At 35.4% G+C, this 111,311-nt stretch overlaps 5 protein-coding genes and 1 long non-coding RNA gene across 14 annotated transcripts; 4 read left to right on the top strand and 2 right to left on the bottom strand.

Annotated features, from left to right (window-relative positions):
- Positions 1-49,979: 49,979 nt before the first annotated feature.
- LOC110655232 (CBS domain-containing protein CBSX5) lies at positions 49,980-51,958 on the top strand. The gene is made up of 2 exons (XM_021811454.2): positions 49,980-50,413; positions 50,892-51,958. Exons 1-2 carry the CDS (start codon positions 50,058-50,060, stop codon positions 51,766-51,768), a joined length of 1,233 nt encoding a protein of 410 aa, XP_021667146.2. The 5' UTR covers positions 49,980-50,057; the 3' UTR covers positions 51,769-51,958.
- Positions 51,959-54,067: 2,109 nt separating this feature from the next.
- On the bottom strand, positions 54,068-60,883 carry LOC110655233 (ultraviolet-B receptor UVR8). 2 transcript variants are annotated; one of them, XM_021811455.2, is made up of 7 exons: positions 60,447-60,883; positions 59,589-60,260; positions 58,735-58,947; positions 57,346-57,456; positions 56,279-56,647; positions 56,069-56,176; positions 54,068-54,676 (listed from the first exon to the last, which is right to left on the bottom strand). In XM_021811455.2, the coding sequence occupies exons 2-7, from the start codon at positions 59,925-59,927 to the stop codon at positions 54,335-54,337; spliced, it is 1,482 nt and encodes a 493-aa protein (XP_021667147.1). In that variant the 5' UTR covers positions 59,928-60,260; positions 60,447-60,883; the 3' UTR covers positions 54,068-54,334. The 2 variants fall into 2 exon arrangements, with proteins under 2 accessions (XP_021667147.1, XP_021667148.1); XM_021811456.2 differs by having other exon boundaries at positions 58,735-58,944.
- A 55-nt stretch (positions 60,884-60,938) lies between these two features.
- Positions 60,939-63,748, top strand: LOC110655235 (uncharacterized). Of its 2 annotated transcripts, none has more exons than XM_021811458.2 (5): positions 60,939-61,101; positions 61,923-62,045; positions 62,465-62,515; positions 62,671-62,722; positions 63,420-63,748. In XM_021811458.2, the coding sequence occupies exons 2-5, from the start codon at positions 61,926-61,928 to the stop codon at positions 63,602-63,604; spliced, it is 408 nt and encodes a 135-aa protein (XP_021667150.1). In that variant the 5' UTR covers positions 60,939-61,101; positions 61,923-61,925; the 3' UTR covers positions 63,605-63,748. The 2 variants fall into 2 exon arrangements, with proteins under 2 accessions (XP_021667150.1, XP_021667149.1); XM_021811457.2 differs by having other exon boundaries at positions 60,941-61,101; positions 63,417-63,748.
- A 722-nt stretch (positions 63,749-64,470) lies between these two features.
- On the bottom strand, positions 64,471-85,508 carry LOC110655236 (plant intracellular Ras-group-related LRR protein 6). 5 transcript variants are annotated; one of them, XM_021811459.2, is made up of 21 exons: positions 85,268-85,507; positions 85,014-85,077; positions 84,764-84,900; positions 84,558-84,644; positions 84,325-84,400; positions 83,574-83,648; positions 83,397-83,466; positions 83,204-83,281; positions 83,056-83,116; positions 82,858-82,936; positions 82,307-82,397; positions 81,547-81,607; positions 81,399-81,466; positions 69,432-69,502; positions 68,382-68,519; positions 67,710-67,814; positions 66,639-66,763; positions 66,413-66,509; positions 65,996-66,070; positions 65,366-65,421; positions 64,471-64,729 (listed from the first exon to the last, which is right to left on the bottom strand). In XM_021811459.2, the coding sequence occupies exons 1-21, from the start codon at positions 85,330-85,332 to the stop codon at positions 64,654-64,656; spliced, it is 1,755 nt and encodes a 584-aa protein (XP_021667151.2). In that variant the 5' UTR covers positions 85,333-85,507; the 3' UTR covers positions 64,471-64,653. The 5 variants fall into 5 exon arrangements, with proteins under 5 accessions (XP_021667151.2, XP_021667156.2, XP_021667154.2 ...); XM_021811462.2 differs by lacking the exon at positions 64,471-64,729 and adding an exon at positions 64,933-65,300 and having other exon boundaries at positions 85,268-85,508; XM_021811461.2 differs by lacking the exon at positions 64,471-64,729 and adding an exon at positions 64,933-65,296 and having other exon boundaries at positions 85,268-85,508.
- A 648-nt stretch (positions 85,509-86,156) lies between these two features.
- On the top strand, positions 86,157-86,756 carry LOC110655197 (uncharacterized). Its single transcript, XR_002494926.2, has 2 exons — positions 86,157-86,457; positions 86,545-86,756. It is a non-coding gene; the product is annotated as an uncharacterized LOC110655197 (long non-coding RNA).
- A 4,218-nt stretch (positions 86,757-90,974) lies between these two features.
- LOC110655237 (pleiotropic drug resistance protein 1) lies at positions 90,975-99,588 on the top strand. Of its 3 annotated transcripts, none has more exons than XM_021811465.2 (24): positions 90,975-91,426; positions 91,563-91,683; positions 91,803-91,891; positions 91,962-92,046; positions 93,437-93,596; positions 93,700-93,776; positions 93,925-93,978; positions 94,087-94,177; positions 94,274-94,575; positions 94,684-94,965; positions 95,043-95,359; positions 95,484-95,644; positions 95,729-95,832; positions 95,917-96,073; positions 96,152-96,268; positions 96,349-96,479; positions 96,572-96,904; positions 97,255-97,545; positions 97,640-97,723; positions 97,826-97,959; positions 98,069-98,296; positions 98,404-98,575; positions 98,661-98,915; positions 98,999-99,588. In XM_021811465.2, the coding sequence occupies exons 1-24, from the start codon at positions 91,101-91,103 to the stop codon at positions 99,254-99,256; spliced, it is 4,329 nt and encodes a 1,442-aa protein (XP_021667157.2). In that variant the 5' UTR covers positions 90,975-91,100; the 3' UTR covers positions 99,257-99,588. The 3 variants fall into 3 exon arrangements, with proteins under 3 accessions (XP_021667157.2, XP_057992874.1, XP_057992873.1); XM_058136891.1 differs by having other exon boundaries at positions 96,137-96,268; XM_058136890.1 differs by lacking the exons at positions 90,975-91,426; positions 91,563-91,683 and having other exon boundaries at positions 91,788-91,891; positions 96,137-96,268; positions 97,255-97,351; positions 97,424-97,545.
- Positions 99,589-111,311: the final 11,723 nt, after the last annotated feature.

The following is a 111,311-nucleotide window of genomic DNA, read 5'->3' as shown; positions in this document are numbered from 1 at the left end:
GATGTAACACTTCTCCCCATACAAATAATGTCTCCAGATCTTAAGAGCAAACACTATAGCTGCAAGCTCCAAATCATGTGTTGGATAATTCCTCTCATGCGGTTTTAGCTGGCGTGATGCATAGGCAATAACATTTCGATCTTGCATCAACACACAACCTAACCCATTGTGAGAAGCATCGCTGTAAACTTTATATTCTTTACCCGGTATAGGTAAAGTCAAGACTGGAGTCTCAGTCAAACATCTCTTCAATTCATCAAAACTTTGCTGGCATTTGTCCGTCCATTGAAATTTCACATCCTTTCTAAGTAGCTTGGTTAATGGAGATGCCAACATGGAGAATCCCTTCATAAATCGACGGTAGTATCTAGCTAACCCTAAAATCGCGAATCTGTGACATTTCTGGGTGGCTTCCAATTAAGGACAGCTTCAATCTTGCTAGGATCTACCTTAATACCCTCTGCTGATACTATGTGCCCCAAAAAGGATATCTCTTTCAGCCAAAATTCACATTTCGACAATTTGGCGTATAGCTGTTTCTCTCTCAAAGTCTGTAGTACAATCCGCAGATGTCTATCATGCTTTTCTGCATTCCTCGAATAGACCAATATATCATCAATAAATACCACAACAAACTGGTCGAGGTATGGTCTGAAGATAGTGTTCATCAGATCCATAAAAGCAGCTGGAGCATTAGTTAACCCGAATGGCATAACCAAGAACTCATAATGGCCATAGCGGGTTCTGAAGGCAGTTTTAGAAATACTCTGCTCTTGTACTTTCAATTGATAATAGCCTGATCTCAGGTCAATTTTGGAGAACACAGTTGCACCTCTCAACTGATCAAATAAGTCATCAATGCGGGGCAATGGGTATCTGTTCTTTATTGTCACCTTATTCAACTGCCGATAGTCAATGCATAACTGGAGAGTGCCATCTTTCTTCTCAACAAACAATACTGGCGCTCCCCAAGGTGACACACTAGGGCGGATAAAGCCCTTATCAAGCAACTCTTGCAACTGTACTTTCAATTCTTTTAGTTCTGCAGGTGCCATTCTGTATGGTGTTATGGAGATTGGGTCCACACCAGGCATAACATCAATTTAAACTACACTTCTCTTTCTGGAGGTAATCCTGGCAATTCATCAGGAAATACATCCGGAAAGTCACATACAGTAGGAATGTCCTTTAGTGCTGGACTCCCCACTTGGGTGTCTATCACATGTGCCAAGTACGCCTCACACCCTTTTCTAATCATTTTTCTGGCCAGTGCAGCTGAAATGATGTTTGAAGGTAATAACTGTCTCTCCCCATGTATTACTACATCACCATACTGAGGAAGACCAAAAGTGACTGTCTTCAGTCTACAGTCAATCATGGCGTAATGCCTGGCTAACCAATCCATGCCTAAGATAATGTCATAATCTCTGAAGAGCATTTCAATTAAGTCTGACAGGAAAATATGTCCTTGGATCACCAAAGGACAATCTCTATATAGCCTATTTACCCTGACCTCCTGGCCTAATGGACTAGTTACTAGCACATCATAGTCCATTGGTACACACTGAATAGCAGTAGAACACATCACACTAGCACTAACATACGAATGTGTGGAGCCAGGATCAAATAACACATGCACATCTTGGTCAAGGATGGAGAAATTACCAGCTACAACGTCTGATGTTTCAGCCTCCTCCCTCTGACGCATGGTATACACTCTGACCGTATGCCATCAAGCTCGGGCCGATTAATGCTGCTTTGACTTCCAGGGGTGTTACCAGGACCCCTACCTCTGCCTCTACCTCTAGCAGCTGACTGTGACCCTCTAGGTGTAGAGAGTTGGGCTGATCCCTCAAATGTAGTAGAAGGTCCAGACCGGCGTGGACTAGTGCAATCCTTAGCAAAATGTCTGCTCCCTCCACAGTCAAAACATGCACCGGTGGCCTTGAAACAAACCCCACCATGAGTTCTCCCACAAGTTTCACACTGTCGTACTGATAGAGATCCTCGAGAAGCTTGTTGGCCTACCGACTGCATCGGGTGGTCTTTGGCCGTAAAATCGCCTCACGGATCTACAGGAGCCGGATCCCCAAATCGCTTTCTCTTACTGAACCACTTTCAGATGCTTGTCCAGTAGTCTTTTCAATCTTATCTTTTTCTTGTGTACCCTTCTTCACTGCCCCTTTTGATTCTATCCTTTCCAATTCCAGGGCCTGTGAGATCAATTCAGCGAAATTCTGAGGTCTGAAACCCACAACTTGCATTCTTAAATTCGGCCTTAATCCGGACTCAAACCTCTTACATCTGTCTCCGGGGGTGGAGACTAAGCTTCCAGCATAGTGGCTTAGCCTTGAGAAGTCTCTCTCATATTCTGCTATGGTTCGGTCCCCTTGTTTCAAACTCAGGAATTCTTGCAACTTCATGTCCACATATGCATCGGGAACCCATTTCTGTCGAAACTCCCTCGAAAAGTCTAACCAAGCAAGGACTGGAGGTTCTACTAGGCTGTGGGGGATGGTCTTCCACCATTCATACGCATCCCCTTGCAACAAGGAAACAGAATACTCGAACTTCATCTCTTCCGCATAATCGCATTTTCTCAAAACTCGTTCCATTCTTTCCAACCACATTCGCCTCCGGTGGATCCACAATGCCTTTAAACTCGGTGGCCCCAAATTTCATCAATTTTTCATATTGCCGAGCCGAGGGTGGTTGTGCTTGTGCATCGCATCCGAGCTTGGGGTGGCACATTACCCGCCATTTGCTAGAAAGAACGCAGCCATCTGCATAAACCGAGTGGAATCGCGGTCGAGTAGAAGCTGGAGTGGCTGACCCACTCACATTCTGGAGTGTTGGGGCTTCCCTTTGAACCTCAGCCTCAACAGATTGTTCTTCAGAATGATCTCCTCCTTCCATTCCGTTTTCCCAAATTTTCTATTTCTTGAGATCAAACACAAGGAGGTTGACCTCCGTTAGTGCATATTCATGATGTAAATACGTCATATGTATCAATTAAAGACACTTGAGCAGTTGTACTTATCAATAAAATATTCATACACATAGTCAAAATTTATTGCACAACCATGCTCTGATACCACTAAAACATGTCACACCTTACCCCTCCGTAAGGCATAACATGATCCCGTAGAATACTTAATGAACTATCGAACTTCAGCTACTGATAATTCATTAAGTACCCTACAAGGGATTTTAAAACAATTTTCTTACATTTTGGAAGTGATGAGCATTTTAGTAGGAATTAAAAATCATTTATTCAAAGTTTAAATACTAGTAAAAATTTTAGTCCATTTTAATTTTGCCGCAAATTTTATAAAAATTTTGACAGAGTTCCATTTGTAATTAGAGAAAACAGTTCTTCAAATACCTGCGAAAAACACTTCCAAAAATTTTTCACAACTCCCAACCTCCAATAAACCTCAATTCAACTCAATTCAATTCACTTCCAAATAATTCCACAATTCAATCAAAATTTATCATCACAAAATATTTAATAATTTCATTCACATGGCATAAAGTATGAAATTCTCAAGTACAAACATTAATTTATAGAAGGAAATCCAAAAATAATGTTATTACAATTTATTTTACAACTGCTCAACTTACATTGATACATATAATATTTCTATATTTACATCAAAATTAACTACAAGGGTATAAAATAATACCCGTACAAATTGATCAGTGTGGTCCACAATTCGATAGCAACTCACTCTGCTGCTTTCTCCTTGCTCTTATCTGCGACAGCAAAATAAGCTATCGCTGAGTATAAAAATACTCAATGGTGCACAATAAAAATTTGAAATACAATACATAAATCATTTATTGTCAAAACACAATTTAAATATTTCTCAGTAATATTTTACAATTATTAAAACTCAAAATAACACAATTTAGTCAAATAATTTGGTAAACTCAGTGTTGCCAAAGTCATACACAACTTAAGTCATGACACAAAATTTTCGATCAATGCCGTGTTGTACACCACGACAAAGCAATCTACAACCCCATTAATCGAAATTAATGAGGGAGGTGGCTAGCTAGCTAGCTAATGAGTACTCATCCAATCTCAACCTCAACTGGTAAACCAGAGAGGGAGGAAAATAAACGATCTCAACCCCATAAATGGAGGAAGAATAGTATGATACTGTCATGCTAAGTATGAACACAAAATCAATTCAAAACAATTTATTCAAATAATTTATTGGAAATCTGGTAAACTTTCAAAGTCATATTCACAATCATAAATGGCAACACAATTCGTAACTAGCTAAAAAAAAATCAATTTTTCAAGAATCATATATTTAAATAAAAATTACTGTGCACAGACCTGACGTGAGTCGCCTTTAGGCCTTGACTCAATCTCTTCGAGTTTCCAAGTCTTTTTCAGCTGAAACACGCAATTTCACAGTGTTTCAGTACCATAACTTAGCATAAATCCAAAAATAAATTTCACTTCATTTTTACCTAGCTTTAATGTACTAATTTCGACGTTCTCGAAGTTTTTGTGTTTTGGGTTACTATTCACTACACTATTTAAGTCAAATTGTTGACTTTTTAAGGCTTAATAGGTATGGGAACTCCAACTTCACCCACATACCACATTTTGGTCATTAAATTTGTTAGTTTTGGTCATTTTCTCAAAGCTTAAGTCTTTCAAGCAAAATTGTCAAATTTTCAGTTTTGGTGCTCTAGTTGCACTGTTCCATTGGTCAATCTACTGTTAGAATTTGGCAAATCTTTCTCCATAGAAAATGTTCCTTATTGTCTTAAGTTTATTCTCATTTTTGGATCACCCCAATTGGAGTTTTGTAGCTCAAGTTATGGTCATTTGAACTAGGGCTGCCGGATTAGACACAACCCAGATTTTCTGGGCAAATTTTGGTGCTGGCAGATTTGAGTCACCAACTTGGGGTGGCCAAATGGCTTGGTTGCTGGCAGAATTTGGACTTGTGTTCTTCATGAAAGTTTTAGGTCTATATCTCATCTAACCTCTGGTAAAATTTCAGGTCATTTTGACCTGTCTAACTCGAGTTATGACCAAATGAACAATCACTGTTCATTTGGTCAGTTTGTACAGTGGCAGACTGCTCTTATGCAACTTTGGTCAATTGGTTCACTAAGTTTTGGTCACTTTTTGGGCATGGTTCCTAAATTAAAATTGTGTCATTTTATGTCTATTTTCATCCCCAATTGGTACCATATCAATTGGACTTGTAAAATTTCAGTTTTGATCCTTCAAAGTTGACTTGGTCATGCTGCCAGCAGCATGACCATACACCCTCCGAATTTGGCTTCAATTCCAACAATTCAAACACAACTCATTTGGTCACAATTGACCATTTTTCACTTCACAATAGGTCAAACATGCCATTTACTCATTTCTCCAAATTTTGCCTCAAAACCCTAGGCCTCCAAACCCTAATCACACTAAATTGTTGCATCTAATCACATTTAAGCATTTCCATCTTACTACCATTCTCATGCAAGTTTACTAACACATTTAATTCATTCAAAACACATCATACCCTCATACATCCATGGCTGGCCAAAATTTCAGTTTTGTCTTTCCACATATTTTTATTTCATTTCATTAGTTTCTAAGCTCATTTCAACAACTAATTATGCATTTAAAATGGAAAATAACAAGTTAACATACTAACCTCTTTTAAAACTTCAAATCTCTACCTTTTACTCTTCTTTCTTCTTGTAATCTTCTTCTTAAGTTGCAATAACAAGCTCTAGTAAGGTTTTTAAGGGAGTTATTAAGACTAAGTGGAGAAATTAAAGCTTGAGTGCAAGCTTTAATGGAGAATTTTTCATGGAGGACTTATGGAGAAAGGGAGGAGGCAAAGGGAAGAAGAAAGAAGACAACTTTATTTTTTTTTTCTTTTCTTTTCTTTTATAAATTTGGCTTATGGAAGACCACAAAATCTAAATTAATAAATAATTTGATTAATTTTTTTTTATGACATCATGCATGAGGTCATGCATGATGTCATCACCTATTTACTTTTTCATTTTTCTCTCTTTTTTTTTTATATTTTTCTTTTAGTTCTTTAATTTAATTATCGATTCTGAAATTTTCTTTTCTCCGATTTTATTTGACAGTTAGGTCAGGAGTCAGCTCTCGGGGTCAATTGACTAAATTGCCCCTCGCCGGTTCATCCCGGTTTGTAAATAATTCCATATTTCTTTTGGCTCTCTGACCTAATTATTTGACTGGCTTAACAGTTCTTTTTCGTGATTTTCTCTTTTCCACTGTGTTCATAAGGGTCCTAAGGACCGCAGTGTCACATTTTACAGTTCGAAATTTGAGTTTAAAATGACTTCACAGTCGTTCCCGAGGAAGTCACCCATCGCTGTGACTCTCGGCTCGTTTAACTTCTTATGTTCTGTTTTTCTTATTTATACTTAACTAATTGAACATTACTAATTATTTGTGTTTATGGTTTCTCTAGTTGTCTTAAGTATGGTTCTAATCCCCTTAATTGTCCGGACCGACACCAGTCACCGGAACAGTGAAATATACCAGGCTATACAAATAGGGGTGTTACATGGGATGACGTGGGTGAAAGAAAAATGATTGGACCCAAAATTGTTCAACAGACTGAAGAGAAAATCAGGGTAATCAAAGATTGACTTAAAGCTGCATCAGACCGTCAAAAGTCCTACATTGATTTGAAAAGAAGGGATATTGAGTATGCAATGGGTGAGAAAGTTTTCCTCAAGGTTTCTCCTTGGAAGAGGATTATGAAATTCGGCAGAAAGGGAAAACTAAGTCCTCGTTTTATCGGGCCATATGAGGTATTGGAAAGAGTGGGTCCTTTGGCTTATCGTTTGGCACTACCTCCAGAGTTGGAAAAGATACATAACGTCTTCCATGTGTCTATGTTGAGGAGATATCGATCAGACCCATCTCATGTACTACCAGTAGAAGAAATTGAAGTGAATCCAAACCTCACATATGAAGAAGAACCCATAAAGATTCTGGCTTATGAGGTGAAGCAGCTACGGAACAAGCATATACCATTGGTAAAAGTGTTGTGGAACCATCATTCGGGCCAGGAGGCTACTTGGGAACGAAAGGAGGACATGAGGAGACAACACCCACAGCTGTTCAGAGATTGATATCAGGTAAAATTTCGAGACGAAATTTATTTAAGAGGGGGAGAATTGTAACACCCCTATTTGTATAGCCTGGTATATTTCACTGTTCCGGTGACCGGTGTCGATCCGGACAATTAAAGAGATTAGAACCATATTTAAGACAACTAGAGAAACCATAAAAACAAATAATTAGTAATGTTCAATTAGTTAAGTATAAATAAGAAAAACATAACATAAGAAGTTAAACGAGCCGAGAGTCACAGCGATAGGTGACCTCCTCGGGAACGACTGCAAAGTCATTTTAAACTCAAATTTCAAACCGTAAAATGTGACGCTGCGGTCCTTAGACTCTTATGAACACAGTGGAAAAGAGAAAATCATGAAAAAGAACTATTAAACCAGTTAAATAATTAGGTCAGGGAGCCGGAAGAAATATGGAATTATTTGCAAACCGTGATGAACCGGCGAGGGGCAATTTGGTCAATTGACCCCGAGAGCTGACTCCTGACCTAACTGTCAAATAAAATTGGAGAAAAGAAAATTTTAGAATTGAGAATTAAATTAAAGAACTAATAGAAAAATATAAAAAAAAAGGGGAAAATGAAAAAGTAAGGGTGATGACATCATGCATGACATCATGCATGGTGCCATAAGTGTATAATTAATAAATTAATTAATTAGATTTTTTTTATGGTCTTCCATAAGCAAAATAGATAAAAGGAAAGAAAAGAAAAAAAAAATAAAAACCTCTTCTTCTTCCTTTGTTGCCGCCTCACCTTCTCCCAAAATCCTCCATGAAAATTCTTCATTTAAGCTTACACTTAAGCTTAATTTTCCTTCACTCAACCTTCATAACTCCTCTAAAAACCTTACTAGAGCTTGTTATTGCAACTTAAGAAGAAGATTACAAGAAGAAAGAAGAGCAAAAGATAGAGATTTGAAGTTTTAATAGAGGTTAGTATGTTAACTTGTTATTTTCCATTTTAAATGCATAATTAGTTGTTGAAATGAGCTTAGAAACTAATAAAATGAAATAAAAATATGGGGGGAGGACTAAACTGAAATTTCAGCCTGTTGAAGGGGAGCATGATTTTGTATGATTTGATGCAATTGAATGAGTTTAAAAACCTTATTTAGTTGAATGGTTAGGATTAAGAGCACTAATTGTGATTAAATGCATGAGATGGATGAGTTAGGGTTTTGAATATTAGGGTTGTGAACCAAAAATGTGAGAAATGAATAAATGATATCTTTGCCTTATTGTGAAGTGAAAAATGGTCAATTATGACCAAATGAGTTGTGTGGGAATGGTTAGATATTGAGTTAAATTCGGAGGTTGTATGGTCATGCTGCTGGCAGCATGACCAAGTTAACTTTGAAGGACCAAAATTGAAATTTTACAAGTCCAATTGATATGGTACCAATTGGGGATGAAAATAGACATAAAATGACACAATTTTCATTTAGGAACCATGCTCAAAAAGTGACCAAAACCTAGTGAACAAATTGACCAAAGTTGAATAAGAGCAGTCTACCACTGTATAAACTGACCAAATGAACAGTATTTGTTCATTTGGTCATAACTCGAGCTAGGCAGGTCAAAATGACCTGAAATTTTACCAGAGGTTAGATGACATATAGACCTAAAATTTTTGTGAAGAACACAAGTCCAAATTCTACCAGCAACCAAGCCATTTGGCCACCCAAATTTGGTGACCCAAATCTGCCAGCACCAAAATCTGCCCAGAAAATCTGGGTTGTGTCTAACCTGGCAGCCCTGGTTCAAATGGCCATAACTTGAGCTAAAAAACTCCAATTTGGGTGATTTAAAAATGAGAATAAACTTAAGACAACAAGGAACATTTTCTATGAAGGAAGTTTTGTCAAATTCCAACAGTAATATTACCAACGGAACAGTGCAACTTGGAGCACCAAAACTGAAAATTTGACAATTTGGCCAAAAGGATTTAAGCTTTGAGAAAATGACCAAAACCAACAAATTTAATGATCAAAATGTGGTATGTGGGTGAAGTTGGAGTTCTCATACCTATTAAGCCTTAAAAAGTCAACAATTTGACTTGAATAGTATAGTGAATAGTAACTCGAAATACAAAAATTTCGAGAATGTCGAAATTAGCACATTAAAGCTAGGTAAAAATAAAGTGAAATTTATTTTTGGATTTATGTTAAGTTATGGTACTGAAACACAGTGAAATTGTGTGTTTTAGCTGAACAAGACTTGGAAGCTCTGAGAGACTGAGTCAAGGCCTAGAGGCGACTCACGTCAGGTCTGTGCACAGTAATTGTTGTTTAAATATATGATTCTTGAAAATTTAATTTTTTTTTAGTTAATTATGAATTGTGTTGCCACTTATGATTATAAATATGACTTTGAAAATTTAACAGATTTCCAGTAAATTATTTGAATAAATTGTTTTGAATTGATTTTATGTTCACACTTAGCATGACAGTATCACATTATTCCTCCTCCATTTATGGGGTTGAGATCGTTTATTTTCCTCCCTCTCTGGCTTGCCAGTTGAGGTTGAGATCGGATGAGTACTCATTAGCTAGCTAGCCACCTCCCTCATTGATTTCGATTAATGGGGTTGTAGATTACTTTGTCGTGGTGTACAACACGGTATTGATCGGAAATTTTGTGTCATGGCTTACGTTGTGTATGACTTTGGCAACACTGTGTTTATGAAATTGTTTGACTAAATTGTGTTATTATGAGCTTTGATAATTTGAGAAATATTTAAATTGTGTTTCACCAATGAATGATTTATGTATTGCATTTTAAATTTTTATTGTTGTCACGACCCAACCTATGGGCCGGACCGGCACTAGGACCTGGGCCAGCCTAAAGCCCCCGAGGCCCGTAGTAAGCCTTAACTATTCATTAACCCAACTCTAAGGCCCATTTGGGCCCAGTATCAAGAAAACAAACGGACAGAGTCCGGCCATAAAATGGACTTTCCAACGGGGAGTTTTCGACTCACCCGACCTGTAAACACAATAAATACTCAATTGGGGAGCTCAGCTCACCCTCCACATACTCATATCCTCATAATAATAAATGGGAGCTCAGCTCCCTCATCCAATCCATCAAACATGCATATCATTATACATTTACAGGTCCAACATGATAATAATATTACAGACCATAATCAATAAATACTTCTAACACATGCGGAAATTCTAGGAGTAAATAAAATTACACAAATATTGATAAACAACCTGCGAAGTAGAAAAGCAGGTTAACCCAGAATAAAATATCCTCCTGTGGCCTGTAAAAATTTTTGAACAGGAGTGAGCGAGTAAAATATCAATTTTAACTATAATCTCTATAACTATCTAAAACTAATGCACCCTGTAGAGTGAAATGCAACATCAACAACATTTTCACATCATAACATCAAAAAGGTAATTTGGAGCACTCACACACCCTGTAGTATCAATAATAACATATGGGAGCTGATCCCCTATACAGCTCTCTTTAATCCAACCTGGTGCCAGCGAATTACTCAAGCTCGGACTTCCACTTAATAACCAAATCCGGTCCCGATGAATTACTCACGTGACTACCCTCGAAGGATCGGGTCCCAATTACTCAAGCCGTGACTACCTCGTCCTATCCATAGTCCACACCACATCACACACACGCCAACGCACGCACACTACTCCAAATTACCACAACAACATCATGGCACTTTAACATTTATCAATGCATCATAAATCGTGCCTAGAGTTTAACTACATAAATATATGCATATAAGTGATGCATGGGCATGCCGAACATATAATAATATCGAAATTACAATTAAAATTAATATTTTACTCCACGACTTGGCAATCAGGCGGAGGAAGAAGGCTCACGACAATTATATTACAATTATTTAATACAAATGACTCAATACAAATCAAGAAAAGACCCAATACGCCCTAAGTCGTAAAATCCAGTCTCCCTATACCTAGGACCTACCCAACCCGCAAAAGGGCTCAAAACACACTTCTATATCCACAATCCATATATATACAACTCAATCACATCACACAGCCCCTCCCCGCCCATCAAATCAATCATTCATCACAATATGTAAAATTTTAATTTAGTCCTTATAATTGATCATTTTTGCAAAATCGCTCAAATAAGCTCTAAAAATTATAAAACTACCCCCGTCCTTAGAAATATTACTAAGCTATTGCAAAAGAATCGTAATTTTCTAAGCTACCATGAATATTTTATGGATTTTCAATCCTATTTAAGCACTAGAAAATTACGAAAAAGCAAGGTTTGGGTTTACCTCGATTCCGACTTCGAACGCGCCGATGCCCGACAATGGTGGGGTAGCCAAAACCTCGATCCAATTCGGAGACTTTTTCCGAAATTCAATTTCCGCGAATTGAGGATACCTACACGGCCCAATAATAATATATAAAAATCGTGGGTGTTACATTCTTCCCTTACAAAATTCGCCCTCGAATTTTACACAAGGCGTAATAAATCACATGATTATACATTGAATGATATGGTACTTGCTACGCATGTCCCGCTCTAACTCCTAGGTGCACTCTTCCACCGATCGACTCCTCCACAAAACCTTCACCATAGGGATCTGCTTTGATCTTAATTGTCTCACTTGGTAGTCCACTATGGCTACAAAGTTGCTCCTCAAATGTCAAGTTCTCTTTTAACTCTATTACATCCGTTATAGTACATGAGAAGGATTTGGAATGTATTTTCTTAGCATGGAGATGTGAAACACGGATGAACATGAGAAAGGTTGGGTGGTAGCTCCAACCCAACTCTATCCGTAACCTCAAAAGGTCCAATATACCGAGGTGCCAACTTGCCCTTTTTCCAAATCTCATAACTCCTTCATTGGAGAAACCTTCAGAATACATAGTCGCCATCGCAAACTCCACATCCTCCGTCATAACTCTTCTCGCCTCAAAGTTGTTTTGATTAAAGGAACTACCTCAAGTGTACTGCACTAGGTCTACATCATGCACCTCTTCCCCCATTTCCGCCCAACACAGAGGAGACCTACACTTTCTTCCATATAGTGCCTCATAGGTGGCATCCCTATGCCGAGTGATAATCGTTGTAGGCAAACTCCACCAAAGTTAGCTGCTCATCCCATTGACCTCCAAAATCCAAAACACTCATGCGAAGCATGTCTTCCGTTGTTTGGATTGTCCTTTCGAGGTGGAAAGCCGTTCAATCAGGTGCCAAGTGCCTCCCGCAACTTTCTCCAAAACCAGAAGTGAATCATATTATGGAAGCTTAACTCCATGCAACTGACTATTTCTCGAATGTAGAGCCATAATATGTAGTCTTCACAGGCAAGAAGTGAGCTGATTGGTTAGGCGGTCTACAATTACCCATATCGAATCATATCCTCGCGTGGTACGAGGCAGCCCAGTCACAAAATCCATAGAAATCATTTCCCACTTCCATTCTGGGATAGGAGCTCTTGCAACTTTCCCGACGGTCTCTCGTGTTCAAACTTCACCTTCGACAAGTCAAGCACTTGGACACAAAGTCCTATGTCTCTCTTCATGCCATTCCACCAATAGCTATCTTTCCCATCATGGTACATCTTGGTGGAGGCTGGGTGGACATTGTATAGTGTGCCTCTAGCATGATTTCATCTCGAGATTGTCTACATCCGCACACATATCCTAGAACCTTGCACTAGGGTACCATCATTGGCAAATCCAAACTCACCACCTTCACCTTGCTGTACTCTTTCTATGATCTTCATTAATTGTTGGTCTCTGTGTTGGGAAACTCTAACTCTATCTCGCAAGTCCGCCTCACCAAAAACGAGCCAACAAGACCCCTCATCCGAAAGATCTAGGATTAAACCTTGATCCACCAACTCATGTACTTCCAATCAACGGTCTCTTCTCTAATGTGCGCCAAACCGCAAGATTTTCTCGCTAAAGCATCTGCTACTACATTGGCCTTCCTGTGGTGGTACCGATGGGGCAATCATAGTCTTCGTAAGCTCCATCCATCTCCTCTGTCTCAAGTTTAAATCCTCTGTTGGAAGATGTACTTCAAACTCTTAGGGTCGGTGTATATCTCGCACACTTCACCATACAGGTAGTGTCTCCAGATTTTTAGTGCGAAGACTACAGCCGCCATTTCCAAATCATGGGTGGGATAGTTCTGCTCATGCCTCTTCAGCTGCCTTGAAGCATAAGCCACTACTTTTCCATTCCGCATCAAAACACACCCTAGGCCAACTCGAGGCGCCACAAGACACTGTATCCTTCACCGCTCATAGGTAGTGTTAACACGAGGGTGGTTAGACACTCCTTATCCTCATCATTATAACCGACTCTATCGAGCTCTCTTCCGTCCTTTGCATCTTATCCACTTCCCTTTTCCTATTTTTGGTATTGTTGGTATCATTTTAACTTATTCCTTAATTTTAGTCCTATCTCATCCTTACACCTTTTCCTTCAAAGATGTTTATCCCATCATCAACTTTAACTTTCTTTTTATTTATTAGTCTTATCTTGTATAATAGTTTCATTACTTCAAGAATTTGTACCCTATGCTTTACTCCTACCAGCACATTCTTCACCTTTTGTAACACTTATAATTACCCATAGAATTTTTTTTTTTTTTTTTTATGCCCTTTTTTCCAACTTATCTTTACTAACATTTTCAGTCCCTATCAGACGTAGTAGGAAATTGCTTATCCTGGATGAATATGAGCCCCATAAACTATAAGTTCCATCCGAACTAACACTACTGTAGGAAATATGTGTCATGCCTTAATTCCAAACAAGATACTTCACGTGTTCATTCTCCTTACTATAATCATATATACGCCCATAGCTTTCTAAACTTCAACCTCAAATTACCCATCAAGAACAATTTCATCTATTGAATCTCAACCATAAATGATTTCCTCCAACTCATAGTTTAAAATGCAAGCCTTAGTAGCTAACTCAATTTAACTCCTATCATTACTCGTCCTTTCATACTTAATACTAGGTATGCACTTACGTCATTCTCATATCAGAAATTATGTATGAATTTGTGCCTACTAAACTCTCAATAACTAGGTCTCCTTGACTCGGTTCCTTATATAACCTTCTAGAACCAAAAGCACAAGCTAAACTTGAAAAGAAAGAAAATATCCTCTTATCTTCAACTACACCCGATTGTCGTATTATAACGTTTCACCTAAGTTTCTTGGTCTTTCTCTCCAAATTTCATCATCTCCTAGCACAATTATGCTCTACCTATAAGGTATCATCTGTATGAACCCTTTACCGTACCATTTTCCTTCTTGACATAATATTTTATAATTTATTAACTTTACTTATACTCGACCTATGATTCATATCTATCATCGCTTTTATTGTGCCCTTAACTTTTGTTGATTCCTGAAAGATTTCTCTCACTAATAAATTCTTCCAACACTAATTCCACCCTTATCTATGGTCATTAATTTGATCCTTGAACTTTCTAGTGATTTATAACCACCCAAACTTGTCTTTTTTTTTTTTTTTTTTCTACCCCTACTGTTGTCCTGTCGTTATTGCTTAACTACAAAGTGATTCTTTTTATAACATTAACAATGTTTGCCTTACAATCAAAACGAACCTCTAACTACCTTTTCACTATCTCAAAAGTCTAAACTAAGCATATGTATCATTATCTATCATTCTTTTCCTCTCATCATACCTATTTGATCCCTTAGACTGACTTTTATTCAACTTACTGCTTACTAACTTCTCTTTCTCTACCTATTTAGGTAGTCCGCAATACCATCGCACACCTTCTAACATTTACTCATTATTATTGTATTCCATACCTCCATCACTTTTCTCACTAATGTGGTCCCATTTTACGTTTTCCATCCTTGTCATTCTCCTTGCCAAGAATAACACTTAGCCTATCCTATATCTTAACTTTGTTCCTTTTATTATGCGCTCTTTAGGTTGTCCTTTCATTTATTTCCTTTGTCTTACCCAAAATAGAACTTGACTATTCTATCCCTGGTTCCATTCTTCTTCCTAACATAATAGTTGTACTTGCTAACTATATCTTCGAGTCTCTATCGCGTTATCATATGTCCGTGCTACTCGATTTAGTCCTTTGACCACTCTAGCTAGTACTTCCACTAGCATTTAGATTCTATTGCATCTGCAATCAATTGTCCAAACTTTCATTCTGCACTTTCTCTATCCATTGGTCTTCTATAATTTATCTTTGCTAATTTATTACTCTTGACACTATTATAATTAGATTATACTATTGTTTTGAACGATATGAAGTTAGAAAGGAACTCAGGAAATTGCAGTCATACCTTTATCGTATGATTTCTATTCTTATCCTTTAGTTTACATAATACCCTTACTACCTCGAGAACTGACTCTGCAGTAATTTTATTTATTTGTTATTATTATTATTATTATTATTATTATTATTTTCCATGTTTACTCAATTAGCCAAAACTTAAGATTCCGAGCATCCAAACCCGTCATCCAATTCAAAGGATTTACATCCATCGTGATCTGATTATATATTATTCCTATAATGAAACTTGTATCCTCTGCAGGATACCCGAGCCAACTACTCTCTACCACACTCTACCCTATCCACTATTTTATTGGTCACCATTATTAATAATAACTTTCGATCCCTTCTGAAAAGATAGGACTATACCCTAACTTGCTGCAACAAAGGTACTACATTTACCACATTGCCCAAAACCCTATCAAATTAATGTCTCCTTTATCATATCATAGCTCTGTAAATCATCAATTCATAGTTTCGACCTTCTCTAAGTAGTAGGGTTGTACTTTATTCCATACTGATACACACAAGGTATTCTATTCTCACTAAGTTCTAAGCAAAACGCCTATCGCTCGCAAAACCATCCAAAATTCCATACCAAGACTAGATGGTCTCACTCTATAGGTATCAACTTTACTTTGCAACTAGTCCAAAACCTCCGTCCGATGGCAACTTCATCAGAACTCTAGCTCATGCTAGGTAAACTCTAGTTACCACCCAACCGTGACCTTTCGATATTCTAGCTCTAGACTTTAACCAGAGTTCCCAACTCCTTTTCGATATAGAACTCGCTCGTATTATCAAAATAGAGACCGCGCAACATCCTCATTATAGAGCACCACGGATGCACGCAGCTTACACAATAATCTCATGTCGATCATCGAATCGCAGCCTTCTGACATCGAGAACATTGTATAGTTACTACGATACGCCCCGATGCTCAGGTCTCCTAATTTCTTATCTCTCCCGAATCTTCTATTATCACAAACTTATTCTCGAGTCATCTACGATGACTGCTAGTAGTGGTATCCTCATCCTTATCTAGGGCAACCGATTTTTAAGACTCACTTTTATGTACTCGTGTCTTACGAAATGGGCACACCATTTAAACCCATACCGACAAAAATATAACATTTCTTGGAGTACGTATCCTCATGATAGATCTCACATGTCTACTAACTCTATTTCACATTTCGTACTCCACGAAAATTAAGACACTAACCGAGGTAATCTTATATTTCCCAGGTATAACGTAGAATCTAGAAACAAAGAATTACAGGAAAAGACGAAATGTAATCCTATACTCCGCATGTGACTCCTAGTAGACTCTTCCCAACACTTAGATAATTTTTCCCTATGAATGGAGCCTAAGCTCGATACCACATTTGTCACGACCCAACCTATGGGCCACTAGGACCAGGCCACCTAAAGCCCCCGAAGCCCGTAGTAAGCCTTAACTATTCATTAACCCAACTATAAGGCCCATTTGGGCCCAGTATCAAGAAAACAAACGGACAGAGTCCGGCCATAAAATGGACTTTCCAACGGGGAGTTTTCGACTCACCCGACCTGTAAACACAATAAATACTCAATTGGGGAGCTCAGCTCACCCTCCACATACTCATATCCTCATAATAATAAATGGGAGCTCAGCTCCCTCATCCAATCCATCAAACATGCATATCATTATACATTTACAGGTCCAACATGATAATAATATTACAGACCATAATCAATAAATACTTCTAACACATGCGGAAATTCTAGGAGTAAATAAAATTACACAAATATTGATAAACAACTAGTAGAAAAGCGAGTTAACCTGAATAAAATATCCTCCCGTGGCTGTCAGAAAATTTTTGAACAGGAGTGAGCGTTCGACTCAGAGAGTAAAATATCAATTTTAACTATAATCTCTATAACTATCTAAAACTAATGCACCCTGTAGAGTGAAATGCAACATCAACAACATTTTCACATCATAACATCAAAAAGGTAATTTGGAGCACTCACACACCCTGTAGTATCAATAATAACATATGGGAGCTGATCCCCTATACAGCTCTCTTTAATCCAACCTGGTGCCAGCGAATTACTCAAGCTCGGACTTCCACTTAATAACCAAATCGAGGGTCCCAGCGAATTACTCAAGCCGTGACTACCCCTCGAAGGATCGGGTCCCAGCGAATTACTCAAGCCGTGACTACCCCGTCCTATCCATAGTCCACACCACATCACACGCACGCCAACGCACGCACACTGCTCCAAATTACCACAACAACATCATGGCACTTTAACATTTATCAATGCATCATAAATCGTGCCTAGAGTTTAACTACATAAATATATGCATATAAGTGATGCATGGGCATGCTGAACATATAATAATATCGAAATTACAATTAAAATTAATATTTTACTCACAAGAAGGCTCACCGACAATTATATTACAATTATTTAATACAAATGACTCAATACAAATCAAGAAAAGACCCAATACGCCCTAAGTCGTGCGAAAATCCGCAGAGTCTCCCTATACCTAGGACCTACCCAACAAAGGGCTCAAAACACACTTCTATATCCACAATCCATATATATACAACTCAATCACATCACACAGCCCTCCCGCCCATCAAATCAATCATACATCACAATATGTAAAATTTCAATTTAGTCCTTATAATTGATCATTTTTGCAAAATCGCTCAAATAAGCTCTAAAAATTATAAAACTCTACCCCGCTGTCCTTAGAAATATTACTAAGCTATTGCAAAAAGAATCGTAATTTTCTAAGCTACCACGAATATTTTATGGATTTTCAATCCTATTTAAGCACTAGAAAATTACGAAAAAGCAAGGTTCGGGTTTACCTCGATTCCGACTTCGAACGCTGATGCCCGACAATGGTGGGGTAGCCAAAACCGATCCAATGCGGAGACTTTTCCGGTAGCTGGTGCGTGAAATTCACGATCCGAATTTCCGCGAATTGAGGATACCTACACGAAGCCCAATAATAATATATAAAAAAATCAGGGGTGTTACAATTGTGCACCACTGAGTATTTTTATACTCAGCGATAGCTTATTTTGCTGTCGCAATAAGAGCAAGGAGAAAGCAGCAGAGTGAACTGCTATTAAATCGAGAACTACTCTGGTCTTTTTGTACGGGTATTATTTTATACCCTTGTAGTTAATTTTGATGTAAATATAATAATGTTGTATGTATCAATGTAAGTTGAGCAGTTGTAAATAAATTGTAATAATATTATTTTTAGATTTTCTTTTGTAAATTTAATATTTGTACATGTGAATTTCATGTTTTATGCCTTGTGAATGAAGTATTAAATATTTTGAGATGATGAATTTTGATTTGTATTGTGGAATTACTTTGAAGTGATTTGAATTGAGTTGATTGAGATTTATTGGAGGTTGGGAGTTGTGAAAAATTTTTGGAAGTGTTTTTCTCAGGTATTTGAAGAACTGTTTTCTCCAATTACAAACGGAACTCTGTCAAAATTTTTATAAAATTTGCGACAAAATTAAAATGGACAAAAATTTTTACTAGTATTTAAACTTTGAATAAATGGTTTTTAATTTCTACCAGAATGCTCACCACTTCCAAAATGTAAGAAAATTATTTTAAAATCCCTTGTAGGGTACTTAATGAGTTATCGGTATGTGAAGTTCGGTAGTTCATTTAGTATTCTACGGGATCATGTTATGCCTTACAGAGGGGTAAGGCGTGACAATGAGTTATACAAGTTTATTTCTTTGATGCCCAAGAAACAAAACCTCCACCTAAAGTGGACACCCAACTAAAGGTTAACTTATTATTCTTAGTACTACTTATCCAATTGGCATTTGTATAACCCTAGGATCTTCACCATATTTGTTTCACTAGTCAACCATATAATCACATGTTTATAACATGAACTACATAAATAATTCACAGTCTAGATATGTACCTTATTTGCAGAAATAAATTACTCTATAACTCATTTAAAATTAAAGCATTCAAAAATAAAGAACCAAGCTAAACTTGCACACACACACAAATGCATACTCATTTGTCCTTTTGTCACTGCTTACAAATGACTTGTAAGGCTCTTATTTTTACTACTCATAAAGTACCAACATTTTGCCTAATAAATTCATCTCTTCATGCATGTAACTATTAAGAAGAATAGCATCTTTTAATTTGGTTACATCTTTTAGCCAAGGGATACAACTCTTTACATGGATACAACTCTTTATATGGTTTTAACAAAATTGAAAATTTATTGCAGAATAATCTATAGTTTATAATTCATTTTTTTAAATATTCAAAAACCCTTGAAATTTCTTTCCAATATTCCACACTAGGATTATTAATATATCTTAACAGTTTACATATTGCAAAAATAATATCAGGAGTAGTGTAATATATAGCATAATTAAGCTACCAATAGCACTAGCACACTCAATTTGAGTAATTATTCTATCAAAATTTTCAGTCTATTTGTAATAAATGTTATATGGAGTATTTGTTTCCCTCAATATAATGAAATTGACAAAGAGTAAAACACCCACTATATTACAGCTAAGTAGTTTTAGGCAGATCCCTCAAGGATAATAACCAAAATATAAATATAGATAGCAATTTTAAAATTCTCCCAAAAATAAATTAAAGCATAATAATGTTGATTGTAGGTAAAAATGAAGAGAAGAGACAAAAAAAAAAGTTATAGATTTTTTTTCCAAACTGCTATTTATAAAGTATTTGCATATGTTCGAACGTATACAACAGTTCACTTTGTATCTCTTAGAATAATTACATCTGTTCACTTATACCTTTTACAACAGATATAACTGTTCACTTTGTATCTCTTAGAACAATTACATCTGTTCACTTATGCCTCTTAGAACATATACAACCGTTCACTTATTCCTCTTAGAACAGATACAATCATTCACTTATACCTCTTAGAACAGATACAACCATTCACTTTGTATCTCTTAAAATAATTATTTTTGTTCTTTTACACCTTTTAAAACAGATATAACTATCGGTAATAAATAGTTCATATTGATGCCTTTTAATAAACAGACATAACTCTTTAAAAATGAAACAAATTTTATTATCACTAATATTTTTAACAATATCCCCACCTAGTTAGTGATAGACACAATTAATATGAATTAGGATTTATGCATATAAAAGTGTTTTTCGACTTATGCACATAAATCTTATTACCTTCTTTAACACATTCACCATGAGTTTTAGCATCATAATATAACCTTATATTTCTTCTAATTATAAGCATGTCATCAATATAAAACAAATTATCACATAAAAAACTTTTTAATGTGTAAGTATTTCTGAATCTGTTTAAGAGAAAAGTCGTATGTGACATACAGTAATTTCTTCCTATAATCATTCAAACTAGAAGTGTGATGTGCTATTATTCCTCCTAATTGCAATGATTTATGAACTACTACTTTTAAATCCTTAAACTTTGAAACAAAAATATACAACTCATGGACTTATCCATAACAGGCATATTATCAATTATTTAAAATTCAAAATATTTCATAATGAGAAATTTATCCATACCCTTTTTTTCTATATTATATTCGAATTCTAACGAATTCCAAATTTCCTTTGGAGACTTGACAGAGGTAAACAAATCTTATAGCCTATCTGATGAGTTATTGAGAATATGACCTCTGCATGGCAATTCATCTTCTTTTCCTGATCTGCTTTCACCTTTTCAGTGAACATAATTTGTTCCTTAAAATGATCAAGTTTTACGAACTCTTGATTCATCATGGAAACAGCCCTAGACTCTATTGCAATTAATACCTTAAAATTATTGAGGCAGTGGGTATAGAATAGGCTTTGAGGCGTGATGAATCACTATTTTTAAGGTATTAATTGCCCCCACTAGATTACTGCAAGGTTATGGCAATATACCTCCAGGATACAACAAAGCCCGAAATCTGTAAACAGCAACTCTTGAAGATTTCCCTTAAGAACTCTTTATACAAATCGAATTTAGAGAGACTAGAAGAAAAGAAGAAGAAGTAGAAGTAGTATATATCTGGATTGAACAACTCATCCATATTTATAAAGAATGAAAATTCATGACACCTTTACTAGATAGACACATCTGTCTATCTCCAATAGATATAACTGTTTGTGCAATAGACATGTCTGTTTATTAACAGACACCTATACAAATAGTTGTGACTTTTTGTATAAAATAGACATGTCTGTTTATTAACAGACACCTATACAAACAGTTGTGACTGTTTGTATAGAATTGACATGTCTGTTTATTAATAGACATATCTACTTGTTAATAAACACATATGTTTGTAATTTATTTACGAAAATTACAATAAGATAATTATTTTATTTTACATATATACGTGTCAAGTGTTATAATAGAATAATATATATTGAATTATATATATATATATATATATATATATATAATTCTATGCATATTTCATTATTATCATTCATTCACTTTCTTATATTTTAATAATATAGGAATTTTTTTATCTCTATACTGTCTAACATATAAGCTATTTATAACATTTATTATTTAGGATAATGAAAACGACAGCAGCAAAATGGATGAAGAATAAAGATAAACATTTTTCATAAATGTAAAATTCACTAAATTTTTCTTTCTATGATTCAATTTAACAAAATATATATCATAATCTTTCAATTTTTTTTAATAAAATTTAAATCATTTTAATTTATTTATTTCATAAATATTAAAATAGACATATAAATTTAAGATACAGACAATCGCTCACTCACATAATATTAAAAAAATAATAATTATAAAATTTATATTTGAAAATAAAATGAAAAAAATTTACTATAAAAAAAAAGATATAATTACAAAAGCGCTACCATTATTAATCTTGGCATGTCTGACTGGTTAACTTAAAGTTTGCATGCATTTTGCGTTATAGACTTAGAGGTGTACAGATAACTGTGGGAACTTGCAACTTAATAATTGGTGTTCCCATCAGCTTGAACAATCATTGAATGAAAAGCCATCTACAGGAAGCAATTAACGCTATCAAACGAAGACAACACAAACACAGAGAATTGCATATTCGCTTTTACGCAGAAGATGTTTTGGTTTGCTAAGATAAGCAACTGATATTCATTTTTCTTCTAATTTTAATACCATTAAGGAAGTGTTTGCTTCAAGGATAAAAAAAAATTAAAAAATAAAATAAAATGTTACTCTTATAAATTTTAAAGAAATAATTTATTAAATTGATAAAAAATAATTAATAATTTAATAGTTAATAGTGTATTTAATAGGATGTTGGTAAGAAAATTTAAATGAAGTATGGAAAGATAGAATTGAGGGTGGAAAGTGTACACGGCCCAAGACTGGATCCATTACAAGTAAACCCAGAACAGCCGACAGCCCAGGACTGTATCACTGTCTAGTTGACAGAATTATTTTTTATTTTTTATTTTTTGTAATTCTAAAAAAATCAGTAATTTTATAAATATGACATTATAAATTGAGCAAGGGTAAATGAATTTTATTTCAATTATAAATCTAAACATAGAGATTCAGCATTAGACCTAATTTTATGGGCCAAATTCTGAACACATGTGTCCAATGACCTTAACAACAGAGAAAACGAAAAAGGCCCAAATAGAAGCGGCTCAATTCCATTGTGAGCAACACGTTCATTGCCCTCTCCCTGCAGAGGTGCTGAACTGCGATACGCTTCCTCTCATTTCAGATTCCAAACATCCAACGCTTGTCGTTTTGTCTGTTTTTTTTTTTTTTTTTAATGGTAAATGCATGGGATGGGGACATTTCTCATTTCTTCTGCAGCGTGAGTGGGACCCAATTTCGATTAGGGCACTTATCTGTTTCACGTGAAAAGCACGGCCATTTACAGCTCACCTATAACGGCTGTAGATCATAGGCACGTGCATCCTCTCTCTGAATCTTTCGTTTTCGGCTTTTTCTCCATTATAATCCAAGTTCTTGCCCACAACATGTCTATTCTTAAATTATTTTTAATTTTTTTATTTGATTTATTTTATTTTTTCAAAAAATACTAAATTTTATAAATCTAATAGTTAAGAAAAATAAATCCTTTTTGAATTTTATAATTATCATCTATTATTTTAATTTTAATAATTTTATCTTAACTTTAAATGTTAATTATGAATTTATCCAAATGTTCAAAATTAAAATTATGTTGTTTACTTATCAAATAACCAGGATAAATATATATATATATATATATATATATATATTTATTTATTTATTTATTTATGAGGTCTACATAATTATAATAGAAGCATTATTTTCTAACAAATTACAGGACATAATTAAAAATATAATATTTTCATCCTAATTAATTGCCATTTAAACATTTGAACTTTAATTAATCATACAAATAAATTTATAATTAGCTTTGTCATAATTAAAGTGACTTTTTCACCATTAAATTAATTTTATGTAAAATTAAATATGCTATTCTATGACCTCATATTTGGATAAAAAATTTAAATTAATAGTGAGATTTGAATTTGATAAAATTATAATTTCCAATTGACTAAAGTTATGAATTTATAACATTTTATTTGAGCATAGATTTAAGTTACTTTATAAGATGGAATTATTTGAAATCTATCTTATGATATATAATATTACCAAACACTTATGATATATCAGCTATAATCAGCTACCGGTTATTATTTATTCGTTATCAGTTGTATTCAATAGTTAAATAAAATAGACTTTTAATATTATTTGATATTGTTGTGAGTCCTTTAACCTAGTCTCTATACGTGCAATCAAATGGGTGTGATCAGCGGCCTTAAAAACAATCATTTTAATGTTCAAGTCATTATGGTGTCACTGATTAAAAGAGTTTAAGCAAATGATAGTTAAGTGTTCAATGAAATACAGTAAACATACTTAGTACTCGTGCTAAATGATTATATAGAAATTAATAATAATTCACTGAAACTGATAATTAACGATAGCTAGATTCTGCAATATTCGGCCTAATTAGAATTCTAATTTTGATATTCTAGGTGTGAATATCTCTGACTTTGGTGAGTGAGGCTCATCCAACTACATGTCGAGGCATATTCATTCTAAGATATTATGCATTCGGATTGAACAATCGATGACTCATATCTTTTATTATGAGCCATGCACGATCGTTTCAAAGATCCTGTGGACGAGTCATGGACCATAGAACTATCTTTGTACCTGTATGTGTTAGTAGTATGCCCTAGAGCATATCATTTAGTATGTATCTTGTACATATTTTATTAATAAAAGGCATTTCCACTTTTCCATTTACATAAGATATTTATGTGTAATAGAAAAGGTCCATTGATATTTTGTTAGAAATATTATTCTTAAGTTGTTAAGAAAATGAGTGACAATATTTCTAGCACAAAGTATCATAAATAGGTTCACAATCGAGGATACTTCATAATAAGGACATGACTTATCCAGAAAGATTGTATTCGTGTTTGTTCCCAAGTTATTTATATGAGATATAAATAAGATGGAATGGTGAGTCTCATGCCATATAACAAACATGATAGGCACTTATAAATGATAAGTAGGCCGAACCAGTGACGCTTATGACAAGCACATGGAGTTTACTCTTGTCAATGTTTTGTCATAAATCATATCAGTGCATATAATCTTTAGACCTGAGATAGCACAGTTATCTTGTATATAGGTAGTTTGAGTTTGATACTGCTTTCATACTTGTACTATGTATGGGTATATGGGCATGTGTTGGCTCCTACTAGTTATATATGGAGGTAGGTGTTGATCAAGATGGAATCTGTTCCTCTAAGTAAATAGAGATAAAATTCTATGTTCATTTAATTGTTCTTGATGTTTCAAGTTCCTGGTCAGGACAGATAGATTTATTCAGAAAAGAGTTTCTGATGAGAAAAATCTTTTTAATCAAGAACTGGAATTAAAAGAGAACATAATATTCATAGCAAATGGAGTTTGACATAAACCATGACTCCAGCTTGAGTTGGGATTTTGTAACATATAGATTCTAGTGCATGGTAACATATGATTATAGGTTCATTTAAGGTAAATCTTATTACTAATTGGGTGGCCATGGCATGCTATGCTAGGTGTTAACCATGGTCTATGAGGTTCATAAAATGATTTAGAGAAATCATTTATGGTAAGAAAGAGTTCTGATGATATTAAGAGTTGATATCATGTCTCATTGCCAATTAGTGATGAGCCTAGTAAGTCACACACATACACAAGTTATCACCTATTTAAATATGATTTAATTAATTAATTAAAGAGTTTAATTGATTAATTAAATAGGTTTGGTTTGCAATTAAATTGCAAAATCCCTAGCATGACTTGAAACCAAATCTAGATTATTGGATGTGTAGTATAAATTAAATTTATATTTAAAGTGTTTAAATATGAATTTAATTGATGAGAAATTAATTAATAGAGATTAATTAATTAATTTATATTTGATATAAATTAATTAGAAGAAGAAAATAATTATTTTGGGTTAAGAACTCAAAATTAAGACACAGGGGCATTTTGGTCATTTCACAGTGTGACACGTGGCACCATGAGATGGTGACACATGGAATTACACATAAGCTTGCCAAATGTTTTTTTAATCATGTAAGATGATTAAAATCAAGATTAAATATAGGTTTGACACTTGGCACAATGTGATTGGGTCACTTAAACCTAGAGCTAATCAAAGGGTGACATGTGGCAAGGGTTTAATGTGTTAACCTAGCTATTTAAGTGTGGTTATGAAAAGAAAAAATAACCAGCAGCCTCTCCTCTCATTTGTCACGCCACTTTGAGCCTCTCCAGCTATTTCTCTTCATCTCTCATCAATTCAAAGAGATTAGCCATCAATCTCTTGAATTAAGAACACTAGAAATTGTTTCTAGTGTCCTGTTTACATCTCTAATCTCTTAAAAGGCAGAACTTGAATTTCTAATTAATAGAAAAAGCTTTAGAAGCTGTTCAAGGGCTGCCATAGGTGTTCTTGGTGTGGACAAGCTAGAGGGACAACATTTGGTGTCCTGAAGACGAATATCAAAGGCGCAGACAATATGCTGCACATCAAGAGGTTAGTGTAATCGTTCTTGATTTAATCTAGTGTTCTAAAATTAATCTGATTAATTTTAAAATCTTAAATGGCAAATACAGATCCAAAAACATATTAAAAGAGTTTTAATATGTTGTTTATCATTGAAATCAAATAGATAAAAATAAATCTTGCATGATGCATGTGACCCTAGGTGAAAATTTTTGAATTCAATGGTATAAACTTGTATTTTTCACGCTTCTGTTCCTTCAATTGGTATCAGAGCCACTATATTTGCCATTTAGATTGATGTTTATATGATTTAATTGTGTGTTTGATCATGAGATCAAAAGTTTATTGCTGGTTGCAAAGTCAAGGTGGCGGCACAAATGATGAACACCATGGTGCGCATGGTTGATGCATCACAATGGTGTGCAAAGGTAAATGGATGGTGAATGTACAATTGTTGTATGATCTAAGATCCATTTTATGTCTAATTAAATTGTTTAATTAGAATTTTTATCACACAATTAAATTATGATTCAAATCAGAATTTTAAAAATTGTTTGAATGTGATTCAAATCTGAATTTTAAAAGTTGTTTGAATGTGATTCAAATCTGAATTTTTAAAGTTGTTTGAATCATATTTAAATCTGATTTTTTAAAATTGATTGAATAAAATTCAGATCTGATTTTTAAAAAAATATTTGAATGTGATTCAAATCTGATTTTTTTAAAAATATTTGAATGTGATTCAAATCTGAATTTTTAAAGTTGTTTGAATGTGATACAAATCTGAATTTTTAAATTTGTTTGAATGAGATTCAAATCTGAATTTTTAAATTTATTTGAATCATATTCAAATCTGGATTTTTAAGTTGAATATGAGATATTCAATTTGATTTAAGTATGTATGTTTTATTTAATTGTTAAATAGTGATATGCATGGTGGATGATCATGGACAATAAAAGACCAATGTGATTGGATTTATTTCTTTTATGTTTCTTTGGGATTGTAAATTAATTAATTTAATTTAATTTATTTTGGGCATGTATTATTAAGTTTGTAATAATTTTTGGGTTGTAATTTCATTTATTTAAGTTCTTGTAAATTTGCCTTGGTATGCCCAGGATTACCATGTAATATTGGATTGCAAGAAGTTCAAGGAGGTCAAGAGCATTGGTGGGACCAGTGGGAGAAATTCAAGATCAAGTGTTGATTATGTACTCTTTCAGCAACTCTTGTAAAATGAATGAATGAATGAAATGCACCTAGGAATGCCTTGATTCAATTCTTGGTGGCTCAGAATTGAATCCCTTAGAAAGTCCATGATCATACCATATTTACTGCTTATCCATGAATGCATGAGATGTATGGGAATGTATGCAATTATATGATATATGCATGCTAAATGGATAATGTGCAAAGTGAGACCTTAATAGTAATTAGAATGACCATAAAATCTTCCAAACAAATGATTAAGTTGGAAATGGTATAATTAAAGTAATTATAACATAAGCCCTCCATTGGGGCAATTATTTTAAGAAATTTTAAATAGTTGCATGAGATGCAATTAATTTAAGAGATTTTCTTAAGAATAATTGTTAAGCATGAGATGTTGTAAATATGTAAATGGTTTGGTGGCCAATATTGGATGTACCTGAGGACATTAAAATTATTTGCATAATTACTGGCTCAATGGGATCAACTTAACTAATGCAAGATAAGTCAATAATGGATGTACCTGTGATTTTGAGCATTAGGGGCTAGGTAAAGGATTGAACCTCACATGAGATGTGATGGGCAAGGAGTTGCTCACTTATAGTTTATTGCAATTCCAATAATGGATGTACCTGAGGATGATCAATAGAATTATAAGAATTCAATCACCCACTAGAAATCCATCCAACTAGGATTTCCGTTTTCTACTTTGGAAGTGTAGGATTCGCTAAGTTAGTGGGAGGACCAATTTGATTAAAAGACCATAATCATTTTTGGTTGATTACATGATACATTTACTAATTAATCTGGTTATTTCTGCAATTAATTTTCTGATAATAATGAGCACAGAACAACCACCACTATCCAATATCATTGCAAGCATACTTGATCGCAATAGGTTGACAGGACCTAATCTCTCTGATTAGCTAAGAAATTTGAAAAATTGTCCTGAACCTTGAACATATAGGATATGTTCTAGATTCAAATGTTCCTGGTCCCTTACCTCCAGAGGCCACTCAAGAGGAACATGAAACTTTGGACAAGTGGAAGGAGCATGATATGAGAGCTAAGTGTTACATGCTTGCTTCCATGAGTAATGAGTTACAGAAGCAGCATGAGAACATGCAGAGTATGAGCTCCTTCACCTATAAGAGTTGTATGGTGAGCACAGCAGGAATGCTAGGTATGAGATCTCTAGACAGCTATTCCGTATGAGGATGTCTGAGGGACAGAATATTGGGGATCATGTCCACAAGATGATTCGGCTGATTGAGCAGTTGGAACATCTTGACTTTAACATGGATTTCCAACTATAGACGGATTTGATCCTTCAGTCCCTTCCTGAGTCTTTTGGGAATTTTGTGACAAATTTCCATATGACTAAACAGGAATGCACCTTAGCTGGTTTACTCAACATGCTGGTTATTGCCCAAAAGAATATGCCAGGCAATAAAGGGAAAGAGGTAGCTTTGGTTGCATCTTCTTCTGCTGGAAAGTCCAACAAGAAAAAGGGCAATAAGAAAAAGAAATCTCATATTCCTGGTCCTTCTAAGAAAATAGCTAAACAGAAAAACAAAGACCAAAGCTGACAAAGGCAAAGGAAAGTGTTTCCATTACCAACAGGAAAGTGTTTCCATTGCCAGTAAGAAAATGTTTCCACTGGCCAGAGTCTAGCAATCTAAAACAATGCAATGCCATGGTGAAAACCAACTCAAGTTCAAAATATATTTGGCACTTAAGGTTATGTCATGTTGCAGAAGATAGGATTGCAAAATTGGAGAAAATGGGGATTCTATCCTCATTGGGCTCTGAGCCTACTCCAACTTGTGAATCTTGCCTTCAAGGCAAAATGACTAGATCACCCTTTGTTGGACAAGGGCTAAGAGCTGAAAATATTTTGGAATTAATACATAGTGATGTATGTGGTCCATTTAAAGAAATGGCTAGAGGGGGCTTTCATTATTTTATTACCTTTACTGATGATAAATCAAGGTTTGGGTATTTGTATTTGATGAAATACAAACATGAATCTTTTGAACAGTTCAAAGAATTTAAATTTGAAGTAGAAAATCAAACAGGAAAGAATATTAAAGCTCTTCGATCAGATCGTAGAGGTGAATATTTGAGTACTTAATTTGATGAATACTTGAGAGAGCATGGCATTGTTTCTCAGCTGACTCCTCCAGGAACGCCACAACTGAATGGTGTATCTTAAAGGAGAAATCGTACCCTATTGGATATGGTACGTAGTATGATGAGCTATACTTGTAACACCCCTGATTTTTTATATATTATTATTGGGCTTCGTGTAGGTATCCTCAATTCGTGGAAATTCGACAGTTGTCCGGATCTGTGACTTTCCGCCGGATAGACCGACTCTGAAAAGTCTCCAATTGGATGGAGGTTTTGGCTACACCATCATGGTCAGGCTTCCCGAGCGCTGCTCAAGTCGGAATCGGCAAAGGTAAACCCGAACCTTGCTTTTTCGTAATTTTCTAGTGCTTAAATAGGATTAAAAATCCATAAAATATTCGTGGTAGCTTAGAAAATTACGATTCTTTTTGCAATAGCTTAGTAATATTTCTAAGGACCGCGGGGCAGAGTTTTATAATTTTTAGAGCTTATTTGAGCAGCTTGCAAAATGATCAATTATAAGGACTAAATTAAAATTTTACATATTGTGATGAATGATTGATTTGATGGGCCCAGGAGGGGCTGTGTGATGTGATTGAGTTGTGGATATATGGATTGTGGATATAGAAGTGTGTTTTGAGCCCTTTTGCAGGTTGGGTAGGTCCTAGGTATAAGGGAGACTCTGCCGGATTTTCGGCACGACTTAGGACGTATTGGGTCTTTTCTTGATTTGTATTGAGTCATTTGTATTAAATAATTGTAATATAATTGTCAGGTGAGCCGGGACAGCCTTCTTCCTCCGCCCACGCCACGGTGATTGCCAAGTCCTGTGAGTAAAATATTAATTTTAATTGTAATTTCGATATTATTATATGTCAGCATGCCCATGCATCACTTATATGCATATAATTATGTAGTTAAACTCTAGGCACGATTTATGTTGCATTGATAACTGTTAAAGTGCCATGAATGTTGTTGCGGTAATTTGGAGCAGTGTGCGTGCGTTGGCGTGCGTGTGATGTGGTGTGGACTATGGATAGGACGGGTAGTCACGGCTTGAGTTCTTCGCTGGGACCCGATCCTTCGAGGGGTAGTCACGGCTTGAGTTCTTCGCTGGGACCCTCGATTTGGTTATTAAGTGGAAGTCCAAGTGAGTTCTTCACGCACGAGTTGGATTTAAGAGAGTCAGTATAGGGATCGGCTCCCATATATTATGATTGATGTTACAGTGCGTGAGTGCTCCAAATTACCTTTTGATGCTATGATGTGAATTTATTTTGATGTTGCATTTCACTCTACAGTGCATTAGTTTTAGATAGTTATAGAGATTATGGTTAAAATTGATATTTTACTCTGAGTTGAACGCTCACTCTGCTCAATATTTTTCAGGTTACAGGAGGATGTTATTTTGGTTAACCTGCTTTTCTCCTTCGCAGGTTGTTTATCAATATTTGTGTAATTTTATTTACTCCTAGAATTTTCGCATGTGTTAGAAATATTTAAATGATTCGGGTCTGTAATATAAATTGTCATGTGGACCTGTAAAATTATATGCATGTTTGATGGATTTGATGAGGGAGCTGAGCTCCCATTTATTTTTATGCCAATATGAGTATGTGGAGGGTGAGCTGAGCTCCCCAATTGATGAAATATTGTGTTTACAGGTCGGGTGAGTCGAAAACTCCCCGTTGGAAAGTCTATTTTATGGTCGGACTCTGTCCGTTTGTTTTCTTGAATTTGGGCCCAAATGGGCCTTAGAGTTGGATTAATGAACAGTTAGGCTTACTACGGGCCTCGGGGGCTTTAGGCTGGCCCAGGTCCTAGTGCCGGTCCGGCCCATAGGTTGGGTCGTGACAAATGTGGTATCAGAGCTTAGGCTCTAGATTCATGGGAAAGAATATACTTGGGAGTGTAAAAGGAGTCTTGTTAGGATGTTACATGCGGAGTATAGGATTCTGTTTCGTCTTTTTCTGTAATTATTTGTTTCTAGATTCTGCGTTATATCTCGGGAAATATAAAAGTTCCTCATTTAGCGTCTTGATTTTCGTGGAGTACATAGAAATGTGAAATAGAGTTAGTAGACATGTGAGGTCTATCATGAGGATACGTACTCCAAGAAATGCTATGTTTCTGTCTGTATGGGTTTAAATGGTGTGCCCATTTCGTGCAAGGCACGAGTACATAAAGGTGAGTCTTGAAAGTACAGTTGCCCTAGATAAGGATAAGAATACCACTGCTGGCAGTCATCAGTGAATGACCCAGTCAGAATAAGTTTATGATAATAGAATATTCAAGAGAGATAAGAAATTAGGAGACCTAGTCGGTCAGGACGTATCGTAGTAACTATACAATGTTCTCGATGTCTGCTCTGTAAGCTGCAGATTACAGTACTGACATGAGATTATTGTGTAGAGCTGCGTGCATCCCCGTGGTGGTCCATAATGAGGGTGTTTACGGATGGCCTCTGTTTTGGTACAGTAATACCAGAACTGAGTTCTATATCTGCAGAGGAGTTGGGAACTCCTGGTTAAGAGTCCAGAGCTAGAATATCGAAGGTCACAGTTGGGTGATAACTAGAGTCAGCGACTCGATTACCCAAAGATGAGCTAGAGTTCTGATAAAGTTGCCATCGGACTGCAGGTTTGGACTAGTTGCAAAGTAAAGGTGACACCTATAGAGTGAGACCGTCTAGTCTTCGGTATGGAATTTTGGATGGTTTTTACTGAGCGATAGACGCGTTTGCTTAGAACTTAGTGAGAATAGTATACCTTGTGTGTATCAGTATGGAATAAAGTACAACCCTACTACCTAGAGAAGGTCGAAACTATGAATTGATGATTTACAGAGCTATGATATGATGAGAGAGACATTAATTTGACATGGTTTGGGCAAGGTGGTAAATGTAGTACCTTTGTTGCAGCAAGTTAGGGTGTAGTCCTATCTTTTCAGAAGGGATCGAAAGTTATTACTAATAATGGTGACCAACCAAATAGTGCCCCAGATGGGACTGTAGAGTGTGGTAGAGAGTAGTTGGCTCGGGTATCCCGCAGAGGATACAAGTTTCATTATAGGAATCATATATAATCAGATCACGATGGATGTAAATCCTTTGAATTGGATGACGGGTTTGGGTGCCCGGAATCTTAAGTTTTGGCTAATTGAGTAAACATGGAAAATAATAATAATAATAATAATAATAATAATAATAATAATAATAATAATAATAATAATAACAAATAAATAAAATTACTGCAGAATCAGTTCTCGAGGTAGTAAGGGTATTATGTAAGCTAAAGGATAAGAATAGAAATCATACGATAAAGGTATGACTGCAATTTCCTGAGTTCCTTTCTAACTTCATATTGTTCAAAATAATAGTATAATCTAATTATAACGATAAGAGTAATAAATTAGCAAAGATAAATCATAGAAGGCCAATGGATAAAGGAAGTGCAGAATGAAAGTTTGGAAAATTGATTGCCGATGCAATATAATCTAAATGCTAGTGGAAGTACTAGCTAGAGTGGTCAAAGGACCAAATCTGAGTAACACAGATATGTGATAACGTGGTAGAGACTCTGGAAGATATAGTTAGCAGGTACAGCTGTCATGTTAGGAAGAAGAATGGAACTAGGGATAGAATAGTCAAGTTCTATTTTGGGTAAGACAAAGGAAATAAATGAAAGGACAATTCGAAGGGCGCATAATAAAATGAACAAAGTTAAGATATAGGGTAGGCTAAGTGTTATTTTTGGCAAGGTGAATGACAAGGATGGAGAACCCAAAATGGGACCATATTAGCAAGAATAGTGATGGAGGTATGGGATAACATAATAATGAGTAAATACTAGAAGGTGTGCGATAGTATTGCGGACTACCTAATTAGGTAGAGAAAACAAAGTTAGTAAGTAGTAAGTTGAATAAAGGTCAATCTAAGGGATCAAATAGGTATGATGAGTGGAAAGAATTATAGATAATGACACATAAGTTTTAGGTTAGACTTTTGAGATAGTGAGAAGGTAATTAGAGGTTCGTTATGAATGTCAGGCAAACATTTTTAGTGTGATCAACATAATCACTTTGCAGTGAAGCAATAACGACAGAACAACAGTAAGGGTAGAACGAAAAGTGACAAGTATGGGTAGTAATAAATCACTAGAAAGTTCAAGGATCAAATTAATGACCATAGATAAGGGTGGAATTAGTGTTGGAAGAATCTATTAGTGAGAGAAATTTTTCAGAATTCAACAAAAGTTAAGGGCACAATATAAACGATGATAGATATGAATCAGAGGTCGAGTATAAGTAAAGTTAATAAATTATAAAATATTATGTCAGGAAGGACAATGGTACGGTAAAGGGTTCATGCAGATGATACCTTATAGGTAGAGCACAATTGTGCTAAGAGATGATGAAATTTGAAGAGAAAGACCAAGAAACATAGATTAAACATTATTATATGGACAATTGACGTAGTTGAATATAAGAGGATATTTTTCTTTCTTTTCAAGTTTAGCTTGTGCTTTTGGTTTTAGAAGGTTATATAAGGAACAGAGACTGAGTCAAGGAGACCTAGTTATTTGAGAGTTTGGTAGGCACCAATTCATATACAATTTCCTGATATGAGAATGACAGTAAGTGCATACCTAGTGTTAAGTATGAAAGGATGAACAGAGTAATGACAGGAGTTAAATTGAGTTAGTTACTAAGGCTTGCAACTGTTTTAAATTATGAGCTGGAGGAAATACTAATTGTGGATGAGTTCAATAGATGAAATTATTGCTAATGGGTAATTTGAGGTTAAAGTTTGGAAAGTTGTGGGCAGTATATGTGATTATATTAAGGAGAATAAACACGTGAAGTATCTTATTTAGAATTAAGGCATGACACATATTTCCTACAGCCGTGTTAGTTCAGATGGAACTTATAGTTTATGGGGCTCATATTCATCCAGGATAAGCAATTTCCTACTAAGGCTGGTAGGGAATGATAATGTTCTGATAGTTAAGTTGGAAAAAAGGGGATACAAGAAAAATTTTCTATGGGTAATTATAAGTGTTACATAAGGTGAAGAATGTGCTGGTAGGAGTAAATCATAGGGTTAGAATTCTTGAAGTAATGAAACGAGTAATCAAGATAAGACTAAGAAATAAAAAGAAAGTTAAAGTTGATGATGGGATAGACATCTTTGAAGGAAAAGGTGTAAGAATGAGATAGGACTAAAATTAAGGAATAAGTACAGCAGGTTGAAAAGATACCAACAATACCAAAAATAGGAAAAGGGAAGTGGATAAGATGCAAAGGACAGGAAGAGAGCTCGATAGAGTCGCTTATAATGATGAGGATAAGGAGTGTCTAACCACGCCCCGTGTTAACACTACCTATGAGCGGTGAAGGATACACTGTGTCTTGTGACGCCTCGAGTTGGCCTAGGGTGTGTTTTGATGCGGAATGGAAAAGTAGTGGCTTATGCTTCAAGGTAGTGAAGAGGCATGAGCGTAACTATCCCACCCATGATTTGGAAATGGCTATGTAGTCTTTGCACTAAAAAATTTGGAGACACTACCTGTATGGTGAAGTGTGCGAGATATACACCGACCATAAGAGTTTGAAGTACATCTTCCAACAGAGGGATTTAAACTTGAGACAGAGGAGATGGATGGAGCTTACGAAGACTATGATTGCCCCATCGGCACCACCTGGGAAGGCCAATGTAGTAGCAGATGCTTTAAGCGAGAAAATCTTCCGCGATTTGGCGCACATTTCAGTGAGAAGAGATCTGATTCAGAGGTACATGAGTTGATGGATCAAGGTTTAATCCTAGATCTTTCAGATGAGGGTATTGTTGGCTCACTTTTCGGTGAGGCCGGACTTGAGGGACAGAGTTAGAGTTTCCCAAACAGAGACCAACAATTGATGAAGATTATAGAAAGAGTACAAAGAAGGTGAAGCTGGTGAGTTCGGATTTGCCAATGATGGCGCCCTAGTGCAAGGTTCTAGGATATGTGTGTCCGATGTGGACAACCTCAGGAATGAAATCATGCGAGAGGCACACTACATACTGGACAGTGTCCACCCAGGTTCCACCAAGATGTACCATGATGTGAAAGATAGCTATTGGTGGAATGGCATGAAGATAGACATAGCAGACTTTGTGTCCAAGTGCTTGACTTGTCAGAAGGTGAAGTTTGAACACTAGAAACCGTCAGGGAAGCTGCAAGAGCTCCCTATCCCAGAATGGAAGTGGGAAATGATCACTATGGATTTTGTGACTGGGTTGCCTCGTACCACGTGAGGATATGATTCGATATGGGTAATTGTAGACAGCTTGACCAAATCAGCTCACTTCTTACTCAGAAGACTACATACTTTGTGGCACAAGATGCCCGGCTCTACATTCGAGAAATAGTCGATTGCATGGAGTTCCGCCCATAATATCCGAGAGGGCCCTTCACTTCTCGGTTTTGGAGAAAGTTGCAGGAGGCACTTGGCACACAGTTGAACTTTAGTACGGCTTTCCACCCTCAGACAGACGGACAGTCCGAAAAGACAATCCAAACACTGGAAGACATGCTTCGCATGAGTGTTTTGGATTTTGGAGGTCAATGGGATGATCAGCTAGCTTTGGTGGAGTTTGCCTACAACAACAGTTATCACTCCAGCATAGGAATGGCACCCTATGAGGCACTATATGGAAGAAAGTGTAGGTCTCCTCTGTGTTGGACAGAAATGGGGGAAGCGAAGGTGCATGATGTAAACCTAGTGCAGTACACTTCAGAGATAGTTCCTTTAATCAGGGAACGACTGAAAACAGCTTTCAGTAGGCAGAAGAGTTATGCAGACCCCAGACGGAGGGATGTGGAGTTTGCAGTGGGCGACTATGTATTCCTAAAGGTTTCTCCAATGAAGGGAGTCATGAGATTTGGAAAGAAGGGCAAGTTGGCACCTCGGTATATTGGACCTTTTGAGGTTACTGATAGAGTTGGAGCAGTTGCCTACCGGTTGGAGCTACCACCCAACCTCTCTCACGTTCATACCGTGTTTCACATCTCCATGCTCAGGAAATACATTCTCGATCCTTCTCATGTACTGCAGCCGGATGTGATAGAGCTAAAAGAGAACTTGACATTTGAGGAGCAGCCTGTAGCCATAGTGGACTACCAAGTGAGACAGCTGAGATCAAAACAGATCCCTATGGTTAAGGTTTTGTGGAGGAGTCAGTCAGTGGAAGAGTGCACCTGGGAGTTAGAACGGGATATGCGTAGCAAGTACCCTTATCTGTTCAATGTATAATCATGTGCTTTATTCTGCCTTGTGTAAAATTCGAGGACGAATTTTCTGTAAGGGGGGAAGAATGTAACACCCCTGATTTTTTATATATTATTATTGGGCTTCGTGTAGGTATCCTCAATTCACGGAAATTCGACAGTTGTCCGGATTCTGAATTTCCTACGCATGCACTACCACCGGAAAAGTCTCCGAATTGGATCGAGGTTTTGGCTACCCCACCATTATCAGGCATCCCGAGCGCGTTCCCGAAGTCGGAATCGGCAAAGGTAAACCCGAACCTTGCTTTTTCGTAATTTTCTAGTGCTTAAATAGGATTAAAAATCCATAAAATATTCGTGGTAGCTTAGAAAATTACGATTCTTTTTGCAATAGCTTAGTAATATTTCTAAGGACCGCGGGGCAGAGTTTTATAATTTTTAGAGCTTATTTGAGCAGTTTTTGCAAAAATGATCAATTATAAGGACTAAATTGAAATTTTACATATTGTGATGAATGATTGATTTGATGGGCCCAGGAGGGGCTGTGTGATGTGATTGAGTTGTGGATATATCGATTGTGGATATAGAACAGTGTTATGAGCACTAATGCAGGTTGGGTAGGTCATAGGTATAGGGGAGACTCTGCCGGATTTTCGGCACGACTTAGGACGTATTGGGTCTTTTCTTGATTTGTATTGAGTCATTTGTATCAAATAATTGTAATATAATTGTCAGGTGAGCCAGGACAGCCTTCTTCCTCCCCCCAGCCACCACAGTGATTGCCGTCAAGTCTGTGAGTAAAATATTAATTTTAATTGTAATTTCGATATTATTATATGTCAGCATGCCCATGCATCACTTATATGCATATAATTATGTAGTTAAACTCTAGGCACGATTTATGTTGCATTGATAACTGTTAAAGTGCCATGAATGTTGTTACGGTAATTTGGAGCAGTGTGCGTGCGTTGGCGTGCGTGTGATGTGGTGTGGACTATGGATAGGACGGGTAGTCACGGCTTGAGTTCTTCGCTGGGACCCGATCCTTCGAGGGGTAGTCACGGCTTGAGTTCTTCGCTGGGACCCTCGATTTGGTTATTAAGTGGAAGTCCGAGCTGAGTTCTTCGCTGGCACCAGGTTGGATTTAAGTATTATGATTGATGTTACAGGGTGTGTGAGTGCTCCAAATTACCTTTTTGATGCTATGATGTGAATTTATTGCTGATGTTGCATTTCACTCTACAGGGTGCATTAGTTTTAGATAGTTATAGAGATTATGGTTAAAATTGATATTTTACTCTCTGAGTTGAACGCTCACTCCTGTTCAATATTTTTTCAGGTTACAGGAGGATTTTATTTTGGTTAACCTGCTTTTCTCCTTCGCAGGTTGTTTATCAATATTTGTGTAATTTTATTTACTCCTAGAATTTCCGCATGTGTTAGAAATATTTAAATGATTCGGGTCTGTAATATAAATTGTCATGTGGACCTGTAAAATTATATGCATGTTTGATGGATTGGATGAGGGAGCTGAGCTCCCATTTATTTTTATGCCAATATGAGTATGTGGAGGGTGAGCTGAGCTCCCCAATTGATGAAATATTGTGTTTACAGGTCGGGTGAGTCGAAAACTCCCCGTTGGAAAGTCCATTTTATGGCCGGACTCTGTCCGTTTGTTTTCTTGAATTTGGGCCCAAATGGGCCTTAGAGTTGGATTAATGAACAGTTAGGCTTACTACGGGCCTCGGGGGCTTTAGGCTGGCCCAGGTCCTAGTGCCGGTCCGGCCCATAGGTTGGGTCGTGACAATACTGATATGCCAAATCTCCTTTTGGGGTTTTGCATTAGAATCAGCTTTGTATATTCTGAATAGGATTCCATCAAAATCAGTTTCTTCCACACCTTATGAGATATGGCATGGAAGAAAACCAAGTCTTAAGCATGTTAAGATTTGGGGTTGTCCAGCTTATATCAAAAAGTCGAACAACGATAAATTGGAGACCAGATCGTAAAAGGTCGATTTGTTGGATATCCAAAAGATAGTTTTGGATATTATTTTTATTTGCCTACTTCACAAAAGGTTGTGATAAGTAGAGATGCCACATTTCTTGAACAACTTTGTTCAAGAAGGAGGCAAAGGAAGGCAAATAGAGTTAGAATTGGAGAATTTCGACCAACCAACGCATCGATGGATATAAATCCATCTAGTCAACCTATACCCATTGATGAAACATCTACAATGCTCCTCGTAGAACAACCAGGGTATCTCACCCACCAGTGAGATATGGTTTTCTTCATGAAGAAGAACAAGAGTTGTCTACTCATGAAGAAGTAGATCATGGAGATGATCCACTTACCTATGAATAAGCTATATCAGATATAGACTCTTCAAAATGGATTGATGCTATGAAATCCGAGATTGATTCCATGTATAAGAATCAAGTTTGGGATCTTGTTGACCCACCTGAAGGTATTGTACCTATAGGGAACAAATGGGTTTTCAAGAAGAAAATTGGTTCTGATGAAAGGTAGAGACCTATAAGGCAAGGCTAGTAGCGAAAGGGTTTTGCCAAAGGCAAGGAATAGACTATGAGGAGACTTTTTCGCCTGTTGCCATGCTTAAATAAATTAGGATTTTATTAGCAATAGCTGCATACTATGATTATGAGATTTGGCAGATGGATGTCAAAACAGCTTTTCTCAATGGATACATTGAAGAAAACATTTTCATGGAACAACCTAGGGGATTTGAATCCCAAGATGGTTCCAAGGTATGCAAGCTAAAGCGATCCATTTATGGGTTGAAACAAGCTTCGAGGAGTTGGAACATCCGTTTTGATGAAGCCATTAAATCCTTTGGTTTTATCAAAAATGAGGATGAGCCATGTGTATATAAGAAGGTTAGTGACAGAGCTATCACTTTTCTTGTCTTATATGTGGATGACATACTGTTGATAGATAATGACACAGGTATGTTGACAACTATAAAGGTATGGTTGTCAAATACATTCTCCATGAAAGACTTAGGGGAGGCAACCTATATTCTTGGGATTCGCATCTATAGAGATAGAGCGAAAAGAATAATAGGTTTATCCCAAAGTCTATACTTGGAAAAGGTGTTAAAGAGGTTTAACATGCTTGATTCCAAGAGAGGATTGTTACCAGTGAGACATGGTATCCATCTTTCTAAAGAGATGTCTCCAAAGACACCCAAAGAAAGAGATAAGATGGCCAGGATTCCATATGCTTCGGCTATTGGAAGTTTAATGTATGCAATGTTATGTACTAGGCCAGATATCGCATATGCTGTTAGTTTGACTAGCAGGTATCAATCCAATCCAGGTTTGGAACATTGGATAGCTGTCAAGAATATCCTTAAGTACTTGAGAAGAACTAAGGATTTATTCTTGATTTATGGAGGTGGAGACTTGCAATTGGATGGTTATACTGATTCTGATTTCCAATCAGATACCGATGATAGAAATTCTACCTCTGGATATGTGTTCATTTGTAATGGAGGTGCAGTCAGTTGGAAGAGTTCCAAACAGAGCACGACTGCAGATTCCACTACAGAGGCTGAGTATATTGTCGCATCGATGCCGCAAAGGAAGTCGCTTGGATAAAAAGTTCGTGATGTAACTTACGTAGTTCCTTCCATTGAGTTAGCAGTTCCACTACACTGTGACAACAATGGAGCAGTCATACAGGCTAAGGAACTAAGGTCTCACCCAAAATCCAAACACATAGAAAGGCACTACCACATTATCAGATATGTAGTTGGGCGAGGCGATGTAGCCATGCAGAAAATAACATCAGCTGAAAAATTCAGCTGATCCATTCACTAAGCTTTGTCACAAGTTCAGTTAGACCGACATCTTGAGAAGATGGGTCTAAGGTATTGTAATGAATGGCTCTAGTGCTAGTGGGAGATTGTTAGTAGTATGCCCTAGAGCATATCATTTAGTATGTATCTTGTACATATTTTATTAATAAAAGGCATTTCCACTTTTCCATTTACATAAGATATTTATGTGTAATAGAAAAGGTCCATTGATATTTTGTTAGAAATATTATTCTTAAGTTGTTAAGAATATGAGTGACAATATTTCTAGCACAAAGTATCATAAATAGGTTCACAATCGAGGATACTTCATAATAAGGACATGACTTATCCAGAAAGATTGTATTCATGTTTGTTCCCAAGTTATTTATATGAGATATAAATAAGATGGAATGGTGAGTCTCATGCCATATAACAAACATGATAGGCACTTATAAATGATAAGTAAATTTGAACAGTGACGCTTATGACAAGCACATGGAGTTTACTCTTGTCAATGTTTTGTCATAAATTATATCGGTGCATATAATTTTTAGACTCGAGATAGCAGATTATCTTGTATATAGGTAGTTTGAGTTTGATAATCGCTTTCATACTTGTACTATGTATGGGTATATGGGCATATGTTGGCTCCTACTAGTTATATATGGAGGTAGGTGTTGATCAAGATGGAATCTTCCTCTAAGTAAATAGAGATAAAATCCTATGTTCATTTAATTGTTCTTGATGTTTCAAGTTCTGCCAGACAGATAGATTTATTCGTAAAAGAGTTTCGATGAGAAAATCTTTTTAATCAAGAACTGGAATTAAAAGAGAACATAATATTCATAGCAAATGGAGTTTGACATAAACCATGACTCCAGCTTGAGTTTGGATTTTGTAACAGAGAGATTCTAGTGCATGGTAACATATGATTATAGGTTCATTTAAGGTAAATCTTATTACTAATTGGGTGGCCATGGCATGCTATGCTAGGTGTTAACCATGGTCTATGAGGTTCATAAAATGATTTAGAGAAATCATTTATGGTAAGAAAGAGTTCTGATGATATTAAGAGTTGATATCATATCTCATTGCCAATTAGTGATGAGCCTAGTAAGTCACACACATACACAAGTTATCACCTATTTAAATATGATTTAATTAATTAATTAAAGAGTTTAATTGATTAATTAAATAGGTTTGGTTTGCAATTAAATTGCAAAGTCCCTAGCATGACTTGAAACCAAATCTAGATTATTGGATGTGTAGTATAAATTAAATTTATATTTAAAGTGTTTAAATATGAATTTAATTGATGAGAAATTAATTAATAGAGATTAATTAATTAATTTATATTTGATATAAATTAATTAGAAGAAGAAAATAATTATTTTGGGTTAAGAACTCAAAATTAAGATACAGGGGCATTTTGGTCATTTCATAGTGTGACACGTGGCACCATGAGATGGTGACACGTGGCACCATGAGATGGTGACACATGGAATTACACATAAGCTTGCCAAATGTTTTTTTTAATCATGTAAGATGATTAAAATCAAGATTAAATATAGGTTTGACACTTGGCACAATGTGATTGGGTCACTTAAACCTAGAGCTAATTAAAGGGTGACATGTGGCAAGGGTTTAATGTGTCAACCTAGCTATTTAAGTGTGATTATGAAAAGAAAAAATAACCAGCAGCCTCTCCTCTCATTTGTCATGCCACTTTGAGCCTCTCCAGTTATTTCTCTTCATCTCTCATCAATTCAAAGAGATTAGCCATCAATCTCTTGAATTAAGAACACTAGAAATTGTTTCTAGTGTCCTGTTTACATCTCTAATCCCTTAAAAGGCAGAATTTGAATTTCTAATTAATAGAAAAAGCTTTAGAAGCTGTTCAAGGGCTGCCATAGGTGTTCTTGGTGTGGACAAGCTAGAGGGACAACATTTGGTGTCCTGAAGACGAATCTCAAAGGCGCAGACACACTGCAGTGCATCAAGAGGTTAGTGTAATCGTTCTTGATTTAATTTAGGGTTCTAAAATTAATCTGATTAATTTTAAAATCTTAAATGGCAAATACAGATCCAAAAATATATTAAAAGAGTTTTAATATGTTGTTTGTCATTGAAATCAAATAGATAAAAATAAATCTTACATGATGCATGTGACCCTAGGTGAAAATTTTTGAATTCAATGGTATAAATTTGTGTTTTTCACGCTTCCGTTCCTTCAGTATGCTCACAAAATGAGCCCTTCCACTCGATCTTTGGACCCTGAATTCAATCTTTGGACTCTAAATTCAGATTATGAGGTGCACTATATCATTATTTATATATTTTAAATATAATAATATTATATTTACTGAAAATTCAATAACATAACAATTAATTTTTTTTTAAAATAAAATTGTAGCAAATTGAAGAATAGTTTTTTAGGAACATTCTATTCAATTCACGACTCCCTTTGCAAGGCAAAGAGCCATGTGCTACTTTCCATGAAGATTCAGTTCCACAAGCAGAAGAACAGCCATGTCCATGTCATGTGCCTCTCCCATACGCGCGTTTTATTTTGTTTTTATCATACATAGTAGGATTGTGTTGGAATTCTAAATCGAATTAAAGAATTGTGTATCAAACCATATGGAAATAAAAAAATAAAAAAAATTTCTGTTAAAACTAAATCGTATTGATGAAAACTTATATTTATTATTTTAATTTGATTTTGATTATTTATAAAAAATTATATTGAAATCAAATTGAATAAGTGATTATATATATATATATATATATTTAAATAAATTGTATAGTTTGAATAAAAATGTGTATATATATATAATAATTTTAATTTTTCTAACTTTTTAAAATAATTTTTAGCATTAAATAACATTAAAACATCTTATAATTATTAATTCCATAACTAAATATATGTAATATACTTTTTAATTTTTAATTACATATGTATCTTTTAATTAAAGACTATATAAATAAGAAATATTAAAAAGATAATATAATATTCTTATTAATTAAGAATATAATTTTAATAATATTATTGTTATTTTCATATTAAAAATTTAAGATTATATTTTCTATTTTACTATGAATACAATAATGTTTATAACTTTAGAAGTAAAATTCAAAATTTGAAATAAAATTAGAATTAAATTTGAAATTAAAATAAAATTAAAATTAGAAAATTATTTAGAATTAAACTAAAATTAGAAATGTATGGTTTCCAAAAGTAAAAAAAAAAAATCAAAGGTTTGACTCGGATAATGGTTGTTGGGAAGAACCATCCTGACATTGAAACCGAACATCCCCAATACAGAGACAGACACGCGTTCTACGATGATGGTACGACGCCTGTGATCTTCGCAAAACTGAAAGGGCACATGTTTGTGGGGTCTACCATGTGCGGGTTCACATATAGATTCCACGGTGCCACTTCCTCCTCCCAATTATTTTCGTTTAAACAAAGTTTCTGTCCATTAACAAATTTCCCTATTTCTATAATTAAATTAATAATATTAATATTAAAATTTATAATTTAATTTTATAAAATAAAATTAACTTTTAAAAAATATTATTATATTTATTCAATCAAAATTGATTATAATATTTTAAAAGAAATGAATACTTTTCTATAAAAGATATATAAAAATAAAACTTATAAAAAATAATTATACATAAATCAACTGTACACAAAAAAAAAACAGAATTGAAGAAAATTAAGAATAAAAACAAAAAAAAATATATTTGTTAATAATAAATTTTAACGAATAAAAAATTGTTAGTTAATTACAAATTAAATTAAGAATTAAAAATTTGTTAAAAATGAGAGAGAAAGAAAAAGAGGAGGCAGACATATTTGATATTTTCAAACGCTGATATTCATTAGTAATAATTGATGGCTTGTGTGTGGCTATTAATAATAAATGTTAATAGTTTAACAAAAGTTTACTTGTACATTAGGACATTAAACAAAATATAATATCAATCTATCACAGATACAATATCTACATACATATATGGCAAAAAGTTATTATTATTATTATTATTATTATTATTATTATTATTATTTATACTGCTCCAGTAAAAGTTGTTCATAATTAACAGGGATGGCCTTGGTCGGCATACGGAGCCAATCCACCTTTTCTTCTTTGCCCAATTTACAATCTGCATCACTTTTCTTCCTCACCTTCTTTAATCTGTTCTAACAATTTGGTCTCTTGCACCATTTGATATAATAAATCATACACTTTTTTTTTTTTTTCTAAAAAGGCTGGAGATTGAATCATACAATTTCGTCTCTTGCACCATTCCAATAATGTTAATTGGAATCATTATTGCTTTTTTAAAAAGTAACTCGATCGACAACAACTCAATTATCAAATGTGTTAAAAAAAAAAAATCAATATTTTAATGGATGATAGCATATCAGCTTGCTTTTATAAATTCATTCGTGAATCTTGCTCACTTTTATAATATTCCAACTTGCTTTTCTTCGCCATTCTTGCTGCAACTTTTATTATTCACGCTTTGTTCCAACAAGACCTTGCACAGGGCCAAGATTTGTGATTAAGGGGATAAATTTTCAACACAAAAAAAATTATATAAGAGTTCTTTTAATTTAAAATTTGATATTGAAATTAAAATGAATATTTTCTCAATTTGGTTCAATAACAAATCAATATTTTATTTTTTTAAGCATTAAATCAAAGACTCAAGATAATAATATATTTGTGAAATTATTAAACGGACAAACTAAAAATTAATTTTGTCCACTCCAAAATTGAAATTTTTTAACAACGGTAGGAAGATGAAATTATAAATAGTATTACTTCTTAGTATAATAGGGAAAAATCTAACTAAAAAAAAACTATAAAAATTACATTATCATGATTTTAATAATTATAGAAGTCAAATATAATAATAATGATTTACCCAATTGCTATAAAAGTAAAATTCGAGAAAAACTCACATGTAAGAATCATAATAATATGATTTTAATAATATATAGCCTTTGACAATTTCAAAGAGCAACAAGTTACCAAATCATTAGAATTATTAAAACTTTAAAGTTATGATACAAGTTATCAATTTTTTATTATGTTATATTATATTTACAATAAAAATTAAAATTAAGAGTAGAGAAACTAAATTTATAACATAGATTTAGTTACTTACAGAAATACATAAAACAGTAATAATTTTTTTTTTGAAACAATAAAATGAAAAAACTAAATACAAATACAAAAATACACATCTTCTCTTTGAATTTTTTTTTAAGTCTTTCTTTTCTATGAGTTATTTTTGAGAGGATAATGAGTGTTAATGAAAGATTTTATCGAAAATGAATATTATGAATCTATTTGAAAATAAATCTCTCACACACATAAATTTTGAACCCACCCATATATACCTCTTCAATATTAATTTGGTTATTGGTATTAAAAATAAAGAAATGTCCAATAAATTACCCTAGTTGATTCCGAAAATTAACTTTATAAACATCTCAATTGATTCAAATTTAAGTGTAATGATGGCCTTGATGTGTTGAATTTATGCATTGAAAATGATCTCATAATTATGAATAAAAATTAAAGATCAAGTAGTCATAAATTAAATAATAAATAAATTTAACTAGTATTTAAAAGGTTTTTACTAGAAGAAATGTTTTTTGCACGTTTGACCATTTAAGGTTGCTTGATAAGGCATGGAAATGGCACGTAGAAAATATGATAACATGTGAACGTAATGGATGATAGCATATCACTTTGCATATAAATTGATGCATAAGAATCTTGCTCATGGACATGGTTTTACAAATATGCCCACTTGCCTTTTCTACATTGTTTAGACATTTTGGACAACCAATAATATATATATATATAGGTCTAAATTGGTGCATATGTATAACGTATCACCAACTCTTACCAACTTCTTTATAAGTCATAATGAAGTGTCATCCCTGACAATTTCCTTGCTAAAATCATCAACTCGCTTTCAAATAATAATAAAGGTACTAACTTGCATGCCCCATTAATAATAATAATAATAATAATAATAATAATAATAATAATTCATTAATAGAGCCTAATTAATTATGAATCAAATATAAAAATAAATGCCATTTCAAAAGTTGTTTATATGAGGTTAGTATGTACATGTTTTAGATTTCACTTTTATTTTTTCTATATATACATAATCCTAAGGAAAGTTTGATTTCATTGAATATTTAATTCTAATGTTATATTGAATTATAAAATTAAAATTTCATTTGTAAAAAATTAGCATATATATAAAAATATGAAAAATAGGTGAACTAGCTTTTCATTTTTCTTTTCTTAATCAAATGATGACAATCACACTTTGACAAATGTATATATATGCCTATAAATTCAACCCATCAATTTCAAAAAGTACCCGCTAATCTTTGGGCATAATTTGAATTGATGTCTGTCTACTAATTACAATGGGTAAACTATACATCACGAGATAATCATTTTTCATTTTTATTAAAATGATAAATAATTTTAAAAATTAAATAAATAATAAGATTCGATCTTGAAATGTTCTCATTTTCTACCATATTTTTTTTCTTAATAGTCGTGGATAACATCTTATTATTACATGTCTAATTTATACAATTTTTTTTTTTAAAAAAAAAAAGCATTTTATGGACCCATACTCCGAAGTATGGCAATGGGGTGGAGCCGTCATTTTCAGGTTTGCTTTTGTTTGTCCCATAAATCTTTCCCCTTAGAAATTTAGCATCAAAATATCTATCAATTAGACTTATATAGATAAATTAAAGAAAAACAAAATTCATGACATTAATTAATTAATTATATATGCACATAAACCTTTTATGAACTTTACCCCTTTTTTTGTGAAAAATATTAGTGGTACAAATTGCATTTAATTACTACTTTTTATAATTTTTTTTAAAACAATTTGAATATATATATATATATATATATATATATATATATATATATATATATATATATATATATATATATATATATATAATCTGTCACTCAAATAAATAAATAAATATTCTACCTAATATTAAAACGGTGATGTTTTTTAAATAGTCACTTAAGAATAATCAATACAAAATTTAAAATAATCATATAATAAAAAAAATAAATCATGACTTGGGGCAGCGCATTGTGAAGCTCGTAACAAATATATTATGGATTTCTACATTTGGCAGCATTGTTTAATTTTTTGTATAAAATCAGCCACTTTAAAGAAAAAAAAAAAATTCATTCCTAGCATCCAATCAAAGGATATGCACCCTATAATTATGGGATTTGTACTATTATAGTTTACCCTTACCTCACTGTAATGAATTAATTGACAAGAGACGAGAAAAGCATGCACCATACATTTTTCTTTTCTTGGATTTTCAAAGAAAATGAAATAATATTTTCTGGGAAAAAATTGACCCTTTTGCAGAGTATGGTTTTGAGAAATGTGTGAGGGTGAGGGTAAGACCCAGGGCCGGTTTCTAGATAAGAAATCAATGGCAGTTTCTTATTTGCTCTTTATGTAAAAACCAAAAGGTCTAGAGGTATGAGGTGATGCCATTCCAAATTTCATTTTTTTTTATAATTTGCAAATTATAGAGTTCCTTTTGGGTATAAATCCAAATTGTTAGGTCATTTTCTAACTTAACTTTACTCCACTGCTAATTTAAGAGTTTAGAGTAATTAAAAGTTAGGTAAAATTTGGTAATCTAATTTAGAGAGATACCTAATTAAGAGTATTTTATTTTCCATTTGCGTTACCCTTTGTTTGGATCTCAATTTTATAAGGAAATAAAGAGAATTTTAGTAAAGAAAATAAAGAATAAAAAAAATAAATCTAATTTCCTTTATGATGTTCAGATAGATTAGGAAATGATGTTTTAATTTATATATAAATAATTTTCATTAAAAAAAAAAATTTTCCTTCATTAAATAATTTTCATTAAAAAAAAAAATTTCCTTCATTAAAAAATTTTCCTTCTCTAATTTGAAAAGAAATCTTTTAAGTCAAATATTTATAAATGCATTTTTTCTTTTTTCTTTTTTTTCTCTTTGCTTTCTTCCATTTATATCCAAATAAGACAATTTAAAAAAATTAAATTTTATTTTATTTTTTCTTTATTTCTTTCAATCCAAATAAAGGATTAGTGTAAGAGAGTAAACAGATTTGTCATTGAAGTGGAAATGAAATTGAAATCAAGGGAAATAATAGATTATTCAGTGGTTTAGTTGTGTTAAAAAAAGTTATCTAATTATAATCCAAGCTAAAAGTTTATAATTTTTAGTTTTAAAATAATGGGAGTATCTATTTCCACAACTTAATTCATAAAGAGTAAAATACTATTAAGTAAATTTTTGTAATTTATTTAATAATAGTTGATAACTTAAAAAAAAGAAAAGCCATAGTTGATGGTGATAATTTAAATACAAAGAATTAATTTAGGTATTTTTCTAATTTATGCGGAAATTTAATTATAATAATTAAGTTTTTTAAATTTAGACTTTTTAATTTTATGACTAACTTGATTTTCGGTCAAAATATAGGCCAAATTGTAGAGTTTCTTCCATCTTTGTATATAGTTTTAGCATTCATTTGGGATCTATGACATTAATTACAATGAACCAAATTTTATAATAGCTATTCGACTAAATGATTTGTTCTGTTGAAGAGAATGCCATTAATACACTCTTAATAATGGTAGTTCTCTATTTAATTAATTGTATTAATTTTTGGTAATTTAGTCAAAATATACAGATTCCATAGATATAAATTTTTAATGGGATCCATAATTTTATGCATAGAGGGCATGTGCTTCACTATAATTCCTCCTACAAAAACCAATCAAAATACCGTACCGCTACGGTCCAAAAGCAAAGTGCGTAACCCATCAGAGCTTCACTCTTTACTTTATATAGCGCTCTCCCTCCCCCGACCCTTCTCACGCACTGCATACGCCACCACCACCACCACTACCTTTTGCTTAACTCTTTGATATAATTACTTGCTAATTCTTGCATGGCAGTGAGCCTGCTTGCACGCGAGGTATCCGACCTCTGTCTAGGAAAGCCTGCACTGAGGTCTCTCCCGCTCACCGCCACTGTTGCAGAAGCTCTCTTTGCTCTAAAGAACTCTGATGATAACTTCTTAAGCGTCTGGAGTTGTGACCACACGCCTAAGACAGTTACTGGGTTTCAAGGGGATGTTGATGAAGATGAATGTATATGTGTTGGGAAGGTGAGCATAGCGGATGTCATATGCTATCTTTGCCAGGATGACAACTTGCTATCGCCTTCATCAGCCTTGAAAGCTCCTCTTTCTGTTCTGTTGCCTAAGATTCCTGGCCTTGTCATGCATGTGGAACCATCTTCGAGGTATTGAAATTTGTGTTTTTAGATTTTTTGCTATCTTTTAGCTCCACAGTTTGGCCAATCATATCTGGGTTAATATCCATCATTTTTCCATTTAATTTCTTTAAGAGTTCCAAGGGCTCTTGATCTGTTTTATGCTTGTTGAAAAGAATGAGCAAAAAATGGTAAAAATTTTCATCATAGACCTTTTCCTTAAAAGTTTGTTTAATTGTTAATTACTTTCTTAATTAACGCCTATTCTGGCTTAAATTGCTCTTATCATCAATTTGAATCTCAGTTTTATTGCACAAAATCTGTAAATTTTCAGTGAAACTCCGTAAATTTCTCCAAATTTACATATGGTATACTTTACTTGAAAACAAATTTTAGTTACTATTTTGAAATTCTTGTTTGATTCTTAAAAAAAAAAAAAAGATTTGAAATTCTTGCTGCGTTTCTTGCAATTCTGTTAACAGTCGCTAACTCTGTTTTTAACTTTCAGCTTATTAGAAGTAATTGATCTGATCCTTCAAGGAGCTCAAAACCTGGTGGTACCTATAAAGACTAGACTCAGTTCCTCCAATTCAAGAAGAAAGCAGCAGCAGAAACTCCTGGTAACAACCAACTCCCCCACCACCATCCACGGCGGCCGCGAATTCTGCTGGCTAACTCAAGAAGATATAATAAGATTCCTCCTCAGCTCCATCGGCCTTTTCTCTCCCATCCCAGCTCTCTCCATCGACAGTCTTGGCATCATCAGCACTGACATCATTACCACAGACTACCACTCCCCTGCTTCCTCCGCAGTTGCAGCCATTTCTCGCTGTCTGGCGGACCAGACTTCAGTCGCAGTGGTTGACGGCGACGAGGGTATCTTGATCGGAGAGCTGTCGCCACTCACACTAGCCTGCTGCGATGAGACAGTGGCAGCAGCCATCACGACCCTGTCCTGTGGGGATTTAATGGCCTACATTGATTGTGGAGGCCCCCCAGAGGACCTCGTCAGGGTAGTGATGGCAAGGCTGAAGCAGAGAGACCTCGAAGCTATGCTACAAAAATTCAAAAACTCAACAACATCACTCGTCTCACTATCTTCTTCGTCATCATCAGATGAGGAGTCTGGAACAACATTGTATAGGTCAGGGAAGTACAGTAGGTCAATGAGTTACTCTGCAAGGATGGTGAGAAGAGCGGAGGCAATAGTTTGCCATCCTAAAAGCTCACTGGTGGCAGTGATGATTCAGGCAATTGCACACAGAGTAAATTATGTGTGGGTTATAGAGGAGAATTGTAGCTTGGTTGGCATTGTTACATTCTGTAATATGCTGAAGGTTTTCAGGGAACATTTAGAGCCACAGCCTATGGCCCAAAAAAGCTGAACAGAGGAGTGATGAGGAGCATTTCTAATTTCTAGTAAAGTTTTGATTTTTAGTTTTGTGGGTTTTAATCATCTGCTAAGGCTTAGATGCTAGTATGGTGGAAGCTTAATGTAAGAAAATGAGTGATTAGGACTGTGATGTGAATGTGCAACATCTTTTCTCTAATTAATGAATGTGCTTTTCACCTTTACTTTGTTTTTCCAAGTTTCAATTATGTGAACTCAGGAAAGCAGACATTGGCAGAAGATGTCTCTGTAATCTGTCTCCTCTTGCCTTTTTATATTGTATAATTAGTTTAGTAGGTCATGATTTTCTTAAGATTGTGTCATGTGTTTGGCCATTGGTTGGTTAGGGTAATGGACTTTTACGCAAATGGCTGACAAAATCAGATATGAACCCTTCTGACATGTGGCCACAGTGATCCCTGAGTTTACTTAACTTATCAACTGACCGTCCATAGGAGGATGACTCTAGTTTGCTCAACCCATGGGCGTGGGCTACCCTGTACACGTCTCTGTCATAAAATTATTGGTGCCCAATTCATATGTGAGGACCTGTCACTCATAAAAAAAAATTAGAGACTTTTTTAAAAAAATGTTTTAAGAAAATCCAAAAATAAAATTTTATGTTCATTTATATTAATTTTTTTAATTTTAAGTTATTTTTTTATAATAAAAGTGATTCTTCTAATTATTTTTAAAATGCTTAAAATTCAATTACATTTTTATATTTATCATAATTTTTAATTTTTAAATTAAATTAAACTTAAATTAAAAATTTTAGATTAATTTAAATAAAAAAATAAAAAATAACTAAATTAAAAATTTCCAATAAATATAAAAACTAAATTAAATATTTTAACTTTTCAAAATCAATAACTTTCCAGAATATTTATTTCTGAATAAAAAAAGCGGTTTTTTTTAGTGGACAAAAATATAACTAAAGTCACTTATTTTCCCTTTATTGAAAGTCCATCTCTCTAATTTTTTTTTTTCATCTCAGTAACTTTCTTTATTTTCGTTTCTAAATTTGGGAAATATCTATTCATATGTCCAAAATCATAAAATGGGTGTTGTAGATACGTAGTCCATTCAGATGACAAGTTACAGTGGAATCCCAATCCCATGGCAACGGGTGGTCCTAGAGGAAGCCATGTGGCAGCACTTCATACTTGCCAACCACTATATATGGAATTGACTCTTTCTCCCTGCAGAGATACCACAGCTTAAGTCCCTGACAGGATTGTGGCTCTGTTGATTATTGTCCTTGCACTAATAAATTCCATCCGTAAAAACCACATGCCTCCAGTCATTATTTAATATATCAAGTGCATATTTTCATTTTCAGATTAATTTCCAGCATGAAATTATACGGGCCAGTTTGCTGCAGCTCCATAATCTGCATTACATGATAGTTAGATCATCGCGTCAGAGGTATTGGTGTCATATTTCAATCGTTACAAGAAAAGGAACAAATGAACAATGGTAAGTGATCATGGTGGTGAAGGTATAGCCATTTCATTACAGCTGGTAGCTATTTCCATGAAAAATAAAGGTCCATCTCGTGCTTTTCTTTTGTATGGTTTTGTATCAATGGAAGAGCTGGAATAGTATTTATCATGTCTTCTTCCTACAGCAAAGAGAAAGGACACAATTATTTATTTATATAAGCTCACTATCCAAAAAAATTATTTTTAAATATTAAAAAAGAATTTGAGAAAATTACTTAATGATTTTAAATTTTTTATTTTTAAAAAATATGTCAAATTTAGCATGGTCAATCCTTGAAATCATTTGGAGCAGGAGCGGCCCAGTGTTGCGTGCTAGGCGTCGTGGCCTCCTTTTTTTTTTTTTTTTTTTCTCAGTTGTTAATATACAACTTATTCAGTTTGGCACCCTTAATTTTTTTTTTCTTACCTAATTACATGTAACTTATTCAATTTAGCCCTCTTAAATTATTTTCTCACCCATTTATATGTAATTTATTCACTTTGGCCCCTCAAATTTATTTTTCTCACCCAACATATTCAGTTCCCACAAGTCTTGCAGAGACAAATTTCATTTCATCAAATTTCTCACCCATAGATTCAACAGAATACGATATGATCTACTGTTATCAGCATATATGGATGAGCAATGTTCAAAGATAAATCTGCTCATTGCAATGTTGAATTCTTCAACTTAGAATATGTAGACGGTTTCTAAGACTTTGGTTTGCTCTTTTTAATCAATTCCAGCCATCCATCCACATCAGTAATATTGATGAACATAAAGCAAATCAGGGAAATGAATGAGGTACATAGATCAAAAGGCAGCAAATATATATTGACACAATAAAAAGCCGAAACAAGAAAATAGTAGAACTTCAGCCATACGTATCCCAATATCTTCGCAACACAATCAAAGTACGAAGTATTAGTCCTTCAATAAAATATCGAATCCTGTACTCATGTCACATTTTATGTAATTCTTGAACAAGAAAATAATATCAATTGGTGTTCAATTCATACACGGAAACATTTAAACTAATAGCATCCAGAAAGCAAATGACAGATTCTTGACAGGAGTCATTCACTTTCAGAAGCGAGACATGTATCAGCCTTCAATTCAGGAACAAAAATTTCAGTTGGTTCAAGACATCCTCTCAATGTGTCATGCCCAAGTTGTGCTCTTTCATTGTCTCCGAATCCAAATATCCGCCCCTGGCTAGTGACTGCAACAGTGTGATACAGACCTGTGCTGATCTGAGAAACACGATACGCTCTTAAGCTATCAAGGATTCGAGGTCTCATCACTTTGTCAGATACTCCCCTATCAGGAAAACCAAGGCTACCAAACCCCATCCAACCAAAGCCATAAACATGACCACTATCAACCAGAACAAATGTTTTCCTTTTTCTTGCACAAACCTAAAAGATAGCAAGCAAGATCACTGATGGGTCTCACATAATACACAATGAGAGATGAGATCATGCATTATGAAAAGCATAATGTGCAATGTTTTAACCAACTCCATTGATAGATCAAAGTCACATTTCATAACAAATTCACACAGAAGAGGTAAAGTTCACACATAAATAAAATAGCTCATAGAAAGTTGTCGCATGTGATTAGCATTAAAGAAGTGGAAGAGCTGTAGACAAACAAATTCAAACCTCATAGAAAGAAAACAGGCTTATCTACTTTCTTCAGTACCCAAAAAAAAAAAAAAAGATAAAAAGGTGAAATTGTTAACACATCCATGGGTCTAGCATTTTACTTTCATACAAAATAACCATCATAATTCAGCGTTGAGCATTCTACTCCACATTTTTTTAACATGCTTTTTTCATTGTTGAGAAAAGGTAAACAGCACATTTGAGATGGCATCAAGATAAAGTTATTTCTTTCACAATTATATGGCGATAGGATCTCCATCATCCATTACAAAGAAGCTTCAAACTGCCTCTTTCATTTATCATTAGATAACTGTCAGGTATACAGGCCAAATGTCCAATGGTTTTATTCTTTTTTTTTTTTTTAACCATTATTAATATTCTTTGAATTAAAAGTCAATTATTAGAAAATGGGATTTGTAGTAGAGGCAATCTGGCTGCCAGGTGAATTTGACTTGTATCAGTATGAAGTTATTGCGTGAAACTAGTAAACCAACCTCAAACCCACCTCTGAATTAACTGAGCAGCCATCAAGCTTATTTCAAACTGGTAGGTCATGTCCTTAGCTTGAAAGGTCAATGAGAATGTTTCCAGAGAAGAATCCTTGGGACTGTCTATTAATAGTTTAGTTTTAGAAGGGTCTTCCATGAGATATTTCAGATTAGGGGTCATCCATTTATTTTTAGTTTTATTCAATTCATATGTCAGGTTCATAGGTTTTAGCACTTGACTTATGGGTTTGATCTACCTGTTTTCTTTCAAAAGATATCTGAGAATTAGATAAGTGTTACAAGAATTGTCGTGGGACTCTGCATACAGATACCAGTGAACTAGTGGGTAGGAATCAAAATCAGCAGAGGAAAACTAAAGTGCATGTTTCCAAAGTTTTGGAACCATTTCCAGTACTAGTCCTGAAGTGAGGAGAGAGATTACTAAACTCACTAGTGCTATCAAAATACCAAAATTTTGAAGGAACGAGATAGCTATGAAAATTCAGCAGCTTCTAGTGCACAAATCTCATATGTTCACAACATCCTAATATGTTTCCTACCCCCTCACAATGAACTATATGTGGACTACAACATATTTCTGTCATGCATGTATTCTTAATGAAATTCAACAGCAACCAAACGAGATTGAGCAAACCTGCACAGCAACGTAGCTCTTGAGGCTGTTCAAGGGTTCTGGAAGAGTCTTATCAATCTCATCTCCATGGCCCAATGCACCACAATAACCTTTTCCCCACGTATATACCTACAACCACCAAAACAGAAAATTATGGCTCTTGCCAGAATTGGGAGTTGGGAATCCAAGCACTGTGTATAGAACGAAGTTTCTTTTAATTCAGAAACTAACAAATCCACTGGAATCAAGTGCCACGGCATGTTCATCTCCAGCTGACACACGAACCACATGAATGCCCTTTCTTCTAAAAGTCTGGATTACACGAGGCAAGAACTCATTATGCTGCTCTCCATGACCAAGACAGAAATTAGAACCAGAACCAAAGGAGTAAACTGCTCCATTATCAGTTACAGCCAAGACATAACTGGGACCAGCTGCTATCTGAATAACAGAGCCGACTCCTTCAAAAGATTCAATGATTTTGGGTGTTGGTCTATCCACTGTGTCACCATGACCAAGCTGCCCATGTGTGTTGGTCCCACAACTATAGACATGACCTTGTCTTGTGAGGAATACAGTAAAGTTAAGTCCCGCAGCAACCTGAAACTAGTCTTAGTTGTTTAAGTATTAAAAAAATGATGACAGAAAGTAATAATAACTAGATCCTGTCAAGCACTCCAGAACAAATATATTCAGTGAACAGAAGGCATAATACCCACACATAAGTTACAAATAAGAGCTTTGGATCCTTCTTCTAGTCAACTTTTCAGTAATGGTCAAGACGTGTTACTGGAGAAATGGCTACCCATCATAAAAAGCCTCAAAAAGTTCACACACGTGATTTGGCTAATCTCAGAACTTAAACTTGCACCCATAATTGCAAGCCAAAGACTTTTACCATCAAACTAAGCAATGGCACCTAAGAAGTAAATATGTAAATGACTATTTGATATCAGGTCTAATCTTTCATCCAACAAGCTCAAAAACCATGTTTACAAAATGCTTGATACTATACAAATAATAAGGTTTTGGATTAAAAAAGGAAAGCAAATAAGAGAGAGCAAGAGAGAGAGAGAGAGAGAGAAGGGAAAAAAGGAGGATATTTCACTCATTATAAAATTCTACGATGTTATACCAAACTAATAGTATTGAAAACCAATAATATCCACTTTTGATGCTCCATATATTCCATAACAATTAAATATAGCATATCTATTATAATGCAACCCCTAAACAATTTATTCTAAAAATGGTAATTAGAACACACACACACACACACACACACACACACACTAAACCTGCTTGCAAGGAACTCCCTTCAATGCCTCAACAAGCCTAGGCCTAAATATGGGGCGGCTCATATCTCGGTGACCACAGCAAAATGATGAATTATCTCCACATGTGAAAACCTAAATCAATAATTGACAACATCAGGTTAATAAGACAGTACTTTGCAAAACCAAACTCATAATTTCAGAAACCATGTCTTTCAAGTGTCAGTCTACAGAGCATGCATCTCTCCTAAGGTTATTCAGTTCAATATGAGCATCATTAATGGAATAAATAAATAAATAATAAATATAGAATATGATAGACAGCATCCATGAGCATAAGATACATGCTGCAAGATCCAATACATTACCAAAATGACCAAAGCATAATGTCAATCATAGACAGGACCGATTCAACCTAAGCTATCAACACGCTGCATCATCCAGGCCAGTAGCAGAGATTATTACGATGTGTGCAACATATGCACATGAAAAATTCCAGTGAGGCTATGACACTATGAAATGCCAATGCTGTGAATGTGTCACGTATATCAACAGAACTTAATACACCTATATTAAACCAACATTTCTACGTTTGCCCCATTTTTGCAATGCCAAACACCACCAGCTGAATCTAAAACCGCCGCTTTATGATGTTATGTCATGCTAGAGGCACGACTGAGTTATGATGAGCCGAAAACTTAATAATTAAAGCTCAGTTCATTCAAATTACAAGAGCTGAAGCTCAGCTTTAGTAATAATAATAACAATAACAAAGATAGAACAAAGGCTTCATTAAGTGCTACCAATAAGTTCTATCCTCATCTTATGGATATGGAGGCCAAGCCAATAAGTTCTAAGACTTAAAAAATAAAAAATTGTAACTGATTTGAAATTTTTTTATTACATTATCATAGTTTGCTCATTAACTGTAATGAGTAATAACACAGAACACTCCCCTAAAACTTAAGTAGGAGTCCAGTTACTTCAGTGATATATGCAATGCCTTAGACGCCTTAGACCCTCCTAGTTTTGTACTACAAATGATTTCTTTGTGCATATGGAGTTCGCAATCCCTTTTGCTCTTGAATGCTATTATTCTCTTTGCTGTTTTTCTTCTTCTTTCTTTTCTTTTCTTTTTCTCTTTCTTTATTCTCTTTTATTTTCTTTTCTTTTTTGGGGAGGTGGTGTTAGAAGTTAAAAAATGCCTTATTGCATCACTACAGGCTCAGTTCATTTGCATCCAGAATCAAACATCATTTCCAAATCAAACAACAACTTTCAAATATTATCATCTTATATTTTCTCCAACTTCACATTAATCTTCCAAAGCTATAGTGCTAATATTGAACTAAACCACTTACTAATTAGTTCAAAATAAAGCATATGACTGGTGAAATATGAACAGTTACAAACCTTTCCAGACTCCAAAACAAATGCAGCATGATTGTGGGAGGCTGAGACTTGAACCACATGAGCCAAAGGTGGGAAACTAATCCTGGTGAATGCTACACATTGTGTTGTTTCAGGACCATGGCCAAGAACACCACACAATCCAGAACCACATGAATACACAGATGAATTGCTGATCAGCAACGTGTGGTACCTTCCAGTTGTAATCTGCATCTGCTAACCAAAACAGAGGGGAAATAATAAATGTCAAGAACTCTTCCAGAAGCACCATCTAAAAGAAAGGGGGGAACAACTGCCAAAATCAATGATCAATGAAAGTGATACCACAAGAACCAAAAGGTCAGCATTCTACGTAATCAAAGATTTTTTTCCTTCAATTAAGAAAATGGAATGTAAATAGTGCTAATTTTTCAATTGCTTCTTTTTTTCTTTTTGGGGTTGGGGGGGAGGAGGGTATGAATAAATGCTCTAGCTTATAAATAAGGGTCTAAGAATAGTTTCTATATCTATAACAATAAGGATCTGTTCCACACCATTGAAAGCAATGGCAAAGGACATCATGAGAATTCTAACTCTTCAAAAATTTTTATTTCCTATTTTATTTTGTAACGAGAATTCTAAATATTTGCATAGATTGTTACAGTCAAGGAAAAAAGAAAAGAAAACCACACACAACAGATTTACCACTTTACCATTGAAAAGGTTGCATGATAACCAAAATTTGAATGATAAGCAAATACTAAATCCAAAAGTACCAGTACTTTGTACCATTAAACACCCTACCACCTTTAATATGCACATATATTGTTCATTTATTTATTGAAAATGTAAAAGCAAATATATCAAAGAAATAGTACATTGCCTGCTGAAGTCTCGACCATGCCAGATGATTCCTCCACAGCCTGCAAGAACCTCAAGACTCGCTTCCAATTGCCTCCACACCTATCAAACAATTCTTTCTGGGCATTCCATGCCATCCCATTATAAACGCCATGTGACACGCACAGCTGAAATGCTGCATAATCTACCATTGACTTGAATTTGTGAGGGTATAACCCATGGCTCCCTCCAAAGGTCTTAGAAGTCAACTCTAAACAAACAAGATCAATGGCACTAAGCCTGCCTGCTGTCATTATCTCCAAAATCAAATGTGATGGCAATTCCTCAATCGAAACCAACCTATACCTATCTGCCATTTGTATGAATTCTTCAGTTTCCGCCTCCACAGTTAAAATAACCAACCTTTTATCCTCAAATTCAAGGCTTACAAAAATGAGCTCAACTGACAGAAAAACTAAAGCAAAGATGTCAAATTTTCAGGCGAAATCTAAAGCAATTGGAGCAACATATAAAGAAAACAACATCAGAAGGAAGGAAAATCGATGAAATGGAGTACAAGAAAGGGGGCCCAGATGAAAAATTCGCGGGTTTTGGGTTCAATGTTTGAAAATAAAACATCAGAAGGGACAATTCACACACAAAACCCCAAGAGATTTATCGTAAATTTTTTTGAAAATGCAAGTCCTGACCTGCAAATGAAATACAATTCAATCAGACAAAATCAAATTAGTACAACAAGAACAAAGAATTACACCAGAATTTGATAAGCGAAACACATAAGAGAACGAAATGAGGGGTCTTGAGATAAAAAAAAAACAAACAAACAAATAAAATAATGAGTTTTATAATAAAGCAGAAAATTAGTGATAACTTACCAGCAAAAGCAACACTAGGGGAGCTTTTCGGTGCCGATCTCGACTTTTAAAACCCAAATGTAGCAAATTGAGGTAAAAAAAACAGTAAACGAGTGGAAATTGAAAAGTGTAAAAAGAAGAGAGAATTAGAGAAACCAAAAAGGGAAAGGAAACAATAGAAAAAGGAAGATAGGGGGCTTAGATCGTCTCCTTGAGGCCACATTCCCTTAGCTGTCATAGGTTTCTTTCTCTAGACTTTGTGTGTGAGTGAGCGTGACTCCAGATTCTATAGGATTTTTTCTTCTCTCTCTCTACAGGGATGTTGGGATTTAAAGGAATTAGGGCGCTGATTTAAATTAGAAACAAAGAGAAGAAGAAAGAGTCTTTTGGCCTCTTCTCTTCTCTTCCAAGGATTCAGCTTGCTGTCTTTCACTGTTAACGCACTTCCCGTTGACACATGGATGTCAGTATGCTTGTCACGTGGGAATATATAATAGGCTTTTATAACTCCAACCCGTCTGCGCTCGCGCGTGTGCCGGTGTAGGTAATACATACACGCGCTACCAACCATCAGCTTTTTTTTTTATCCCCTGTGTTCACAGAAAAATCTCTGAAAAACTCTGGAAATTTATACAAATCCAACCCAGTGGACGCCTAAAGGAAGGCGGAGGAGGAGGTAAATAAAATAGTTCAATCCCTTTCAAATTTGCTGTTGAAGATTACTTCTTTGAATTTGTCTGTACCTTAATGTTCGATCTTCAATTGAGAATGTATTGACGTATCTCATGGAAACAATGATGAAATAAATTTGGGCATGTTAGTGGTTTTGGCTAAACGAAGATCGATTAGCAATTAGACCCTTAGATTTTTTTCTTTGAAGAGAAAACGAGTTAAAGCTAATGATTTTATTTTAGGGTTTTAGTCTCGAGGTTTTGCCATTCGGACTCTACCCTTTTGGGAAATCTGAACTTTCTTTTTTTAACATTTTCTACTTTTCTCTTTTTGTAGTTGAAAAAAAAAATGTAGAATAAGATTAGTGGTGTTTCCTTACCATGTAGTACTTTAACTTTATATAGAATTTATTCATTATAAATATAGGCTGCAATGGAATTTGTGAACTGGGAAATAAGGGATGTTTCATGCAAGCTTGCGTATATTGTGTATATAGTGTTAAACAGTTTTTTTTTTTCTTTTTTTGGGATACAAATTTTGGTGAAAATTGATAATGCTTTTCTAATTAATTTTTTGTAGCCTTTTTGTTTCTTAAACATATAGGCTTCAATTCAGAAATGTAATATTTTCTGATTCACATCCCTGATAGTTTACCTTACTGGAGTATTACTCAACTCATCTCACTAAGCCTTTATCTCAAGAATTTGGGGTCGGTTATATGTATTCTCTTTCTCCATTCTAAATGATTTTGGGTTAAATCCTCCGAAGTATTACTCTGCCTGTTAATTTGGTCTTCAGAAATTACCAGTTCATTTGTACTTACAGGTAATGGAAGCAGACTTGATGCACGATGTTCATGCAGAGGATGAAGAGGAATATGTACTACTTGATCTTGATGCCGTGTCTGGGCAAGTTGACGTTCCGCCAGATGCACCATATGTTCTATATGTATGCTTGAATCCCTATAATACACAGTTATCTATATTTTTCTTGCTTGATATTTAACCTTTCGAAAATTTCCACTGCATTTTAGTTGTTCAAAAATGCCATGCAAGTGTTTTAGGAGACCTTTTTTTTGGTTCTACTGGTCTTACTTGAAGGTTTGAATGGGGCTTCTCGCACATGGATTTGATAAGGAGTTGCCAAGACTGTTTGCAGTTCTTCCACTACATACTTTCTTGCATGTGCCCCTTTTTTAATTGAAGTATAGGATCATGGCATCTACATTTTGTTTTGGCTTCTTTTTTTTCAGTTCTCTTTGCCTTTTTCTTCACGTTTATTGTCTCCCTTATTAGTTCATTGAGATCCCATTATTTTCTTGTCATGAATACTCATTTTATTTTACTTCACTGTTTTTTGGATTTTAGGGTCTTGATACTTTGAATCCAATACTGATCATAGATGACAAATTGAAGCTGGTGAGTCATGTTTTGATTGGGTTGGCAGATGTTGGTATTCACTTTTAGTATCAGCAATTTTTCATGAGATTTTTCCTATTTGGGTGGTTTACTGATGAGATTGGTGCATGGTATATGATTTTAAATTTTATTGGTTAATGGCTTTTTTTCCACAGATAGGAGAATATGAAGAAACAATAGGAACATGTTTGGTTTTCTCTGAAGAAGGTGAGTTTTTTTTTACTATTATTGCCCATACAAATTAGTAATGAAGCAAGGAAAATTCCCTCACATGAACTGAAGATTTTATTTGATCTTGGCATTAATTTTTTGTAGCAAATAAAGTAAAAATGAAATGATTCTATTGCATGACATGAGCTGGAGTTTCACCATGTTGCAAAATTATGTTCTCATTTGATGAGCTTTTCATGTTATTGTTATGCCTCACATTGGCTGGGTATTAGGCAAAAAATTTGCTTCATCTATGACTTGAACAATCCACTTCCCATAAGATGCCTTTTGGAGTAAGTCCATTTTATCAAATATGATATTAGAATTAATCCTAATCTCAATGTCGGACCATCTGTAGATGTCCAGTTCTACAAATTTCACGCTTCATATGTTCAGTCTTTGGTATAAGAGGGCTGTGTTAAGTCTCACATCAGCCGAGTATTGAGCAAAAATGGTTCATATATGACTTGGGCAATCTCCTCCCACAAGATGTTTTCTGGGATATAGTTAGGTCCGATCTATTTTATCAACATTATTTGTCTTTGTTTTACAGAGACAAATATGACTTCATTGCGTCCAAGCTATTTTTGCTAAAATATTTTCAGAAGTGTTTTATCATATGATTCTACATGAAGCTCTGTCTAGGAACTACTTGTTGCATTATCATGCTGACATGAACTTTTATTTTCAGAAGCTCCCCCTGTGCTTCATGAGGAGACAGGACCATCAGAAGCAAACCTGTTCTCAGGTAAATGCATAATTGATCCAAATCAAGCTCCAAGTAAGCAAGTGAAGCCAGTTGCCCGCCTTCATAAGACTCTAAAGTTTAGATTGTTGTTGGAAGATGTCAAAGATGCTTCAGTTGAAGTAAATACATGAAAGTCCTGAATGGAAACCCCCTCTGACAGGAATTTGATGTGCAAGTTTTATGCTGAATCTGATTTGTGGACATAATGGAGTATGTTTCTCATTAAAGTTGTGGAATAGTTGTGATATGAATTAAAAGTGATGGATTCATAGTTATCAGAGGCTTTTGCATCTGTTCTAGCAAAGACAAAGTATGATAAGGTTAGTAATCCAAAAACTTAAAAGCAAACATGAGGCATAAAATGTCTATGATCTTTAGCTCCTCTAGTTGATACCCAATAGTAAATTAGTTAGTGACAAGAAGATTTTGATGTTGTCATTTTTCCAATCGCAAATAGCTTGTATCATTCTAAATTTTATTTATTTTAGATATGATTATCTTTTTAATAATTTCCTTTGCAAAGACTTGTCTCAACTGCTCATAATTATTTGCTATTCAAACGAGTTTTAAACTTGACTACTCATATATTATCAATGTTATTTGAACCTGATGTGTGTTTTTAAATGTCAAGGGCTAGATAGATGGATTTTAAAAATATAGGGATTAATCTATAAGTTTTATTAAATTTCAGATACTAAATTATAATTTTATCTAACTTCTTTTTACTGCATCTAGGCAATTTTCCCTTTTTTCTATCGGAGTTAAAGCTCAAGGTTGCTTTTTGTCACAAATTAATATCCTACTTGACAAATGTGCCGAATTATTAATTAGTAAATTATGTATTGAATAGACTGCAAGGGAAACAAAATATTTTTTTTTATTTTCGGTTTCAATTGATCTAGTTTTAGTAATATATGATAATTATTGAAGCCAGCTTAATTTTATTCTCATAAAATCAACAAAATAAGTTGCAGAAAGCAAAGAGGGCAATCAACAATGGTAAAACGAAGTATCTCATGAAAAGAAGCAACGTGGCCATTTGTTTGTACAGACGTTTATGTTGCAAACGGTCACACTCAGAATTAACACAAGAAATCCTTCAAATTGCATTTCCTGATCCAAAAAAGATTAAAAAATAAAAATTAAAGCAGCCTGGAGTATCAGGGTGATATGAACAATGCTACTGCTCTGGAATTTTGTCCTTTAAATACTTCAGAACAGCTTTTGTTCCTCTATCCAAAATTGTCCTTCGGATGCTGTAGAAAAAAAAAAAAAAAAGAATTATAGTTGGGATGGTGACTCAAATTCTCAGGGAAGACATAATCGAGTTAGGAGAGAGGAGGAAGAAAAAGCATTTTATTTCATTTAAGATGCTATTAGATTTTCATCTTTCTGGAGTAATGTTATAGTTCTTCATCCAGACAGCATCGGAAAAAACATGCGGTATGGCTTGTTCCCATTCTGTTTTCAGACAGCTAATTTTTATTTAAATAAAAGGGTGGGCACTCATGGATGTTATTGAAGCCTTTACAAAAATTCTGTGGAAAGAAATATGAAAATGTGGCTAAGTGTACTTATGTTCCATATCAATTACATAGCATAGTATATTTAGACAGGTCCTTAATCTTTTTCTCTCGAGATTCATTCAACAGTCTTTGCAAATTAAGAAGTTTACTGCCCAGAAAAAACCCTTTTCCATGTATTGTCATGAAGAGATCTTGATTTTCACGTTGATAGGAGTTTGAAACATGGCCAATGCCTGGTTATTTTAGAATGTTCAACTGCCAGGCTATCAAACTAGTAAACGACCTTCACTCATCCAACTGTCTAGAAATCAGCTCAATTAAAATTAAGCAGTAAACTGAACTAGTTCATGAAGTCTAGTATTATACCTTCTCAGTGGATTCCCACCAAGTCTCAAGGCCTGTAGGCTTGGTTCAAGTAAACCCTGAACAACCAAAAAGAGAGAAATATTATCATCCCATACTAACTAAATCAAGTTCAACAAACTTAACACAACAGATTAATGATCTACAGTGCAAATTATAATGTAAAAAGGGTAGACAAAAAGTTAAAAACCACAAGCTCAGAGATACACAGTTTTGCTGTTAACTATGGACCATAATAATAGCAACAGGCAGCCGCTACAGGAAAAACATTCGTGTAATTGTTTATGGTTCATAACATTAGAATTAGGCAGCTGCAAAAGGCTTGATCCTTTTCAAATCATAGTTATTTTTCTTTTTCCTTTTCTTAAGCATCATAATTTATTTTGTCACCAGTCAACTTAAATTCACAACCCTCAATTAATCATACAACAGTTGATCATTAGGCGTGTGCGGACCATCATTGCTAAAAATCTTATTAGCCCTCATTCTGCAAACTGGAGAAATCATAATGTCTAACACTCTCTTAGATCCTCTTTTCTTCTTGTTTGGGGTAGAGACAGAGGGAAGGGGGAAGGGTGTTTCAAACAGGAGATTTTATGGCCCATAAATATTGAAAGGAATTAGTAATCTGACCAGCTCTGGTGGAAGTGCTGAAATATTGTTGTCTGACAGGTCAAGCTCAGTAAGAGAAGTAAGAGTTTTGAAACCCTGCATGCAAAATTAACACAGTCAAGAACGTACTGGCAGGCAATGCACCAAAAGGGAATAAGATATTTTCTATTTTTAAAAAAAGGATATAAAGTTGGCACTTTTACTTCAGCACTCAATAAAATAACTAAGAAATAAAAATTTCAAACTGGCTGAACACAGAAAAAAAGAGGAAAAATTATGCACAAACCTTTTATGTACCAGACGAATCCTTTTCCAAGTCTCTTTTATATCTCAAAATTAAAGTCATGGGAAAAAAATGCTGACTTTTAACAAGTTCTTAATACAAAAGCAGCAGTTTCATATGTTGAATATGTTTTGTCTAACAAACACAATTATTACCTCTGGGATTGATTGTAAAGCATTTTGGCTCAAGTCGAGGATTCGCAGTTGTTGTAAGCTCAATATATCTGACGGTACCTCATGCAATCGCACATGTCTGTTAGGTTAACAGAAATGTGTCAAACAGAAAATATCAAAGAAAATACTTGTAGAAACATAAATACACACACAGAATATGACACGCACATACACACTGGTATACACTAATAATTTTTAGCCGACTGACCTTAGGTAAAGCTCTTGCAAATGAGGCAAGTTAGAAAATGCTGAATGGTCAGGTAATGAAGATGGATTACCACTTAGATCCAGAATCTGAAGCATTGAGACTGCTTGAAATCCGTCCGATGGAATCTACAGGTAAAATATGATAAAATGGGTAGTACAAGGACAACCGATGAGAATAGGCAGAAAAAGATCAAGACAATTGGAAAACTTGAAATCCTTCAGGCGGAATATATAGTTCAAGAAAATAGGCAGCCAGATCACACTAATGAAAGCTGGCACTATAACTTTCTTAAACTACACTCATAAGGACTACCATCATCATCTTTATCTTCTTGTTCTTACATGTTAGTTAACTTTAACTAGGCATTTGGTAAGAGATTAACAAGACCTTTGTAACTTTTAACCTCTCATTAATGCTATTTGGATGCTATAAGTGAATAGGTTAACTTTTAACCTCCTTAACATTTCACCCCTCTTCAAAAGTTACATGTTAGCCTTAGGGGGACTAGGTTAACAAAGCTCAATAAATGTAGTAACACCATAATTCATTTAAGTTCATATATATATTAACCTCCTACCAAACGCCATTATTTGTTACACAATTAATTATCTTTTACTCCCTTAACAATTACTCCTTAAAATTTATAGGAGTAACTTTCAACCTTCAATTTTTTAATCTCATACTAAACATTTCCTAGGAAACAACTTTCAATCTTCAATGTCATTAAAATTGTGTTTTGTTTGAACATTGGGAATTGCGATAAAAAACTGATATCCAATCAAGTTTGTATCTAAGAATGAACTTTGTGAATTATTGATTGTCACGAAATTAATCCTGAAATGAGAAAGTTAGAACAGCATTGTAGTCAGTTCTGGGTTCTCAAGATGTTTCCTGAGGTCCCATCACCTTTACCCCTTTTTGACTCGTTAAGAGTTGCACATGCCAGATATCTTATGGTTTTAGCAGGATGGAGCTCAACCCTTAGTACATAACCAACCTCACTATCCATTTTATGTTTCTGTTTTATTATTTCCTGGTACAGCAAAGAATCATATATCAAGTCCCTGTTACCTGTCTCAGTGGATTATTGTCCAGCTTCAAACATGAAAGATTAGAAAGTGATTTCAGAATTGCACCAGGCCACTCTTGGATCTTGTTCCTGGATAAAATCAAAATCTGCAGATTTGCAAAAATGTAAATATGGATCACTGACACTTCCAGACCTTATTAGCCCCAAGTCAGAAATTGATCAGTTCAAATTTGAACACCAATCTATGTAAAATGAGAAAGATTAATTGCTGGAATTTTATTAGTTAGATGCCCATAAAATCATTACACAATACAATCACATATACCCAGTTCAAAATGTAAAATGTCAGCTTCAATGTTGGTAATGCCACATAAAAATACCCAAGAAATGGATGTTCAAGATCAATATAGTATAAAAATAGATAAGCTTTTATATGATTAAGATTAACAGATGCTTGCTGACAGATCCTTCAAAGCAAAATAAGCATGTATCTCTATAAGTCAAAACAGATCAGTTTCTGGATTGTATTGTTATGTTTCATGCATCATTAGAAAGTTATTAGAAATCAAATAAGAAACATGAAAGAGGACGACTCAATTCTGATAGTCCTGAGAAAAGGAAATTTTAGAGTAAAAGCACATAAAAATAGCTTTTTTTTTTTTCACCTGAAACCCCTAGTGAGAAAATAAATGATAGATAAATCAGAAACTAACCTGGAGGGAAACACATGAAGAAAGTTCAACAGGCAGCTCTTGGATAGAATTCCTAGAAAGATTGACTTTTACAACTTCACCTGAATCCCATACTTCTGATGGGACAGCACTCAGACCCATCCCTTCTAGAGTAAGTTCCTGAAAGCATATATTATTAGAGGTAAAGAAGTCAAATAGTAAATCAAATATAAGGCAAATTTAAGCTGTTTGCTAGGATTACTGCAAATCATTGATGGGAAGAATGTGCCTAAACAGCATGGCAGTATAATTAAGTTTTGTAGGCACCAGCAAGCTCAGATGGTAACATCTCTTGATATCAAGACCAGTGATCCGCAACTAAATTCTGTTCAAACTTTGATTGGGGTTTAAGGGAAAAGGAAGGCTACCCCACTGTGCAGTTCAAACTATTAATGAACCCATATTTTTAGTATCTCATGTGTGGAAAGCAGAAGTCTGGCATCGTTATCCAACTGAACACAATTTTAAATACTGCAATGTAAATGTTTACTTAACATGTTATGAAAATAGCTCAAAGACACAGCATAACCCCACAATAAAAAATTACCAAAACTTCTTCCTAATATATTTGACTTCTCTTTAGCTAGAAGCCTCTCATAGTCCCATTGCATGCATCTAAAATTATCTGCATTACCACATCATGCATAAGGAACCACAATGTATGGGGTGCACTCCAGGTTATTTATATGCATCAAACATAAAGAATTGCAAAAATGATTCCATAATTTTTCACTGTTTGAGCCATAACTCAGTTGAACCTAAACTGCATCTCTTATCATCATTTAAGAATTAGTACATTACCTCGATGCAGATTCAAATTGAATGTGATACAAAACTTATATGGGTTTATGTAAAGTAGCATAATAACCACTTTGAAGAGAGAGCTGGTATAGAGAAGCAATTAGTTGATTGCAATGACTAGATCACATATGTTCATAAATGGTGAATTAGACATTGCCTTACTCAAAAACCTAATCTACAATATTACAATCTGCAAGAAAAGGTTAAGAATGAAATAAAATTGAAGAGTACCTTGGAACTAACAGATTCTCGAGCTGCCATGGCAATAACAATCTCCTTTGCTGGAGTAGTAGCTTCAGAATCTACACAAAAAGGATTTTCTTTTTCTTTTAAGCGACTTATAATCCATAGATGCAAATCATGAATGTAGACACTATATTTTTGCCGGCCATTAAATTTACAATTTGTATAATCAATATATGATTGTTTTCCCTTCACAAGTTATAATACAGTTTTAATTTCATGAAAATGTCATTCTTGAAAAGAGTTCTGATCTAAACATTACCGATCTCAGTAAGTGGCTTTGATCATGGTTCGATTAAAAGTCACCCCTCCGAAACCCAACAATGTTCCAAATTGTTTTCCAAGTTTTGCTTGATATCCGGTCTCTGAATTATCCGATTTCATGCTCATTTAGGTTCGATTGATTTCCGATCTCTTTAACGCATGATCTCCCGTGTCCAAGCAATCCGATCTTACGTGCGGTTATATTCAATTGTTTTCCGATCTCAATGGGTTAATTGTGTTCAAATATCTCAAGATTTCAATTACTGTCCTGTCTAGTCTTGTGTTCGGTTATCCGATCTTAATTAGTTCTGATGTAAGCACTTTTAATAAAGGAAGTATAAAGTGGTAATACAAAAGGAGACATATTATTCATTTCTTAAAAACTCTTTTACAATCATTCAGCGGGCAGGTCTTCCCCAGCCCGATCTCCAGTTACATTTTCATTGTCCGCTCTCTCCTCTCCCTCTAGTTCGTCCTCACTCTCAGCTTCAACACCCGGGGTGAGCTTCTCGAGCCAGGTGAAGTCTTCTTTAGGATAACGTTTGATCAGCTCGGCAAGGAGATCACTGTGGGCCTGCACATAAGTGCCAGCTTCTCTCTCCAAGGCCTCATTCTCTTTCGCCTTAATCTCCTCGAAAAATTTAGCTAGGTTGGTAGCTTGACTAGCTTGAGCATCCTCGAGTTCCTTCCGTAGTCGAGTTGTTTGTTCTTCAGAAGACCTCACTTGTTCCTCAAGCTCCAAAATTCGGGCATTAGCAGCGGAGAGCTGGCTCTTAGCGGACATTGCCTCATTGACCACCTTTGACATCTCCCTCCTCAGGAAGTGGACCTTCTCTCTGATCATGTGCTGGGTCACCATAGCATCCAAGCTCAAGCTCATCGAATGGTTGAGGAGATCCTCGATGCTGTTTGGGCCCATTCGAGTCCAGTCCTCAGCAGAGCAGATCGTGGCGCCCACAACTTTAGCCAAGTCAATGTTATCTCGCACCGACCTGCTCCTCTCCAGTGATTGAAGCAATATTTGGGCACCTCTGGAGAGTGGTTGCACAGACATGACTGTCTGCCCTGAGAATCTGCCTTCTGAAGCGGAGATGACCGAGAGTTGGGAAGGAGGCTCGGCGAGTTGAGTGGAAGGCTCCACAGCTGGGACCGGCATTTCCTGAACTGGTTGCTCTTGAGTTCGGACTGGGGAGCTTGTCACTTCTACCCGAGCCCGTTTCTGGGGCCTCAGCAGCAACAGTAGCCTCTTTCATTTCTAATACCTTCTTGGCGAGCTCCTTCCGCTTCCGAGTTTCAGCGTCGCCTCTTGCTATGTCTGCACAGAAAAATAAGTTAGTGAGATCGCTAGGACTAAAAGACTAAAGATCTAGATTTTACCTGTCCCGGGGCCGAGATCAGAGAGTTGTAGTTGAATGTTCTCATGGGCGATCACGTTCATTATTCACCACTTCAGTTCGGCCATGATCACATCCAAGCACGAATACCTATGAGAGACCGCATGGCTCTTAAGCTCCTTCACCATGGTGTTCTCAACATCATTTAGGAAGATCTTTTTCTCAGGCCTTTCGGCCAAATAATTTCAACTTCGTGGGATCCCCTCGAAGCCACGGGGATCTTTACTTCGGAGGACGAAGAATCGCTCTTTCTAATTTTTTAGCGAGGATGGGAGATCAGTGAAGAGCCCACAGTTCGGCTTTGCTTGGAAGAACCAAAATTTATCATCTTTTCGCTGCGCAAGTCTGTGTAGTTCAGCAAATACCTTCACTATGGGCTTGAGTCCTTTAGCTCGGCATAATCCTCTGAAGGCCATCAGAGTTCGCTAAGAGTTCGGATGTACTTGGGTGACGCAAACTCGGTAGTACTTTAGAACAACCTTGTAAAATTGCTCCAGAGGAAATCGCAGCCCGGCCTTCAATTGTTCTTCGTACACTATAATCAGATCTACCTCCTCGAAGAAGTGATTGGCTTGAAGATCCCCATGACACTGAATGAGCTCAAATGAGTCAGTTGGAAGATTGAACTCCTGGCTTATTAGTTCGAGATCGGACATCCCAAGGACTGAGGAGAGCTCGTTTACGAGTATAGTCTCCTTCCTCGCAACCGGAGCTTGCTGTCGGCTCGACCCGGTGGGCTGGACGGTAGCCGTAACAACTTTAGGTCGACCGCTCGGTCCGGCTACCTCATCTTCTTCAGAGAACCAGGAAACGTGAATCGAAAGTGGGCTTGCAACTCTCTGATCGTCAGTGCCGCTCATTTTCAAGAAATCAAAGGGAATGTGATCGGAAAAAGATCAAAAGAATACCTAAGTGAAGAATTGTAGCCGGAAAAGCAAAGAACAAAGGAGAACCCTCGCCGGAGATTTGAGAGAATGAGGGGAAAGAATGAGTGGAAATATAAGAATGACAACCTACCCCCTCCCCTACTTATACAGACTTGAGCATTAAATGCTTGCGAGACCCTAGACGGCGCATCAGTTAGCGGGAAATTTAATGTTATCTCAATTTTCGATGTGCACCGAAAGAAAATGGAGGGAGAGGGACCGGATGAAAGAGATCGATTGTAAGGGCGTGACTAGAGATCGGATAGAAGAGGGACCGGAAGAACAATGAGAGCGGTGCAAAAATAAAATAAAAAATAAATAATAAATAAAAATAAATTTATTTTATTTCCAAAAGATCATATTACATCACTGGGCGGATCCTCCCCAGCCCGATCATTAATTACAAGTGCATTATCTACCATCTACCTACATTCTACCCATCTTGCTTCCACAGTTCGGATACCTCCACAGTTCGGACACCTCCCGATCTTAAGACGCCGTTTAAGAGATATGTGAAGATCGGGAGGAGAGCTCTCATCAACTATGATAAAGACTACAGAAAGCTCGTTGTCATCGCCTATGTCACAGACCAAAACCGAGCTCTAGTCGGGGCTCCTGAGATGGTTAGGAGCCAAATGAACTTTAAGAGGCGGTCACCGATATCAAGATTGAAATTAGCAGTCCCCTTGCTCGAGATCGGTTTTTGGCTCGAACCGGCAAGCTAACTAGAGATTGGAACGATGGTTATTTCAATCCCAGATAGGCCGTTTGGTCCGTTTTCCTCACTTTCATCGGATGATGTTCTCGTAACTCTCTAACCGTCGGTTTCATCCATTTTCAGGTGATAGGCAAAGGAAGTCATCGGAGAATGATCAAAATGCCTGTCATAATGAAAATTAGCACTGAAAAGATAAGGCATAGGGGAAGAACACGTCTGAGACTGACCAAAGAGGGAAAGTGAAAATGTAAGAATGACAGCCTACCCCCCCTGGTATATATAGGCCCTGGCATTTAATGCTTGCAGAACTCGAAGTAGCTCATCGGTTGACGAAAAATTTAATGCTTTTCCGATATTCGATGTGCACTGACAGAGACCAGAAGGAGAGAACGAGTAGAAGAGAGATCGGAAAGACAATAAGAGATCTGAGGTAAAGGGGAAGGAACGTAGATCGGGCAGTTAAGTTTTCGGATCAGAAACTATTGAAAGATCGATCAAAGGGGAACATGATTAAGAGATCGAGTAGATCGAGAAAATGGCCAATAAAGATCGGAAGGTTGGAAAATCAGAACTTCAAAAGTTACTTTAAATCACGACCCTTGATTTACGAGAGCATTTGGGGTACAATTCGATCTCCACCATCCACCCCATGTTGTAAGGATGAATCTGAACCATCGGATCTGAGGCAATTAAAGCATTCTAGTACGCCTTAATCCGCACCATTGATCTCATTGGTAAGAACAAATCCTAAGCTATTGGATTGAAGCAACAAACAGATTCGGCACATTTCATTCCTAACCCTTGATCTGATCTGTAAGTCAGAATTCCTAGCCATTGGATTAGAAAGAAAAGGACAAAAGAGTCTTGAGCTAAATCTCAACCCTTAATCCTTTGTCTCTTTAACTCTCGACCCTTGGATTTTGTCCTTCTAAATCCAGACCCTTCATCCTTTCCCTCTTGAATTTTGAGCCTTCATTTTGAGGCCCCTGTTCCCTATAAATATCAAAATTTTTACTATTGAAGGGGTCCTTTTTCCGACAAAAGAGCTTAAAGAATATAGGTAGGAGGCTTTAGAAACGTCAATTTTCTAAAGAATCCTTATTGTAGTGTCAGCATCAAATAGCTTGCTTTCTCCGAAAATACCCTGACCCGTCACCTCCAAAAATCAACTTGATAGTGCTTTAGCCCTGTTTCTGTACTCCATACATCAGGGTTCACTTACCTTGTCATTGTCAGAGCCCCTTTCCATGTAAAACTCTTAACGTCTACATTTTTCTTCGAGGGATAGTTTCAATCATCCACAATGTTACGTTAGAATCCAAGCTCTATAAATATTTAGTCATGATTGAACTCTTAGGGAAATATTGTTAAGTTTGATTTAAGCTTCTTTTTTAATTAGGTTGTTGTGGTACCGTCATTTCTATCCTTTTACTTTTTATTCATAAGCATATTTTATTAGTGTTGAAATCATAGTTTGAGTTCGGATAAAATAAGAGGTTATAGTCAGAGTCCATATGTAATAAAGAGTGAAGAGAGTTCGAGTATGATGGTAAGAGATCGGAAATAACAAAGGCGAACTGTCAGGATGAGATGGGATATGGTGCGTTTAGTAAATTTGGGAGATTAGGAATAACGCACATATAGTTGTCGTTCAAATGCATGCATTTACGTATACTCAACTCAACTCAACTAAGCCTTTATCCCAAAAATTTGGGGTCGGCTATATGGATTCGCTTTCTCCACTCTAAACGATTTTAGGGAATAGTGTATTTTTTTTTATCATTTATAATATTGTTGTTTCATAGTTCAGGAAATAATGAGAGTTCAGGAGTGACATCGTTTTCTTAAAAACGTTTGGAGAACGAATCGATCTCTTTATAAATACGGGAGATCGGGAGAGAGTCCTTTCCTCGAACCCCCGCAATTTTTCTTCCTTTTTATAAATATCACTCTTTATAAATGTGGGAGATCGGGAGAAGTCATTTCCTTGAAACCCCTACAATTTTGCGTCTTTTTATAAAGTTCATTCTCTACCAAATATGGGAGATCAAGAGAGAGTCCTTTCCTTGAACTCCCTGGTGTTTGTTTATTTTACAAAAATTTTACAAACTTCTTGTTCTTACAAAGTTTACCAAATACATTTTTAAAGTACGATTCGCGGGAGAGTCCTTCCAAGAATCATAAATTTTTACAAAATCTTTTACTAGGGACTCAATGGAGGGTCCTTCTTAGAGTCCTCGCACTCATAACACAAGGGAGAGTCCTTCCTTGGGGTGCTTCATATACTATTAAGGGAGAGTTCTTCCGTTAGTTCGGTGTCACGTACAGAAGAAGGAAGTATAAGAATAAGTGAATTGATTAATTAGTTGTGATGGTAGTTGAAATTGTTGTAGCTTTCTGTTAGAGGTTGTTGGAGAAATTGTAGCAAGGGTTAGGCAGTTGTTTTTGGAGGGAAAGTGGCAATAAATAGAACTGTGAGATATTGTAAAGATTCATTCAAATTCTCAATGAAATATTATCTTCTTCCTTACAATTCTCGACTCTCTCTCTCTCTCTCTCTCTCTCTCTCTCTCTCTCCTTCTAATTTTCTGCTCTTTTAATTTCAACTCTGAAATAACTGTTGTTAGGAGTTTCTACCTAACATTTGGCATCAGAGCCTGAAAACTGGGTAGGTTCATCTGCAATTTGGTTCTTTGGAGTCGCAAAACATGACTAAATCAGCTGTGGTGGGTCAAGATGCTGTTAAGATGGCACAAATGGAAGAAAGGTTGGATTTGTTGCAAGGGGAATCTCGGGAGACCAGGAAGGAAATGGAAATTCTGAAGTAGGACTTCAAGAAGTTACAAGAAGGAATCAAGAAAGATGCTGCCGAGAATAAAATTGCAATTGAGACTGCTGTGGGAAGATTGAAAACCCTAATGCTAGGGTTTTTTAGGGAAAAAGGAAAGGAAATCATCAAGTCTGATGAAAGGAATTCTAATGGAGTGACAGGTAAGAATTCTTTAACAGCTCCAAAGGAAAATTTGAATCTTCATTCTAGAGATCAGGGTAGTTCTGATTTTGTTATGGAATCAGTGGGGTCAGAAAAGATTTTGCCTAAGATTGAATTAGTAACTTTTGATGGGAGTGAGCCAAGGGCTTGGGTTAGGAAGTGTTTCAAGTACTTTGAAGTTTTTAGGATTCCTTAAGATAAGATGGTGGGAATAGCAAGCTTGTATATGGTAGGAAGAGCTGACTCCTGGTTTCAAAATTGGAATAAGTCTAAAATTAGTGGATCTTGGGAAGAATTTGAGATAGCAGTACGCAATAGATTTGGAGAACAGGGTTTTGAGGATGTAGTTGAGGAGTTTATGAGACTAAGGCAAGAGGGTAGTGTTGGGGAATATCAAGATAGGTTTGAGGATCTTAGGGTGAGAATGGAGACGTTTATGCCTGATTTAGGGGAAGCTTATTTTTTGTCTGGATTCATTGGAGGATTGAGGGATGAAATTAGGCCAATGGTGAGAATGGTTAGGCCTACAACCCTAGCTCATGCTTTTGAAGCAGCTAGACTACAAGAGCAGTGGATGCTATGTAATAGTAAAGCCTTTTCTTTACCAAAATCTGGGTACAATAGTGCTTATAAGCCTAATTTTGCATCTTCTTCTTCAAACCAATCCTACAAAATTTCTCAACCACTTTCTTATCCACCAAAACCTCCAAATGATAACAACCACAACCAAAAACCTTCTGCAACCACTGCTAAGTCCTCTTCTACTACCAGTAGTAATTCATTACCTCAACCTTCATCTAAACCAGGTTTGCTTCCAACTCCAGCAGCAAGTAGACAGTCCAAACCCTGTTACAGATGTGGGGAAAAGTTCTTCCCTGGTCATCAGTGTAAATCTAAGACTACTATGGCCATTCAGTTGGAGGAACAAGGAGTGGAAAAATTGGAGGAAGAGTATCAAGAAGTGGCAGAAGGTGAGGAAATTGGGGAAGGACAACCAGAAATGACTCTATCAGTCCATGCTATGGAAGGCAGTCAAGGTGGAGACACAATTAAGGTGATGGGGAGACATAAGGATAAACAATTAGTTATATTGGTAGATAGTGGGAGCACTAACAGTTTCTTGGATGTAAAAGTGGCCAAAGATTTAAAACTTTCAGTGTTGCAAGCACCTGTGTCAATGGTTATTGTAGCTGATGTAAGGAAATTACTAAGTTCTACAATGTGTCCTTCATTTCAATGGCACACTCAGAACCAATGTTTCTCTTTTCCTACGAGACTTTTGGAGTTGGGTGGATTTGATGTTATATTGGGAGTAGATTGGATGAGAAGTGTGAGTCCAATTTTATTCGATTTCAAGGGATTGCAAATCTCATTTCAAAAGGGAGATACTTTAGTTACTTTACAAGGGATTAAAGAGGGGATGGAACCTGGTAGCCTTCAAGAATGTAATTCCTTGCAGCAGTTGTTGCATTGGAAGGGAAATGATTTCCAGTCTCCATTATTCTGTGTTAATTTGATAGAGCAGGCTATTGGAATTCATTTTGTTGCTGCTACTACTCTGTTTGCAGCTAACAGAGGTAATATTCACACTGATATTCAGAAAGTTATTCATAAATACCCTCAAGTTTTTGCTGAACCTACTTCCTTACCCCCTTTTAGAAGTCATAACCACAATATTCCATTACAACCTGATACTAAACCTATAAATGTGAGACCTTATAGGTATCCCCATTATCAGAAAAATGAGATTGAAAAGTTAGTGACTGAAATGTTGAATTCCAAAGTTATTCAGCCTAGCACTAGTCCATTTTCTTCCCCTATTTTATTGGTTAAAAAGAAGGATGGCACTTGGAGATTTTGCGTTGATTACAGAAAGTTGAATGACCACACCATTAAGAATAAATTTCCTATTCCTATCATAGATGATCTATTGGATGAATTACATGGAGCAAAAATGTTTTCTAAGATGGATTTAAGGGCTGGATATCACCAAATTCGAATGGATCCTCCTGATATTCCCAAGACTGCATTTAAAACCCACCATGGACATTTTGAATTCACAGTCATGCCTTTTGGGTTGACTAATGCCCCTGCCACCTTTCAAGCCCTCATGAACCAAATTTTCCAACCATTTTTAAGGAAGTTTGTTCTTGTTTTTTTTTTATGACATACTCATTTACAGCCCTGATTTAGAATCCCATTTACAGCATTTGGAATATTTTTTTAAGGTGTTGGAGGAGCAGCAGCTTTTTGCTAAAATGTCTAAGTGCTATTTTGGTCAGAATTTTGTTGATTATTTAGGGCATATTATTTCAGAAAAAGGAGTATCTACAGATCCAGACAAAATTGAGGCTATAGTAACTTGGCCTTATCCAACTTCTGTCAAGGAATTGAGGAATTTTTTGGGATTGACAGGGTATTACAGGAAGTTTGTTAGAAATTATGGGGTGATTAGTAAGCCTCTTACAGATTTATTAAAGAGGGACAACTTTCAATGAACTGAAGTTACTAGACAAGCATTTGACTCATTAAAAGTAGCTATGTCCTCTGCTCCTGTTCTGGCATTACCAAATTTTACTAAGCCATTTCTCATTGAAACTGATGCTAGCAGCTATGGTATGGGAGCTGTATTACAGCAAAATGGACACCCTATAGCCTATATTTCTAAGGCTTTTAGGGTTAGGAATCAAAGCCTTTCTGTATATACAAAGAGTTGCTGGCAATCACTTTTGCTGTCACTAAATGGAGGCATTACCTTGAGCAAGGTCCCTTCTTCATCAAAACTGATCATGAAAGTATCAAACACCTTTTAGAGCAAAGACTTCACACTAACCTACAACAGAAAGGTATTTCTAAACTCTTGGGTTTAGATTATAAAATTTTGTATAAAAGAGGGGTGGAGAATAGAGTGGCTAATGCTTTATCTAGAAGGCCACATTCTGCTGTGAATCAATTATCTGCTGCTCATTCTGAAATCATTCCTACTTGGATGGCTAATGTCCTTAATAGCTATGTTAATGATTCTAAGGTTGCGGATTTAATTACTCAACTTTCTTTGGATAGTAAGGCTCATTTCAAGTTTCATTTGAAGCAAGGGCTGTTGTATTACAACAATAGATTGTATGTGGGTTGTCATGATAATTTGAGGAAGCAATTAATAGCATTGTATCATGACAGCTATGGGAGGGCACTCTGGCATTCACAATTCTTATAGTAGGCTGCAGAGACATTTTTATTGGCCTGGCATGTATACTGAAGTCTTGCAATGGGTGCAACAATGTGCAGAATGTGCTAAATGTAAGGGAATGACTTTCGCTACCCCTGGGTTATCGCAGCCTTTACCAATACCTTCTCAGGCATGGCAGCACATCACTATGGATTTTATTGAGCAGCTTCCTAAGTCTGGAGGTAAGGATACCGTCCTAGTGGTGGTTGATAGGTATACAAAATATGGCCATTTCATTGGATTGGCTCATCCCTTTACTGCATCTTCTGTAGCAAGGGTCTTTATAGAACACATTTATAAGCTTCATGGTGCCCCTGTCACAATTGTTTCAGATCGAGATAAAGTATTTACAAGTGTGTTTTGGAAAGAATTTTTCAAGCAGCTGGGTACTACTCTTTCTTATAGTAGTGCTTACCACCGTAAAAGTGATGGCCAAACAGAACGTTTGAATCAGTGTTTGGAAACCTACTTGAGATGCATGACTCATCAGCATCCCAAAGCCTGGTTTCAGTGGTTGCCACTTGCAGAGTGGTGGTACAATTCCTCATACCATTCTGCTATAAAAATGACTCCATTTGAAGCCTTATATGGCTATTACCCTCCATCATTACCTGCTATTCCTTCTTTTGCATCACCAGTTCAGGCTGTTGAAAAATTTTTTCAGGAGAGGCAGCAGTTAAATGATGTTCTCAAGAATTTAGAGCAAGCTAGGAATAGGATGAAACAGCAAGCTGATAAGGGTAGAGTTGAGAAAGAATTTGAGGTAGGGGATGTGGTATATCTAAAGCTTCAACCTTATAGACAAACATCTGTTGCCTTAAGAAGGAATTTAAAGTTAGCTGCTAGGTATTATGGACCATTTCAAATTCTGAAGAAGATTGGCAACGTGGCATACAAGTTACAGCTTCCTCCTAATGCTGCTATTCACCCTATCTTCCATGTCTCGCTTCTCAAGAGAAAACTTGGAGACAATGTTGTGCCACAATTACAGTTACCCGAAATGTTGGAGAATGAAATAATAGTGGCCCCTGAGAAGATTTTGCAAACCAGAACCATTACAAGGAATGGTCAGGCTGTAATTCAAGGACTGGTCAAATGGTTTAATCTTCCATTAGAGGATGCTAATTGGGAGGATCAGTCATTCATCCAAGCCCAATTTCCCACTTTCATACATTCTTGGGGACAAGAATGTTCTCGAGATGGGGTATTGTCACGTACAGAAGAAGGAAGTATAAGAATAAGTGAATTGATTAATTAGTTGTGATGGTAGTTGAAATTGTTGTAGCTTTCTGTTAGAGGTTGTTGGAGAAATTGTAGCAAGGGTTAGGCAGTTGTTTTTGGAGGGAAAGTGGCAATAAATAGGGCTGTGAGATATTGTAAAGATTCATTCAAATTCTCAATGAAATATTATCTTCTTCCTTACAATTCTCTCCTCTCTCTCTCTCTCTCTCTCTCTCTCTCTCTCTCTCTTTTCTTCTAATTTTCTGTTCTTTTAATTTCAAACTCTGAAATAACTGTTGTTAGGGGTTTCTACCTAACATTCGGCTCAATCAAACAAAATACCAAAGTCGCGAAAATATCGAATGGTTCAAGATGAAACAATATGGGTAAAGGTTCTACGGTTAATTATGCCGATGATGAGACTTTTCTTTATTAACTGAGAGTTCTCATTAATGAAGAAAACTCTCTAGGTACTAGTTGGCATATCCCTTTTGAATTAAAGTCCTAATTAAAAGGAATGAAAATCTATACCCATATCGGTTCAAGTATAAAAATCACTAAATACACACCACCCTCAATTATTTGGATGCCAATGATGAAGTAAATAATGAGTGAGCCGAGAGTCCTACTCACTTATTATGAATCTCTAAAAACCAAATAATACCTCTTCAGAATTAGAGTCCTAATTTCGAAGAGGGAGGAATTTAATATAATACTTTTGTAGATAACAAATTAAATAAACACAATCTCAACTCACTATAGGGCCGTCCCATTTACTCGTGTTCATAGGAAACCCAAAATAGTGAAATATCAAGCGTTCATTTAATAAATAACGGGAACCAATATCGTAATCTTAACCCCAAAATTATTAGTCTTAAGTTATAAAGAGCACATTATTAAATCTACTTGCCCTCGTTGAGGGACGATGTGGGGTGCCTAACAACTTCCCCACATGTATGCGAACCCCGAACCTAGAATCTCTGTCTTAGAAGTGGTCAAATCTTTTCCAAAACAAAAACGGTTTTCTTTAATTTTCCTCAAAATTAAAGTGGCAACTCCTCATTTTCCACTTCGGTGAGAATCGTCCAGGTATTGAGTCAAAATTTGGAACTCCAATAACAGCAAAATAATTGAGGGGGGGAAACACACTAGAGAAGGTAATAAACTTAGAAATGAATATTGTTTATGTCATATGGGTCACGAAACAAGCTCACCTTCAGCTTCAGAAAGTCTACTTCGAAGATACTTCAATAAAGCAGGTGTAGGTCCAGAAACCAATGAGCTGATAGAGGGGGAAAATCATTTACAAAATAATATAAAGCAGCATAGAACATTCACACAGACCAATTCCATGCTTCATACCTGCGTATGGTTCGCAATGGATTGCCAGTAAGCAACAGTTTTCTCAAAGTTGTCATCTTTCCTAGACAATGAACAAAAGTGTTCCATCATTTATATATCATGTCAATATTAAACAATCAACAACTTTGAAATCTTTAGAGTGCCTAAGCAACTAAAGAAAAAAAAAAGAAAAAAAAGATAAAAGAATACAGACGGACCAAAAGGTTTGGGTAATATTTACATCCTTTAGCAACATTATTGAACAATAAACATATGCAAAGTTAAACATTCAAGCATGAAACAATTAAAAGAAAGAGTCGACGGCTAAGTTTTGTATGTTATATCCCTCATTTAAGATGGAGACACACTTTCCTTTTAATTCATTTCCATTCCACTTGCTATCTGAGAAGCTGGAGATGGGGAATCATCCTCCCACACTATTTTTAAACACCAAAGAAGTTTAACCATTGTGAATTTAACACTGTGGACAAAATCATGGAGACAAAGTGGAAGAGGTAAACATCTAATAAATCAAATTGCACACTTCATGATTCTATATTTACTTGGCCATAATAGAAATTGACCCAGTGATTATAAGTTGGCAATGGATAAAACCTGCTCGTCACATGGACAAAAGTAAAACAGATTTCAGTCCTTCATGTTATCCAACATCTGAGAAAAAAATACACAAGGATTCCTAGACTATTGTATTCCATCCATGGATTTAGACTCAAATGTACCAGATTTAATTTCACAACCAAATATGATTTGTTGACCTTACCAATCTCTGAGGGCAATCCACTCAATGAATTATTTGAAAGATCCAGGACTGAAAGATGTAATTTGCATGCCTCCATGGGAAACTCCTTCAGCTGCACTTGTATGAAGCAATTAGTATTCAGGTCATAATTTAGTGATCCAGTACCCAGAGTCTCTGAGATAACCATGATAATATCACTCTGTATAATACTTCACATTTGATCTAATCAATCACTATTATTAGCTATGATTTTAAAGATTTCTTCAGAAATCAATCCATTAGAACATAAGAGCAATGAATAAATTGCAATTTGAGCTCTCCTAAATGACTAGTGCAACTATATCTTCAAAGCAATTATTATGATTCATGGATTGTAAAATACTAAATATTGGTGCTGATACAAAATTATTAATTTGGAATGGAAATGATTTCCTGTCAACTTTCAAGTGAAAGTGTGAAAATGAACTATAGCGATCAGATCAAATAAACCATTGTATATCTGTACTAACAGTCTAACCTGTCTCAACAACCAAATATACTATCATTTTAGAATAAAATAAAACCAAGCAGACCTGGTTTGAGTGAAGATCTAGTGTTGCTAAGCGACAAAGTTCCCCAATCTCTGCTGGTAAAGTAGAAAGTGAATTGTTCCTGAAAATATGAGGTGACAAAACAAATCCCGAATGATAAGTATCAAAAGTGGAATAGTTCAAGAGAAAATCCACATAACAATTCAAATGTAAAAATGGATGAGAGTAATAGAGTATGACCCCATATAAAATTCCAAAAGGGAACAGCAACCCCTTATTGATGGCGGGATTGATGAAATTCCTGCAAAACTCAAACAAAGGCAATTTATTAGTAGGGAAAAAAAAAGGAGGATATTGAGCAAGGGAACTCCTAGGTTAATTTACTGACTGTTTTGATGCAGGTCAAGACGAATGAGTCGTGAAAGGCTTCCAAAGTTATCTGGTATAACAGTGAGAAAGTTCTTCGCTGCACAGTTAGAAACAACATAAATTACAAACCTTTTAAAATTTCCATAGATCTAAAGACAGAAATCTGATACTGCCATCAAAGAACTAACTCAACAGCTACCACAGGTAATTACATGCATTAAGTTCTGTAAGCATGGTCCACGATGCCATCAAATTCCCAGAAAAACTATTTAGCTTGTTTCCCTGGCACAGATAGAAGATTCAATGATTTAAGAGACTATTTAACTGGACTCATACTTAGATCACTCAATGCATATACCAGCAATAGAGATGACAAATCTTGTTAATACCTCGAAATCTACTTTCGTCAATTTTGAACATTTTGCTAGATCTTCAGGCAAGCTGGTGATGAAGTTGTTTGACACCTGGGGGAAAAGTAGCACAAGAAATTTTCATTAAAGATCATGTATGATATTTAAAAAAATAAATAAGTGCTTGAATTCTGATTTCATGCCAAGGAGATTTAAGTATCAATATCATAAGTTGTAAAGGATAGGTTTCAAAATAGCTGCAATAAGAGATGCTTCTTAGTTCCTACATGTACATGCCATTGCAATATCTGGTTTTAGAATGAACATAAAAACCATATGTATGTTCCTCTTTTCCTGTCGTTCACACTTGATATACCTTGTTAAAGATCTGTTAGGAAAAATAAATACTAGAAGAATTTGTATAGCATAAAACAAAATTGAATTACAAATTCACCATTGACTTCACAAGTGAAATAGAATTACCAGCTAGGCCATTTATTTTTATTTAGACAATAATAACTTAGTAATTTCCTAATTACCCACCTTACCAGTGATTGCCAAAAATTTTTTTGCTTTAAAAATGAGGAAGTTGTTTATAGGTAATGTAGGCATTAGATGTTTGGATTTTATATATTAAAAGCAATCCCCATCCATCAGCATTTAGAAACGCAAGTTCAAATGGCACAAGGTTGATCATTATAGGAATCTCTTGCTAACAGGAGAAAAATTAGAGTTTTTGTCAGATTTACTAATTCAGATTACAATCATCACTAATGAACGTAAGTATTACCTTCAATTCAGATAAATCTAAACATCCTCCGAGTGAACCTGGGAGTTCCTTAAGTTGATTGCTCGAACAATCAAACCTAGAATGACCACATGCACAATGAAAAAACAAACACAAGATTAAAAATTCAACTATGACCCATTGGTCAAGAAAAGATTCAAAACCATAAGCATTTTTCATATGAATAAACTAACAAAAGTTAATGATTGCTATTGGATGCAGCGACAGTAGCCTACTTGACAAGGGAAGTTGCTGATCCAATTTCCTCGGGTACTTTTTGTAACAAGTTAAATGAAACGTCTAATGATTTAAGCAAGGGAAGCCTGTCAAACAAATTGAAAAGGAAAATCCCTTGCTAAGCATCAAGTACATAAAATAAAGAACACCAAAATCAGAGAGGGTTAAAAACAAGCTGCCCAAATATAAGTTTGGGAACACTCACTCTCCAATTGCAGCTGGAAGCTTGATAAGTTTGTTATTACTAACATTCAACACAGTAAGTTGAGGTAAATTTCTTAGGTCTTCCTTTAATGACTCAATGTTATTATGAGCTAAAATTAGCTTTTGCAGCTCCACAGCCTATCACCAAGCAATAACAAATCATTCCTCCAGTTCAACAACACAAATTTTCATTATTAAATACAAGTCTGTGATATGAAACTTGAAGATACAATTGAAATAAGAAAAATTACCTCCCACCACTTCTCACCTTCCCCGACTGCATCCAAACTTCGGTATACCTCATCGGGCACATCTCTGAATATCGAAATCCATCAAGAAAGATAACTAACATGTTAAACACAACAAAATGTGGATTGCAAATCGTTGATTAGAAAATTTTCCGAACTTTTTTCCAATTTGTATAACTTAGATTCATGCAAATTGTACGGAGAAACGATAATGGAGATTAAATCTATCCATTTTCAAGTAGTGTTAATAGACTTGCCTAAGAGAGCGATTGGAGAGGTTGAGGGAACCAGAGGTTCTTGCAGCTTTTAGGATCCGATCCATTCCTTCTGTCTCTTTGACATGCGCAGATCTGCACTCGCAGATTGCAAAGGAAAGCGTTTAAATGTTGCAGTAGGAAGATGAAAAGCCACTATCCAGTGATGTTATCTAGTGTAATTATAATCACTGAAGGCTATCAAAATTACAAAATTTCAAGCGACGAGCTTGTGCTGAAGTCGACTATTGCCGTCCAATCACTCATTACCACAAATCATTTTATTTGGTAATTAAATATTAAAATAAAAATATGAGTTATTATTTTATTATTTATATTTTTATTTTATAATAAAGTCTAAATAAAATAGAAATATTAAATTATGTTATTTATTTTATTATATAATTTATTATATTATATTGTATTAATATATATATATATATATATAAAGAGTAAAACATTGTTAATCATAATAAATAAAAAAGTACAATTATTATTGTTACTATTAAAATAAAAAACATAGTAAAGAAATACATGTTGTTATTATGTTGTGAGGAATTTAGCTCATATATTTGTTGAAAATTTTTAATTTAATTTTTTTATTTAAATTAGTCTAATAATTTTAATTTAAATTTAATTTAACTTAAAAATTAAAATTTTTTAATTTTTTAATTTAAATTAAAAATTAAGAAGTTTTATTTTTTAATTTTATAATTAAAATTTTTTTAATTTTTTAATTTAATCTAAAAATTTTTAAAATTAATTTTTAAAATTTTTTAATTTTTAAATTAAATTCAATAAAAAGTTAAAAATAAAGTAAATTGAATTTTTCAAGTACTTTTGCTTTAAGCCTATGCTTTGCTAGAAATCTGAACCTTCTCAAATTAAATGACTGACTTTTTGCATTTTAATAAAGCTATAATTAAAATTTTTTATTTTATTTGTGTACTTTTAGGGTTTCGATAATCTGATGAGAAGAAAGAGAAGAAAACTAAGGCAAAGCATTTGTTAAACATAAACTGCAAAAACAAAAAGAAAAAATAGGTGCTCTAAGCACAGTGCCTCCACCGTGCGCCATCTAAAGATGTACAACACGAAATCGAAGCACAATCACAGGGGGGGAATTCTGAAAGCTGAATTGCAATCCAAGCAGGTCCCCAACACATGTATCCGAGGCGATCCTCGCTGGTTTGGTACGCGATCTACTAGCCTCGTACAGATTGCTTTGGTTGTACCAGTATTTCACACAGTAGTTTGATGAATTGATGGGTTATTTACAGGGATTTCAGGGGTTATTAATCAGAAACAGCTTCAAAATTATCGGGAAGAGCCGCAAAGGCAAATGGGTAATAGCTACAATGTGATATTGAATCAGAGAGTGCTGCCAGCGTCAATTTGATATTTTTTGCAAATTGTTTATGAACTGAGAGCAATGTGGTGAATTTGATTGATTGGTTTTTGCAATTATATAATAAAAGCTGAGATTCATGACTGTCTGAGAGTTGAAGATATTTGCTACTATTATGAATAACAACTTCTTCCCTAAATGAAATATGCCATTTCGCCTGGACATCTATTAGGGATGAAATTCTAAACAAAACAACTGATTATTTATTATTTTATTTTAATAAGATAATTTAATATATATATTTTTTATATTTTTATGATAATATTATAAAATTTTGTTAATGATATAATTATTATTTAATTATAATTTTATTTTAAATGTAAATAAATAAATTATTTAACATATTAATTAAATTAGTTACTATATAACAATAAAAATATATAATATATATATATATATATGTGTGTTACTGATCATTTCTAAAATAATAACATTATTAAAATTCTTAAACTTTAAATATAAGAAAAATTTTTAAAAATAAAATTTTTAAATAATATATATATATATATATATATATATATATATATATATAAACAAACAATCCACCTATTTCTAAATGAATAAAAAATAATTAAAATTTTAATTTTAAAAATTATAAAATATGATAATAAGAGTTTTATAATTTGTAAAATTATAACCTTAAGAATTTTAAAATTTCTAAGAATATAGAAACAGAATTTTAAATAACTATTTTTATGAGATAATATTTTAATAGTTTAAATTTAAAAATTTTGAAATAAAAATTAATATTCAATATAATAAAATAATTTTTATAAAAAAATATAAAAATAAAGATAAAAAGAAAGTTATAAGACATATGTAATAAATTTATTTATATAAATAAAAAAATAAAATTTGATAAATTAAAATTTTATAAAACAAGAAATAGAGGAAATTTAATATACATGTTACCATATAAAAAGATTATAAAATGGAAAATAATTTAATAATAATTATGTTGATATACTGAAAAATTAAATTATACAACATTAATTATTCAACATTAATGGATAATTTTTTTTAATATTCACATATTGATATATTTTAATTAACAAAAAATAATTGTGATATAATATATCAAGATATATAAAAATTATATGATTAGTAGTGGAACAAATTAAGTGATCATATATTGGAATAAATTATTAGGTGCACTCAGTATATGTATACCTTCACTCATAAAATAATAGATCTCATATTTTTTTTTATATTATAACTACTTTTATGTGAATATAAGGTACATTATTTTTTTTAATGCCAGGTATATTATATAATTTACCATATAAAAAAATTATTATATGCATTCATTGTATATGTGCCTTTTCTCTATAAACATAGATTTCACCAACTTACAAATAAGGAAAAAATATTTTACTGTATCTAAGAGAGCTTTTATACTTGAGTATATTCAATAATTAGCCTTCAATTTAAATTTGATCGTGTTGATCGGTACTAAATCGAGTCAACTGAGTTAATCTCGATTCACAATAAAAAATATTTTTATCTAAATCGAAGTTTACATGCCCATTAGTCATCTTAGGATGAAAATAATTTTTAAATATAAATTTATAAATATTTTCCGATGAAAAAGATCATCGGTAAAAATTAATTTTTTTTAAGGTGATACTAATAATAAAGTATGATAAGAAAATAATCACTCTCATTAAAGAATTGCCAAATAATTAAACTTTCATAATCATATTTGAAATTATAAAATTTATAAATTAATGGGCTACTTAGTGTTTTAATTTTTATTTTTTAAAATCTATTTTAAGTCAATATATAAAATAATCACAATTTTCTTAATTATTTCAAAATATAAAAGTTTTTGTCACCCATGACTGTATTTATTATAGTGAATATAACCAATAAAAATGTGACAAATAGTCTGTAAGAGCAAATGGACATATTGGTATTATTAAATTGGTGCATACTTAATAAGAATTTTCTCTCACACCTATAAATGGTAATTGTCACTATTATATTTGGAGAGTCGATGATAGTTATCTTGAAATCTAAGTTTTGTTTGAGTAATTATGTTAGTACTTTGTCTAAATAGGAATTAGTCGAGTTCTTGGATTTTTAATGTGCTTAGTCGGCTTAAGGTGATTTAAAGTGAGCGATATCTTTAATATGGATTTTAGAGGATTCATTGAAAGGGTGTAGAGTGCTTAAAGGAATCGGCAGAACTTAGCACTCATAATCATAATATGTAGGTGGTTGATTCACTGGGCATGGGAGGCCCACATAAACCTATATGATCGTACGCGACCTTATACTGGATGTGAATTCAATTTACTACTTTAACCACAAAGCCAAAATGAATCAAAATAATTTGATATAAAAAAATTGGTTCAATTAATGTTTTTAAATATTCGTTATCAGTTTAGTTACTTAAAAACTCAATCCAAATAGTTTCATAAAAAAATCCAAATCACTGAAAATAATTATTTTTATTAACAATATAATTATTTATATAACAATGTATAATTTTTTTTTTAATTTATAACCGAAATAATTTTATATATATACTTATCACTGGTTTTTTTTATTTATTAAATTCTAAAATTTGAAAAGATATTTTTTTAGCATAAGAGATTAAGAGAGTGAAAGCTAGAATTATTAAAAATTTATAAAATATTTTTTTTGAAAAAATAATTTTCATAAAAATAATTTTTATATGAAAAATATTTGTAATGTTAAATTAATGATATATATTTATAAAATATAAGTATAAATATTTTTATATTTTAATAAGATTATCAAAATTTATTCTTTTAAAAAAGAAAAATTATTTAAAAAAAATAATTTAATTTTTTTAAATCAGAAAATAATAAAAAGGTATTTTTTGTTAACTCATTTTTCTAAATATCATAAACATGAAAAAATAAAAAAAAAATATTAAAAAAAATATTTTTGATGAAATAAATGGAGGCTAAGTGTGAAGGTAACTTCTACCATACTAAATTTAATGAATAATATTAGCATAAAATATTTTCAGTTTCCTTGAGCATGTCACATGATAATCAATAAATAGAAATCTATTTGAATATTTTTAATTGAGAAAATTATTTACTATTTCTGTCTGTACATACGTTTTCATTCATAATTATATGAGTTTTATATCTTATAATTTCAAAAATATTGTATTTTTCTTAATTATATACTTTATAAATGCGTCCAAATTAGGCAGTTGATATCCAAGATATAAATGCATCCATATCCAGAATAATTCTTACCATCTATTTCCACTCCATTTTTGTAAATAACTTTGCGTCTTTCCCTCAGTTTTTATTAGGCCAACTATTTGGCCAACTGCCTAACGCTCGTAAACTGCACGGCTTCATTACTGCTTTTCTCTCTGTTCCTCGTTCTTCATTTTCAATTAAACAAGCGTTTGCTTCCTTCCAACATCTATCCCTTTACATATAACTGCATTGCCTAACCTTCTTTCCTTATACGTAACTGTGATACGTATTTATTTCTTCCTACATCTGATATAAATGACTCTAAATTTATCATCTAATATAATTCACTTTTTTTCATATCAATTCTAACCGAAACTCGAATTTAAAATTTTACGATTTTGAAGACTAATTTAGTATCACTTAATTAAAATTTATTGGTATATGAAAAATCAAGAATTATAAAATTACTGTAGGTCTATACTTCAAAATTTTGAGTATCTTTATAAATAGGGTTTTTTTTTTTTTTTCATGGATAGAATCTGTTGATAATTCTATAATAAGTAGGACTTTAGTTATTAATTTTCTTTTAAGTGATTTAAGTTGCTTAGCGTTGAACTAAATCTGAAATTTATCATGACATGCAATATTGTAATCATATTCACGTGGGTCTATTTTGGAAAAATTATATAGTATTTCAATTATTATATGTAGACATAGGCATAGGATGACGAGTTAATAATAAATTGATATATAAATAATTATATTTATTGAAAATTTTTAAAAAATTATTTGGTAATTATAAATTTTTATAATTTACCCATACATATATGGTTATTTATTATTGATTTATCATTTTTATAGGCTATTCCTTCATTTTGAGAAATCATACAAGTCGAAAATTTATGCCATGGAACCGTTATTTTATGCAAATGTGCGAAAATAAAATCTAATAAAATTCAGTTTTATTTATGTACTAAAAACCTTTTTTTTTTTTGTTTTTTACTTTATAATTAATTTATCATTTTATATATTAATTTTACATCAATTTCTCCTACAAGTAGAAGACATATATAATTGTAAGACGGGGAAGTGACATGAAAACAAGACACTTGAATTGGTAAACAGCAGAAACACATTTCTCCTGTTGAGTTTTTCTATAGCGTTAGACCAGAAGTCAAAACCATAAGAAGGACCTGAGCTTTGGCGAGCTTTAGCTGTTACCTTGTTGCCGGTCCTATCAATGGAGAGTGATCTTCATGGAGCAGGAAGCACTTTGCAAAGAGGCAACTCTTGGACATGGAGCAATGCTACAAAAATTGTTTCAGGTTCTTGTCGAAGTCAAGAGGATGATGATGAAGAGGCTCTAAAATGGGCTGCACTAGAGAAACTACCTACCTATGATCGTTTGAAGAACGGTTTACTAACTACTTCAGATGGTAGAGTCACTGAGATCAATGTACAGAATATTGGGCTGCAAGAAAGGAAGAATTTGCTTGACAGGTTGGTGAAAGTAGCTGAGGAGGATAATGAGAAGTTCTTGTTGAAGCTCAGGAACCGTATCGATAGGTAAGAACTAGAGCTCTGGTTATTCTCTATTGATTTTCTGCTTCCTTCATTGGCAACCAACCAAACAAAGAAACTCTATTCTGGTTCTGTTTGCATGTGTGTTTCAATTTAAGTACTTGTTTCCCGGATATTTTAGAGTTGGGATTCAGGTTCCTACGACTGAAGTCCGATTTGAGCAGCTTAATGTTGAAGTAGAATCCTATGTAGGAAGCAGAGCTCTGCCTACATTCTTTAACTATTCTGCTAATATTGTGGAGGTAAGAACACGCAAGTATATATTCCACTAGTCGCAACTTTTTTTTTTTTTTCTTTTCAAAATTTCTTGTACTGAGTTGTTTCTTTATATGGTTTGCTTCTTTTTTTTTATACTTCGAAGGGTCTCTTGAATTTTGTCCACATTCTTTCGAGCAAAAAGAAACGACTTCATATCCTTAAGGATGCTAGTGGCATCATCAAGCCATCAAGGTAAGATGAGAATGATCTGAATTTGATTGTTTTTGCTCTTTGGGTTATTATATTTTTATATATTTTGCAGAATGACCTTGCTTTTGGGTCCTCCAAGTTCTGGAAAGACAACATTTTTGTTGGCTTTGGCTGGAAAGCTTGATCCTGCTATGAAGGTGATTATGCATAATCTTGGCCTCATATTTTTCATGTGGTCTCAATTTTTTCTTTTCCTTATTCCTTCTCCTCTTCAGCAGCTCTTGAATATGCAACACAACACAAAAGACACCGGTGGTTCGGAAATATAGATTATATGGGAGTCGTATAAGACTATAATTACCACAAATATTTCGAGATCTTTCAAGTAATTTGGTGTGGTGTTGTACACTGTAGGAGCATATAAACTACAAAATGATGAAACAAATACACAAAATATTAATATTTACATGATTTATCTTGAATAAATAAATCAAATAAATGAATCAATTACAAGTTTCAAATTATACTATCCATTAATCCAATTACACCGAAAGAACCTTCCTTAAATACATTAATTAGTTAGTAGGGTGAATTTTTGCTTAGACAGGATCCATCATTGACACAGGACACAATCATATGTGACCCATATATTTAATAAATAGGTCCCACCATACATTTTGCGTCTTAGATCCATGAAGATATTTTGTGTCTTAGGTCCATGAAGATTGGGATTGGGTTTAGGTAAGAAAAATCCTAGTTAGTAGTGTCCTGTAGATATAACTACTTTCCTCTCAAATTCTATGTCATTTCTCCACCTTATACTAAAATCTCTCTCCCTCCATAGTAAGAATCTTTCATCAATGGGCAAAATCAAATCAACTTAGGAAAAGAGTCTTCCAAATCAATTAAGATATTAGTCATAAATCTAACAATCTACACCTTAACATAAAATCCATCAGCCATTGCATACCTTAAAATTTTTTGGTGTCTTTAATTATCAAATATCTTTGCTAGAGCTTGAACCTTTCAAAGGTGTAAATTATTACTTTCTTCAAAAAATCTCGCGTCATAACTTTCTTGACTCAATTTCAACTTTCCTCCACTTTGAGCTTGCATCACCATTTGTTGCATACGTGACTTTTACATGTCACAATAGCCCATTGCATGCTCTATACTAATTGTCGTGTACCACAAAAATATGTAAATTAAAAAAAATTAGAGCAATCACACAAAACACTTGCAAAGCCATGACAGTCTCACTGAAAGCCAAAAAAATCTTTTCACCATACTCCTGTTAATTTCTTAATTTTAATCTAATTAGGAATCATATCAATTAGGAATTTTAGGAATATTTCTTTTAAATCAACTAGTATTTTGGATCATAAATTTAATTTATAAATAAAACTAAAATAGGAATATTTCTTCCAAATCAATTAGTATTTTGTTTTATAAATCTAACTAATATTTTTGAGTCATAAATTTAACATTTGTGGGATACTCATCCATGAATACCATTTTTAGTGGCTATAGTATCATTCTGCTCATTTGTTTGATCTATAATTTTGAAAAGTTAAATTTCGCCTGCAGTTTTCAGGGAGGGTGACTTATAATGGCCATGACATGAATGACTTTGTGCCCCAGAGGACTGCTGCCTATATCAGTCAACATGATCTCCATGCTGGAGAAATGACTGTGAGGGAAACCTTGGCCTTTTCTGCAAGATGCCAAGGTGCTGGCACCCGTTATGGTATGCTCAACTTTTTTTTTTCTCTCTCTTTTCAAATTTTGTATTTTGATTTATATCTCTGCATAGTCTAAGCATAACAGGATAATATTTTGGGGATTTACAGACATGTTAGCAGAGTTATCAAGAAGAGAAAAAGCAATGAATATTAAGCCTGATCCTGATATTGATATCTTCATGAAGGTGAGGGAAGCCATCACATTTTCAGTTGACTTGAATTGGTTATCTTGTTCTATATTCAATCAGAACTTTCCCAGGTGGGTACTATAGTGGAATATGTCGCATAAATGGTGCTTGGTTTTTGTTTTCTTGTTATTTTCTTCTGTTACAGGCAACATCAACAGATGGTCAGCGGGCCAGTATGGTCACAGACTATATTCTAAGGGTAATACATCCAGTCATCCAGAAAGTAGTTCGACATTGTAAGAGATTTTTGAGGAGCACTAAGGTATTGTCCTTAATTTATCTGATACCAATCCTCTGGTATTTTCAGCTTTTAGGACTGGAGGTTTGTGCAGATACAATGGTGGGGGATGAAATGCTACGTGGCATTTCAGGAGGACAAAGGAAGCGCGTTACCATAGGTAAACAAGCTTCATTGATGAATTCTTGCATCAAAGAACACTGTGTATTTGACATCTTTATTAAGTGAATTCAAATCTTCAAATATCATATTGCAGGTGAGATGCTGGTTGGACCAGCCAAGGTGTTGTTTATGGATGAAATATCAACTGGCTTGGACAGCTCCACAACTTACCAAGTTATGAAGTCACTCAAACAATACATTCACATTCTTCATGGAACAGCTCTCATCTCTCTCCTCCAGCCAGCACCAGAGACTTATGATCTTTTTGATGACATTATTCTCCTGTCAGATGGCTTGATTGTGTACCAGGGCCCTCGTGAACAAGTGCTTGATTTTTTCGAATGCATGGGCTTCAAGCTTCCTGAAAGGAAAGGGGAGGCTGATTTTTTGCAACAAGTAAGCAAGAAAAAGGATTTTTTTTTTTTAAATCGCGTTTATATACTGAAGGTTTGAGCCTTAAATTTAGTAGTTGCCCCATTCTGTATAAATATGAGATCATTGCAGGTGACATCAAGGAAAGATCAGAAGCAATATTGGGCACGCAGAGATGTGCCTTACAGATTTGTCACAGCCAACGACTTTGCTGAGGCATTCCAGTCATTCACTGTAGGAAGGAGACTTGGAGATGAGCTAGCAATTCCATTTGACAAGGCCAAGAGCCACCGAGCTGCCTTGACAACTAGAAAGTATGGCATTAGTAAGAAAGAGCTTTGTAAAGCTTGCTTCTCAAGAGAATTCCTACTAATGAAGAGGAACTCATTTTTCTACATCTTCAAGTTCTGTCAGGTGTGTGTTAAAGTTAGTCGAACATTTTAGAAATTTTCTGTATATATGAATTGTGATCATTTGTCTCTTTCCTCTAGTCGATAACAGTGGCATTAATTTTAATGTCACTCTTCCTGCGAACGGAGATGCATCGAGATTCAGTGACTGATGGAGAAATTTATGTGGGTGCCATGGCCTACATTGTGACCTTGATCGTATTTAATGGTAATGCTGAGATTCCCATGACAATTTCAAAGCTTCCTGTCTTTTACAAGCAAAGGGACCTGCTATTCTATCCTGCATGGGCATATGCTCTTCCCACATGGATCCTTAAAGTCCCAATTACATTCATAGAAGTTGCTGTTATGGTATTCATTACCTACTATGCCATTGGATTTGATCCAAATGTTGGAAGGTAAAAAGTGACATGTACTGTAATTTTGGTGATACTTGTTATGCATTTCTTTCACAATTTGTTCTTCAGAGCAGATATATATAAGGTGATGCTGCTAACATATGAAGCTTGATAATTTCTTTAGGTTGTTTAGGCAATGCCTCGTGCTTGTAATCGCTAACCAGATGGCTGCTGGATTATTCCGATCCATTGCTGCAGCAAGCAGGAATATGTTTGTAGCTAATAACTTTGGTTCATTTGTGCTGCTCTTGATTTTCACTTTGAGTGGATTTGTCCTGTCAAGAGGTATAGCTAAGAGTAATCCACTTATCAAATGTTAACTTTATTTATCTGAGGATGCTACTTCATGTTCTTTGTTTCATGTCATAGATGACATAAAAAAATGGTGGGCATGGGGTTACTGGATGTCTCCAATGATGTATGGCCAGAATGCAGTTGTAGTTAATGAGTTCCTTGGAAAGAGTTGGAGCCATGTAAGTTCTGGAACTAGCCATTTCTACATTTGCATGTTTTCCTCTTATTAATTATCTAATATCTTAGTTTATTTAAAATCAAAGGTTCTTCCCAGTTCAACGGAGCCATTAGGAGTAGAGGTTCTGAAGTCTCGTGGGTTCTTCACACAATCATATTGGTATTGGCTTGGAGTTGGTGCATTGCTTGTATTCACACTGGTATATAACTTCTTATATGTTGCAGCCCTCACTTTATTCAACCGTAAGTATCTTCGCTTGAATTCTATTCTCTTTAGAAGTAAGCTTATGTTCTAATTTTTTGCAGATAATTTTTTTGCAGCATCTGATAATCATCAGCCAGTTATATCAGAAGAACCTCCAGACCATGAACATGGTAGAAAGGGAGGAACCATTCCAACGAAACCTAAAAGTAGCTCGAGTCGCCAAACAAACACTGGTGGGAAAGCTCATTCAGTATGTGCGAGTCATTAAATAAAATGCCTTGCAAAAACTGATCAAATTTTAACCTCCTTGCAGATAGTGGAGATGAAATTATGAGAAGTGAGTCCTCCAGGTCCATTCATAAAAAGAAAAAAGGAATGATACTTCCATTTGAGCCACATTCTCTAACATTCAACGAAATTACCTACTCCGTTGACATACCACAGGTAACATAAAGTTTGGCAGATGGTATAATATCCTGTTTCAATAAAATATATTCAAGAAATATGAAAATTTATTTTTGAATTGGACTCTACAGGAGATGACAAAACAGGGTGTCCATGAAGATAAGCTGGTACTATTAAAGGGTGTTAGTGGTGTTTTTAGGCCTGGTATTCTGACAGCTCTAATGGGAGTTAGTGGTGCTGGTAAAACCACTCTGATGGATGTGCTAGCTGGTAGGAAAATTGGTGGATATATTGAGGGGAACATCACAGTTTCTGGTTACAAAAAGAAGCAAGAAACATTTGCGAGAATTTCTGGCTATTGTGAGCAAAATGATATTCACTCTCCACATGTTACTGTCTATGAGTCCTTGGTCTACTCAGCTTGGCTTCGTCTCCCCCGTGAAGTAGACGCAGAAACCAGAAAGGTAGGTATCGGCAATTCAAAATTCCAGTTTTCGGCTCCATTTTTATCCTGTTAATTTACAACTAGAATTTAGAGCTCCTAACATGATAAGCAAATTAAGAATTTTGTAGTTGAAGCTTGGATTACATGAGTTCCTTTGCCTGTCATATGGGAGAAGTTCAACATTTCATTAAGCATGCTTAAGCTGAAAAAGTGTTTGCACTTGCATATGGTTAAGAAGGGTTCTAGAGTTCACTCTTGGATAATGCCAGAAAATTTGAGATCAACCCACTATATGAAATCTGCCAAATGGAGGGACTTTGAACAAGATAGAGCCTTGGTTAAGTTTTATATTTTAATAAGTGAGTGCAGATTTTCATTGAGGAAGTCATGGAGCTTCTGGAACTGAATTCACTGAGGCAAGCATTAGTCGGATCGCCTGGTGTAAATCACATGTCAATTGAACAACGTAAGCGACTAACCATTGCTGTTGAGTTGGTGGCAAACCCCTCGATCATTTTTATGGATGAACCAACCTCAGGGCTAGACGCAAGAGCTGCTGCACTTGTCATGAGGACAGTTAGGAACACAGTGGACACTGGAAGAACGGTTGTCTGCACCATCCATCAGCCAAGCATTGACATCTTCGAATCTTTTGATGAGGTGAGAAAAGTTATATCCTTCGTAGATGTTGGTTCTATGTGGATTCTTCTGCATAAGAGTGAGAACTTTTGACGTAATTAACATGATATTGCAGCTATTCCTGTTGAAGCGGGGAGGAGAAGAGATGTACGTTGGGCCACTGGGTTGTCATTCTTGCCATCTAATAAAATACTTTGAGGTATATGTTGTAATGGTCTATAAAAATTCAACTAAAATGGGACATGAAGGTTCAAATCTTAATTCATGATCACTTTCTAATGCATATACTTCCAAAATCAAGGGAATTGAAGGAGTCAGTAAGATCAAAGATGGTTATAATCCAGCAACTTGGATGTTGGAAGTAACAACCCAAGCACAAGAAGTAACTTTGGGGGTTGATTTTGCTGATATATACAAGAACTCAGAACTTTACAGGTAGGTTTACTGACAGAAATACTCGATGTACTGAAATTTCATCCACCACAATGAGAGAAGTAAAACACTAGCCTTAATTGGTTGCTTATATGTGGCACATGTGTTTCAGGAGAAACAAAGAACTAATTAAGGAACTAAGTAAGCCTGCTCCTGGTTCAAGGGACCTCTATTTCTCTACTCAATACTCACAGTCATTTCTCACCCAGTGTTTGGCATGCTTATGGAAACAACATCGATCATACTGGCGCAACCCACCATACACAGCTGTGAGACTTCTTTTCACAACATTTACTGGCTTGATCCTTGGGACAATGTTCTGGGATCTTGGCTCCAAGACGTAAGCTATACTCAAGAACTAATTAATACAAAATATATACAAGTTTAAACTTGGACTATTTCAATCTTCCTTCTAACAATGCCATTTTCATATATGACTAAATGTAGGACAAAGCGACAAAATCTTTTTAATGCAATGGGTTCAATGTTCGATGCTGTTATGTTCCTCGGGACGCAGAATGGATCAACTGTGATGCCTGTTGTAGCTATCGAAAGAACAGTTTTCTACAGAGAAAGAGCTTCGGGAATGTACTCAGCTTTTCCATATGCCTTTGCACAAGTAATAAAAAACTTGTCACATGTTATGCAAAAACTTTCCTCTATGTACAATATTTCTTTTTACGAAATTTGATCTTCTGTTGCAGGTTGCAATTGAGATTCCATATATTTTTGTTCAAGCTGCAGTTTATGGTGTTATAATATATACAATGATTGGATTTGAATGGACAGCCTCTAAGTTCTTTTGGTATCTGTTCTTCACCTTCTTCTCATTTTTACACTTCACCTTCTATGGGATGATGGCTATGGCCTTGTCACCAAACCAGCATTTTGCATCCACCATCAATGTTGCAGTTTATGGAATGTGGAACCTATTTTCAGGATTCATGATCCCACAACCTGTAAGTTCTTGCTGAGAATAGTTATTCCTTATTTTAAGTTTACAATATTACTCAACTTTCTTTGTTCCTCCATTTCTCTGCAGAGGATCCCTGTGTGGTGGAAATGGTACTATTGGATATGCCCTGTAGCTTGGACCTTAAACGGATTGATTACATCACAATATGGAGATTTAAAGCATAAACTCGAAACAGGGGAAACAGTGGAGCATTTCTTGAGAGAATATTTCGGTTTTAATCATGATTTTCTGGGAGCAGTTGCAGCTTTGGTTATTGGATTTGCAGTGCTATTTGCTGTCACTTTTGCAGTTTCCATCAAGGTTTTTAATTTCCAGAGGAGATAAATTACATAACAAGGTTAAACTTGTATGGTCGGGGTTGGGAATAAACTGGTGTGGTTCGTGGTGCTTCAACTCTATATTAAGAATTGGATCTTGAAGTTGATTTGTGGAGTCCCTCTCTTGGGGTAACCTTAAAAGTATAGATCATAATAAGGCTTTCCACCATGTATGGTCCGCTGCATGAAAAAACTGGATTGTTTGATTTGAGAATCTACTACTCATTTGATTGTAGCTTCATAAGCCCAAGGGAACACCCCTATTGAGCTTGCTAGTTGCTACCAACCACAAATTAAAGCTGCTTTTTTGGGATATGGTTAATAAATAATTAAGACGTACCTATCTACAATTTGCTGTTATAATCCATAAATGTATTTTGCCGCATGGTAGTAAAAGTTCCTCACTGTCAGGTGACCACCAAAAACAAAGACTCTCTCCCATGCTAGTAAACAACTAGGCAGATCATACATAGCAGCCACCAAAAGAATGAAATATTAGAAAAATGAGTGGATGGGGACTCAAAGTTTGGGGAGTGACAGTGTGCCCATCACCACCACCACCGCCTATATGGCATTGTTTTGGTTGTTATATACTACTTGAGCCCTTCACTTCAGATCATGAAGAAAACAAAGAGAATGGGTCCTATGTCAATTATTCTCTTTCCCTTTTTCCCTTCTTTGCTTTCCCTCAAACCCACCTTTAAAGGAGTACCCTAAAGAAAAGGCCAAATCACACACTTTAATCTCTTAAACTTCTCTATTTTTACCCCTCTTTTTTAAGCCTATATGAGAACTTATTTACGTTAATCTATTAAGATGAATAGTGGATAAGATTTAAACTTTTAATTTAATGCTAACAAGAACCTTGCCAGTAAAGTAAATTTTATCTTTGATCCTTTATTTTATTTTATTTTGACAATTATCTTTGATCTTTGTAGCAGCCAAGATTAGCGGTGTCACGACCCAATCTATGAGCCGGACCAGCACTAGTACCTGGGCCAGCCTAAAAACCTTGAGGCCCGTAGTAAGCCTAACTACTTCTCAACCCAACTCTAAGGTCCATTTGGGCTCAATTTCAAGAATTCAACTAGACAGAATCTTGCTATAAAATGGACCATTTAACGAGGAGTTTTTAACTCGTCCGAACTGTAAACATAATATATAATAAATTGGGGAGCTCAGCTCTTCCTCCACATAATCAAAATGTAATAACTCAAATGGGAGCTCAACTCCCTCATCCAATCTCATCATGCATACAGTTAATAATTTTACAAGTCTAACATAACTTTTATAATGCAGGCCCAAAATAAAAATAAGTGCTTCTAACACATGCGGAGTCTAAAATTTAACTCAATTGTACAAAATACATTAAATACTATCAATGGACCTGCGAAGAAGAAGAGCAGGTTAGCCACAACAAATAATTCTCCTGGAAAAAATAGATGAACAGGAGTGAGCGTTCGACTCATAGAATAAAATATCAATTTCAACTATAATTTCTATAGCTATCTAAAGCTAATGCAGCATGTGGAGTGAAATGCAACATCGTCATAATTTTCATATCATAACAGCAAAAAGGCAATTTGGAGCACGCACATACCCAACACTGTCAAACAATACATATATGGGAGCTGATCCTCTATACAGCCCTCTTAATCCAATCTCTGCCAGCGAGTGTCTCTCAAGCCGGACTTCGCTTAATAAACCGAATGCGGGGTCCCAACAAGTGTCTCTCAAGCCGTGTCTACCTCGAAGGATCGGGTCCCAACGAGTATCTCTCAAGTCATGTCTACCAGTCCTGTCCATATCCAATACCATATCACACACGCACGCCACGCACACACATTACTCCAAATTACCACAAACAACATCCAAGGCACTTCAATAATTATGTATTCAATATAAAATATGTCTAACATCTAACTACATAGATACATATTTATAAATGATATATGGGCATGCTTGAACATATAATAATATCGAAATTACAATTAAAATTAATATTTTACTCACAGACTTAACTGAAGTCACTGTGGCGGCTGGGCGGAGGAGGAATGCTGTTCCGGCTCACCTGACAATTTTATTATAATTATTTAATATATTTGACTCAATACAAACTAAGAAAAGACCAAATATGTCCTAAGTCCAGCCGAAAATCCGGCATAGTCTTCTCTATATCTAGGACTTATCCAACCTGCAAAAGGGCTTAAAACACACTTTTATATCCACAAACCATACACCCACAACTCAATCACATCACATAGCTCCTCCTGGGCCCATCCAAACAGTCAACAATCACAATATGTAAAATTACAGTTTAGTCCTTATAATTAACCCTTTTACAAAAACTATCCAAATGAGCTCTAAAAATTCTAAAACTTTGCCCCGCGGTCCTTAGCATTATTACTAAGCTAATGCAAAATGAATTATAATTTTCTAAGCTATCACAAATATTTTATGGATTTTTAATCCAATTCAAGTACTAGATAATTAAGAAAAAGTAAGGTTCGGGTTTACCTATGCCGATTCCGACCTCGGGAACGCGCTCGGGATGTCTGACAATGGTGGGGTAGCCAAAATCTCGACCCAATTCCAAGACTTTTTTGGTAGTTTGTCTGTCCGGCCCGAAATTTACAGACCTGAGTAACCGTTGAATTTTCGTGAATAGAAGGTACCTACACGAAGCCCACAACACGGGGGTTAGTATATAATTTTTTACGAAATTTTCTAAGCTCAATTATTATTCGAAAAAATACTACAAAGTTTCACAGGACCCATCGAAAAATAGTGTCAAAAAATTTTCACATTGGTATTGCCACGAAGCTCTCGAAGAGTGGAGCACTCCGGTACTCTCGGTTTTCTCGTGGGTTTCACGGTTTGCGAGAAATTTAGCTCAAAAGTCAAAATAGGCTAAAACTTTTCGGACAAAAATTGGGCAAACCGCTCGATAGGTTTTGGTGTTCTTAGTGTCTATGGAAAGCTCTCGAGGTGTGGATGAGGTTTGGCACAAGACCTGGTCCGATTGGTGGCCGTATCGGCCGGAATTGGCCTGGGAAGACGAAATGACGCACTGCGCGTTGGGGCGCTTTCGGGCGCATTTTCTCAGCGCCTCATGCAACGGCTTGCAAGGGGGACGGGTCGAGGCGGGGCGCCAGCGAGCTGGGAAGGCAACGGCGCGGCAAGAGGAGGAGAGAGGAGAGAGAAAACAGGAGATAAAGAGGGAGTGTCGGGCGGGCGTGCGGAAGGAAGAAGAAAAAGAAATGGTCGGTCCGATTCGACCAGTCCAATCCAGTTGGGTTCGATTCGATCAGTCCGATTCAGGATACAAAATTTTTGAATTTTTTACTTTGCCTTGGGACAGAAAATGAGGCCCAAAAATTTCGAAAAAATTTTAGAAAACTCAGAAAAATTCATAGAGTCAAAATATATTTTTAGTTTTGCCACGTGGTCTTTAAATTAATTTTTAAAAATCATCAAAGTTTTATATTTTCAAAAAATCAAACTCGATTTCAAAAATCCGAAAAATTTCAAATAATTTCCTAAAATTTAAATAAAATAAAATATTAATATTTACCCACAAAAAATAAATTTAAAAATTAGGGGTGTTATATTCTTCCCCCCTTACAGAAAATTCGTTCTCGAATTTTACACAAGGCAGAATAAAGTACAGAATTACATATTGAATAGATAAGGGTACTTGCTACGCATGTCTCGCTCTGACTCCCAGGTGCACTATTCCACTGACTGGCTTCTCCACAAAACCTTAACCATAGGGATCTGTTTTGATCTTAGCAGCCTCACTTGGTAGTTCACTATGGCTACAAATTGCTTCTCAAACGTCAAGTCTTCCTTTAGCTCTACTATGTCCGGTTGTAACACATGAGAAGGATTAAGTATGTATTTCCTGAGCATGGAGATGTGAAACACAGGATGAACATGAGAAAGGTTGGGTGGTAACTCCAACCGCTAGGCAACTGCTCCTACTCTATCAGTAACCTCAAAAGGTCAAATATATCGAGGTGCCAACTTGCCCTTCTTTCCAAATCTCATGACTCTATTCATCGGAGAAACCTTCAGGAATATGTAATCGCCTACTGCAAACTCCACATCCCTTTGTCTGGGATCTGCATAACTTTTCTGCCTACTGAAAGCTGTTTTCAATCGTTCCCTGAGTAAAGGAACCATTTCTGAAGTGTACTGCACTAGGTATCATGCGCCTTAGCTTCTCCCATTTCCGTCCACCATAATGGGGACCTACACTTTCTGCCATATAGTGACTCATAGGGTGCCATCCCTATGCTAGAATGATAATTGTTGTTGTAGGCAAACTCCACAAAGGATAGCTAATCATCCCATTGACCTCCAAAATCCAAAACACACATGCAAAGCATGTCTTCCAGTGTTTGGATTGTCCTTTTGGATTGCCCATCTATCTGAGAGTGGAAAGCAGTACTAAAGTTCAACTGTGTGCCAAGTGCCTCCTGCAACTTCCTCCAAAACCGAGAAGTGAACTGGGGCCCTCTGTCAGATATTATGGAAGTAGGAACTCCATGTAATTTGACTATTTCTCGAATATAGAGCCGAGCGTACTGTGCAACAGAATATGTGGTCTTCACAGGCAAGAAATGAGCTTATTTAGTCAGACAGTCTATAATTACCCATATCGAATCATATCCCCGCGTGGTACGAGGCAACCTAGTCACAAAATAAATAGTAATCATTTCCCACTTCCATTCTGGGATAGGGAGCTCTTGCAGCTTCCCTGATGGCCTCTGGTGTTCAAACTTCACATTCTGACAAGTCAAGCACTTGGACACAAAGTTTGCTATGTCTCTGTTCATGCCATTCCACCAGTAGTTATCTTTCACATCATGGTACGTCTTGGTGGAGCCTAGGTGGACATTGTACAGTGTATAGTGTGCCTCTCGCATGATTTCATTTCTTAGATTGTCCACGTCAAGCACACATATCCTGGAACCTTGCATAAGGCCGCTATTATTGGCAAATCCAAACTCACCACCTTCACCCTGCTGTACTCTTTCTATGATCTTCATCAATTGCTGGTCTCTGTGCTGGGAAACTCTAACTCTATCTCGTAGGTCTGGTCTCACTGAAAAATGGGCCAACAATACCCCCTCATCAGAAAGATCTAAAATCAGACCTTGATCCATCAACTCATGTACTTCCTGAAACAACGGTCTCTTCTCTGTTGTTATGTGAGCTAAGCTACCAGAAGATTTTCTGCTCAAAGCATCTGCTACTACATTGGCCTTCCTAGGGTGGTACTGGATGGTACAATCATAGTCCTTCAGAAGCTCCATTCATCTCCTCTGTCTCAAATTTAAATCCCTCTATTGGAAGATGTACTTCAAACTCTTGTGGTCGGTGTATATCTCACACGCTTCACCATACAGGTAGTGTCTCCAGATCTTTAGTGCAAAGACTATAGCCGCCATTTTCAAATCATGGGTGGGGTAGTTTTGCTCATGCCAGTTTAGCTTCCTTGAAGCATAAGCCACTACTTTTCTATTCTGCATCAAAACACACCCTTAGCCAACTCTGGAGGCATCACACTACACGGTATATCCTTCACCACTCATCGGTAATGTCAATATAGAGGCGGTGGTTAGACACTCCTTAAGCTTATGGAAACTCTCCTCACAATCATCTGTCCAAATGAATGGAACATTCTTCCGAGTTAACTTAGTTAGGGGAGCTGCTATCCTGGAAAAATCCTGCACAAAATGCCTATAGTAGCCAGCTAGGCCTAGAAAATATCGCACCTCAACGATTGTTGTAGGCCTAAGCCAATCAGTTATAGCCTCAATTTTCTTGGGATCCACTTGAATGCATTCACTAGAAATAACGTGTCCCAAGAATGAGATGCTTTCTAGCCAAAATTCACATTTTGAAAATTTGACATATAGCTAGTGCTTCCTCAAAGTCTGCAACACCATCCTCAAGTGCCATACGTGTTCTTCCTCGATCCGAGAGTATACCAAAATATTATCTATGAATACGATGACAAAACGGTCCAGGAATGGCCTGAACACCCTGTTCATCAAGTCCATGAAGGCTGCTAGTGCATTAGTGAGTCCAAAAGACTTCACCAAGAACTCATAGTGACCATATCTTGTCCTAAATGCTGTCTTGGACACATCCTCATTCTTGATTCTCAACTGATGGTAGCCTGACCGTAGGTCTATCTTGGAAAAGAATCTAGCCCCTTGGAGCTGATCAAACAGATCATCGATCCGAGGAAGTGGATACTTGTTCTTTCCAAGTTTGAAGTACCATTTGTACAAATAAGAATCCCCTTCGTTACATGATTTCTTCTTCATATAGATAGATATAGGATACAGTCACCTTGTTCAGCTGTCTATAATTAATACACAACCTCAAGGACCCATCTTTCTTTCTCACAAATAGAACAGAAGCATCCCATGGTGAAGTACTCGGGCATATGTAACCCTTGTCCAAAAGCTCCTGTAATTGCTTCTTTAACTCTTTCAATTCTGTTGGTGCCATCCTGTAAGGCGGCATTGATATGGGGTTTGTACCCGGCATAATATTAATGCAGAACTCTATTTCCTTTCTTGGTGGCAAGCCTGGAAGCTCCTCAGGGAAGACATCCATGAATTCTTTGACAACAGGAACATTTTCCATGTTGACACCTTCTACAGATGTATCTCTCACCAATGCCAAATACCCTTGACATTCACGCCTCAACATTTTTCTAGCACTAATTGCTAACACCAAATTATATGGAGCCACGCTCCTGTCATCATCAAAGCTAAACTCTTCCACACCAGGTATGTGGAAGTACACCTTTTTGTTTCTACAGTCTAAAGTGACATAATGAGTTGCCAACCAATCCATTTCCAAAATCACATCGAAATCCATTACTTGTAGAGAGACCAAGTCTGCTGGGAGGATCCTTCCATCTACTACTATTGAACTACCCAGAAAAACCATGTCCATATCTAGGTTGTCACTAAGCGGGATAACTACAGACAAAGGGCATTCTAAAGTTGTAGGGTTCCTATCCAATCTCATGGCAAAAACAGGGGAGACAAATGATTGCATAGCACCTGGATTTATCAAAACACAAGCATCATAGGAACAGACTAGAAGAATACTTGCCACGACTACATTGGAAGCCTGAGCATCCTGGTGGGTCAAGGTGAAAACCCGAGCTTGACCCCTACCCTGCGTTGCAAAACCCTAATATAGACTTCTACCTCCTGACTTGCCTCCAAATCCATGTCCTCCTTGTCCTCGGCCCTGTTGGCCACTGAACCGACTGCCTACCATTCTGGAAGCACCAGGATACAACTGACGAGGAACATTTGCAACAGAACCCTGTGACCCCATCTGTGGCTCACTGAACACTGGACATTCTCTAGCAAAGTGACCCTGCTAGCCACACCAGAAACATACTCCTGAACCCATCATACAAGGTCCTGAATGTCCTCTTCCACACTGGGTGTAAGGTGTAAAGGAGGATCCTGAACCAGACCCAAAACTGCTATAACCCGAACTGTGACCGCTGCTGGATCCATACCCTAGTCTAAATCCTCGAGATTTGTGTTTAAAATCACCTTTCTTGTTGCTTCTACCTCTTCCTCTATAGTGACTTTGGCCACCACTATCCATGGTACCCGTGCAGGGAACACCTGAAGAACCTTCTGCTCTATTCTTCTTTGCTCTTCCACTGTTATCTCCTGTATAGCTAATCTCAATTTGTCGGGCTTGATCAACTACCATATCAAAAGAATGATTAGACATCATGGCCAGGTTCACATACCTCCTGTCCAGCCCCTTTAGGAACCTTTTTACCTCATACTTTCTATATTCATCAACTGCAACTCCATCCCTACTTGTTTGCAGGAATACAAAAACTTATAGGCATCTTCTGATACATCATAAGTACCGGGCACCAACTTCTTGAAATTAATTATTTGTTTATAAGGTTCCCCTCTTGGTGCGGTAGATTGCTGCTGTTGGGGAGGGTGGACCATATACTGTGCCATCATATCGATGGTTCTCTGTAATCTGGCTAAGGTAGCTGCCATTGGGTCCATGGGACCCTGAGCCATAAAAGACTAATCCTGAACTGGTGATAGCTGCGCTTCTACTTGAGCAGCTCTAGGCCTCCTACCGCTCCTCCTCGGCGCAGGCGCCTCATCTTGTGTCGACACCTCATCAGACACATCCAATTTTGGTGCAATGGCAGCTCTTCTGCTTCTATGTATTTTCCTAAAATTCAGCAGTATTAGCCCACAAAATTTTAAAATGGCATGTTACACAGCTCTATAGACTTATATTTACATACAATTATATAAAGCAGAAACTAGAAGCAAAGATGACAATGCAAGACGAATGTGGACCCTATTCTCCGTATGTGACTCCTATTAGACTCTTTCCAACACTTTAGACAAATATTCCCTATGAATTTGGAGCCTAAGCTCTTATACCACATTTGTCATGACCCAACCTATGGGCCGGATCGGTACTAGGACCTGGGCCAGCCTAAAGCCCTCGAGGCCCGTAGTAAGCCTAACTATTCTTCAACCCAACTCTAAGGCCCATTTGGACTCAATTTCAAGAATTTAACCGGACAAAGTTTGGCCATAAAATGGACCATTTAACGGGGAGTTTTTGACTCGTCCGACCTGTAAACACAATATATAATAAATTGGGAAGCTCAGCTTACCCTCCACATAATCAAAATGTAATAACTAAAATGGGAGCTCAGCTCCCTCATCCAATCCCATCATGCATATAGTTAATAATTTTACAGGTTCAATATAACTTTTATAATACAGACTCAAAATAAAAATAAGTGCTTCTAACACATGCGGAGTCTAAAATTTAACTCAATTGTACAAAATACATTAAATACTATCAATGGACCTGTGAAGAAGAAGAGTAGGTTAGCCACAACAAATAATCCTCTTGTAGCCTGGAAAAAATAGATGAACAGGAATGAGCGTTCAACTCAGAGAGTAAAATATCAATTTTAACCATAATCACTATAGCTGTAACACTCCTGATTTTTTATATATTATTATTGGGCTTCCTGTAGGTATCCTCAATTCGCGGGAAAAGTCTCCGAATTGGATCGAGGTTTTGGCTACCCCACCATTGTCGAGCATCAAAGGTAAACCCAACCTTGCTTTTCGTAATTTTCTAGTGCTTAAATAGGATTAAAAATCCATAAAATATTCGTGGTAGCTTAGAAAATTACGATTCTTTTACAATAGCTTAGTAATATTTCTAAGGAGTTTTATAATTTTTAGAGCTTATTTGAGCTTTGCAAAAATGATCAATTATAAGGACTAAATTAAAATTTTACATATTGTGATGAATGATTGATTTGATGGGCCCGAGAGGGGTGTGATGTGATTGAGTTGTGGATATATGGATTGTGGATATAGAAGTGTGTTTTGAGCCCTTTTGCGAGTTGGGTAGGTCCTAGGTATAAGGGAGAGTCTGCGGATTTTCAAACGACTTAGGGCGTATGGTCTTTTCTTGATTTGTATTGGGTCATTTGTATTAAATAATTGTAATATAATTGTCATAGCCTTCTTCCTCCGTGATTAAGTCCAAAGTAAAATATCAATTTTAACCATAATCTCTATAACTATCTAGAACTACCTATGGAGTGAAATGCAACAGCAACCATATTTTCACATCATAACAACAAAAAGGTAATTTGAAGCACTCACGCACCCTGTAACATCAATCATAATATATGGGAGCTGATCCCCTATACAGCTTTCTTAAATCCAACCTGGTGCCAAGAACTGACTTCCACTTAATAACCAAATCGGGGTCCCAGAAGAACTCAAGCCGTGTCTACCCCGAAGGCCAAGATCTCAAGCCGTGTCTACCCGTCCTATCCATAGTCCACACCACATCACACGCACGCCAACGCACGCACACTGCTCCAAATTACCACATCAACATCCATGGCACACTAACAGTTATGAATGCAACATAAATCGTGCCTAGAGTTTAACTACATAAATATTTGCATATAAGTGATGCATGGGCATGCTTGAACATATAATAATATCGAAATTACAATTAAAATTAATATTTTACTCACGGACTTGATGGCAATCAGAGGAAGAAGGCTATCGGCTCACGACAATTATATTACAATTATTTAATACAAATGACCCAATACAAATCAAGAAAAGACCCAATACGTCCTAAGTCGTAAATCCACTCTCCCTTATACCTAGGACCTACCCAACTGCAAAAGTGCTCAAAACACACTTCTATATCCACAATCCATATATCCACAACTCAATCACATCACACACCCTCCTGGCCCATCAAATCAATCATTCATCACAATATGTAAAATTTCAATTTAGTCCTTATAATTGATCATTTTGCAAAACCTGCTCAAATAAGCTCTAAAAATTATAAAACTGTCCTTAGAAATATTACTAAGCTATTGCAAAAGAATCGTAATTTTCTAAGCTACCACGAATATTTTATGGATTTTTAATCCTATTTAAGCACTAGAAAATTACGAAAAAGCAAGGTTCGGTTTACCTTTGCCGATTGATGCCCTGACAATGGTGGGGTAGCCAAAACCTCGATCCAATTCGGAGACTTTTCCTAGAGCCGGGTTGTTCGGGCCGGATTTTCATCCTCTCAAACGTCGATTTCGAATTGAGGATACCTACAGAAGCCCAATAATAATATATAAAAATCGGTGATACATTCTTAAAATTCGTCCTCGAATTTTACACAAGGCAGAATAAAGCACATGATTATACATTGAACAGATAATGGTACTTGCTACGCATGTCCTGTTCTAACTTCCAGGTGCACTCTTCCACTAACTGACTCCTCCACAAAACCTTAATCATAGGGATCTGTTTTGATCTCAGCTGTCTCACTTGGTAGTCCACTATGGCTACAGGCTGCTCCTCAAATGTCAAGTTCTCTTTTAGCTCTATCACATCCTGAGAAGGATCGGGAATGTATTTCTGAGCATGGAGATGTGAAACACGGGATGAACGTGAGAGAGGTTGGGTGGTAGCTCCAACCCAAACTCTATCAGTAACCTCAAAAGGTCCAATATACCGAGGTGCCAACTTGCCCTTCTTTCCGAATCTCATGACTCCCTTCATTGGAGATACCTTCAGGAATACATAGTCGCCCACTGCAAACTCCACATCCCTCCGGGGTCCGCATAACTCTTATTAAAGGAACTACCTCTGAAGTGTACTGCACTAGGTCTACATCATGCACTTTCGCTTCCCCCATTTCCGTCCAACACAGAGGAGACCTATACTTTCTTCCATATAATGCCTCATAGGGTGCCAACCCTATGCTGGAGTGATAACTGTTGTTGTAGGCAAACTCCACCAGAGCTAGCTGCTCATCCCACTGACCTCCAAAATCCAAGACACTCATGCGAAGCATGTTTTCCAGTGTTTGGATCGTCCTTCGGTGGAAGGGTTCAATGCCAAGTGCCTCCTGCAACTTTCTCCAAAATCGAGAAGTGAAGGGGCCCTCATATTATGGAAGAACTCCATGCAATCGACTATTTCTCGAATGTAGAGCCGCATGTATGTAGTCTTTGAAGTGAGCTGATTTGGTCAAGCGGTCTACAATTACCCATATCGAGTCATATCCTCGCGTGGTACGAGGCAACCACAAAATCCATAGTAATCATTTCCCACTTCCATTGGATAGGGAGCTCTTGTGTTCAAACTTCACCTTCGACAAGTCAAGCACTTGGACACAAAGTCTGCTATGTCTCTCTTCATGCCATTCCACGCTATCTTTCACATCATGGTACATCTTGGTGGAACGTATAGTGTGCCTCTTGCATGATTTCATTCTGAGGTTGTCCACATCGGGCACACATATCCTAGAACCTTGCACTAGGGCGCCATCATTGGCAAATCCAAACTCACCACCTTCACCTTGTACTCTTTCTATGATCTTCATCAATTGTTGGTCTCGAAACTCTAACTCTGTCCCTCAAGTCCGGCCTCACCGAAAAGTGAGCCAACAATACCCTCATCATC

Source organism: Hevea brasiliensis, chromosome 15, assembly GCF_030052815.1.
Source record: "Hevea brasiliensis isolate MT/VB/25A 57/8 chromosome 15, ASM3005281v1, whole genome shotgun sequence".
In the NCBI taxonomy this organism is placed as follows: Eukaryota; Viridiplantae; Streptophyta; class Magnoliopsida; order Malpighiales; family Euphorbiaceae; genus Hevea; species Hevea brasiliensis.
Note: the sequence above shows the minus strand (reverse complement) of the source record. Positions and strands in the feature narration are given on the sequence as shown.

Bases quoted from the DNA above. Each gene is read 5' to 3' on its own strand.
- LOC110655232 (XM_021811454.2), top strand. From the start codon at position 50,058: ATGGCAGTGAGCCTGCTTGCACGCGAGGTATCCGACCTCTGTCTAGGA. The intron at 50,414-50,891 runs GTATTGAAATTT...TTTAACTTTCAG, and splicing joins CATGTGGAACCATCTTCGAG to CTTATTAGAAGTAATTGATC.
- LOC110655235 (XM_021811457.2), top strand. From the start codon at position 61,926: ATGGAAGCAGACTTGATGCACGATGTTCATGCAGAGGATGAAGAGGAA. The intron at 62,516-62,670 runs GTGAGTCATGTT...TTTTTTCCACAG, and splicing joins TAGATGACAAATTGAAGCTG to ATAGGAGAATATGAAGAAAC. The intron at 62,723-63,416 runs GTGAGTTTTTTT...TTTTATTTTCAG, and splicing joins TTTGGTTTTCTCTGAAGAAG to AAGCTCCCCCTGTGCTTCAT.
- LOC110655237 (XM_058136891.1), top strand. From the start codon at position 91,101: ATGGAGAGTGATCTTCATGGAGCAGGAAGCACTTTGCAAAGAGGCAAC. The intron at 93,979-94,086 runs GTAATACATCCA...TGGTATTTTCAG, and splicing joins TCACAGACTATATTCTAAGG to CTTTTAGGACTGGAGGTTTG. The intron at 98,576-98,660 runs GTAATAAAAAAC...CTTCTGTTGCAG, and splicing joins TTCCATATGCCTTTGCACAA to GTTGCAATTGAGATTCCATA.
- LOC110655236 (XM_021811459.2), bottom strand. From the start codon at position 85,332: ATGGATCGGATCCTAAAAGCTGCAAGAACCTCTGGTTCCCTCAACCTC. The intron at 84,401-84,557 runs GTAGGCTACTGT...TGGTCATTCTAG, and splicing joins TCAGCAACTTCCCTTGTCAA to GTTTGATTGTTCGAGCAATC. The intron at 81,467-81,546 runs GTATGAAGCATG...CCCCTCTATCAG, and splicing joins CCATTGCGAACCATACGCAG to CTCATTGGTTTCTGGACCTA.
- LOC110655233 (XM_021811455.2), bottom strand. From the start codon at position 59,927: ATGGCAGATAGGTATAGGTTGGTTTCGATTGAGGAATTGCCATCACAT. The intron at 57,457-58,734 runs GTTTGTAACTGT...TTATTGATTTAG, and splicing joins TTGTTTTGGAGTCTGGAAAG to GTTTTCACATGTGGAGATAA. The intron at 56,177-56,278 runs GTTAGTTTCTGA...TGGTGGTTGTAG, and splicing joins CACTTGATTCCAGTGGATTT to GTATATACGTGGGGAAAAGG.